The sequence below is a fragment of the Hemiscyllium ocellatum genome, chromosome 26 (assembly GCF_020745735.1).
Source record: "Hemiscyllium ocellatum isolate sHemOce1 chromosome 26, sHemOce1.pat.X.cur, whole genome shotgun sequence".
Taxonomy (NCBI): Eukaryota; Metazoa; Chordata; class Chondrichthyes; order Orectolobiformes; family Hemiscylliidae; genus Hemiscyllium; species Hemiscyllium ocellatum.
Window position 1 is genome coordinate 15338588 of NC_083426.1, and position 114569 is coordinate 15453156.

General features: G+C 42.7%; 1 protein-coding gene across 2 annotated transcripts; it reads right to left on the minus strand.

Moving 5' to 3' along the window:
• Positions 1-25278: 25278 nt before the first annotated feature.
• LOC132828361 (ubiquitin carboxyl-terminal hydrolase 49-like) lies at positions 25279-97998 on the minus strand. Of its 2 annotated transcripts, none has more exons than XM_060845394.1 (7): positions 97789-97998; positions 72515-72664; positions 62160-63632; positions 35415-35613; positions 34456-34564; positions 30385-30590; positions 25279-29194 (listed from the first exon to the last, which is right to left on the minus strand). In XM_060845394.1, exons 3-7 carry the CDS (start codon positions 63567-63569, stop codon positions 29001-29003), a joined length of 2118 nt encoding a protein of 705 aa, XP_060701377.1. In that variant the 5' UTR covers positions 63570-63632; positions 72515-72664; positions 97789-97998; the 3' UTR covers positions 25279-29000. The 2 variants fall into 2 exon arrangements, with proteins under 2 accessions (XP_060701377.1, XP_060701376.1); XM_060845393.1 differs by having other exon boundaries at positions 30385-30605.
• Positions 97999-114569: the final 16571 nt, after the last annotated feature.

Genomic DNA, 114569 nt, shown 5'->3' on the forward strand with positions numbered 1-114569 from the left:
TTACCATCATGATTTGGAGATGCCAGTGTTGGACTGGGACGTACAAAGTTAAATACAGATTATCATCATTAATTCTTTCCCTTTTTTTTCTCCTTTGCAATACTGAGTAGTACAACACGCCATTTACTTTCAATGGGTACTCACTAAAGCTCCTCAGTAGCTGAGCTTTGGGTCTTACCTGTTAACAGTTAATAGGTTAAAGTCTCAGAATGGTTATTGCACAGCAAGGGACTGCTTGGCTTGTTATATCTGATGAAGGGCTTATGCCCAAAACGTCGAATTTCCTATTCCTTGGATGCTGCCTAACCTGCTGTGCTTTAACCAGCAACACATTTTCAGTTGTCATATCTGAACCAGCTCATTGTAAGAGCAAATTACCTCGTGCCACTTGCACCTTCTAAATTCCCATTTCTTCACACTTTTCTTTTCAGGTAATAGAACATCTATTGCCTGAATGCCTTGATTTACTCTGCCTCCAGAGCGGCACGGTGGCACAGGGCAGCACAGTGGCAGGGGGCGGCACGGTGGCACAGTGGTTAGCACTGCTGCCTCACAGCGGCAGAGACCCAGGTTCAATTCCAGCCTCAGGCAACAGTCTGTGTGGAGTTTGCACATTCTCCCCGTGTCTGCGTGTCTTTCCTCCGGGTGCTCTGGTTTCCTTCCACAGTCCAAAAATGTGCAGGTTAGGTGAATTAGCCATGCTAAATTGCCCGTAGTGTTAGGTGCATTAGTCAGGAATGTAGGGGAATGGGTCTGGGTGGGTTGCTCTTCGAGGTTGGTGTGGACTTGTTGGGCCGAAGGGCCTGTTTCCACACTGTAAGTAATCTAATCCACTGAACCACTCAGCAGTGCATTCCAGATAGTAGCCATTCGCAGCATGAAGATAACTTTCATCATGTCACCTATGCCTCCTTTGCCAAAATCAACTTAAATTGATTGCCACTCAATCCTTCCAGCAATTGGAATATTTTTCCCCTATGTACTCTATCCAGTCATAGAGTCATAGAGAGGTATAGCACGGAAACAGACTCTTCAGTCCAACTCATCCATGCCAACCAAATATCCTAAACTAATCAACTCTCATTTGCCAGCACTTGGTCCATATCTCTCTAAACCCTTCCTATTCATATACCCATGCTGATGCCTTCTAAATGCCTCGTGATTTTGAATATCTCTATTGAACCTACTCTCTAATTTCTTTTTTCCTGATGAAAACAGTCCCAAATTCAAAGTTTGGGAGAAGATTTGTAGCTCGGGTGCTCGTTGTTGTGGTTCTGTTCGCCGAGCTGGGAATTTGTGTTGCAGACGTTTTGTCCCCTGTCTCGGTGACATCCTCAGTGCTTGGGAGCCTCCTATGAAGTGCTTCTGTGATGTTTCCTCCGGCATTTATAGTGATTTGTACCTGCCGCTTCCGGTTGTCAGTTCCAGCTGTCCGCTGCAGTGACCAGTATATTGGGTCCAGGTCGATGTGCTTATTGATTGAATCTGTGGATGAGTGCCATGCCTCTAGGAATTCCCTGGCTGTTCTCTGTTTGGCTTGTCCTTTAATAGTAGTGTTGTCCCAGTCGGATTCATGTTGCTTGTCAACTGAGTGTATGGCTACTAAGGATAGTTGGTCATGTTGTTTTGTGGCTAGTTGGTGTTCATGGATGCGGACCGTTAGCTGTCTTCCTGTTTGTCCTATGTAGTGTCTTGTGCAGTCCTTGCATGGGATTTTGTACACTACATTGGTTTTACTCATGCTGGGTTTCAGGTCCTTCGTCCTAGTGAGTTGTTGTCTGAGAGTGGCTGTTGGTTTGTGTGCTGTTATGAGTCCTAGTGGTCGCAGTAGTCTGGCTGTCAGTTCAGAAATGTTTTTGATGTATGGTAGTGTGGCTAGTCCTTTGGGTTGTGGCATGTCCTCGTTCCGTTGTCTTTCCCTTAGGCATCTGTTGATGAAATTGCAGGGCATCCGTTTTTGGCGAATACATTGTAGAGGTGTTCTTCTTCCTCTTTTTGCAGTTCTGGTGTACTGCAGTGTGTTGTGGCCTTTTTGAACAGTGTCTTGATGCAACTTCTTTAGTGTCTGTTGGGGTGGTTGTTTTCGTAGTTCAGGACCTGGTCTGTGTGTGTGTGTGGCTTTCCTGTATACCCTTGTGGTGAATTCTCCGTTCGGCGTTCTCTGGACCATCACGCCTAGGATTGGGAGTTGGGTGTCCTTTTCTTCCTCTCTAGTGAATTGGATTCCTGTGAGTGTGGCGTTGATGATCCGGTGTGTGTTCTCTATTTCTGTGTTTTTGATGATTACAAAGGTATCATCTACATATCTGACCCAGAGTTTGGGTTGAATTTGCGGTAAGACTGTTTGTTCTATCCTTTGCATTACCGCTTCTTCTATGAGTCCAGAGATGGGCGAGCCCATGGGTTTGCCGTTGATTTGTTCATATATTTGGTTGTTGAATGTGAAGTGTGTTGTGAGGCACAGGTCCAGTAGTTTGAGTATGCAGTCTTCATTGATAGGTTCCCCGTCTTGTTGCCTGTTCTGTATGTCCAGCAGGTTGGCTATTGTTTCTCTGACTAGGGTTTTGTCGATAGAGGTGAACAGTGCCGTTATACCCAATATACCGGCCACTGCAGCGGACAGCTGGAAGTGACAACCGGAAGCGGCCGGTACAAATCACTATAACTGCTGGAGGAAACATCACAGAAGTGCTTCACAGGAGGCTCCCAAGCACTGAGGATGTCACCTAGACAGGGGACGAAACATCTGCAACACAAATTCCCAGTTCAGCGAACAGAACCACAACAACAGTCCCAAATTCTCCAAACTATCAATGTAACTGATGTCCCTCATTCCTAGAAAAATTCTTGCAAATCTTTTCTGCACTCCCTCTAATGCTTTCACATTTTTGCTTTACTTTAGAAGTGTGATAATTACAGAATCCTTCAGTTCATCATCACATTCTGCTCAGATTAACACAATGAAGAATAGGCTCCTGATAAAATGTAGAAGGAACCAAAATCAGAGCGTAAACTAGAATTTAAATTTACACTTGCAGTGTACAAGTTGGTTTTCTGACTCTTGACTTTGAAAGTTTACCACCAGGAACTTTTTTATCGTATGCTAAGCAGAAATTTAAAGGTCAGTGTTCTATTTCTTCCTCTTTTACATTGCCTCAGGAGTGAGGATGACCTACTGCCATTCTCGTTTGATGGTCTTTGAGATGAAAAATAACCAAAGCCTGAATTACAGAATCTATCACCTGCAGAGCGGGTAATGTTTGGAGCCTCGGGTAGATAAACGTTTGGGAGGTTTGTAAACACTCTCTTGACACCTCAACTTTCCCTCTGCATCTTCTCAATGAAGTCCCTTGATGACCTTGTGCCTTTCTGAATGAATTTATCCCATTTTGATCAATCACAAGCAAGCAATCTCTTCAGGGGTGCTTCAAGGGCATTCTGAAAGCAATTTGATTTATCCTCCTGAAAGTCTTCTGCCGTAACCGAGGTCTGAATGGAACTAAATAAGAACCAAAAGAACTGCAGATGAAGTAAGTCAGGAACAAAAATAGAAGCTGTTGGAAAAATTCATCTATGCTCCAGAGTTGCTGAGTTTTTCCAGCACCTTCTATTTTTGTGTCTGAATAGAGCTGTTGATTCAGGGGTCTGGTGTCAGGCAAATGAACAACGCCCTATCTAGAGATGCTGGATTCTAAGCAATGACCCTGATGCTGCAGGTGTTAAATCTTGTCAAAGTATTAAATAGACTGTGAAGGCACTGCTGATAACATTTCCCAGTGTTTTGAGTTGTCAAAAATTCCAAAGCATAGAGGAGCTGATTTTAAGCCAAAGTATTGTGGATGCTGGAAATCTGAAACTAACACAGAGTTCTGAAGAAGAGTCATAGCAGACTCGAAATTAACTCTGACTTACTGAGTTTCTCCAGAGTTATCTGTGCGTGTTAGGGATTGCTGCTGTCAGGCGAACGAAGACCATAGTCACAATGCCTTCCACATTGATTAAGATCCACAGCAAGATCTTGGAAAATGTTAAACATTTTCCATCTCTCATTGGGAACTAATGTGCCAACTCAGCATTTGGCTGCTGAAAGTTTCACATGAACATTCTTTTTCTGTCAGCACCTTGTGCACATTCCATGCACGTTCGGATTTATTTGCAGAATCCATAAAGCAGTTAAAAAGACAATAATCTCTGAAAATGACCTGACAAGTTGGACCAGTATGTCTTATTGGTACTTGCTCTTCTCATCAATAAATAGTCATTCAGCTGAAACACCATACCTATAGCCAATTTTTGATGCAGTTTATGGGAACCAGAAATATTTTTTGACAAGGGAATAACTCATATTGTAAGGAACATTAATTCTGATTCTCTTTCCACATTTGCTAATAGACCTTCAGCACTTTCTGTTTTTAGTTTAATCAGAGGTTTCATTACAATTTCCAGATTCAGTCACACATTGTGAAGTTTTTTTTCTGCATCCCTCTATAGTTTCTGATGCAGAATGTCTATTAGGATATAGACTATGACCCTGGAGTGTTAGCACAACAGATTAAAATCAGTCAGAGAGAAAGCTGGGTTTCTGCAGAATTCTGCAAAGATTGCGCGGAACAAACGTTCGAGCACGGCGTCTCCACCGGAGGGGGGACGGTAATGGCTGTGGCCCCGCTCCTGAGGTTTTGGCGCATCCGTGAAGTGGTTCCCCCTCCCGTCATTGCAGCGGGACCATCATGGCGGCCCCGAAGAAGAGCGAGCCGGGCTGTCGCCGGGGCTTCATGGAGACGCTGAAAGCGGCCTATGCGCTGGCCACCGACCGCACCGACTTCAGGAGGTGAGGCTCACGGCCCACGGCCCACGGCGCAGTTATCCCTTTACTCACCACAGACGCCCCTCTCCCTCACCCTCACATGGCAGCGGCAGCATATTCGGCTGTGGTGGGCATCACACCATCTCCGCCTTCAGGCCCAACGCCTTGAACTTTGTTCTTTCATTTTATCCCCACCCCCCTCCTCCCTCACCCCATCCCCCCCCCCCACCCCCCACACCCCCAACCCACACCCCCATCCCCCCCAATCCCCCCACCTCCTCACCCATCCCCCCAACCGCCACCCGCAACCCCCCCATTCCCCCCACCCCCCCACCCCCTCCCCTCACTTCCTCCCACCCCCCTACCCCCTCCCCTCACTTCCTCCCACCCCCCTCACTTCCCCCCACCCCCTCCCCTCACTTCCCCCCACCCCCTCCCCTCACTTCCCCCCACCCCCTCCCCTCACTTCCCCCACCCCCTCCCCTCACCTACCCCCACCATCTCCCCTCCCTCACCCCCCCACCCCCTCCCCTCCCTCACCCCCCCACCCCCTCTTCTCCCTCACCCCCCCACCCTCTCCTCTCTCTCCCCCCCCACCCTCTCCTCTCCCTCCCACCCTCTCCTCTCCCTCACCCCCCCACCCTCTCCCTCACCCCCCCACCCTCTCCTCTCCCTCTCCCCCCCCACCCTCTCCCCCCCACCCTCTCTCCCCCGCACCCTCTCCCCCCCACCCTCTCCCCCGCACCCTCTCCCCCGCACCCTCTCCCCCGCACCCTCTCCCCCGCACCCTCTCCCCCGCACCCTCACCCCCGCACCCTCACCCCCCCACCCTCACCCCCCTCCCTCACCCCCCTCCCTCTCCTCTCCCTCACCCCCTCCCTCCCCTCTCCCTCACCCCCCCTCCCTCCCCTCTCCCTCACCCCCCCTCCCTCCCCTCTCCCTCACCCCCCCACCCTCTCCCTCTCCCCCCCCACCCTCTCCCTCTCCCCCCCCACCCTCTCCCTCTCCCCCCCCCACCCTCTCCCTCTCCCCCCCACCCTCTCCCTCTCCCCCCCCACCCTCTCCCTCTCTCTCCCCCCCACCCTCTCCCTCTCTCTCCCCCCTCTCCTCTCCCTCTTCCCTCCTCCCTCCGCCCCACCCCCCCCACCCTCTCCCCCCCCCCCACCCTCTCCCCCCTCTCCCCCCCACCCTCTCCCCCCTACCCCATCCCTCCCTCCCCTACCCCCCACCCCATCCCTCCCTCACCCCCCTACCCCCTCCCTCCCTCCCCTACCCCCTCCCTCCCCTACTCCCTCCCTCCCCTCCCTCCCTCCCTCCCTCCCTCCCCTACCCCCTCCCTCCCTCCCTCCCCTACCCCCTCCCTCCCTCCCTCCCTCCCTCCCCTACCCCCTCCCTCCCTCCCTCCCCTACCCCCTCCCTCCCTCCCTCCCCTACCCCCTCCCTCCCTCCCTCCCCTACCCCCTCCCTCCCTCCCTCCCTCACCCCCTCCCTCCCCCCCCTCCCCCCTCCACCCCCCCCTCCACCCCCCCCTCCACCCCCCCCTCCACCCCCCCTCCTCCCCCCCCTCCTCCCCCCCCTCCACCCCCCCCCTCCTCCCCCCTCCTCCCCCTCCACCCACTCCCCCCCCCCCCCCCCCCCCACCCCCTCTCCCCCCACCCTCTCTCCCCCCACCCTCTCTCCCCCCCACCCTCTCCCTCTCCCCCCCACCCTCTCCCTCTCCCCCCCCACCCTCTCCCTCTCCCCCCCCACCCTCTCCCTCTCCCCCCCCACCCTCTCCCTCTCCCCCCCACCCTCTCCCTCTTCCCCCCCCCACCCTCTCCCCCCCCACCCTCTCCCTCTCTCCCCCCCCCACCCTCTCCCTCCCCCCCCCCCACCCCCCCCTCTCCCTCTCTCCCCCCACCCTCCCTCCCCCCCACCCTCTCCCCCCCTCTCCCCCCTACCCCATCCCTCCCTCCCCTACCCCCCCACCCCATCCCTCCCTCCCTCCCCTCCCCCCTCCCTCCCCTCCCTCCTCCCTCCCTCCCCTCCCTCCCCTCCTCCCTCCCTCCCCTCCTCCACCCTCCACCCCCCCTCCCTCCCCCCCTCTCCCCCCCCTCCCCTCCCCCCCTCCCCTCCCCCCTCCCCTCCCCCCCTCCCCTCCCCCCCTCCCCTCCCCCCTCCCCTCCCCTCCCCCCCCCCTCCACCCCCCTCCCCCCCCCTCCCCCCTCCCCCTCCCCCTACCCCCCCTCCCCCTACCCCCCTCCCTCCCTCCCCCTCCCTCCCCCCTCCCCCTCCCTCCCCCTCCCTCCCCCTCCCCCTCCCTCCCCCTCCCTCCCCCCTCCCCCTCCCTCCCCCTCCCTCCCCCCTCCCCCTCCCTCCCCCTCCCTCCCCCCTCCCCCTCCCTCCCCCCTCCCCCTCCCTCCCCCCTCCCCCCCCCCCCCCTCCCTCCCCCCTCCCCTCCCCCCCTCCCCTCCCCCCCTCCCCTCCCCCCCTCCCCTCCCCCCTCCCCTCCCTCCACCCCCCTCCCTCCCCTCCCCCTCCCCCTACCCCCCCCTCCCCCTACCCCCCTCCCTCCCCCTCCCTCCCCCCTCCCCCTCCCTCCCCCCTCCCCCTCCCTCCCCCTCCCCCTCCCTCCCCCTCCCCCCCCCCTCCCCCTCCCTCCCCCCTCCCCCTCCCTCCCCCCTCCCCCTCCCTCCCCCTCCCCCTCCCTCCCCCCTCCCCCTCCCTCCCCCTCCCTCCCCCCTCCCCCTCCCTCCCCCCTCCCTCCCCCCCTCCCCCTCCCCTCCCCCTCCCCCCTCCCCCCCTCCCCCTCCCCCTTCCCCCCTCCCCCCCTCCACCATCCACCCCCCCTCCCCCTCCCCCCTCCCCCCCACCCCCCCCACCCCCCACCCCCCCACCCCCCACCTCCTCCCCACCCCCCCCACCTCCTCCCTCCCCCCCCACCCCCCCCCCCCCCCCACCTCCTCCCCTCCCCCCACCTCCTCCCCTCCCCCCCACCCCCCCCCACCCCCCCACCCCCCCACCTCCTCCCCTCCCCCCACCTCCTCCCCCCCCCCCACCCCCCCCACCTCCTCCCCTCCCTCACCCCCCCACCCCATCTCCTCCCCTCCCTCACCCCCCACCCCCATCTCCTCCCCTCCCCTCACCCTCTCGCCTCCCTCACCTCTCCCTCACCCCTACACCCACCCCTCCCTCACCCACCCCCATCTCCTCCCCTCCCCCACCCATCCACATCTCCTCCCCTCCCCCACCCCCAACTCCATCTCCTCCCCTCACCCACACCCTCACCCCCATCTTCTCCCCTCCCTCACCCCCCATCTCCTCTCTCTCTCCCCCCCAAACCCCCGGGCATGTGCTCTCTCCCACCCCGCCCGCTCTGTCTCACCCACGCAGTCCTCCCCCCAACCCCACCATCGATGGGCTGAATGGCCTAATGTCTGCTCCTATGTCTTATGAGGATGGTCTGAGATTTGGAAAGGTGCCATGTAAATAAACCACTTCTTGCTGCAAGGTTGGTCTGTTCTGTTCCAGAAACTGAATGTAAACTCATTACAATTTTTGCTTTTCTATTCCTTTCCCTCCAGGAATTTAATTGTAAACATAGGGCTGTTTGCCGTAGGAGTGTATATTGCCCGGAATCTATCCGACATTGATTTGATGGCACCTCAGCCTATGGCATAAGTGTGATCTTGGTAAGTTGTAGACCGGGAAACTACAAAACACTGTTTCTGCTCTGTGCAAGGTTCATGACAAAACCCTCTATGATAAGAGTTAATATTTCAACATGGTTACGACTGATATGAAGTCAGATCAGACTTAAAATGTTACCTCTGTCTCTCTCTCTCCACAGAAGCTGCCAGGCAAATTCAGTTTATCTAGTTTGTTTTAGATTTCTAGCATCTGCAGTATTTTTCCATTATTAGGAGAGCAGGGCAGTTTCTCTGGGAACCAAGTCCCTAAGTACAGAATCTAATGCAGGCACTGTAGGCTCCGGTGATTTGTTAGGCGAAAGTGAGGACTGTGGGTGCTGGAAACCAGAGTTTAGATTAGAGTGGTGCTCCGGTGATTTGTTGCTGAGATTGCTACGTCACAGCAATCCTTGCTCCTGATAGAAAGTGAAGCAGCATTAGCATTTACCTCGTTTGAGTACGGGATTGGGTTGAACAGCAACAGTAGAATTGCTTTCTACTGATCATGGTTTAATCCTGTAAAAAAGGTCACTTGAATGAAGTACTGGAACTAAATGATAGTCAGCACCTATAAAAACAACTCTGAATAAATGTCCTGTCCAGAAGCCAGGTAGTGATTGCTGGTGGAAGGGTAATGGAGTGTTGGCCCTTATTTCAATGGAGTTGGAGTAAAAGAGTAGTGAAGTCTTACTGCAAATGCTGAGATCATATCTGATGTACTGAGTAGTTTGGTCCCCTTATTTCAGGAAAAAAATATTTCTTTGAAGGCGGTTAAGAGAAAGATTCAATAGGATGATTCCTGTTATGGAAGGATTGTCTTATGACCAAGGCTAAACAAGCTTGACAGGATAAATGCAGAGAGGATATTTCCCCTCTTGAAAGAGTCAAGGACCAGAGGGTATGGTCTCGAGAGTAAAGGGGCATCAATTTAAGACAGTTTAAGGAGGAATTTCATTTGAAGGTCTTTGGCACTTCTATCCCTCAGCTGTCTGTGGCAAGAGTCCTTATTCATATTTAAGACTGAGATAGATAGATAGATAGATAGATAGATTCTTCATCAGTTATTACGATCAAGGGCTATGGAGAAAGGGCAGGACAGTGGACACGAGTGTCAGATCAGCAATGAGCTTGTTGTGTGAAGGGGGGGCTTGAGGGGTCAAACTGCCTAATCTTGTTCCTGTTTCTTTTGGTGCTGTGGAAACCAATTAGAGAGCGAGAGAGAGACAAGTAATAAAAGTCAGGTGCTGGAGAAACTCAGTCCTGAGGAAGGAAAGAGTCAATGTTTTGAGTCTCTCCTTTGGAACTGCAAGGGGCTGGTAAATGATGCTGTTGGCAAAATGGGAGAAGCTAGAGGAAGCTACTGAAGGTGAGCAGAGCAAAAGACAAAGGGACTACTAATGCTAACATAGTCAGAAATCACACAACACCAGGTTATAGTCCAACAGGTTTATTTGGAAGCACTAGCTTTCGGAGTGCTGCCTCTTCATCAGGTGGCTATTAGAACAACCAACTGATGAGGGAGCAGCGCTTTGAGAGCTAGTGCTTCCAACCAGCTGTCATGTGATTTCTGACTTTGTCCACCCCAATCCAATACTGGCACTTCCACACCAGTGCTCATGTAGGAATTATATAGATGTAAAATAGGTGTTGAAGGTACATGTGAATGATCAACATTAGGTCAGTGTAAACCTTTGCAAACAAAATATGGGGGTGAGGAGGAGGGGTTGGTAGTAGAGGAAAATCAAAACTGGAGGACATTTTTTGTGCTCTGAAATTATTGCACTTAAATGTTGAATCCTGCTTAAGCTGTGATTCGATGTTAAATTCAGCACTATCCCCGTTTTGATTGCATCCACATCTACACCCAGCCCTCCATATCCTGTTTGCTTGGATTTACTCAGCAAAGGTAGCCTATTTTCAATAATTCACACAGACTATTAACATCATCTCACATCTAAATCACTCTCCTGCCTTTAGCACTGAGTTTGTCTTTTGTTCTGGGCACAGTTGCCATTTGTTCAGCATCATAAAAACTGTCATGCTGCAGCTGTCTTCAGCTCTGAACTCAGAATTTGAACCATTAACTGTGCTTTTCTCTCCTGTTATTGCCAGACCTACTGAGGGTTTTTTTTTCAAAATCATTTATGGGATATGGGTGTTGCTGACTAGGCCAACATATATTGCCCAGAGGGCAGTTAGGAGTCATCCACATTGCTGAAAGCCTGGAGTCACATGTAAGCTAGACCAAGTAAGGATGGCGGTTTCTTTGACTAAAAGGTATGATGTGGAGGAGCCGATGTTAGACTGGGGTGGACAAAGTTTGAAAATATTACAACACCAGGATAGAGTCCAACAGGTTTATTTGGAAGCACTAGCGCTTTGAAAGCCAGTGCTTCCAAATAAACCTGTTGGACTATCACCTGGTGTTGTGTGATTTTTAATTCTGACTATAAGGCATTAGTGAATCAGATGGGCTTTTCCAACAACTGCCAAAGCTCCAACATTTGCAGTACTTGTCTTCATTGAATAATTTGATTTTTCTCACTGTTTGCTTGCTACATACACAAGTCCAGCAGTCTGTGCTGGACTTACCAACCTGAAGACAGACTCGATAAAGTTGTTCACTGTCCATTTGAAGCCACAACATAAATATTTATAATCTTCCACGAGATATCAACTGTACTGTTTAGAATTCATCCTGTGTTCCCTTTCCATTATGCAGATGCTGGAAACCTAGCAACAGCTGGAAGTCCACCCGCAGTGCTGTCGTAACTTTTCCATGCTGTGATCAAATCCCATGCTACAAAGATGAAAAGCAGCTATTGACTTACAAAATGGGAAGCAATTTGATGTACAGAATTAACTAGTTTAATCAGAAGCTACTCATATGTATATTGTTTTTTTTGTCTTCAAAACATATTACAATAAATTTATAACAAATCCCTGCATCTGCAGTCAGGTTGTCTTTCCTGCTTCATTAAATAGCCTCAAATTAAATTTTTTAAAAAATCATAGATCCATGGCCAGTTTGTACTTACAATTCTTTAAATATGTGCAAATGCACACGGTGTAATATCATGAAGATGAAAGAAAGGAATACCTTCATAAACTTAGTGATCAACACTGGGAGTGCTAATGAGAAAATTAAGACACTGTCGTGCAGGGTCATTCACATTGGGCAGGAAATAGGAACATTGTATTGGTAGAGGACAGTACAATTAGGGAGATAGATAGCATTTGGCAGCTGTGAGCATGGGTGCCAACGGCTGTGTTGTCTGCCTGGTGCCAGATGTTAAGGATGTTTCCTCAGAACCTGTACCTGGGAGGAGAGTACCAGTTATTGTCAATGAGGTTGATAACGAACGGGGAATCAGTTTAGCTCAGTTGGCTGGATTGTTGGTTTACAAAGCATTGTGATGCCAACAGCGTGAGTTTGACTCCTATCACCGCTTTGAGGTTACCATGAAGGTCTCTCCTTCTCAACCTCTTCCCTTGCCTGAGGTCTGGTGGCCCTCAAGTTAAATCACCACCAGTTGTTTCTCTCTAATGAGAGAGAGCAGCCCCTATGGTCTGGTAAGACTATGGTGACACAACAGATGTGAACAACACTTAGGATCAGGTTCTGTTGAAAGAATCACATCTATTCCTGATGAAGGACTTTTGCCCTTAACATCAATTTTCCTGCTCCTCAGATGCTGCCTGACCTGCTGTGCTTTTCCAGCACCACTTTAATCTAGACTCATTAATCTCGGGTGACTTTAATATGTAGACTGGGAAAATTACATTGACTTAAGGAAGAATTTCAGAGTGTATCCAGGACTGTTTCTTAGTACAGTATGTTATGGATGCATCCAGGAATCAGACTATTATGGATCTGGTAGAGTGTAAAGAAGCAGGGTTAATAAGTGGTCTCAGAATAACAGAACACCTCAGGAACATTTGGCCATAACATGAGTTTAGCAGTTTGAAAGGGAAATACTTCAAGTTAGAGATAACTGTGCTAAACTTAAGTAAAGGTAATTACAAAGGAATGAAGGTAGAATTAGCAACAGTGGACTGAGAAAGAGTTCAGCAGAAGTGGCAGTTGAGGAACAATGACAGAATTTAAGAAGATAGTTCATGACTCAAATATATCCCAGTGAGGAAGATGGATTGTAAGGAGATAAACCAATCACAATAAACCAAGGATATTGAGGATACCATCCTAAGGGGAAAAAACAACACTATGCCTTGTCACCTATTTTGAGTCATAGAGATGTACAGCATGGAAACAGACCCTTCGATCCAACCCATCGTTGTCAACCAGATATCCCAACCCAATCTAGTCCCACCTGCAAGCACCCGGCCCATATCCCTCCAAACCCTTCCTATTCATATACCCAGCCAAATGCCTCTTAAATGTTGCAATTGTACCAGCCTCCACCACTTCCTCTGGCAGCTAATTCCATACATGTACCACCCTCTACGTGAAAAAGTTGCCCCTCATGTCTCTTTTATATCTTTCCCTTCTCACCCTAAACCTATGCCCTCTAGTTCTGGACTCCCCCACCCCAGGGATAAGACTTTACCTATTTACCCTACCCATTCCCCTCATTATTTTATAAAATTTCCCAAGGCAACGTCACAGTCTGCCTGGTTTAAAATTTACACAAAACCTGACAATTACTTTCTATTATCAGGTTGTAAGTTTGCTCAATGAGCTGAAAGGTTTGTTTTCAGACATTTCATCACCATTCTAGGTAACATCATGAGTGAGGTGCTGATGTTATGTTCTGCTTTCTATTTATGTGTCTTGTTTTCTTAATGTTCTTAAGGACATTGGTAGAGGTACAGGTAACTTTCTTTGGAGGTGATGGGAGTGATGTGGGCACAGATTGTGCACTTCCTTTTGATAGGGAAAGGTACCAGAAGAGGGGTGAGGGCTGGTGGAGGGCACAGACCTGACGAGGGAATGGTCTCTCCGGAACACTGATAAGAGTGGGGAGGGAAATATATCTCTGGTGGTGGGGTCCATTTGTAGGTGGCAGAAGTAGCAGAGGATGATGTAATGCTGCAGAGGTTGGCTGGGCGGAAGTTGAGGACCAGGGAGGTTCTGTCCTTGTTGTGTTGGGAGATGTGGGGTTCAAGGGCAGTGGTGTGGAAAGTGGAGGAGATAAGCTGGAGGATATCGTCAACCACATAGGAAGGGAAGTTGCGATCTTGGAAGGAGGCCATCTGGGATTTTCTAAGTTGGAATTGATCATCCTGGGAACAGATGAGGCGGAGGCAGAGGAATTGGGAAGAAGGGATGGTGTTTTTACACAAGGTAGTGTGGCTCTGGGTCACCCACACCCACCAACACATGGCTGAACACTTCAACTCCCCCTCCCACTTCGTCAAGGTCATGCAGGTCTTGGGCCTCCTCCACCGCTAAACCGTTACCACCAGACGCCTGGAGAAAGAACACCTCATCTTCTGCCCTGGAACATATGTGGATTTCAATAGTTTCCTCATTTCTCCTCCCACCCACATTATTCCAGTCCCAAGCCTCCAACTCAGCAGTGCCCTCCTGTCCATCACCTTTCCCATTTATCCTCCGACCTTTCACCTTCGCCCTCACTTTCATCTACCTATCGCTTTCTCAGCTATCTTCCTCCCCAACCCCACCCCCCTCCCATTTATGTCAGCCCCCAGCCCAGAAGCTTCATTCCTGATGAAGGACTTATGCTCAAAATGTTGACTCTTCTGCTCCTCGGTCGCTGCCTGACCTGCTGTGCTTTTCCACCACCACACTCTCGATAGTGGACCCATGGGAATTCCTAGAGGCCGGGCATTGAAACCAGAACTCCATCAATGAACATTGATTTGGACCCCATTTAACAATTTCTGAGAAAAAGGCCGGAAATTATATCACCCACCTTAAGACACCAAGACACATAAATAGAAAGGAGGGCATAACACATGCGCTTCACCGCAGGTTCACTGATGACGTTACTTAACAGGGTAACGAAACGTACGAGAACAAACCTATGAGCTCAGCGAGCAAACTTAGAACCTGAACTACAAATCTCAAAAATCACAAACATTCTATCATCATTAAGTAGGGGATTCATCCTTCCAGAGCTACTATCAAAGTTCACTTAACACCTATCAGAATTTTCCACTCAGTATAATACTCATAGAATAATACGGCACAGGAACACTCTTTGGACAAACTTGTCCACGTTGACCAAATTAAAGTAGTTCTATTTGCCTGCATTTGGTCCATATCCCTCTAAACCCAAAATATTGGTCTCTTCCTCTTAAACTAGTATTTTTGAAAATTCTTCTGTTGAATGTAAAATGCAAGATTCAACAATACATATTTTTTCCAAACAACGTTAAAGAATCAAATGTCTATTCTGTAAGTTTTTGTATGGTCTGATCTAAATATTAACTTAGTGGAACTTATTTTACGATAATAATGAAATATGGTTGACTGTGTGATGCAATGAATCACCATTGAAATACTAGATATACATAATTTGGAGATGCCGGTGTTGGACTGGAGTGTACAAAGTTAAAAATCACACAACACCAGGTTATATTCCAACAGGTTTAATTGGAAGCACACTAGCTTTCGGAGCGACACTCCTTCATCAGGTGATTGTTCATCAGACAATCACCTGATGAAGGAGCGTCGCTCCGAAAGCTAGTGTGCTTCCAATTAAACTTGTTGGACTATAACCTGGTGTTGAGATTTTAAACTAGATATACATAGGTTACATAACCAGTCTTTCCCTCTAATATTCCATGTAAACTTACAATTCTTAAATATCTGTCCACACGCTAGTTTAAAATCTGCTTTGGAAGCACAAGATGTTAGAATATGTATACTCCCCTGATTAAAGATGGTTGAACTGGAAATGAGGCTGTATTTCCTACTCCCAAGGTTCTTCCTTCTTGGTCAATTTTCTTTGGAGTCTATGTGAGATCCCTCTGATCTGAATGGCTTTTTTAAATTAAGTTAAAAACCACACAACACCAGATTATAGTCTAATTAGTTGTATTTGGATGCCTAGCTTTCGAAGCTTGATCAGGTATAGTTATTCAGGTCAATTCAGATTAGCAGTTGTCTGGTGTAACAATATAATTAACATAATTTAAATGGAGTTTCTATGTCAGGACAGGTGTTACAAAAGACTGTATTGGATATTGTAATTTCCCCTATTGATTAAATTGACTCTAGCAGCCGAGCTGTCTCAAGAGCAGTTCAAATGAAACTCCGATCTATTGTTCCACCTGAAACCTTGCAGCATTGACCATTGAAGGGGCTGTTAATGAGACAATCAAGGTGAATGGCTTGCCGATCTGTGTGGCTTGATTCAATTTGACAGTGAATACTGCAAGCTTCCTGGCTTAATATCTCAGTTTCACTGTCTCATTAACACCTATGCAATCTAATCAATCAAGCTAGCTCGTTTGCATACCTGTCTGCCTGGCGTGATCCAATTCCCAGCACACTGTTTAGTTGGCCAGTTTTCCCAAGTGTGTGGGCAGACATTTAAGCACTGTAAATTGACCTGGAATATTAGAGGGAAAGACTGGTTTATATAACCTCTGTATACCTAGTGTTTCAATGGTAAATCTCAGTCAACCATATCTCGGTATTATCGTAAAAGGGGTTCCACTAAGTAAACATTTAGATCAGACCATATGAAAACTTTCAAAATGCACATTTGATACTTTAATGTTTGAAAATAAATGTATTGTTGAAGCTTGAATTTTGCATTTGTGGAGTCGCAAGTAGATAGGATAGTGAAGAAGGCATTTGGTATGCTTTCCTTTATTGGTCAGAGTATTGAGTACAAGAGTTGGGAGTTCATGTTGCGGCTGTACATGACATTGGTTAAGAGTAAAAAATGAGGTCTGCAGATGCTGGAGATCACAGCTGCAAATGTGTTGCTGGTCAAAGCACAGCAGGTTAGGCAGCCTGAGATGGTGCCATGACATTGGTTAGACCACTGTTGGAATATTGTGTGCAATTTTGGTCTCCTTCCTATCGGAAAGATGTTGTGAAACTTGAAAGGGTTCCGAAAAGATCTACAAGGACGTTGCCAGGTTTGGAGGATTTGAGCTATAAGAAGAGGCTGAACAGGCTGGGGCTATTTTCCCTGGAGCATCAGAGGCTGAGAGGTGACCTTATAGAGATTTACAAAATTATGAGGAGGATGGATAGGATAAATAGACAAAGTCTTTTCCCTGGGGTCAGGAAATCCAGAACTAGAGGGCATAGGTTTCGGGCGAGAAGGGAAAGATATAAAAGAGATCTAAGGGGCAATGTTTTCACAGAGGGTGGTACGTGTATGGAATAAGCTGTCAGAGGAAGTGGTGGAGGCTGGTACAATTGCAACATTTAAGAGGCATTTGGATGGGTAAATGAAAAGAAGGGTTTGGAGGGATATGGGCCAAGTGCTGGCAGGTGAGACTAGATTGGGTTGGAATATCTGGTCGGCATGGATGGGAAACAGACCCTTTGGTCCAACCGTGTTGTACATCTCTATGACTCTATAACAATTTGCAAAAATTTAAGGGGAAGACCAACATTTTGGGTTTAGAGGGATGTGGACTGAATGCAGGTAAATGGAACTACTTTAATTTGGGAAATTTGGTCAACATGGACAAGTTGGTCCAAACAGTATTTGAGAGTGATGAGCCTGTGGAATTCTTTCCGCAGAGCGCAGTGGAGGCCAGGACATTGGGTATCTTCAAGGCAGAGATTGATAAATTCTTGGTGTCTCAAGGAATTAAGGGCTACGGGGAGAGTACAGGTAAGTGGAATTGAAACGCCCATCACCGTGATTAAATGGCAGAGTTGACTCGATGGGCCGAATGACCTTGCTTCCGCTCCTATGTCTTATGGTCTTTCCCAGATGGCCAATATTGCTTTCCGTGTTCCAAAAATATTATTTTATTTAGAAAGGGACATCCCACTCCCTACAATTTGTATTTCTGTTCCTCCACAATGAATAATTCTGTGCAAAAGAAAAAGCTGCAAAACCAGTTTCTAAATGCTTATAATTGTGGATAAGGATAACATATATAGTTACAAATAGGCGAAAGTGAGGACTGCAGATGCTGGAGATTAGAGTCAAGAGTGTGGTGCTGGAAAAGCACAGGTCAGGCAGCATCCAAGGGGCAGGAAAATCGACATTTTTGCGCATAAGCACCTCATCAGGAAACCTGATGGAAACTTTTCCAGCACCATACTCTTGGTAGTTAGAAATAGGCTTCCATTAACATCTCAAAGAATGTAGGTCATACACTGGAGAGCTAGTGACATGCTGTGAAACTAGATGCCAACTGTTGAGATAAGTGGAGACAATTAGAATAAATTATTTAAAGAGAGCCATTGGATAACAGTTAAATTCTAAAGTTGTAATCTTTATTTTTCTTTAAGAACTTTAACTTACAAAACAATAGATGTAGAAAGACAAAAGCTTAGAAAAATCATTTCTATTTAAAAAAAATCAAATCACAGGATATGAAATCCAGATTGGTTGACATAGCAAGACAGTACAGGAATGGACCCTGATTCAATGTGCCGTACTCTTTAATACCAAACCACATTTGCTAACACACGAACAAAGTGCCCTAATCTAACATTTAAAACCTGCTACCAAACATCCAACATAACAATACAATTCGCGAGTGGCTCCAGCCACACCCCTTGCTACCACATGCCTTCAATGAGCTCATGGCACTAGCTATAAAAGTTCAAATCAAAAACAAAGAAAATAAGGAAAACATGCATGTGCTTAAAACAAAATAAATGGACCATTCTCAAGCCCCATTTACACAGGCAGTCTATAGCAAATTGTACGTTGGTTGGCGAGAATGACGATTGAAAAACATTTAATTTTTTGAAACATCAAATCATTGTTTTGTGATGTCACCCTAACCTTCCATTAAATTTTGACCCTTCCCTATTCCAAGTAATTTTCTTTGAATTTGCTCAAAATAAACAACTGTTCTTAAATGCAACAGTTTAAGTTATATACACACACACACAATGCACTTCTGTGTAAGTGAATATTTACTGCACAGTTCCTCAATATTAACAAGATCAGAAGGCTTGAAATTTTAGGAAAAGGTTGGTAATCAACACTTTTCAACCCAAAGAAACTGGTCAGAGAATGTATAACAGAGGTTTGGTTGGGGGGGGAGGAAGCACATACATAGAATTGTTAAAAATAACAACACTTCAGAATAGATCCATTTGTTTCACATTATCCCTCCGTAGAATGAATGTCTTTTGCAGCTTTCAATGTAGTCCTCAAATATGAAAATCTTGATAAAGACCCTCCTTGTTTCTTAAGAGTACTGTTGTGGTTTTCATCTTCCAAGTAAAGATATCTAAGCTAGTTCCAGTCCTGACCCACCTCATGCATCAAGATGGCACTGTATATTCTCCATCATATGTGCTAGTTATGATAAGCTAGGGTGACAAATATGGGAAGGCAGCAGAGTAAGCAAAGTGAAACTAATCATTTGTTTTTGGGGGTTGAAATTCTCATTTAACATGAGGTGAGTTCACAATGTTATTACTTCCCTCATCTTGGTATATTTGCCTGTGTAACTGGGGCTTTTCATGTGCAGGGCAGTAAACGTTAGGAGGCAATTTGATCACTACCTCCTTTCGGACCTGGTAACAATAGGCCTGAGTAAATTCTGTTTTTATAAAAACAAAAACATAAAACAGAGTTTTTCTTAAAAAAAACAATCTTCATCAATATATTACATTATGAAGTTCACAAAAATGTACACTAGTATATATGTGTTTATTTTCTTAAAATTTGCTGGTAAGAACAGTTTGTATTCACAGACACAATGAGCAGTCAGCACCACCACAGTATTGTGTTGTTTGAATCCAGAAGATGACAGTTCTTGAAATCAAATACTAAGGGTGACACTAGGGGTTTCACTATAAAGACTGTACTTTTTCCAGTCTATTGCCTGCTCACCTCAGCTGCCATACTTAAGAGTGCAAGTGCATGCGGGTAATGTACAGTCCTAGAAGAGAAATTACAACATACGACAATATAATGTATAAAAACTTGTTACAATTTTCTTTGTACCAATTATTTTAGTGTTCATGACAATCGAACAACATTCAAATTAAACATTCAAAAATATGAAACCATCTACGAGCAGGCTGCAATATTCTGGTAAAAGGAGACATATTCAGATCAATAAATACAAGTGGTGAAACTAGCTTCTAGAGGGGCTGGACAGAAATAAATGAAACTGAAAATTCATTTCATATAAAGTGGGCAATGTAAAACTGAGATGCATTTTGCAGACACTGACTTAATTTGCAACTGTAATGAAGGTAAAACACATCGCTGCTATAAGGGGATTTATAAACCCAGCCAGTTGATTTAATCCATGAATAGCAGTGTGCAATGTCGGTTACACAGGTTTAGCAATCATTAACAATTTAACCAGAAGCTGTCTGTCTTTTTAGCAACAATCAGGGCCAAGGAACAGAATTAGTTCACAAGTAATATTCAAAATAGGTGCAAAATAAATTAAATTTCTAATGCAAGTACTTGCAGATGGGTAGAGGTGAGTGAATTGAAGATGCAGCAATCAAGAACTGTATTCAAATAGCCTAGTGGGAAAATGCAAGCTTCCTCAAGAGAGCCACTACTGAAGGCAATTGCCTCAATAGGGAGCAGTATCAACTCGTTATTCATAAATATGTATGGGTAACACTGGTGCAACACAGGAGTAGGCCCATCTGTGAGTTCTCTATCCGAGGTAGGTACATGTCTTGAGGACCATTATACAGGGCATTGAGTAGAGGTGGATGAGGGAAGGAGAAAGATTTATTTTTAAAAAACTTACATTTGTCTTAATACTAGATATACTTTTAAATTTATGCCAAAGTTCAGAAACAGTTTGCTTCATAAAAGAAACAGTATAAAACACACTGCTGACATCTTGTGATAGAGTTATAAATTACAACTTGTGTGTTCAATAAATTAGAATAAAGTTCTCTAGCTTGTTATTTTATTCCTGTTTATTGGAGCTCAACTCTGATTTTGCTAGGGTTCCCAGATATCCTAAAAATCTCATCGTCAAAGTTAAGGATCACAGCTGTCTTGCTATTACTTATGTACTGCTGTATCATATAGACAACATAAGAAATAAAAAGAAGCTATTTGATCAATCAAGCTAATTCTTCTGGTAAAACGTGGATATCTTTGTCTGTTACTTTGGCAAATGATTCCCAAAAAGTAATTCCGTCTTCATGACTGTTCTAAATAATTCCTGATAATTGACAGATTAAATCTGAATTCTCCAATATAAATTGTTTAATACAAATTGTAAGACCACAGCATGAGATACAGAGCCAACGGGTTTGGAATAGTCAGGATTTGAAATACTTATATTTAATCAAACCCAGAATATTTAACTTTTTCCCCTCAAAATTTCATGATTTTCATTGTTGGCTTCCAGCCACATGTAAGGGTGGCATTGGCTTGAAGGGGTTGTGGGAAGTGGGGGTGGGAAAGAGTTAGAGGAGGAGGAGGAGGGGATATTTCTATCAACTTTCTGCTTTGCTCATTCTTAAACTGCCTGAATTCATAAATGGTGAGGCCATCTGCCTCAGAGGAGGGTAGGCCTAATTTAGTTGGCAAGTATCCAATCCAATTTAGCAGCCAGCATCCTGGCCATGGAAGAAAGGGAAAAGTTTTTTTTAATAAAAGGTACATTTTGCACCTGTGGGCAATAGAGTGCCCTTCAAGGCTCCACTGTGATACAGTGAACCTTCAAAAAACAGACAAAAATGCAGTGCGTATGTGGAGAAAAGTTGTTGCAGAGGAAAATTGACAGGTTAGCAGAGTAGCCAAGACTTTAGCAGATGGAATTCAACGTGGGGAATATGTGAGGTTACTCATACTGGATCCAAAAAAGATAACTTGGAGCATTTTCTCAACTGTAGAAAAACAGATCTGGAAGTTCAAGCGCATAAAACTGGATGACATAAAACTCAGAAATACAATGTGGAGGAAATCATATTCAAATTTAGAAGTTATTAACACTCTCAACTGGACTACTGCATTCAGTTTTTGGGTGCCTCTAGATATACTGGCTTTAGATTTGGTTCTGGTCACACTAATCTGACTTGTAATCACCTGACTATAAAGATTGAATCATTATCAGATGGGGATGCTTAATATGTTAGGATCTGGAAGTGTAGACATGGAACAAATATTCCTTCTCGTCACAAAATCAAGAACTAGTCTTTATGTATCACCTTTAATATGGCACGCCAACCCCAATTTCATTGGAACATGATTAAGCAAAGTTTAACACTGAGCTACAAGAAATATTAGGCCAGGGCACCAAAGTTGGGCGAAGAGTTATGTTCTAAGGAGTGTATTAAAACAGTGGATAGGTTGAGAGGTTTAAGGAGGGAATTCCAGAATTTAAGGTTCAAAACTACTTAAGGCACAGCCAGCAATGGTGGGGTAAAGGAAATCAGTAATATACGATGGGCCAGAACGCAGAATCTTTAAGTGTTTTGGGGCTGGAGGTGAGAGGTTTAGAGAGGCAAGGCCAAGGAAGAATTTAAAAGAGACAATCTTAAAGTTTGAGTAGGTTATTCAGGATTGAAATTAGGAATATCTGTTCCATAATTAGAAGAAGTCTGGAAATCTCTCTCTCCACGCACCTCCCCCCCCACACCCCCCCCCCAACCCCCACCCAAAACACCACCACCACAAAGACTGAGTGCGCTGGGAGCTTTCGGACCATGAGACAGGTTTGTTTTTCATTGTGTAAATTTGTCAAGGGATATGGAGCAAAGGCTGATAAAAATGCAGCAAAGGTGCAGATTTAACCGAATAGTCTAATTCTACCTTTATGTTCCACACATCTGACCTCACCTCCAAAATCCATTTTACCAATTCCCCTTATCCACTTTGGATTTGAAGTGTTACTGCGAGTCAAAAATAAATCTTGGATATATCATCATTATATTTCTCAGGTTCAATTTTCTAATTCACTTTGAAATAATGATCCGTCAATTTGGTTTTCAAGTGTATTTGTAAAATTAAATCTTGATTTTAAGATGTAAATTCCTATCAATTTAAGTAGATACCAAAATAACAGGGCAACGGTGGACAGGATGTGTAATACCTAAGTACTATTTAGACACAATCCCTCAACAAGCTCTATGACCTAAATGCCATAATTATATAGAAATTTGGCACCATTATCTAGTGATAATGCACTAAATCCACTTAGGCAGCTTCGAACAGTTTCACCAGGAGACTGTACTGATGCAATATCCACATAGGAAATCCCCCTCCCCATCCCAACCAGAGTCATTTTGCGGAATTAAGACAACACTGGAGTAATGTGGCTGTATACATAGGGAGGACCTGCAACTGGCTGGCAGGTTGTATTGCTAGATATCTGCATTAATTGTGACATGCAAGCACTGGATCCAATTTACACCACTGTCAACTCATGATAATTCAATCAGGCCTGCAATAGTTATGTATCACTGTTGATTCAGAATGTTTTAATAAAATGGCTGATCATCGGATGGTTTCCCTTCTTCTTAAGGTTGTGGTTTGTGGTCAGGGATGGTCACCAGGCAATAGCTGTTCTGGAGTACCTCAAACAATTATCCACCCCTCTAAAATCCTCACTGTCTGCCAGGTAAAATAGTTGTACACACCATGATTGCTGAAGGAAACACCTTTCTGAGTGGAGCTGATTCATGGCAATACCATATCAATCCGCCCCATGTTGAACAGCTTGGTGCTGACTTGCTCTGATCTGATCATTTTACTGAAGTTCAAGAAATGAGACATCAGTGCCAATTCTCGACCAAGTATTAGCAAGTTGTAAGCAGAACAAAACTGTCGATAATGGATCAGTCCTTTGCTACCTCATTACATAGTGCAAAAGCAAGATTATATCTAGTTCAAACTTATCAAGCAATGATGGATTTACCTGTAAAATTAATCTGACTGACACTAAGAACTTCAAATCAAATCTATTTTTATATAATCGCCTTCATTCATACGTTAATAGAATTGGAAAATTGGTTAGATACCAGAGGTGAACAAGACTAATAACACTGAAAATAATCTAGCTCAATAGTGTCAAACTTAATTTTTCTTATAATGGAAACCTTTTCAGTTAACTCCACAATAAAATCGTGTTTATTTTACTCAATATTTTGAAACTGCATGAAAATTCAAATGATTGGAAGCAGTTCTCTTAAAAAATACCATAAGATAACTTTTGCCAAAAGAAGTTTGATAGGAGAAACTAAGGAAAAACTTATGTTTCAAAGATAGGATTTTTCAAAAGATTTCTCAATACATTGAGAGAAATCTGCCAAACAAACTGGAACATACATCACCATTGGTCAACAGAAGAAAGCAAACAGCCATTTCTCTCAGAATGTATTGAACTTAATGCAGTTTACGACAAAGTGGAAAATTTTGTTTTGCTATTAGAACTGGAGCTTGCAATTCAAGTCATAAATAGCTCAGGTTTAAATTTTTGATACTTAATTGGTACTTTCTTCTCTCAAGTTCCAATTTGGAAGATATTTGCTTTCAAAATTATATAATCATATATAAGGGCAGCATTTCGTTATTCAGTAGTTTGGATATTTTGCTTGAATTCCAGTTTATTGCCCGATTTGTCATTGTTCACACCACTCCCCTCAAAATTGAGGGCCAATAGACTATTCAACCATGGGAAATATCACAACTAATACCCAACAACACTTCCAACATATGTAACTGAATAGAATAAAGAGGGGGAACCCTGGCTGCAGATTATCCTTTTCCAACTTAGAGATTTTGAGGCCAATCCTAGTACCCCAACTGAAATCAGTTAGCATCAACCAAACGCAGGCTCAGATGTAGGATTGTCAACCTTTTTATTAACACAGAGTGGCTCATGTGTAGAATGAATTGCCAGAAAAAGTGGTGGATGAAGGTACAGTTACAACATTTAACAGACATTTGGATAAGATCACAAATAGGAGAGATTTGGAGGGATATAGGCCATTTGCAGGCAGATGGGTCAGTTTAGCTTGGGAACATTGTCGGCATGGACTGGTTGGATCGAGGGGACTGTTTCCGTTCTGTATGATGCTATGACTATAACGCTGTTTCTCTCTATGCAGATGCTGTCTGAATTAATGTGTTTTTCAGCATTTTCTGTTTTTATATCAGACGTCCTGTACTTGCAATAATTTGTTTGTGTTAATATAGAATCTTCCCTTGCTATACAATTGAGCTATTCGATGTGGAATTGCAAACCTAACAAGTGGAAAAGCTATTCCACAATTGGCAAAGCTTTGTCACTCTTTTTGAAACAGCAAAGAACCAGAATAGTGTCTGTGAGGCCAGACACAACAATCAGATTGTCCTGCTAATAAAATAAATCTTAAATTGGATAGTTAAGCCAGTACTGCACTGGAGAACCAACTACAGACAAAATGTCTTTAGGGCAGAATTGTACCACATAGGAAGCCTCAGATAGAGTATTTAGGTCAGGTTGCATTGTAGGAATAGCCACATGAAGGGTAGCCCTGTGCTGAAGGAAATTGTGTGTGGATGTTTAGGACAGAGCTGAAAGTGTGTTGCTGGAAAAGCGCAGCAGGTCAGGCAGCATCCAAGGAGCAGGAGAATCGACGTTTCGGGCATGAGCCCTTCTTTAGGAATCCTGAAGGGCTCATGCCCGAAATGTCGATTCTCCCGCTCCTTGGATGCTGCCTGACCTGCTGTGCTTTTCCAGCAATACATTTTCAGGTCTGATCTCCAGCATCTGCAGTCCTCACTTTCTCCTGGATGTTTAGGACAGCAAATGTAATGATTGCACTAAATATTGGTATCATCTTAATATATTCTCCACTCCATTATTCAAAATCAATGGCAATGGTAATTTAAGACATCACTGGGTGGCATTATGAGCTTGCAAAATTTGTTTCTCATGTTCATTTTTATTTCATATGGTAGATGTAACAAGAATAAGGTTTTGGTTGATTACCTTGCTCTCCAATGTTCAGCACTGTTATTGCATAAAAAGTTTTGCCCAAGATAAATGAAAAAGATCATCAACCTATAGCACCATCTCAGGCTCAGTTTTCAGTGAAGTCAAACCTAAGTTAGTTATTTGAGCTGGTGTTTGAATACATTTCCTTCTATTACTCTGCTTTGGGATTGTTTTCCACTCCAAACAACTGGAGGGGAGCATGGAATCAAATAACACAAAACTGTCTGGTCGTGCAATTTCTGAGAGCCCGGTGGGCAAAAAGGAAATAACTTTTAACCAAACACGAGCTGTACCTGTATTGTAATATGGATGAGGACTCGTTTACAGAAACCCATATAGCTTTCTACATCCAAATTCATTTTAGATGCATGGTACAATGTTACAACTTGCAAGCAGGTACCAAGAGTACAGAAATGGGGACCCAGATCTGACTTTATTTTGATACATGTAAACTGGTTTTCAGATTAAACTCAATGACTGATGAGCAGGCAGGTGCTGCATGCAATTTGTTACATTAAAAAGCTCAGCCACTGACCGTTCTGGGGCACCACAGTAGCATTTCTGCACCATATTCTATTGAGCTTACAGAAACAACATAATCAGTACTTGTTGTTTCCTTTTATATGGCTCAAATTGGACTTTTTGATATTTCCAAGAGGATGTAAAAGGTTGTCATGGTTTGCAAACTGCTAACAAGTTGGCAGTTCATTATCAAATGATATGCATAGAGGATCTGAAGCATTTGCACTGGTGGAAAGCAGACGGGTGCCTCGCTGTAACAGACTGATATACACAGCCTCCCCTGTTAGCTGTCACACTAAATATGAAATATCTTAAGTTTTGAAGCACCATTGTTTGAAATCAACAAAGCAAGTGATAGCCAGCAGTGATTCAAGTGAACCAGAATCTAGATTAGATTGCCTACAGTGTGGAAACAGGCCATTTGGACCAACAAGTCCACACCGACCCTCCAAAGAGTAACAAACCCATTCCCCGATCCTATATTTACCCCTGACTAAGGCAATTTAGCCTGGTCAATTCACTTTACCTGCACACCTTTGGATTGTGGGTGACAGACCCGGGGAGAATGTGCAAACTCCAAATAGACAGTAGCCCAAGGTAAGAATCAAACCAGATGGGCAGAGCAATCGATGCCACTAAGTTTACAATTGGTTTCTGTCGTGCAGTGGTAGTGTTCCTATCTCTAGGGTAGAAGGCCTGGGTTTAAGTCCCACTTATTCCATAGGTGTCTGAATAGGTTAAGTAAAAATATCTACAACTGGGAGGATGGATTGCAGTGAGGGGAAGCAGCACATTACAATAGCACAGCAAATTCTAAACTTAAGGAGAAGATAAGAAAGTAAAAAAGGCAAGAGTGAATTCAAATTTGTCTCAACAAATATTTAAAACTTTCATCCTCCTGAGTACTTTTGCCAGTTCACTGTCTGAGTTGCTGGATGAAGGATGGCAAAACAGAGAGCAATCTGTCCCCTGAGGAACAGGAAAGGATCAGCCAGAGAGAAAAAAAATCATTGCACAGGCATAGTGCGATCTCCAGCCGAGTGATGCACTGGCACCGACCTGGGAGCCGAATACTGAAAACATGTCTGTGAACAGTTTGACAGCTGGATTCTGAACTTTTCAAAAATCCCACTCGGAAAAGGAATGACAAATTCAAATAAGATTTAAAACTCAATGGCACCATATTTCACGCAGCTTTACCCATCTCCCCTAAGGTGTATCAAACTAAGTCAGGAAAAAACAGACAACAAACCAAACTTCTCACCGTTGTATATGTATCAGCGACTTGACAACAGCAGATCTCCTCTTTCCCCCCGCCACTTGCACCCTTCTCTCTCTCTCTGATTTATTATGCTGGCACACTACAAACGTATACTAAATTCCTCCTTTTCTTGCTCCTCCCTTTGAAGGAGGTGACCCACGCTACAGTGCAGCTCCACAAGCGCTCAGCATCTGATGTTGATAAAACGTGCCTGACGTGAACAGACACAACTTGCAGCAGCGACTGGGGCTATTCCTCACTGATTTTCCTTCCAACCCACCTCGTCTAGGGACACTACTACCATTATACTGGGAAAGATTAGTTAACTCCGTGAGATCCCAGGAGCAGACAAAGGAATTGCCCAACCAATGCTGTGGCAACCCACTGTGGCCAACAGCCCTTGGGACAACATTACTCTGAAAACTGGGAATATATTCAAACCTGCTAGCTGTAAGGCAGCAGAATTGTGTTTTTGTTTTGTTCTGAATAGTCTGAATTCCTAAAAGAATTATCAAAGTTAAACCAATTCTTAATGGATAAGGGAGGTCACACAATTGGCAAAGACTACTTACACATGTAAACTAATGTTGAATAAAATTAATCTCCCACATTTATTTTGAAATTGTTGCAAAAATCGTAACTTACAGTTCCAAAGCTGCCATGTTATTGTTGCATGATCAGCTACGCACATACTATCTAAAGACCAGGACTTGGCTGAAAACACTAAATCTCTACCCTCACACAAAATCCAGCAGACAAAAGCTCAGGCAAGGAAGAGTTTGCAGAAGTGCATTGAATCACTATGGCTGCTTTAACTCCCAAGAACAGTGTGTTCTGAAGCGATCACTCACAACAGAGGGATTTACATTATCAGAAAAAGAACATCTTATAAAGGTTCATACAAGCCTGTAAGTAGTTTTAGTGAGGAGACTGGTGTTGCGTCAGTAATTCTTCACAGCACGAGTCCTTACACTTAAATAAAGTACAAAATCATAAAATGGGAGCAAAGGGACAAGGATTTCTCTTGTGGTTTCTTCACTGTTCTGCAGCATTAGCGGCAAGTCATAGCTGGTACAATGGAGCCTGAAATAATTAGTGAAGGGTCAATGCAAATGTGAAACAGCCCTGGCCATGATGTGAAAATGCAGAATTAGTGAATCAGATCAAGCTTAGCTTGCTATTGCACCACAGGGAGTAAACAATTCTGCATCCAGTACACAATGAGAATGGGTTGAACACGCGTACCTATGTTCAGTCAGTGAATCATGTGGCAAACAAAGGCACCTTCTGGGAGTTAAAGGATGAAAGCAAGTATCAGAAATGTTGCATCTCAAGATCAGCCAGCAACATAAATGTTGACAATAGATGTGTCACCTTTTGTTTTGGGGGGGGGGGGTGGATGGGGAATAAAACTTTTGCAACAAGAATGTTGATACCATACACATCCACATCATCTGACCTGGGACAGTTGGACACTTTGAAAAAAACCATTTTAATCGACAAGTACGGAATTAAACCCTACCATATTATGCATAGGAAGGCTATATATGCTTCAGTAAACGAGCCCTAGGGCAACTGTAGCCCACAAAAGAACACATCTGTGTTTGATCAGCCCCAACATGGTTCCCAATGGCTGACGCTGGATGGTTTCAGTGAATTCCAATAATGATTTTTGCACCCCATGCTAGGGGAAGGTCAGTCTCCTGTTCTTCTCTGGATTTCTGGTTGGCACCTGAGGTTCAGAATGCATGTCTGTGACAAACCCCACTCTGTTCTGCACGGTTCTTTGAGTGTAAAAGAGAATGTAGGCTTGGGTCTTGCACACGTCCTCCACACTGCACACATTTAGCTTAGAGTCATTACAGTGGACCCAAAACTCTAAAAGAGGGAAAAAAAAAGATACAGCAGACTTGTAAAATGTAGTGTTTATTTTCAGAATATTTATTCATATATAATATGTCCATTAAATTACGTATAGTCTGGTATGCAACTTGCACTCCCCCGAAAATCCTAAAGTCTTATCCACTCTCCATTTCACTCTTGCGGATGCCACTCCTTCCTTGGATGACACTAGCCTTCTGTTATTTTATCCAAATGGCCATTCTCCTTATGTTGAGACAGAGTCAGTGGGCTACAGGATGGGAGCTATTTCATCTGTGGACTTGTTCTACACCACTAAGTGCACTTTGTTAAGCCAGTCTGACCTACATCACATCTTTGGGAAAGTGATCAGAAGAAACATAACATCTTGGAAGTTTTGAAATAGTTGGAGGAGGAAAGTGACAGACTGGACTAAGATTATTTTGCACTTTTCATTATTATTTAGCTATTTTATTTCTTTCCTGGTTTAGCTATTTCAAGCAAACACTCCTCACTGTGATAAGTCCGTCACCTCAAATAATCCTTTTCATAACAGAGAACGGCAACAAATTGTTCAAACATATTCTACAAATACTGCAACAATCAAATTTTCTCTTGGAGGATTCAGAAAGAAGCAAACCTGACAATTTCACTGCACTTATAGATGTCACCAGAGGAAATAATTGACATTTGTGCAATTGTGGTCGTAACTAAATGATGACACTTCAACTCAAATGAAGTTCTTTAGAGAGGACTATGCTCATTCCTAATTTGGAATATCTCACTTAGAAGGGGAAGATCGCTGACATACAGTATGATTCACTGGAAGCTGCAGAGAAGGAGGAAATTACTACGTTTGATGCCAATTTTGGATGATGGCCAACAACCCTTTGATAACTCAAAAAAGTCATCGTTCTGGTTCTGCCAGGTAAATGGAGGTTGTCAGGCTACTCATACTCAGAGGGCATCATAGTCAGGCAAGACTATCTTCTTAAGGACATTTTTATGAGCAGGGGGCACGTCAATGCAATCAGGAGTGGGTTGCCAAGTTTTTCAACTGGGCACTGCGGTACCCACTGTAAGATCTACCCTGCTGAGTATGAATTCAGAAATGACTCCGGAAGCTTTGAGTCGAAGGGAAGAGCTCCACCATTGTACTTCCATAGTAATGGACATTTAACACCCTTTCTCAATAAAAGTATACTGACCTCCTTCTGTGTTGTAGCAGTATGCGGTATAGTGTCCTGAGCCAAATCCTTTTCCATGATGCATCACCACAGCTGAGAGGTCATATATGAAGCTTTCCTTGCCAAGAGTGGAGGAAGAGTCCCTGCAGCAGTAAGGCTCCATGTTTAATACCTGGTCGAAGTTGACATGCACCCCTATCTTCTCACGATGGTTGCGGCCAGACCACCTAAAAACACAGTAGCTGCATCAAGAGGGAAATAAGGAACACGAGTACAGTACATCAATGCCCTGTAAAAAATACTGATTCTGTATAAGATAACCAGATAAAAATAAGTCATTTTATTAGTTTGTTTAAATACAACAATTCCCAACAACAAAAGGTGAAAAGTTTAATCTTTGGTGCGTGCTGAGTTAGCTATCTCAGCCACAGCAGGGATACAGGCTTCCCACGGTAAGAAAAGCAGCAAATATAATGAAAACTATATTAACCAGGATAGCACCTCAGTACCTCAGCAGAAAGTTGTGCACCAGGACAGGAGATGCCTTGATTGCAATGCATTCCAAAATAGCTTAACACTTCCACAATATCATAATGCAGAATTGCTTAGTGCTGTGATGTTTAGCATTGCATTCACTGTTAAAGGGACATACAAATAACCTATCCTTGGGGCAAGGAACTAGAGAATCACCAACAACCATGAAATGCTTCCCTTAAATTCCCTTCACTGGTTTCTGAAATTGTCTGGTTGTGTTAAGATTGCTGCAAGACCATGCATAGACCTAACTCACACGTTGCCTCTTTGCCCACTGTGTGTCACACTCTCGAGTGCTGCTGTCTGCACTCCTGCGAAACCTGGAAGGAACTGTGGAACCATGTTATAATACCAAAAAAGGGTAAACACTTGCAGGAGGCAAGAGGAAGAAAGGGGGAGAAATAAAGTGAGGAAAATATATAGGGCCAGGCATTTACACATCGGTTTATTTAACAGGGTAAAAATTAGGCCCACAGAACAAATGCATCAATTGGTAAAAGAAAGGGAATATAGTGGATACAAGGTGTCATGATATCTAAACACAGAATTAATTCAAATGGTATAAAATATCAGTTGTCGCTGGGGCAATGTAACAGAGCACCAATACACCGTGCTAAACCTAGAGCAAAATTCTGTACCAGCACAGCAATGCTATACAGCAGGCTCTTGTTTATGGGGCAGATCCGATTGGGAAGAGGAGAATCAAAAGGAAGCCCTCGACCAGGGATGGGGAACCTGCAGCCTTCTGGGCCAGTGTGTGTGGCCTTTTGAATGAATCCAAATTTTGCAGAACAAAGTCTTTTTTTTTATTCATATGTTTTTTTTCATCCTATATTATTTTAATCTTAAAATGAATGTATTTAAAATACCAGAGTGTAAAAGAAAATTCAACAAAATAATCCTCACAGACTGACCGCCACAATTAGAAAATTGGTAAGTCATGAGGGCTAAAACTGCAGACCCCCATGCTGCAACCAAATATTCAAATGCTTTCCTACAAAAAAATAGTCAGAACAAAGTCATTAAAAGGTTAGTTAACTTGAGAATTAATATTTTCTTTTTTTAAGTTAGTTAGTACATAGTAGTTAGATTTTTACAAAATAATGTGAATTTTGAAGAATATATAATTGAAGTTTCTTGGATGCGACCTTATTAGATTACAACTAACATAATGCTGCCTTCCAACATGAAAAGGTTCCCCACCTCTGCCCTAGACTAATCTCTCAGGTAAAATGCTGCTGCTTTCCAAAGTTAAATAAGAGTGACATCAAAATATCTCTGACACGAAGTCATTGGAGAGAACAAGACCGACGTCCAAAAACTCGATCAACAGCTGGGTTTTAAGAATTGAACTTAGAAATGGAAAAGCACAAATTGAAAAGATTTGTAGGTGTGGAAGAGGCTAAGTAGATGGGGGAAATCTGAAAACAAGGAGGAGAATTTCAAAATTAAGACAGTGTCAGACCAGGAGGTCAGAAATACAGAGGAATCTCGATTATCCGAAAATCGGATTATCCAAAGGAGATTGGAGGTCCCAATAGAAACATTACATCAAAGATGTGTTTCCAACACTGATCGTGTCTTTTGTTTACAGTGATTAAACAAACACCATCTCCAAATGACTGACCTCCTGCCCATTCTCTCTCCCCATACCTTCCCTGGAGTTCTACAGAGGGATATATCCTAAACACCCCCCTTCCTCAAATAATCTGTCCAGCATTGTCCTGTACAGGACAATTGTGGAACCTATCAAAACGTTACAGTAAAATGTTGTGTGTGGGGGTGGGGGCAAGCAGTGTTGAACAGGGATGGGGGGGGGGGGGGGGGGGGGGGGGGGGCGGAGGGCGGTGTTGGAAGGGCAGGCAGTATTGGATGGGGCGGTGTTGGACATGTTTGGGGGCGAGCGGTGGTGGTGTTGGATGGTGTTGGGGAGGGCGGTGCGCTGCTGCTGTCTCCTGAACGGTGGGCAGACTTTTAAAAACTCCGAGCCCCAGAGGAAAGGCATTTAATCGATTAGCTGAATAATCGATTATCTGAACAAAATAATGCCCATCCATCTTGTTTGGATAATCGAGGTTTCCCTGTACAGGGAGAGAGATCCAGAGCAAATTAAGATACAAGCAATGTTGTGGATGAGCATAAACTTATATGGGATGGATGTTAGAAGGCCAGTCAGGACAGCATTGAAATTATCAAGTATCAAAAGCAAGGTTGTCAACTCCAGTCGTGAATGCACGGGGATAGGAACAGAGTTCAGCAAAGTTGTGGACTGAAAGTACACAGGCTTGGTGATGGTGCAGATACATTGTCAGAAACGTACTCTTCAAGGTGAAGAGCAACAACGGTGCTGAAAGGTATTTCTCAACTTAAAACAGCTCGAGAGATGGAAGTGGTGGTCAGGGAGCACTAAAGAATTGTATTAAGAGGAGGAAACTTCTGTGCATCCAACATCGACTGCCAGGCAAGTAATATGATAAATCAAAGACAGGCCAGGAAAGGATGCTGTGAGGATATGCTGTCTGCTTAGCCAAGACTGTACACTACTGCAGAAATGGACAGTTCATGCAATATGCATTTAATATCCCTGTCAGGCCTAGAGTAATCAATCAATAAATAGACAATGTTTTGCTGCATCAGTGCTCCGGCAATAAATGGTTACTAACATGAGGAACTCTGCTTTCTCATACACAGTACAAATGCCATCATCTGCTTTTCACCAATGAAAGCCAGAGCACCAATTCTCTTAGGATTTTCCAACTTGTTTCAGTCTGGGGTAACTTCAGTTCAAGGTTAGCTTATCATATTGATAAAATGAAATATTAAATACATTTATTTTAGGGGGTGTCTAAGGAACTCCCACATTTATGCAATGTGCCTTTGAGAGGAATGAAAAGATTTGTAAGAAATCTTTAATTCAATATGTATTTTAATAAAAAACAAAACGGACGGAATATTGCAGAAACTAGACGGCAACTAGAATGGTCTCACTGATGACTCAACAAGCTGACTACACTTAGCTCAGATTCTAATCAAAATGAAGTTATTTTCTTGGAAAGAGTAAAGAAGAATTAAAAACTTTTATTTCATGCCTTCCAATGAAGTGTCCTTCTGAAGTGTAATCGCTGTGTAATGTGGCACCTAAGTTTGAGTGAGCATCTCCTACAAACAGCAAGATGATAATTATTGGATAATTTGTTTTCAGTGATGTCGATTAAGGGATAACTATCGGTCAAGACACCAGGGATAACTTCTCTAGTCTTCTTTGAAATAGCGCCATGGAATTCTTTGCAGATGCCAATAGAGCAGACAGCATCTTAGCTCAAATTTAATCTGAAAGATTGCACTTCTGATAGTGCAGTACTCCCTCTGTCACACCTTATAGTGAAGTGCTTGCCTAGAAATTTGTGAGGTTTCTGGTGTGAGACTTGAACACATTTCTAATTCAAGAGTGCTCTGCATTTGAGCACTGAAATGACAAACGTACCAATTAAAATAGTCATAGATTAAGCAACAGTGATAGGAACACAAGCTTTTGCAGCTGCAGCAAATTCATCTTACCTGAATCTTTTAAGGTGCAGACGGAGGACCTGAGGTAGTCTGTATATCATTAGCTGTTTTTGAGCTTCTGTCAGGACAAGGGGCTTTGGCGAGGATTTTCGTCGTTTACCTGAGAGATAATTAGCCAGAATTATATAAAATTCGTAGCAAAGAAACAGGACATTTGGCCCAACTGCTCTATGCTGTTGCTTATGTATCACTTTAACTGATATTTTACTGAAACAGACAAAGAGAAGGGTAATCATATTTTCAGTTAAAAGTACTTAAGGTCAGATGCACTGGTATACGTCACTGTCCTACTTATAACAATGCTTCACAGCTTAAGTTTGTTCTGTGACAAGGAATGCTTTGTGGTTGTTCTAGACCAAACAGTGTGCTGAGTGGACTAATCCTTCGATGCAAATGTTCAAAAGGTATTTTTGATCTAACAGTAATTGAGAACAATGCAATGACAACTAGAAAAATACATGATAAAAGAAGTATGAATCTGTGTTATCTTAAGGTCCCATGAAGTGGCCACAATTTAGTATTTCTCACAATGCTTCAGTTTGTTGAAGCAGTGAATAGCCATACAGGCCAGAAGAATTCTAAAGATGATCCCTGTCCTTATGAAGTCTTGCCATCTCTGTATGGGCACTTCAAATGCTGTCAGAACCTTTCGACAGGGAAATCATAATTCCTGCTCTTGCTTTCCATTTAGCGATTATCGTTGCTTATGTAAGCATACAGTCAGGACAGGATTGGTTGTGGATAGCCAGGATCAAGTCTAACTTGCTTTGGAAGTGTGTCATAACATATCTGAACAGGGCAAGAGGGGCTTATTAAAAACAAAAATTCTAGGCACATCTAAGAATATACTCATTCCACAGGTGCAAAAGTCTTGAGTACTTCAAGTCTGAATAGCAAGCGTCAGAGAGCTCATCTGAGAGGAAAGCTCACTTAAAAGGAGCACTGCTTACTGTTGCACTGGTCGCAAGCGTAAATCCTTCCTTCCAAAGCCTCCGTTTCTGTAAACTTTGCCAGCATTTCCGTCAGAGTGCATTCTTTAAGCTGAGTAGCACCCTTCTGAAGACAATGATAACGCTCTGGAAACTCCAGTGAAAGATCCCAAAATGGTTCAATGGTGTTGGATTTGTAGTTGCATGTCAGGCATGTGACCTGTAGAAAGGGATAATAATATGAACAGATTTCCCAGAATACTAAAGGTGACTTACCCCATAAAATGGCTTATGGTTTATAGCACAAATAAGGCCATTCTATCCATCTGTGTCAATTCTCTCTAAAGCATATTTATCCGTTATTTCCTGGAAAGGTGCAATCTTTGTCTTCACTAGTAAAGGGATTCTATGTTTGCCAACTTTGAAGCAAGCCATTTCCATTATATTCCATTTTCATAGGACTTTAAATTGTTGACCACTTCTGAACGATGCTATGGCTAGAGAAAATAGCCTCTGTTCACCCTTTTAAAATTATTTAAAATTTATTTTAAAGCTGTACCTAAATTTCTTAGTCAATAGGTAAAGTCAGAACATAGCTTTAAACTTTAATTTCCAATCTTTGGGATCAACTTGGTGAACCTATTGTCATTTTCTTTCTAGACAGGACAGCCAAAACTGAAAACCACTGCTGATCTAACCATTGCTCAGTTTAGTAACAGGAACATGGGACAGGTGGCCATTCAGCCCCTCGAGCCTGTTTCACCTTTCAATGAGATCACAACTAATCTGTAGCCTAATTCCATACACCTGCTTTTAGCATATATCCCTCAATACCTTCGCTTAATAAATATCTATCCAGATTTAAAATTAACAGGTTCCACTGCAGTTTGGGGAGCAGAGTTATAAACATCTAGTATCCTGTGTGTAGAAGTGCTTCCTAACATCTCTACTGCATGGTCTGGTCCTAATTCTCACTATGTGCCCTAGTTCTAGAATCCTTAACCAGTGGAAATACTTTATTTTTATCCACCCTGTTAATATCTTGATGGCTTCAATCAGCTCACTTCTTAACCTTTTACATTCTAGAGGAAGCAGACCTAATGTGTGTAACCTCAGGTCGGCATTTAACCTGTTGCCTGGATCTGCTCACAGTACTCCAAGTGGCGTCTAACAAGGGTTTTGTACAACTGCAGCATAGCTTCTGCATCCTTGTACTCCTGTTCTCGAGATATAAAGGCCAGCATACCATTAAGCTTTCTTAATTATTTTCAGCAACAGTTCATGACATTTTAAAGATCTATACACCTGAACCCACCCTCTCACAAAGTATCTTTCAACATTCACTGTATTTAACTTCATGTTATCTAGAAAGTCACATGCTCCCTCTCCCTTGTCAGTCCAAAATGGATAACCTCACATTTGCTTATAAAGAATTTTATCTGCCACAATTTTGCCGATCCACTATCAATATCCCTTTGTAATTGTACGCTCTCATCTACACTGTCTACAATGCCATCGAACTGTGTGTCATCAGCAAACTTGATATACAACTTTCTATGTCATTAACCAAGTCGTTAATAAATAATGTGAATAATCAGGAGGTTCTAACAGATTCTGATGGAACTTAAAAACAAACTGCTGGAGAGACTCAACAGGTCAGGCAGCATCTACAGAGAGTAAGCAGAGTTAACGCTTCGGGTCCAACGACCTTTTATAAGACATTTTTTACTTTATCTCCAAGATGAGAGTTCTCCAGCAATTTCTGTTTTTGCTTCAGATTTCCAGCATCCACAGTTCTTTCATTTTTCCCCTTGTGGGACACCACTGGTCACATCTTGCCAATTTGAGGACCTCTCCATTATCCCTCCTTTCTGTTGCTTGCCAACCAATTTTCTAGCCATGTCAATAATTTAGCCTCAATTCTGTTGGTGTCTACCTTGGCTAACAGTCTCTTATATGGGACTTGATCAAATGCCTTCTCAAAGTCCATATAAACAACGTCCACATATTTACTTGTTCATTACCCAAGCCAACCCAAAAATTCAATAGGGTTTGTCAGGCATGACCTAACTGTCATGAATCTATGCTAACTATCCCTGATTAACTGAATACGTGAGATTCGGTTACCATCCTGAATTATAGACTCGCCACTACAGATATTAAGCTAACTGGGGTCTGTAATTGGGTAAAAAGTGAGGTCTGCAGATGCTGGAGATCACAGTTGAAAATGTGTTGCTGGTTAAAGCACAGCAGGTTAGGCAGCATCCAAGGAATATGCCCGAAACGTTGAATTTCCTATTCCTTGGATGCTGCCTAACCTGCTGTGCTTTAACCAGCAACACATTTTCAACTGGGGTCTGTAATTCCCTGCTTTTCCTCTTTCACCCTTCTTAAAAAGCAGATTGACATGTGCATTCTTCCAAAAAGACAGCTCCTGTATCTAGGGAACTCAAAGATTATAGTTAGGGCATCTGCAATGTGCTCTCCTACTCCTTTAACACCAGTAGCTAGAAATCATCAGGTCCTGGGGATTATCACACTTTATTTCTGTAATTTCCTCATTAACAATGCTTTACTTACGCTAATTTTATTCACAGTCCCTGTCCCGAATCATTGTTAATTTCTTTGTGACTTCTGGCAAGCTCGTCTTCTTTTCTATTGTAAACACTGAGGCAAAGTAATTATTCAACATGTCTGCTACTTCCCCATAGTCATTGACAATATTCCTTCTTTCAACCCTTTAGTGGGCTAACCTTGCTTCTGATCATCCACTTGCCCTTTAACTATAAAATTGCTTTGGATTGATTGTGATGTCCCTTGCAAGTTTGCTTTCATAATCCCTTTTAGTGGTTCTTTCTTATAAGGTGCTTTGTACAAACAAAAAGCAACAATCAGTGCTTTGTGCATTTTTGTAAGCCCTTTAATTTTACTTTTGTGCCATCCCTTATCTTGCTAGTTTTCCACGTCTGTTTTTCTGCAAAGTGGAGCTTTACCCTCTCAGGGGTATAAGCTGGTGTTGTTTCAGTTTTAAAACCCTAAATTCTGTCACCATTTCCATATGGTTTTATCTACTTGCATTCACACAGTCAGGGACCCATGTCCCAACTCATTTCACAAGGTGAAATGGGAAAAGAACACACCAGACAACTGAGGAATTAAGATACAGGCTACTATAGGTGATTGAAGGTTAACCAGGGACCGGAGAGTGGTGGAGGTCTTGGGAGTTTAGAAAACATTTCAGCTTGGACAAAGAAAAGCTCAGTTTCTACTGGTATAGTAAAGGAGAAGAGAGAAGATGGGGCAGAAGGCATCCATCAACCACTGGATGCAAGCTCGTGTGGAACTGAAGAAACTTGGAAAGGCAGGATGCTTTGAGACCATAACAATATTTGTAAACAAGAGCAAATACACTGAAATCAATGTAATCGAAGGAAGGGATTTACTGCCAGAATTAGTGCCAAACAGGATGCAGGTGGCAACATTTACTGGAATAAGTCTAACTTGTCAGCAGGCATAATAAATGTGCCCAAGCACATCCAGATACATCTGGTCCGTTTATCAATGAGAGCAGTTCTCGTCAATTTTTGACCGCTGGCACATTCAATGTGTGTATTTTTATTGTTTGCATTTGTTTTAGATTAGATTAGATTACTTAATGTGAAAACAGGCCTTTTGGGTCGAACAAGTCCACACCAACCTTCTGAAGAGCAACCCACCCAGACCCATTCCCCTTCACCTACCACTGTGGGCAATTTAGCATGGCCAATTCACCTAACTTGCACATTTGTTTTTTGGACTGTGTGAGGAAACCCACACAGACAAGGGGAGAACGTGCAAACTCCACACAGACAGGTTGCCTGAGGTGGGAATTGAACCCCGGTCTCTGGTGCTGTGAGGCAGCAGTGCTAACCATTATGCCACCGTGCCGCCCATTATTTGCTATAACAATTCTGTGGAAGTCATTTACATCATCTAAATTTGTGTCAGAGAATTGAAAAAACATGGCCAAATGTACTTTCCTCTGTTGTTCCACTTCCATTACACAAACTAACCAAATACAGTATTAGTGTCAAGCATTGCAGTGGTTCTGTTCGCCAAGCTGGAAGTATTTGTTGCAAACGTTTCGTCCCCTGGCTAGGAGACATCATCAGTGCTCTGGAGCCTCCTGCGAAGCGCTTCTTTGATGTTTCTTCCGGTATTTATAGTGGTCTGTCCTTGCCGCTTCCGGGTGTCAGTTTCAGCTGCCCGCTGTAGTGATTGGTATATTGGGTCCAGGTCGATGTGTCTGTTGATGGAATTTGTGGATGAATGCCATGCCTCTAGGAATTCCCTGGCTGTTCTCTGTCTGGCTTGCCCTATGATAGTAGTGTTTTCCCAGTCGAATTCATGTTGCTTGTTGTCTGAGTGTGTGGCTACTAGGGATAGCTGGTCGTGTCGTTTCGTGGCTAGTTGGTGTTCATGGATGCGGATTGTTAGCTGTCTTCCTGTTTGTCCTATATAGTGTTTTGTGCAGTCCTTGCATGGTATTTTATAAACTACATTAGTTTTGCTCATGTTGGGTATTGGCTCCTTTGTTCTAGTAAGTTGTTGTCTGAGCGTGGCTGTTGGTTTGTGTGCCGTTATGAGTCCTAGGGGTCGCAGTAGTCTGGCTGTCAGTTCTGCAACGCTCCTGATGTATGGTAGTGTGGCTAGTCCTTTTGGTTGTGGCATGTCCTCGTTCCGTGGTCTATCTCTTAGGCATCTGTTGATAAAGTTGCGCGGGTATCCGTTTTTGGCGACATACATAACAGAAACCAGGAGGCGGAACCTATGTCCAGTAGGTTGGCTATTGTTTCTCTGGCTAGGGTTTTGTCAATCGAAGTGAACAGTGCCGTCACGTCGAATGAGATCATGGTTTCTTCTTTGTCTATGTGTGTATTCCTGATGGCGTCCAAGAATTCCTGTGTTGATTGTATGGAGTGTTTGGATCCGCTGACCAGGTGTTTCAGTTTCTGTTGTAGTTCAACAGGAAAACAACACACACAGACCAAGTCCTAAACTATGAAAGTAACCACCCCAACACACACAAACGAAGCTGCATCAGGACACTATTCAAAAGAGCTACAACACACTGCAGTACACCAGAACTGCGAAAAGAGGAAGAGGAACACCTATACAAGGTATTCGCCAAAAACGGATACCCGCGCAACTTTATCAACAGATGCCTAAGAGATAGACCACGGAACGAGGACATGCCACAACCAAAAGGACTAGCCACACTACCATACATCAGGAGCGTTGCAGAACTGACAGCCAGACTACTGCGACCCCTAGGACTCATAACGGCACACAAACCAACAGCCACGCTCAGACAACAACTTACTAGAACAAAGGAGCCAATACCCAACATGAGCAAAACTAATGTAGTTTATAAAATACCATGCAAGGACTGCACAAAACACTATATAGGACAAACAGGAAGACAGCTAACAATCCGCATCCATGAACACCAACTAGCCACGAAACGACACGACCAGCTATCCCTAGTAGCCACACACTCAGACAACAAGCAACATGAATTCGACTGGGAAAACACTACTATCATAGGGCAAGCCAGACAGAGAACAGCCAGGGAATTCCTAGAGGCATGGCATTCATCCACAAATTCCATCAACAGACACATCGACCTGGACCCAATATACCAATCACTACAGCGGGCAGCTGAAACTGACACCCGGAAGCGGCAAGGACAGACCACTATAAATGCCGGAAGAAACATCAAAGAAGCGCTTCGCAGGAGGCTCCAGAGCACTGATGATGTCTCCTAGCCAGGGGACGAAACGTTTGCAACAAAAACTTCCAGCTCGGCGAACAGAACCACTACAACAAGCACCCCAGCTACAAATCTTCGCACAAACTTTGAGTATCAAGCATTGCCATAAAGCAAGCTCTGGAGTCAGCTCAGGCCCTGACTCAAGATTTAACCAACAACACTACAGCCAGTGAGACTAACAATGTTGCAGTTTATTATGCAAATTCAGAGAAAGACACATGTACAATGAGGACAAAGTAACTGAGAATGTTCATACAAAAGGGGTTACTTCTAATTGAGACAACAGTTCATTATTTACAATGTAAGTTCATAACTAAATCCCCACCTTGGAATAGCTTAACATGTCTGTGGATAACCTCTTTTAAGGTTCAAGATATCCAGATGATTAAGTGACTGACTAATTTGACATTCAAATCTAACCTTGCAATAAATGGTCAGATCTTTAGATGTCTGCTGCTAAATTCATTTTTCTTCCCCCTTCATTCCTCAGCTGGAGGAGGTCCCTTTCCACCACTGATAACTTGTGTAAACTCAGCCCTGCTGAAGAATATGTAAGAAAAAAAGATGTCTCAGGTGACTTGCTCTCCAGCTGAATCTCCCAAGATGAGCACACGGGTACAAGCCCACATCTTGCTATTCTGAGTCACTACACATACAGACAAAATGATACGCTTTCACTAACAGCATGCACTAACAAACATATTTAAAATATGTTATGTAACAATTGTAAGGGCCCAAATTAGTGTACCAGTTTCTTCAGTTTAACACAAAATAAATCCACAAATACTGCCATTTAAATAAACCATATACAAGGCTGGTGCTCATGTAAGTCGGAAAACACCCATCTCATACGGTGCAGGTAAAGATGCACCGAGGCATGGTCCATTGGAGAGACGAAGTAGACGCATGACAATGCATGAATGGACACCACACAACAATTGCCAGACAGAGGTGTTCCCTTCCAATCAGGGAACACTTCAGCAGGCAGGGACATTCAGCCTCGGATCTTCAGGCAACCGTCCTGCAGGGTGGACTTCAGGATATGCAACAATGCAGAATGGTCGAGCAGAAGCTGATAGCCAAGTTCAATATCCACGAGAGTGGCCTCAACTAGGACTTGGGGTCCAGGTGACCCCACGACACTATATACACTCTCACACAAGCACACATATACACACCCAGACATACACCCCCCACGCTCTCAGAGGCTTACACTGTCACACCCATGCACACTACCACACATACACACACAAATTCACACTCTCCCAAACACACACACACTCTGTCCCCCTCACATGCATGCATGCATACACACTCGCCCCCACCTATGGGGTGAATTTGCATTTGCAGAATTATATTTTCAGGCTCATTCTATTTTGCTCAAAAAACACAATCTGTAGGCAGTCAATCCATGTGACATGTTGTAAATTCCTACTTTGGAAATAGAACCAGTCTGACTCAAGATTGGAATACAGACAGACTAACCTCACACCTTTAATGCACTGACTGAGTTGAGATGTCACCTTTTAAAAAATAAACCCTTAAGTTATCTCAAGAATGTGATCTAAAAAAAAGTTCTGGGATTTGCATATTAATGATTCAAAACCTGCAATCCATTCTAAAAGATGAAAGACTTAACAGGAATCTAGGTTTGTTCAATATATTGTAACAGTTGTATGACACTATGATCGTGTGTTATAAATTCTGTCTCCTATGAGCCTGCCCCACTCGCTACCTGACACAGGAGCAGCCCTTTGAAAGTTAGTACTTCCAAATAAACCTGTTGGACTATAACCTGGTGTTGTATGATTGTTAACTTTGCCCACCCCAGTACAACTGCAAATGTGTTGCTGGTCAAAGCACAGCAGGTTAGGCAGCATCTCAGGAATAGAGAATTCGACGTTTCGAGCATAAGCCCTTCATCAGGAATAAGAGAGAGAGAGCCAAGCCGGCTGAGATAAAAGGTAGGGAGGAGGGACTAGGGGGAGGGGCGATGGAGGTGGGATAGGTGGAAGGAGGTCAAGGTGAGGGTGATAGGCCGGAGTGGGGTGGGGGCGGAGAGGTCAGGAAGAGGATTGCAAGTTAGGAGGGCGGTGCTGAGTTGAGGGAACCGACTGAGACAAGGTGGGGGGAGGGGAAATGAGGAAGCTGGAGAAATCTGAATTCATACCTTGTGGTTGGAGGGTTCCCAGGCGGAAGATGAGGCGCTCCTCCTCCAGCCGTCGTGTAGTTGTGTTCTGCCGGTGGAGGAGTCCAAGGACCTGCATGTCCTCGGTGGAGTGGGAGGGGGAGTTAAAGTGTTGAGCCACGGGGTGATTGGGTTGGTTGGTTCGGGCGGCCCAGAGGTGTTCTCTGAAGCGTTCCGCAAGTAAGCGGCCTGTCTCACCAATATAGAGGAGGCCACATCGGGTGCAGCGGATGCAATAGATGATGTGTGTGGAGGTACAGGTGAACTTGTGGCGGATATGGAAGGATCCCTTGGGGCCTTGGAGGGAAGTGAGTGTGGAGGTGTGGGCGCAAGTTTTACATTTCCTGCGGTTGCAGGGGAAGGTGCCGGGGGTGGAGGTTGGGTTGGTGGGGGGTGTGGATCTGACAAGGGAGTCACGAAGGGAGTGGTCCTTGCGGAACGCTGATAGGGGAGGGGAGGGAAATATATCCTTGGTGGTGGGGTCCGTTTGGAGGTGGCGGAAATGGCGGCGGATAATACGTTGTATGCGCAGGTTGGTGGGGTGGTAGGTGAGAACCAGTGGGGTTCTGTCTTGGTGGCGGTTGGAGGAGCGGGGCTCAAGGGCGGAGGAGCGGGAAGTGGAGGAGATGCGGTGGAGGGCATCGTCGATCACGTCTGGGGGGAATCTGCGGTCCTTGAAGAAGGAGGCCATCTGGGTTGTGCGGTGTTGGAATTGGTCCTCCTGGGAGCAGATGCGGCGGAGACGAAGGAATTGGGAATATGGGATGGCGTTTTTACAGGGGGCAGGGTGGGAGGAGGTGTAGTCCAGGTAGCTGTGGGAGTCAGTCGGTTTATAATAGATGTCTGTGTTGAGTCGGTCGCCCGAGATAGAAATGGAAAGGTCTAGGAAGGGGAGGGAGGAGTCTGAGACAGTCCAGGTGAATTTCAGGTCGGGATGGAAGGTGTTAGTAAAGTTGATGAACTGTTCAACCTCCTCGTGGGAGCACGAGGCAGCGCCGATACAGTCATCGATGTAGCGGAGGAAAAGGTGGGGGGTGGTGCCAGTGTAGTTGCGGAAGATGGACTGTTCCACATATCCTACGAAGAGGCAGGCATAGCTGGGGCCCATGCGGGTGCCCATGGCAACTCCTTTAGTTTGGAGGAAGTGGGAGGATTGAAAAGAGAAGTTATTCAGGGTGAGGACCAGTTCAGTCAGTCGAAGGAGGGTGTCAGTGGAAGGGTACTGGTTAGTGCGGCGGGAAAGGAAGAAGCGGAGGGCTTTGAGTCCTCCGACTGACTCCCACAGCTACCTGGACTACACCTCCTCCCACCCTGCCCCCTGTAAAAACGCCATCCCATATTCCCAATTCCTTCGTCTCCGCCGCATCTGCTCCCAGGAGGACCAATTCCAACACCGCACAACCCAGATGGCCTCCTTCTTCAAGGACCGCAGATTCCCCCCAGACGTGATCGACGATGCCCTCCACCGCATCTCCTCCACTTCCCGCTCCTCCGCCCTTGAGCCCCGCTCCTCCAACCGCCACCAAGACAGAACCCCACTGGTTCTCACCTACCACCCCACCAACCTGCGCATACAACGTATTATCCGCCGCCATTTCCGCCACCTCCAAACGGACCCCACCACCAAGGATATATTTCCCTCCCCTCCCCTATCAGCGTTCCGCAAGGACCACTCCCTTCGTGACTCCCTTGTCAGATCCACACCCCCCACCAACCCAACCTCCACCCCCGGCACCTTCCCCTGCAACCGCAGGAAATGTAAAACTTGCGCCCACACCTCCACACTCACTTCCCTCCAAGGCCCCAAGGGATCCTTCCATATCCGCCACAAGTTCACCTGTACCTCCACACACATCATCTATTGCATCCGCTGCACCCGATGTGGCCTCCTCTATATTGGTGAGACAGGCCGCTTACTTGCGGAACGCTTCAGAGAACACCTCTGGGCCGCCCGAACCAACCAACCCAATCACCCCGTGGCTCAACACTTTAACTCCCCCTCCCACTCCACCGAGGACATGCAGGTCCTTGGACTCCTCCACCGGCAGAACACAACTACACGACGGCTGGAGGAGGAGCGCCTCATCTTCCGCCTGGGAACCCTCCAACCACAAGGTATGAATTCAGATTTCTCCAGCTTCCTCATTTCCCCTCCCCCCACCTTGTCTCAGTCGGTTCCCTCAACTCAGCACCGCCCTCCTAACTTGCAATCCTCTTCCTGACCTCTCCGCCCCACCCCACTCCGGCCTATCACCCTCACCTTGACCTCCTTCCACCTATCCCACCTCCATCGCCCCTCCCCTAGTCCCTCCTCCCTACCTTTTATCTCAGCCGGCTTGGCTCTCTCTCTCTTATTCCTGATGAAGGGCTTATGCTCGAAACGTCGAATTCTCTATTCCTGAGATGCTGCCTAACCTGCTGTGCTTTGACCAGCAACACATTTGCAGCTGTGATCTCCAGCATCTGCAGACCTCATTTTTTTTCCACCCCAGTACAACACTGGCACCTCCTCATCACGGCCACATGTATAAAAGATGAACTGGGGATAAAGTACTCACTGGACTTGAAACTTCAACTCTGCTTTCTTTCCACAGATGCTGCCAGATCTACTGAGTTTCCCTCGTAATTTGTTATAAATTCAGTGGTACAAATAAAAAAAAACAATATTATGGAGGATGGAAAACTGAAATAAAAAAGAAAATGCGAGAAACAAACTCAGCACAACCTCCTGGGCGTTCTTTTCCTCAGCATTTTCCATTTTAACTTCAGTGGTACAATTGTTTCTTTTCCCCCACTTCTGCTGTTGATGACTCTTTGTTAGAGCTAAAATAAGTCCGTTCCCATTTCTTCCCTTTCTTTTAGCTTTTTATCATGTACTCCCCTCCCCCACCCCCCATCCCACTTACTGTCCTTTCAAGGCTAGCAGGAGACACACTATTGTTCTGCCATTTTCACATTCCAATCATTTAATTTGCACTATCAACAGCTTTTCTCCATCAGCATCCCACACCCCCCCCTCAAACTACAGCACAAATGCTATCCCCTCCACAATTCACTTCAGCTGATGAAAGAGTTATTTAGACTAGAAACCTTAGCTTGCTCTCTCCATGGAGGCTGTCTGACCTGCTGTGATCTCCAGCATTTGTTGTTTTCAGTACAGATTACTGCTTCTGCAGTCCCCATGGAGCTAAATAAGAGATCAGTAATAGATGCTTGGGTCCTTTTGCCAAAGAGAACTCAGGGCAACTGTTCCACTGGCTGAGATCAACTAACTCTGTAAACAAGTAAACATGTTTCCATAGATTTGGAGGTGCCGGTGTTGGACTGGGATGTACAAAGTTTAAAAATCACACAACACCACGTTATAGTCCAACAGGTTATAGTCCTTCATTCCTGATGAAGGGCTTATGCCCGAAACGTCGAATTTCCTATTCCTTGGATGCTGCCTGACCTGCTGTGCTTTAACCAGCAACACATTTTCAACTGTGATCTCCAGCATCTGCAGACCTCATTTTTTACCCTATAGTCCAACAGGGTTAATTGGAAGTACAAGCTTTCGCAGTGCTGCTCCTAACTAATGGAAGCTAGTGCTTCCAAATAAACCGGTTGGATTATAACCTGGTATTGTGTGATTTTCAACCATGTTTCAACAGCACATCCTCACTCACCAAGGTAACGAACCTGTGCTTACGACAATGCAATTGAACTCTCCAGTTTGAATACAACTGAGGTTACACCCAACATCAAATAGTGGATTCAGCAGTGGTCCAAAACAACTGGTTTATAACTGATCACAACCTGTCAGTTATAAACACCTGTTTGTGGTTGACTGATTTGTGCACTTGACTGCAAGTGCATGGAGCCCTAGTTTGATTAGAGACAAAACAACTGCAGATACTGGAATCTAAAGTAGATAGGCAGGAGGCTGGAAGAACACAGCAAGCCAGGCAACATTAGGAAGTGGAGAAGTCGCCATTTCGGGTGTAACCCTTCTTCAGGGCTGGGGGGAGGGTATAGGGGGTGGTGGGGGCACGGTGGTGAAGTGGGGATAGGTGAAGACAAGTAGAAGGTACAACCTGTTTGGTCAGTGGGAGGAGTGGAGGGAGGGAGAAGAAACTCGGAAGGGAGGTAATTTGAAATTGGAGGACTCAATGTTGAGTCCTCCAGACTTTAGGCTGCCCAGGTGGAAGATAAGGTATTGTTCCTCCAATTTGTGGTTTGGTTTGTTGTGGCAATGGAGGAGGCCAAGGATGGTCATGTTGGAAAGGGAGAGGAAGGGGAATTAAAATGGGTGGAACTGGGAAGTCCATTCGGCCACTGCAGGCCTGGCTCAGATGCTTAGCGACCCGTTCCCTAAATTTATGTTTAGTTTCCCTGATGTCGAGAAGACCACATCGGGAGCACCTGATGCAGTAAACTAGGTTGGAAGAGAGGCAGGTGAACCTCTGTCTCACCTGAAAGGACTGTTTGCAGGTAAGGGGGATGGGGTACCGACAGGTTTCACATCTTTCCCGGATGCAGGCTGAGGTACCAGGGGTTCGGTGGTGGGGGTGGGGGATGTGGCACAAACCAAGCGATTTAGACCCAGAAGGCAGAGAGGAGTGGGAAGGGGAAGATTTTCTTGGTGGTGAGGTCTAATTGGAGTTGGTGGAAGGATGATGCATTGGATGCGGAGACTAGTGGAGTGGTAGGTGAGGACAAGGGGGACTTTGTCTTTAATTGTGTTTGGAGAGGGTTTAAGAGAAGTGGAACAGGGAATGGAGGTGGTGCAGTGGATGGTTATCTACATGACAGAGGGAGAAAAAGCACGTTGTTCAAAATAGGTGGGCTGCACGGTGGCACAGTGGTTAGCACTGCTGCCTCACAGCACCAGAGACCCGGGTTCAATTCCCGCCTCAGGCAACTGTGTGCGGAGTTTGCACATTCTCCCCGTGTCTGCGTGGGTTTCCTCCGGGTGCTCCGGTTTTCTCCTCCCACAGTCCATATAAAATGTGCAGGTTAGGTGAATTAGCCATGCTATATTGCCCGTAGTGTTAGGTGAAAGGTAAATGCGTCTGGGTTGGTTGCTCTATGGAGAGTCAGTGTGGACTTGTGGAAACAGGCCCTTCGGCCCAACATGAAGTAAATCTAAAAAATGGTGACATCTGGGATGCTCGGGAGAGGAATGTCTCCTCATCTGAACAGATGTGGCAGAGGTGGAGCAATTGAGAGAACAGAATGGAGTTCTTGTAGGATACTGGGTGGGAGGAGGTGTAGTCCAGGTAGTTACAGGAGTCTGTGGGTTTGTAATAAACGTCTGCCTGGAGAATGTCACCGGAGATGGAAATGGAGAGGTCAAGGAAAGGGAGGAGGTGTCCGAGATGTACTAAGTGAATTTGAGGGTGGGTGGAAGTTGTGGGCAAAGTTGATGAACTGCACTAGTTCAGCCTGGTTGCAGAACGCTGCACCGATACAGTCATCGATGTAAGGGCGGAAGAGCTGGGGCACAGTGCCTATGTAGGTTCTGAAGAGGGACTGTTCAGAGCCGACAAAGAGGCAGGCTTGGCTGGATGCCCACGGCCAGTCCTGGATTTGGAGGAAAGGGAGGAGTTGAAGGAAATATTGTTGAGGGTGAGGGTTAGTTCAATGAGTTGGAGGAGGGTATTGGAGGAGTGGGACAGGATGGATCTGTTGGAGAGGAAGCAGAGGACCTGGACATGTATAAGGACTGCACATCCATAGTGAAGGTAAAGTGCTAGGGGCCGGGGAACTGGAAGTTACTGCAGAGATGGAAGACATAGTTGATATCGCAGATGTAGGTGGGAAGTCCCTGAACCAAGGGGGAAGAGGATGGAGCCAAGGTAGGACAAGATGAGTTCAGTGGGGCAGAAGCATGCTGAGACGATGGGATGACCAGGAAAGTTGGGCTTGTGGATCTTGGGCAGCAGGTAGAACTGGACAGTGTGGGGTTGGGGGACTGAATTTGGAGGCAGTGGCCAGGAGATCAGAGGCAGACGACACGGACAGTGAGAGTGATTTTGGCATGATGGGTCATGGTGGGATCGTGGGCATGGTGATAGGACATGGTGTTGGAGAGATGGCATTTGGCTTCTGCATCTTAGACTACCCCTGCCCCACCTTTGTCTCCAGGCTACCACTGCCTGGCCGTGCACCAGGCACTCCCGACGTGGTCTTCTCTATATCAGGAAGACCAAACGTAAACTTAGGGAATAGTTTGCCGAGCATCTCAGCTGGGCCCGCAGGGGCCAACCAGACCTCCCAATCACTGTCCATTTTAATTCCCCTTCCCACTCCCTTTCCAACATGACCATCCTTGGCCTCCACTGCCACAACGAACCAAACCACAAATTGGAGGAACAACACCTCATCATCCACCTGGGCAGCCTACAACTCGGAGGACTCAATATGGAATTCCTCAATTTCAAAATAACCTTCATTCCCATTCCCCGACTCCCTCCCTTCCCAGCCCATTCCCTCCTCTCTGCAACCAACTGGATTCATTCCTCCCTCTGACCAACCAGATCATACCATCGTATCTGTCTATCCCCACTTCACCATGCTGGCCCCACCTCCCCCTTTATCTGCAGCTCCCCCTACACCCACCCCCAATCCTGAAAAAGGGTTCCACCCAAAACATCAACTTCTCTACCACCTGATGGTGCCTGGCTTGCTGTGTTCTTCCAGCCTCCTGTCTGTCTACCCTAGTTTGATTAAGCAATCTAATAGCACTTCTCTATTAACAGTGTCAAAAATCAATAAGTACTTCATAATGACTGCACCCTTTTACACAGTAGTCAGGCAGGCTCACACATTAATCTTTCCATTTTAAAAGGACAAAACGTTATCTATTTTAAGAAAAAAAACCAAGGTTTTCTCTCATGTAACAGTTCCACAGTTGCTGGTTATGTGCCAGTACCTCAACCTAACTTCAGCTGTTCTTCAAAGGAGATTAGACTGAGAAGTTGGAGGGTTCTTGTAAAACTGCAAAAGCCAAGCTCAATCTTAACCTAATCCAATTCTGTCACATTGCAAACAGTGATCACTGCACAGTGATGACAAGCAGTGACCAGAATTGACGCTCCTCCTCATCAAAGAGAGAGAGAGAAATCAAGGACAACTGCATCTCTTTCATTTTATCTAGACTACTGGCGAAATCAGCATGGACTTAAAACCTGGATGCTTCAGTGATATGCTGCTGCCTTTCTCAACTGAAGCTACATTTCACTGACGGGATGCAAAGAAAACAGATACACTCCCATGCTCCAATTACATGACGTATCACAGCCCCAGTTCACCTTGGGGACTGACAGGATTTAAATCCAACCTTATCATGCTTGATACAGCACGCACTAAATTTTCCCAGATGGTCACAGCATATTTAAAAATAAGGCTTAAAACAGGAAGGTAAATTTTTTTAAAAAGTGGTTTGTAGGGGAAATATGGTCAGTAAAAAAGATACCGAGAAACAAAGAACAGTGCTTACCATTATGACAAAACAAAGAACAGAACGTACAGAGTAATAACAGTTGGTTATGTTACAGGTTTAAAAGGAGAATTCAGAAACACAAACATTTAAAAATGACAGGTAAGTTGACAAGCTTTGAAAATACCATGGAGAGTTGTTTTATTAGTATGATCATAGAATGGGAAAACAAAGAGTTAATTTTGAACCAATACAGATAAATCATTATACCAGAGCGGAACACTGTCTGCAATTTTGGGATTTTACTTCAGCAAGGATGTAAGACAGATTCACTGAGCTGAGGTGTGGAAAAGAAAAGGTGAAAGACAGTGAGGAACTCAAAACAATTACAATTGCCAGAGCAAGGGTACTGAGAAAATTATTACAACTAAAAGCCTACAAACTCCCAGGTCCTGAGACACTTCACCAAAGGGTCTTTATAAGTGGCTGTTGAGATAAAAGACACTTTGCTTTTAATTTTGCAGAATTCCCGAGACTTTAAAGTCATCCCATCAGATGGGAAATTGAGAGTGTAATACCCCTAATTAAGGAAGGAGAAAAATAGTAAGAAACTACAGGTTGGCTAGTCTAACATTGGTCATTGGGAAAAATAGAGGAATCTATTGTTAAGGAGGCTACAGCCGAAAATTCTGAATGCAATCAGGCAGAGTCAACATAATTTGGTCGAAGGGAAATCATGTTTGACTAATTTGCTGCCAACAATGTGGATAAACAGAACCCCTGGATGCAATTTCCAGCAAGCATTTAAGGCACCATAGATCTAACTATTCTAAATAAGATCTCAAGGCCCAGGAGTTAATATATTAGCTGGGATAGAAAATTGATGAACAGGAAACAAAGAATAAGCATGAATAACTGCCATTTACAGGTTGGCAGAATCTGACAAGAGGGGTGCCACAGGAATTTTTTAAACATTTATTCATTTGTGGGACATGGACATCGATGATTGGCTGGGACCACAATTACCTACACAAGTATATCAATTCAGGATGAAGGAACCAAATATCTGGATGCTAACTTTTGCTGATGGCACAAAGATAGAGGAAACTAAGACATGAAGAAGACACAAGGATTCTGCAATGAGATACAAATAGATTAGGTCAATCAGTGAACATTGGGCAAATGGAGCATAATGTGGGAAAACATGAACTTATCTACTTTGCCAGGAAGAATAGAAAAACAGAACATTATTTAAAGAGAGAGACTGCAGAACTCTGAGGGACAGAGAGATCGGGGTGTCCAGTTACATAAATTACAAAAGGTTTGTATGCAGGTACAACAGGTGATTAGGGCAAATGGAATGCTGCTGTCTATTGCAAGGGGAACCGGATGTAACATTGAGATGCTCTGTGACAATTGCATAGGGACACCATATTTAGAGTACACCTTACAGTTTTTGCACCTCCAAAAAAAGGACAGAAATGCATTTGAAGCAGTTCAGAAACCACTCATTCAATGGATACCTGAGGTAAGGACGTTACCATATGAAGAAAATTTGGACAGACTGGGTCTGCACCTGTTGGTGTTTACAAAAACGAGAGGTGATCTTAAAGAAAATCCTGAATTAACTTGACAGGGTGGATACTGAAAAGATAATTCCCCTTGTGGGAGACACTCGAACTAGGGGACACTAAAAATTAAGGGTTGCTCATCCAAAACTGACGGGGGAAAAAGGTCTCACTTCCAAGGGTAGCAAATCTTTGGACATTTTTCTCTGAAGGGGTGCAGAGATTGGGGGTGGTTGAATATTTTTAAGGCAAAGGTTGACTGATTCCTGACTAAACAAAGGATATCATGAGTAGGCAGGAAAGTAGAGTTGAGGCCACAATTAGATCAGCCACTCTCTCATTAAACAGTAGTGCAGGCTCAAAGGGACAGAATGGCCTACTCAGGCTCCTAATTTGTTTGTTTGTATGAATATGCTATTAATTTAGGATGATTACTGAAAATAACAAAAGCAGGAGCTTGAGTTTTGTTTAATTCCAGAGGACTGATAGATCAGAGAATTTAATTGCCAACCAAATGTATTTTGTGAAACTAAGTTCTTAGTTCAATTATGTAACAGTTAAAGAAATGCCAGCGGAAGAGGAAATTTCAGCCATTTACCAGAGATCAATCTGTACTGCCTAAACTCAACATTTTCCTTTTCTTTAGTCATGTGCTGTTCATAGTTCCTTCAAAACTCCCCCAGCTGTGCACGGCTCATTTCTCACACTGCACAATCTCTTTAGCATGTACACAACGGCAGACATCTGAAAACAGTGATACCCAAACTGTTTCCTGCTGAGTGTCCCATTTGAATGCCTCAAATTCTGGGAGACCGCAGAGTGAACAGATTTTTTTATGCATGAGGGAGTACAAGAGTTGTATGGGGAGGGGAGAAATATTTACTTATTCACAGGCTTTTTCTTTGTAGCAATCAGGCCTCAAGCGAGAAGTCTATTAGGACACTCCCAGTGACATTAAGAAAAAAATGCACTTAAAGGGGTCACAGAGCTGTTAGAAATCAGTTTAAACTTAACACCAACCAACCTCAGTTAAAAGAGATCCTTGCACATACAATACAAGGTCTGCTTAAAAGCAAAATACTGTGAAAGTTGGAAATCTGCAATAAAAATGCTGGAGAAACTCTAGTCTGGCAACATCTGTGGAGAGAGAAAAGCCACATTTTGGGTCTGGTGTGATTCTTTGGAGCAGACTTGCTCAGTTTCTCCAGCATTTTGGGCGGCACGGTGGCACAGTGGTTAGCACTGCTGCCTCACAGCGCCTGAGACCCGGGTTCAATTCCCGACTCAGGCGACTGACTGTGTGGAGTTTGCACGTTCTCCCCGTGTCTGCGTGGGTTTCCTCCGGGTGCTCCGGTTTCCTCCCACAGTCCAAAGATGTGCGGGTCAGGTGAATTGGCCATGCTAAATTGCCCGTAGTGTTAGGTAGGGGTATGGGTGGGTTGCGCTTCGGCGGGTCGGTGTGGACTTGTTGGGCCGAAGGGCCTGTTTCCACACTAAGTAATCTAATCTAATCATTTTCTGTTTTTATTTACATGGGCTGTTCATTGTCTGCATGGCATTTCTGATAGGTATACACACGCTTACACACCTGGCCCAGCAGCAAAGAGGGAATGTCAATGACATGGTGAAGCTTTATAAATGGCAACTTTTAGTGATCAGCATTTTGCGACAGAAATTGTTATTATTTTCACCTCAACTGAACTTAAGTAAATCGTCTTTGTGAATGTTGGTTAAAAATGTTTCTTCACATTACAATCACAAGTCAGCATCTGAAAAAGTTAGGGGAATGAGGCAAGATTACATTGTTATGGAACTATAGAATGGTTCATCCCAGCATGTCCATGTCAGCTCACTGCAACAACAACTCAACCAATGGTACTGCTCTGCCCATTCTCCATTGTCCTCTAAATTTCTCCCATCAGGTGCTTATGAATTCCCGTTTGAAAGTGACTATTCAATCCTCCTCCAACAAATACAGAGGCAGCACATTCCAGACACGAAAACACTCACTGCATGAAGATGTTTTTCCTCCATGCTGTGTTTTCCTTTTGTCAATCACCTTAAAAATCAGTGCCCTCTTGACCCTTCCACCAGTGGGAACAGTTTCTATCTGCAGCTGTCCAGTTACCTTGTGGTGATTTTGAATACTTCTATCAAGTCTCCTTTCCACATCTTTTATCTTAGCCTGCTTGACACACTTTCCCCATTCCTGAAGGGCTCATGCCCGAAACGTCGATTCTCCTGCTCCTTGGATGCTGCCTGACCTGCTGCGCTTTTCCAGCAACACATTTTCAGCTCCTTACAACATCTCTAAGGCAGCCAATCCCAACTTATCCAATCCATGTATCTGAAGCCTACAAATTCTTACAAAAATACAGTACCTAGAATTAGGCAGAATAACACAATTAGAAGGCAAAAACCTAGCCTTACAAAAACATTTATCAAAACTCCATATGTTCTGATGAAAGACCTGAAAAGTTAACCCTGTTCCTTCCTTCACAAATGCCATCAGACCTGCTGTATATTTCTACCATTTTCTACTTTTATTTCATAGTAATATCCTTTCTTTCATATTTTAGTTCTGTTTATAAAGCCCACAATCCAATTTGTCATTTTAATCACTCTCCCAAGTAAAAAGTGAGGTCTGCAGATGCTGGAGATCAGAGCTGAAAATGTGTTGCTGGTTAAAGCACAGCAGGTTAGGCAGCATCCAAGGAACAGGAAATTTGACGATTCGGGCCAGAGATTCCTGATGAAGGGCTCTGGCCCGAAACGTCGAATTTCCTGTTCCTTGGATGCTGCCTAACCTGCTGTGCTTTAACCAGCAACACATTTTCAGCTCTAATCACTCTCCCAAGTCAGTCAGCCACCATTAGCGATTTATGCAAACACAGCCCCAAAGGTCTCTTCTCCTGCACCCGCTTTAGAATTGAACCCTGTATGTTACATTGTGTGCCCTTATTCTTCCTACTAACATGCATCACTTTAAAATTCCCTGCATTAAATTTCATCAGGAATTTCCCTATGTAAATATTCTTCAGTATAAGTATTGGAATGGAGTGATGTTCTGGCCGTCTGATGAATTTGAACTTACTACAACATCTCAAATGTAAGTTGTGGGTTTGCCTATCCTGTTTAAAGGTGAAAAGCCTTTTCAAGGTTTTCATGATGGACAGAAGGCTGAAGAGATGAAACTAACTTTTATAATTAGACAGACAAAATAAGAATTCTTGATAACTTGGGGCCACTCAAAGTTTTAGATATAAGGAAACGTGAAGTGAGGCTGAGGGGAATATTGTTTGTTTGTGCCATTCACAGGTAATACTGAATACAGAGGCATCAGGTGAAGTTGAGTTGTGAAGACAGCCCACTTTAGCACAAATCAAAATAACTTACAGGTAAATTGTCAAAACTGCAGGAGAGATGATTTTACACCAGAAAGAAGGGCTCAATGTTAATTACACATCATCTATGGTTAACTATATGCAGATGGAGCACATTGATTGGTTGTTACTTGAAGGGATACGTAATGGGCTCTTGTGGTGGAGTAGCAGTGTCCCTATCACTCAGCCAGGAGGTTTGGATTCAGTCCCTCCTGCACCAAAAAAGGTGTATCATAACATTTCCACTGATTAGAAATATCTTGAGATGCTGTTTCCATGCGAAATAGCTCTGTTGGGAAGAATGTTCAACTGAAGATCCAGAAGTCTTGGTTCAATTCTGGGTTTCAGTAACAATTGTGACTGCTTAGAATCCTTGAGGTCTCTCCCTCTGAGCTAGGAGGCCCAGACTGAAGACCCATCTGCTCCAGAGGTGTGCACCTCTGAACAGGTATGTACTTGTAATATTTCACTCTCTGAATAAATCTAAGCTGAATAAAAGACTGGCTCTCGTTTCATCCTTCAACTGCCTATCCAGGGTTTATCAGATAGGAAAAAGTATGTATCAAATTCATCTATCCACTTTAATTCTGTAAACCTCAATACGCTTACCTAATTTACCATCAAGACGTTAACTGATCCCCAGCCTCAAGAGCTTTTAAGAATTCTAGGTTACCACTATCACTGGTGCAATGCTATGCTTCCTGAAAATGCCTCAGAATCACCTAGCTCTAATTTTAAAGTAACGCCTCCTTCTTCCAGACTGTGCATCAGGGGAAATAGTTTCTCTTTATTTACTCTTATCAAATGCTTTTAATCACACACAGCTCAATTAGATCATCCTTACTCTGCCATATTTGCAAGGGAATGCAATCCAGTCTGTGGCTCCTATCCCCGTAACATAATTCTTATACTTGTGAAGATTGGTGTGTGCAAGGTCTGAGCAGCAGTCGGATGAGGCTCAATGTTGTAGAGAATCCCCTTAACAGGTGAAAGCATTCGATTATCCGAATTTTGGATTATCCAAACAAGATTACAAGATCCCAATGTTTGGCTAAACTGTGTTATCTGTTGTTTGATTATCCAAACAAAATACCCCCCACCCGTGTTGTTTGGATAATCAAGGTTCCTCTGTACATACTTAAATAAGGTGGCCAACACTGTGCAGAATGCTCCAGATGAGCTCTCACTTGTGCCTCTATATAACTGCAGCATAAACCTCCCCACTTTAGTGTTCAGCTCCTCTCATGATAACTTATATTTTCTTTATTAGCGTTTCTAATTGCTTGCAGTGCCTGCATTGTAACGTTATGTGATTCATACTCAAGGTTGGAATATTATGTGTAATTCTGGTCTCCTTCCCATTGGAAGGATGTTGTGAAACCTGAAACGGTTCAGAAAAGATTTACAAGGATGTTGCCAGGGTTGGAGGATTTGAGCTATAGGGAGAGGATGAAAACGCTGGGGCTGTTTTCGCTGGAGCGTGGGAGGTTGAGGGGTGACCTTATAGAGGTTTACAAAATCATGAGGGGCATCAATAGGATAAATAGACAAAGTTTTTTCCCTGGGGTGGGGAAGTCCAGGACTAGAGGGCATAGGTTTAGGGAGAGAAGGGAAAGATATAAAAGGGACCTAAGGGGCAACTTTTTCACGCAGAGGGTGGTACGTGTATGGAACGAGCTGCCAGGAGGAAGTGGTAGAGGCTGGTACAATTGCAACATTTACAAGGCATCTGGATGGGTATAATGAATAGGAAGGGTTTACAGGGATATGGACCAAGTGCTGGCAAATGGGACTAGATTGGGTTGGGATATCTGGTCAGCATGGATGAGCTGGACTGAAGGACTCTGCTTCCGTACTGTACATCTCTGTGACACCCAAATCTCTCTGCATCATAGAGCTGCACACACTCACCATTTAGATAATATGCTTTTTAAAAAACTTTCCTGCTCTTCATATTCTGTTACATCCTACCTAACGGGTTTGCAGTCCAGCATGGAAGCCTGAAATTACGTTGGCTGTGACATGCAAAATCCTGGCACCACCATGAACTCCTCCACATCATAACGGTGTTTGCCCCTGCAAGAGCCATACTGGGTTTAAAGGGAAGGACGAAGAGTAAAACCAAGCAGACAGCTCTTTCAGAGATGACACATGGCATGATGGACTGGATAGCTTTCTCCTGAGCTGTAGTGGTTTAAAATTCAGACGTTCTCTGCCTTACTTTAGATTTTTCACCTCCATTTGACTTTAATTTCATAGGGAAACTACAAGAGAGTGCTGAAAAAATGCTAGAGATCACAGTGGGTCAGGCAGCATCCACGGAGAGAAAGCAAGCTTTTTTTTTGTTTTCAGTACAGATTCCAGATTCTGACAAGTGTGCTGCAGGTGGGCAGGAAATCCAAATCTACATTTGTCATTGCTACTCCTGCAATGGCCACTAGGGGGTATTTGAGAGTTGCTTAGAGCAAGCACACACCAATAAATCAGTTTAGGGTTTGCAAGGTCATTAGATTTCAGACTATCCAGTGTGGACATATGGCAAAAACATAGCTCCTTAAAAATGGAGCATTACCTTTACCCTGTATCTACTGTGTGGCTTGTACATGTTGCTTTGCACAAACAAAAAAATTCTTTCTACGGTGGCTGCACTGAATTCCTCTGGGTATGTAATAGAGATTTGGAACAGGAGGTCCTTGGGACTTTGGCAAATATTGGACAGAGAAGTAAAAAGGCTTGGAGGAGCTACAAGTTCAGATAAAAATTTAAAATTTTGTGCGTGGGGATTCACAGCTATGAATTAGCACGATTACACAGTTTCACTTCTGTTATAGAGTATAGATATAGATGTACAGCACGTAAAAGTGGTCCAACTCATTCGTGCCGATCAGATATCTCAATCAATCTAGTCCCACCTGCCAGCGCCTGGCCCATATCCCTCCAAACCCTTCCTATTCATATACCCATCCAAATGCCTTTTAAATATTGCAGTTGTACCAGCCTCCACCACTTCCTCTGGTAGCTTATTCCATACACGTACCATCCCCTGCGTGAAAAAGTTGCCTCTTAGGTCTCTAGTCTATTGTTCCCCTCTCACCCTAAACCTATGCACTCTGGTTCTGGGCTCCTCTACTGCAGGAAATAGACTTTCTCGATTTATCCTATCCATGCCTCTCATGGATTTTATAAATCTCTATTAAGGTCACACCTCAACCTCCAGGGAAAACAGCCCCAGCCTGTTCAGCCTCTCCCTATAGCTCAAATCCTCCAACCCTGGCAACATCTTTGTAAATCTTTTCTGACCCTTTCAAGTTTTACAACATCTTTCAGATAGGAAGGAGACTAGAATTGCATGCAATATTCCAACAGTGACCTAACCAATATCCTATTCAGCCACAACATGACCTCCCAACTACTATACTCAATACTCTGACCAATAAAGGAAAGCATACCAAATGTCTTCTTCACTAACTTATCTACCAGAGACTCCACTTTCAGGGAGCTATGAACCCACACTCCAAGGTCTCTTTCTTCAGCAACACTTCCTCGGACCTTACCATTAAGTGTATACGTCCGGTTAAGATTTGCTTTCCCAAAATGCAGCACCTCGCATTTATCTAAATTAAACTCCATCTGCCACTTCTCAGCCCATTGGCTCATCTGGTCAAGATTCTGTTGTAATCTGAGGTAACCTTCTTCACTGTCCACTACACCTCCAATTTTGGTGTCATCTGCAAACTTACTATCTGTTGTCAAATCTAATGCTGTTTATATTTTTACACAACCCATGCAGACAAATTTCAAAGGAAAAAATGGAGGTATGTTTCTCTACTCCACTGTCCATTGTCTTGTCACATTACAACAGGTATCACCTGAAGCCCAGATGGAACCCTGCTCGCAGGTTTCTGCCAATGCTTAGCTTCTATGAAGTGCAGAAGGAGCCACAGGGAGGGACCACTGACCTAAGTTTCCGATCTGGGAGAATGCCTGGGTTTCTATTCCCAACTGCTGAATAATGCCACACTGCAATTCATATGTAGCAATGCAAAGATTTGCAGAGATTCAGCTCTGCAGTTCCACACAAACACCCACTAGCAGTCAATGTTTTGGCTGACACATGGGAAGGGGCCCAAAACTCACATCGAGCCACTTTGTGGAATATATTCTCGTACCTTGAGTGACCAAACAAAACAGGAAAAGTATCAAGCAATCGGACACTGGATAAACAATTCCTGCTATCACTTTTTGGGCTTATTTATTTACATGCTTTGTCCTCTTTAAAATCTTGACAAAATCCTAAATTCAACAGTGTTTGTATCTGGAGTATAATTCAAATTGATATGCAATATTTCTCACTATTGAAAGGATAGACCCAATAACCCACTAAGATGATTTTCTTGGAAATGTTTCTTCTGAAGGAAATATTTGCTCATCTTTCAGACTGTAACCTCTGCTAACACAGTTGAAATTTACTGCTTGAACTGAAGGTTTAAATAGATAAGAATAAAATCCGGTAACTATACTCGAGTATCTTTTAAAACTCTCAAACCCCTGGTAACATGGGCTTCTTCTTGCTAGTGGGTCCTGTTGTATTATACCTCCAATGTAGACCTCAGAAATCCAGTTCCGCAAAAAGCAAGCTCATTATATTGCACAATGCATGCCGGTGGAAGCAATTGTAAAATATAACAGCTTCCCTCTAAATTCATGCTATTTATATATGGCAACAATGCTGATGACAGTGGCAGCAATGTTGGAGCAGTGCTCTTGCAGGAACAGTGTGTGGTACAGCTGTTCAACAGTCAGGAACACAGTGTTCCAATTCCTGGTTGGCCCATTCCTGTTCCTCTACCTTGCCCCTGGAGACAGGAATGAAGCCACCTGCTGAGGTGAAGCTGTGTGCCTCTGGAGTCATAGGCGGCGTCTTATTCACAGTACAGGGCTGTTTTTGGAAGCTGCTGTTTATTTAAATAGGGTAGGAAAAGCATAAAGTGCACAATTGCCCGACCTGAATCATCATACTTACACATGTTCAAATTTAATACTGCTGGGGTTTCACTTTGCAGTAGACAGTAGGGCAGTGTGCAATGCAAATGAGCTGACCTAAAGGTATTCTAGCTGATACCTTGGGAATTTAGAGGAGCAGCTGGATCAGACCATTATAAAATGAGCACAGCGAAGCAAATAAAAGACATGAAGGCAATTCGATAACAGACATCCCATCTCTATCCTGAAAGAGGGAGCTACATCAAAAACATGGGTGCATATTTCTGACAGAATCATTTGTGACCGTTTCATCAACCAATTCGATTAAAGAATCACCTTCAATTGAAACAGTTCCCAATTCTGACATAGTTGCTGCATGCTGTAGATTTACCACCTTTTGAAGCAATGTGAAAGTCCAGGTAGGGTGACTGGGAACACGCAGTTACCCAAAAACTGGGAACAGAACGGGTCGCATATCTTCCTGGTGTTCTACAAGGAAAATATGAACACAGTTCTGGACCATGAACGATGTTAAATGTGTCAGGCTTACGATGAACTGATAAATTATTAGTTCAACCAATTTATGGGACATAAATCACATCAGACAGATTATTATTCAGCCTCTATTTTTGTGAAAAAGGATCCCCTTCAGCAGTATGCTTTACTCTGTTGGGAGTGATGGTGGTGTTGGTTTGGGGCGGGTGTGGGGGGGGGGGGGGGAAGATGGAGAATGCAGAGAGAAGAGATGATGAACCAAAGGAAGTTACAAAGCAAAAAGATTTCACATTTCCACTCAAGACTGAACAGTACATGGTGGATGATTGGGGGGGGGGGGCGCGCAGAGTACAAGGTTGGGCTTAATTCTGATGCTTTCCACAGTCAAATAGCTTGCCAAGACTCATTATCAAGACACATATGTTAAGAATCATCACTTGGGCACGGTAACAGATGGCTACAGGCACCCCGGGAACCGGGCTGCAATAACAAACAGCACCTTCAGGACAGCAGCGAGATTGTAACTAAAAAGTTAAAATCCAAGGTTAGAAATACCTTGAACATACTCTTGCTAGTATTGCTGAAAAAAAATGATCACTAAATAACACATGCTAACAGGTTGGAAATGAAAAGGGATCACATTCTCAGTTGCAAAGCAATCTTTTTTCAGTTTTCATTAAAAAATGTGAAAGATGGCAATGCCAAAAGGACGTGGCTTTAACTTTTATATTTAGCTCAGGCAACTTTACTGCTACATCTCATGCATGTGATAACTGATAGAAGAGTGCTGTCACTGACTACAAAGTAGAAAGTATTCCATTCAGCAGCATTGTCATCCTTCATCTTGACAAGATCAGATCAGGAATGAAGAATTAAATTAAAATAAGACTGCACACACTGTCATTTTCATTTACCTGACTGAGCAGCTGCCCATGAAAGATGGTGTTCACCACCTTGAGAACTTGCTTGGTGAGCTTCCGTTGAGAAAAAGGAATAAGGATCCTGTGCTTTGTACCTTCCGATTCCAGTTCCTGCTGCACTTTGTCCAGTAATTCACAAAGAAATTCCTGAGCGTCTTGCTGACCATATCCCCTGAATGCTGGGATCAGGCTCCATACAGAGTGCAACATAGCAAACGGAGACACCAAAGCCCATTTCCCAGACCACATTACTCGAAAGAGTGTGTGAAGTTCATGGCAAAGAGAGATGTGCTTCGAACTAGGTTCCTTGGGTTGAATAAGTTCCAGGTTCCTGGCCATGGAGGCACCTCCGTTCAAGCCAGCTGGCATGCTGTATCTCCCTGAAGCTCCCACATGATCGTTTCTTCCTGCAATGCACGATGCAGGACCAATCCCCAGCGTGACCTTGTTGGACAATCGTGTTTTGCCATTTGCGGTCCTTGCCAATAGTTCTTCAGTCTCACAGAGATCAAGGGTTAAGAAACACTCTCTGAACTTTTGCAAGTGACTGAGTACTTGCAGAATAGAGTTCATGTAGCAGGTATTACCAAGATTTCTTAGACCCGTAACACCAGGAGTTACCACTGGTTTACGCTTGGTAACATAATACCGCTTAATTTTGTTCCTTTGTCGTTTTGAGGTAGGGGCAGTTTGTAGCACCTTTTTTCCAGTTGGTTTTTTGCACTTTGAGATATGGTCCTCCTTCCGGATTTGAAATAAAATCCTTGCACTTTTCCGAGGTGGGGCATTGACCAGCTCCTCCATGAATTTACGCTTTAGCTCCTGTCGCCGCTTCCTTGCTTCCTCCTTTCTTCTGTCCATTTCCTCCTGTAGCCGCTTTTCTTCCAATCTACGTTTACCACTGGTTGTTTGTTCAAACCAAATGCGCATTGCCTTTGTTAGCAAAGACTGGCGTCTGTGCCAAAGAGCAGTGAACATCTGCTCTGTACTATGAGTCTGCCCTTTTTTGTTCTTCTGAAACGAACAAGGAGATTCCCCGCAAGCCATTGACCGCAATGCCCTGCCATTGCGTGCCATTGGACTGCACTTTTGGTTCTTTATTGCACTTAAAGTGCTTCTCAACAGTTTTAAATCCCCTGTAGCATTGTCATTTAACACATAGTCGTCACAAAGATAACAAAAGACATAAAGTTCATTGACCTCCATAGCCAAAGGATGCCTAGTTTCCTCAAAGTGTTTGAGTGCATGCTCCTCGATGTAGCGACCACATGCCACATGGGAGCATTTAAGACAGGCCCAAACAGACTCAGTGGTGTTACAGTCCATGCAATGCCACTTCTGGGGATTCAATATGGAGTGATTTTGGGCGAGTCGCAGACGCCCGACATGCTTACACCTATCCATGGCTTTAAAAGCTCTCAGAAATGTTCTGGTTGTAGTATCCTTGGCCTGCTGTACTGCTTTAACCTGTTAGGGGAAAAAAAGAGAAAAAAATACTTTAGCTGTTGGGGGAAAAAAATTATAAGCAGTAAAGCATCAAATTAGAAGCTCTCCGCGTGATAAGTTCTAAGCCCTTGTAAGTGCCCCAGTCCTCAGGAATCTTTTCCAAATATCCTGTTATCTATTAAAGTTAAGAACAAAGGACAAATCATTTTCTTTACACAGCTTCTCACCACTACTTCAGGAGTGGCATATCAAGAGGCCTTTACTGCCATTTCATCAAGTCAGCAAAGGGCTACAAGATTGTGACAAAGGATCACAACAATCTCAGAAGATTCTGAATCAAGTCTGATGCTGGGATTAACCCCTACAAAGTACAGAATATGGAACTAATCTAGAGTACTTCATATTTAAAGAATTAATGTAAGGGAGCTGACTGCTTTTTCTCTCCACAACCAGGGTTTTTAATCACGAGTCATATGCAATATAAAAATAGAGAATGAAAATATTTGAAGGCTAGCGCACTTGATTGAAAGAACAATTGTGCTAAAATAAAACACTATTCAGATTAAGTGGAGGGTAAAATTGTCAAATAGGATTGTAGAATTAGAAATTAAGTATTTAAATAGCAGAAGGGCATAGGTTAAAAATCAAGCATATTCCAGTCAGGAAAAATGAGAGTCAAAGATTGGGCAATATAGATGATTGAGAAAATTAAAGATTTTGAAACCAGAAAAATATATTTTACAGGGCAGATAAAATTAGAAAAACTAAAAATTGGAGATTAGAAAGGAATAAAAAGAATGAATGAAAATTAATAATAATAAAATATACTCCTAGTCAAAAGTCAAAGTATTGATTAGTCGTCAAAAGATGTTAAAATATGAATTAAGCCTAATTTTTTACAGATCAGGTGGCCATTAGGATTATAGGAATAGCAAAGAACTACCTAGAGGCAGCTAGTTGGTATACAGTGACTTCGCTGGCAATTGTTAAATCTGTCATTTCTTACAAGCACCTCAGAACCTTGCATCGTTATCTATTTCAAATATTTGTCCAGTTTCCTTAAACAATGGCCTCAGACTCAACCATTTCCTGTGGAAAAGCATTCCATGCTCATTCAACACTGAGTAGAGAAATTTATTTCTCTCTTCCATGATGCTTCAGTGGCTACTTCCTATTCACTCCAGTAAACCTCTCCCAAAATTATAAATCTGTTCTAAACAGTTTTTTTTTTACAGACGAATGTAAGGTAAAAGTACCATTACTTTATGTTGTGCCCCCACTCCTCATTCACAACTATAGGATTTTAATTCGTGCATCACCCTGCCATATCACCAAAGCAGTCTCTAGTACTCATGCCCTTATTGTGCAGCGTTTTGAGTTTTCAGCACAGAGATCTAACAATGGCCTCATCCTTGCTTTACATTAGACACGGGTGGAACCATCAAAAAAGTTTTTGCTTAACCAAAAGGGTTCATACCAAAGATGTTATTCAAACTTAAAGACTGATAAATCACTGGCACAAGATTGTTTACAATCAAAAATCCAAATGAAATACAAAGGCTGTGAATTCAATTTCCCACATTGTTGCTGCTGAAGATTTGGACAGCAATGAACATTGACAGTCTTGGGGAATCAATGGAAATGCGGTAAATCAAGAAGTTATAGATCAGACTAGAGCTTATGGCATAGACAAAATTTACTTCACACTTGAAAAAGGCAAAATTAACATGGATTCTACAGATAAGTCACTTAATATTCATCTCAGAACTTTTCAAAGAAATAACAAACAGAAAGATTGATTAGATTTTTTAAGACAATTAAGTTGTGGCAATATTAAATACTTAACGGAATTATAGGAGACATTGCTTCTATTTCCTGTAAAGGCACGTGTAAAAATGCTTTTGAAGAGTAATGATATGACCACAACCCTGGCCAGCACCAAAACTGCAATTACACTTCATAGGCCTGAAAGGATGGCTAACATGGGAAATGTTACACAGAACAATCCAGTAAGGGGATGTACCAAAGTTGATGCTTGAAATGAGTAGCTGTAGAGAGTTCGTACAGCAAAGAGATATGAATAAGAAGGGTTTGGAGGGATATGGGCCAGGTGCTGGCAGGGGGACTAGACTGGACTGAGATATTTAGTCAGCATGGACGGGTTGGATTGAAAGGTCTGTTTCCATGCTGCACATCTCTATGACTATCAATAGCAAATTTAAAGGCACATAACAAAAATAGAGCAAATAATGCGAGATGACTTTAACTGCCCTAATATAGATGTGGAAAAACAGAGCAAAAGGCAGGGAAGGAGAGGAGTATTCAAATTCACAACAAAGAGGGAGGGAACTGCTGATCTGCAAAATGGATTAGGGCAAGTGGAATGCTTTACATGAGGAGCTCATCATGCTAACAGTAATCAACAATGGCTCAATGCAGTGACTGAAGGTAGAAGAAAACATCAGAAGCTAATTCCAGTGATTTAAGAAGCAATCCAGCACAGATAGATCAGAAAAGCAGTTTCAGGGTAAAGCACTAAGAGTGCAGTGCACAGGATGCAAGGAAGAGAAAACATAGGCACAAACTGGACATATACCATTGAAAGAATAATTTATACTATCCACAGTGAAGAGACCCTGGATGAGAAAATAAATAAATGTTAAAATAAAACAGAAGGAGGTGGCTTAAGACAAACATCAACAGGAAGATTCAATTAATAAACTGGAAGATTATTGAAAGAACATGAAGCAGAGAGGTTACGAGAAAAGATCAGTGCACAAAATTAATCAAATTTTACAAACAGATTTTATAAATGCATGAAATGTAAATGATTAGCTGGGGAAAATAAAACTGAAAATCTTGTTAATATTTCAGGTCAATGGCCTTTTGTCAGAACGATGCTGTTAAAATTTTAACAATCATTAATTCTCTTTCTTCACAGATGCTGCCTGGGCTGCTGAATTTTTCCAGCATTTATTTCAGACAATGGGAGGGCTACTGGAAATGAGAGACAAAGTAAGCTAGCATTTGAAAAGTTAAGAGCTAATCACAGACAGCGAGCACAGATTTGTTAAAGCCAAATTGTACTTGGCTAACTTGAATGAATTCTTTGATGAGCTAATACAGCACATGCTGATGGCATTTACCCCAGGATCCTATGGGAAGCTAGGGAGGAGATAGCAGAGCCATTGGCCTGGATTTTTATGTCGTCATTGTCAACGGGAATAGTACCAGAGGACTGGAGGATAGCGAATGTGGTCCCATTGTTCAAGAAAGGGAGTAGGGATAGCCCTAGTAACTATAGGCCAATGAGTCTGACTTCAGTGGTGGGCAAAGTCTTAGAGAGAATGGTAAGGGATAAGATTTATGAACATCTGGGTAGGAATAACGTGATCAGGGATAGCCAGCATGGTTTTGTGAAGGGCAGGTCGTGCCTCACAAACCTTATTGAGTTCTTTGAGAAGGTGACTAAGGAAGTGGATGAGGGTAAAGCAGTAGATGTTGTGTATATGGATTTCAGTAAGGCGTTCGATAAGGTTCCCCATGGTAGGCTAATGCTAAAACTTCGGAGGTATGGCATTGAGGATACATTAGAGGTTTGGATTAGGAATTGGCTGGCTGGAAGGAGACAGAGGGTAGTAGTTGATGGATTATGTTCATCTTGGAGCGCAGTTACTAGCGGTGTACCACAAGGATCTGTTTTGGGACCATTGCTTTTTGTTATCTTTATAAATGATCTAGAGGAAGGACTTGAAAGCTGGGTAAGCAAGTTTGCGGATGACACAAAAGTCGGTGGAGTTGTGGATAGAACATAGAACATAGAACATAGAAGGATACAGCGCAGTACAGGCCCTTCGGCCCTCGATGTTGCGCCGACCGAATCCTACCTAACCTATACTAGCCCAATAACTTCCAAATGCCTATCCAATGCCCGCTTAAATGACCATAAAGAAGGAGAGTTCACCACTGATACGGGCAGGGCATTCCATGAACTCACAACCCGCTGTGTGAAGAATCTACCCCTAACATCTGTCCTATACCTACCACCCCTTAATTTAAAGCTATGTCCCCTAGTAACACCTGACTCCATTAGCGGTAAAAGGTTCTTAGTATCTACCCTATCTAAACCCCTAATCATCTTATACACTTCTATCAGATCTCCCCTAAACCTTCTCTTCTCCAATGAGAACAGCCCCAAGTGCCTCAGCCTTTCCTCATAAGATTTTCCTACCATTCCAGGCAACATCCTGGTAAACCTCCTCTGCACTCGTTCTAAAGCTTCCACATCCTTCCTATAGTATGGCGACCAAAACTGCACACAATACTCCAGATGAGGCCGCACCAGAGTCTTATACAACTGCAACATGACCTCAGGACTCCGGAACTCAATTCCTCTGCCAATAAAGCCCAGTACACCATATGCCTTCCTCACAGCACTATTTACCTGGGTGGCAACTTTCAGAGATCTGTGTACATGGACACCAAGATCCCTCTGCTCATCCACACTACCAAGTAGCCTACCATTAGCCCAGTAATCCATCATCTTGTTATTCCTACCAAAGTGAACGACTTCGCACTTAGCTACATTGAATTCCATTTGCCACATTTCCGCCCAGCTCTGCAACTTATCTATATCCCGCTGTAACCTATCACTTCCTTCCTCACTATCCACAACTCCACCGACTTTTGTGTCATCCGCAAACTTGCTTACCCAGCTTTCAAGTCCTTCCTCTAGATCATTTATAAAGATAACAAAAAGCAATGGTCCCAAAACAGATCCTTGTGGTACACCGCTAGTAACTGCGCTCCAAGATGAACATAATCCATCAACTACTACCCTCTGTCTCCTTCCAGCCAGCCAATTCCTAATCCAAACCTCTAATGTATCCTCAATGCCATACCTCCGAAGTTTTAGCATTAGCCTACCATGGGGAACCTTATCGAACGCCTTACTAAAATCCATATACACAACATCTACTGCTTTACCCTCATCCACTTCCTTGGTCACCTTCTCAAAGAACTCAATAAGGTTTGTGAGGCACGACCTGCCCTTCACAAAACCATGCTGGCTATCCCTGATCACGTTATTCCTACCCAGATGTTCATAAATCTTATCCCTTACCATTCTCTCTAAGACTTTGCCCACCACTGAAGTCAGACTCACTGGCCTATAGTTGCTAGGGCTATCCCTACTCCCTTTCTTGAACAATGGGACCACATTCGCTATCCTCCAGTCCTCTGGTACTATTCCTGTTGACAACGATGACATAAAAATCCAGGCCAATGGCTCTGCTATCTCCTCCCTAGCTTCCCATAGGATCCTGAAATAGTGAGGAAGGAAGTGGTAGGTTACAGCGGGATATAGATAAGTTGCAGAGCTGGGCGGAAATGTGGCAAATGGAATTCAATGTAGCTAAGTGCGAAGTCGTTCACTTTGGTAGGAATAACAAGATGATGGATTACTGGGCTAATGGTAGGCTACTTGGTAGTGTGGATGAGCAGAGGGATCTTGGTGTCCATGTACACAGATCTCTGAAAGTTGCCACCCAGGTAAATAGTGCTGTGAGGAAGGCATATGGTGTACTGGGCTTTATTGGCAGAGGAATTGAGTTCCGGAGTCCTGAGGTCATGTTGCAGTTGTATAAGACTCTGGTGAGGCCTCATCTGGAGTATTGTGTGCAGTTTTGGTCGCCATACTATAGGAAGGATGTGGAAGCTTTAGAACGAGTGCAGAGGAGGTTTACCAGGATGTTGCCTGGAATGGTAGGAAAATCTTATGAGGAAAGGCTGAGGCACTTGGGGCTGTTCTCATTGGAGAAGAGAAGGTTTAGGGGAGATCTGATAGAAGTGTATAAGATGATTAGGGGTTTAGATAGGGTAGATACTAAGAACCTTTTACCGCTAATGGAGTCAGGTGTTACTAGGGGACATAGCTTTAAGTTAAGGGGTGGTAGGTATAGGACAGATGTTAGGGGTAGATTCTTCACACAGCGGGTTGTGAGTTCATGGAATGCCCTGCCCGTATCAGTGGTGAACTCTCCTTCTTTATGGTCATTTAAGCGGGCATTGGATAGGCATTTGGAAGTTATTGGGCTAGTATAGGTTAGGTAGGATTTGGTCGGTGCAACATCGAGGGCCGAAGGGCCTGTACTGCGCTGTATCCTTCTATGTTCTATGTTCTATGCCTAAACAGATTTTCAGAAGGCATTCACTAAAGTGCCATACCGGTGGCTTAATAGAAGGTCAAAACCCAGAGAACAAGTGGAAAGTGGCAATGAAAGTACAAAATTGGATCAGTGACCAGAAGCAAAGGACTGTTCTTTGACAAAACTTTTGATAAAGTAGCAGATAGTGATGAGAATAATTATAGATATTTGAGTGACAAACAGGATGGTGAAATAGCAAATGAAGCTCATTGTGGGGAAGTGTGAAAGTGATGTACTTAGGACAACCAACGTAGAAAGTCAGTGCAATATAAACAGTACAATTTTGAAATCTGTAAATGCACAGAGAGTCCTTGGTGTCTAGACAAAGAAATTCCTGAATAAGTCACAGCAAGTTGATAAGATGATTGAAAAGGCAAATGGTTTATTTGGGTTTAATAAATACAACAGCATAGAGATATAATTTTGGAAATTTATAAGTAAGCAGGATTATGGACAGTTCTCAGCAGCACACTTCAGGGAAGATGTAAAGACCTCAGAAAAGAGCATTTCAATGATAACGGACTTCATTTGTGTGGAGGAGTTTAAAAGTTCAGGTTATTCTCCTTGGAACATTTAAGTGGTGTCTAAATAGAGGTTTTGATAGAGCAGATAGACAAAATATTAGTTCCTCTGGCAAATGAATCAATAACCAAAAGTCACAAATTCAAAACTAGCAAAAGTTCTAGACTAAGTATTGAGGAGAAATATAGTTTTATTTCATCAGTATAATCTGGAAAGCTCCATGTCAAAAATAGTGCAAGCTGGAGTATACAAAACTTACGAAATTACGGCAAAGCTAAGGGCATTGAACTGGGCATAAATGCTCTTTCAAAGATCTAGCACAAGCATAATGGGCCAAATTACCTCTCCCTGTTGTCTCAGTGTTTTTATGGCATTTAACACCTAACTATGATATATCTAGCCTGAAGAATGCTAGGTACTGATTGTGCCTGCTTCCACTGCTGCAGTTTCTGTTAAAGACCATAAGACATTGGAGAAAAAAAGTACACCATTCAATGTGTTCGTGGCTGATTGCAATATCCTCCACTCCACTTTCCCACCTTTTTCTTACACCCTTGATTCATTTACTATTTACAAATCTAGCTTGGCCTTAAATATAGTTAACAACCCAGCCTCAAAAACCTACTGCAATAAAGAATTCCATAGATTCACTACTCTCAGAAGAAATTCTTCATCTGCCTTAAAGGTGCAACTCGTTTTCGGAGGTCATGCCCTCTGGTCCTAGACAACCACTCCCCATCTTTTCTGTTAAGTCTCTTAGGTATCCTACTTCAAAACAGTCACCTCTCATTCTAAATTCCAAAGGTTACAGGCTCAATCTACTCAACTTCTCCATACCCACCATCAACCTGGTGAACTGTCTCTGGACTGCCTCCAATGGAAGCTTCTCTTGCCTTAGATGAAGGGGCCCAAAGTGGTTTACAATATTCCATCGCTGGTTTGACTAATGCAGAGAATAGTTTTAGCAGGACCTCCCTGTTTTTACACCCCATTCTCTTTGAAATAAAGGCCTTCCCTATTACCAACTAAATTGGAATGCCAACTTTTTGTAATTCATGGATGATAACTCTCAATCCCCTGTTCCATAGCCTTCAGCAGTCTTTCTCCATTCAAATAGTATTCACCACCTCTATTTTCTTGCCAAAGTGCAAATCTTATATTGTCCCACATTATATTCCATCCGAGTTTGCTCACTCGTTTAATCTATCTATACCCCCCTACAGACTTCAGAACCATTCTCAACACTTGCCTACCCATCTATTTTGTGTCATCATCACTACAGTCACTTCCCTCATCACGGTCATTAACGTATATTGCAAATAATTACCTCCCGAGCGCTGATGTCTGTGGCACACCACTAGTTGCAGGTTGGCATCCTGTAAATGACCATTTATTTCCAACTCTATGTTCTGTTAGTTAGCCAATCCTCTATCTATAATACCTTCAACACCATGAGATCTTCTCTTATTAAGTAGTCTAATGTCTCGACCCTGGTCAAATGCCATCTGAAAATCTAAATATATTATATCCCTGCTTTCCTTGTATCCATCGTGCTTGTTACCTTCTCAAAGAATTCTACCAAGTTCGTAGGACATGATTTTCCCTTCAGAAAGCCACACTGAGTCTGCTTGATCAAATTCTATATTTCCAAAGTGTGACACAGTACTATACCTACCGACAAGAGGGTCCTAATTGGTATCATCTGGCCATCTGCAATTGGGATCGGCTTCCTCCCCGGGTTACACAATGACTAGTTCTGGAATGTGTATCAGTGGAAATAAATAAACCATTAAACTAGTCTGTGAAACTCTCTTCAACTGAAAAGTACACCAACACCACTGCCTTGGTTCACCAAAGAAAACAGGTCAATTGCCAAAGGTATTGGCTGGTAGTATGGAACTGTGGCTTCATGAGGAACATAGCAAATTTGAAAGGAAAATTAAGGATTACTGAATACAACCCACAAGCAAAAGGCCAAAAGACAAAGTCTATCTTCAATACTACAATTGACACAATCATTTTTAAGATCAATTAATGGATATTAATTCCAAATTCAAACCTTTGGAAGTACTATCCCTCTTCATATTCCTAAGCACAGTAAAGGAAAAATAAAGAAAACAACTATATTCATGTTCTTGACTGCACACATTATCAGGTTGAAAGTATTGTACTTACTTAGACATTCTTAAATCTTCTCCCAACAACAGGGTCGTCACAGTATGAAGAAATACCATCTCAGCAAGCAACAGTCACCGCATTGTACCTCCACGATACGTTGCTAGGAACTGTCAGGATACCATATTACAGGCAGTCAACCTTACAGCTCTGAAATATAAAAAAAAGACACATTTCAGTACTAAGTCCAACAACAAGCAAACCCCTCCATCCAATTCAGCATACGAAAAATACTAAGTATTTTATTTAGTGAATAAGTCTAGCAACAGGAGATATTTTAAGAGAACGAAACCTTCTGTAGTGAAACAGAATATTAATATTTAGACAATGCTATTTTTGTAAGCATCACTAACTGTTATCATCTGCATTCTATTTGTTACTTCCCTTTCTATCCCAAGAGGTATATGCACAGCTGTGGAGGATTGCCTTTTTATCATTTTAATATGCAGATACCCTAAGATTATCTACCAACATAGCTGTCAAGATTCATTTGGTTGAATTTTGATATAAAATTCTTTATATGAAAATGGAACTGCAAAAAACTGTAAAACAAAATGAAAAAAATTATACAATTTCTGATGATAAGCTTGCCCGAGGTTTTAATTGTACAAAGTGGTCAGCATTACAAACAGCAGGTTTCACCAAAAGCCAATGATATGAAGTGACATAACACAACTGTGACTACAAGGTGGAATTCCAGAACAAGGTTTTCGATTTTACTTTGTGGCATTATTTATAATGCCATAACATCATTTGAGTTAGAGAACAGAAAACCTAAACAGGACATTCAAATTAATGCATGGGTTAACATCATTTATTTGTTCACTCTGCTGTATGATGTACGTTGCATCTGTCATGCCTCGCCTTCCTTGAATGCACGTTAAATGTACAGTTAACCCTTGCAATAATGTGCAAAGGTGAATCTGTTGGGGGGGGGGGCGCACAGAAAGTAAGCCATGCACCACAGTGAGGGCCCATTAGCATGGCATTTCCTTTCATCCCAGGAAACAGCATGGTGGAAACAGTAGGAAAAGATTTCTAAACATTCTTTTCCTACTGTCCTGATGTGAAGACAGTGGCCAGAGGAAGCCTTTCAAGACACAATAAGGGAGAAGGGACACAGCAAGTTAACCTTTGAGTCGGAGGCGGAGTGGGATGGCGAGGGGGTGGGGGGGGGGGGGGGGGGGGGGGGAAAGCTGTGAGCTAGAGGACAGTAGCACAGGAATGAGGAGCAATTTTAAGCTGCGTGCGGCTGGGCAGAGACAGAAAATCACTCAACATACTTTTTATATTAAAGGGTGGTTAAAAGGTAAAATAGTTACTAAAAACAGCACTTAAAATATTTCTTCTCCACCCAATCAAGAGACTGCAGAGGCTCAGGATGGACAGTTGTTCAAATCATGCATTCAGACTTAGGCCTCTGCCATTGATCAATGACAGAGAGAGATGAATGGAAGTTCCAATTGGCTGATTTGATCAACATGCACAAAGGAGGCACATTGAGAACGTGTGAGGGGGCCTTAACAGAATTAACATGAATCACAGACACGTCATTTGTTGCAGCATTTTTTTTCCTTCTTGAAGAGTTTCACCCACAATTACGAGCATGCTACAAAAAAAAATTAGTTCAAAGGTGCTTAAAACAGAGATAAAACAACTCCACAAATTGGTGCAGGGATCATTAAATAGAAAGTATCAGGGCATGAATGTAATAGGTATTCTGGAGTTTAGAAAAAAGCCTTGCATTTTGACAGCTGTACTTGCTTTAAAACCTAACACTAACTCTCTGGAATAATTGGTTTCAAAAACTGCACTTCATATTCATCAATGCTCTCAAATTATACTAGTTCAGTTTTCAAGTGCTAATGGAATTTAACTTTTCTCAAAAAGAAAAGCAAAACCTAAGAGGAGTGCATTTAATATTTCAAAACCCATGATTTGGAAGAATGGCATTCCATCTTTCCACTCAGCATATTCCAGTTCAATTATAACTTTACACTGACACAGGTCTAGCACTTAGCAATAAGCTGACCCATCTCATAGCACTCTATTCCCGAAGGAAACAGGAATATGAATTGGTCATACCAAATGTCAATGCCAGTGAAATCTACACATAGACACATCTTGATCCAAACTAAAAATTCCAACAGTGCATTTTTTATTCTTGGAATATATCTATTCCTTCTTTATTTTTCAGCAAACAATTAACTGTATCCTTATGCTCTGTACACAAGGCTTGCCATGTTGTTGTAAATGAGTCCCACACTATCTCTATTATCAAATTGCTGAGATTCCTCAATATCTTTTAAAACAAATTTAAATCAAAATTAGAACTTCTTGGCTAGCAAATTAAGCATTTTTATAAAATTTTCATTGTTTCAATTTGTCTGAAAGGCACTTGCTCTTCCTGAACAAGCCAAATACAGGTTTAGGCAGAGTGTGTGCAGTTTGTGGAGGAAGGCTAAACGGGTACCAATTCTGGCTGCATTTTTCTCCTTTAGAACTCAAGGTCAGAGAGTTTCATTACCACACACTGCATAGCTCAACTAATACAGGAAAATACTCAGATACTGAATCACACAGACCATCAAGTTTCATGTTTGATCCCTGACCACATGGTGCATTATCACTTAAACCCCACACTGAAACCACTACCTCTTTCTCAGGCTACTACAGTTACAAGGCCTCCCTCTAGGATCTTATTTGGTATGCTCTGAGAGTTACAAGCATGATCAACAAGACAGGGACCAAGCTGTCTTGTTGGTCAAGATCAAGCACCCACCCAGGATGAACAATTACATGGAGGTAAATTTTCTTTGATTCAAGAACCTTGACAAAAATGTAAGTACTCATCATCAGAACTTATCACAGAACCCTCCTGGTCTACATGGTTTTTAGGTATGGCGTTATATATGGCAAGATGAGACAGAATGCTAGTGGGCGCCCAGTCTTGAAAAGAACAAACTTCCATTTGTGAAGTACTTTTCAGGACTTTATGGCATCCCAAAGTACTTTCTACCCCAGAAAATCTTTTGAAGTGTGGTTAATGTAAGGAAGTGCATCAAATTCACGCGAGAACTCAAATGTGACATAAATTGCCAATTAATCTGTTTTACTATTGCTGATTGGGGGATAGATTTTTAGGGTCAAGGTGAAAAACTCAGTCGCCTTTTTCGTAGTGCAACAGGATCGCTTACAACCTAATGAGGACAGATGAGGCTTTGACAATAATGTCTAATCGAAAAGGCTGTATTTTTGATAGTACAGCAAGAGCACTGCACTACACTGAAGTGTCAACCCAGATTATATGCTCAAACTCTAGAGTGAGATTTGACTCCAAGGGAAATGTGCTACAGCTGAGCAAGGCTATTACATTGTACATGGACTGCTGATATTTTAAGGGAGGTTGGTACTGGCAACCTTGTACAGCTGCTTTAAATATTATTTTAGATTCCGAAATGCTAGCATCAATGAGACAATCCCTAGTGCTTATTAAACTCAGCTGCCTTATGCTTACAGCTCTAAAAACCAATGAAAAACTGAGTTACAACAGCTCCAGAGGCACACTGGAGCCACGTTTCTGTAGACACTAAAGTTGGATCTTGAATTCCAGACTCCAGATTCCAGCAGCAGCAACATGAAAACAGCATTCACAAATCCAAAGAATTGCATAGCTCCAAAATAGTAAGCAATACACTCCAGAGCTGGGGAAATTTCTGACAATGTTCAGTAGGCCAAAGGTTTAGATGAAAGCACTTCCATTTAAAGTAAACTTAATGTTGAAGAACAAAAATGTTGCCCACTTTCAGCCAATAACCTAAATGCCTCCATTTAAGAACAAGAAACCTTTCCACAACTAATACCACTCCCTAACTAGCTGCTGTCATGTCAGTGACATCAGAAATCTCAAGGGAAGAAATTGAGCTAAACCACCACGACATCTTACACAGTATCTTTAACACATCTCAAATCTTTTCAAAAGGAACCAGGGCAAAGGAAAGATAAATAGAAGGATAGGAAGAAAGACTTGATCGAATTAGGCAAGCGTTAAGAGAAGGCATAAAAGGAAGAAAGGAAGAGAAGCAGAGACATTTAAAGGAGGGAATTCCAGTTTGGCCAGCATGAGAAGCGGTGTCCAGTTTTGGTGAATTATAGAGCAGCAGCAAGGACGAACTTAAATACGAGGATAGAAATTTCAGATCTGCAACACTGAATAATCAGGGACACATGTTGCGATTATGAGCAGTTAGTTCAGATAGGGATGGTAAGTGAAGACAGGATACAGATGGAAGAATTTTGGATGAGCTGCAGTTTACAGGAGGAGAAAGCTGGGAGGCTGGCTAAGCAGACATTCCAAAGTGTCTCAATTATTTACAGAAACAGGCAGAAGCATGCCAGTGCTTCCTCTCACCTTGACATAAAATCATTTGTATTTAACAAAGGAAGGTGAGGTTTCAGAATAATCAGGATGAAGATCACAAACATTTAAGTAGCAGGTGAACTGAGGTAGAAGAATCAGCTGACTTATGGGAGGTGGAAATAATTGCTATTTTTGTGATGGAGATGATATCAATTGGAAGCTCAAACTGAAGTGAAATAGGAAGCTTAGTCTATGATTAGAACACCCCCTTATATAAATGGTGGCATCAATAGGTGGCCACTGAGTGTAGTTTTTTTTTGAAAAACCAAAATGTGTCATGTGGTACAAAACTGTACCTAACAAAGATGGCCTCAAAACAATCTTTATTAATGCATTCCAGCGAGACTGAAAACGGAGATCAGCCTCAGTCAGCTCTGGTAGACAACAAAAAAGGAGTCAAGAAAATTCTTTTTGCCATTCTTAATTGTTATATAGAGCCACCTATTGAAAAATATTGATATGTGGATTATATACAGGATTGGGCTCAGCTGTGAAATTTTCCATGGCTGGAATCCATTATGAAAAATCACCAGTTTGACAAAGTATCATGATGTTGCCAGTATCTCCACAACTGCATCTACAGTAGATGTCCTTATTTTCAAGAGGTCAGGATGATGGTGAGAGACAGGAGAGTAGTGGAAAGGGGTTGGGGTCAGAGGTCAGTCTGAGGCTGTGGCAGGAGGGGGCAATTCTAGCTTACCCCGTTTGTATTGGTACGAAGTTAGAAACATCCTAAATGTCAGGCAGAATAGACATGTTTTAAGCATCCTCTCTTTCCATCCTGGGTTCATCTGCTGAGTGTAAAAAAATTCAACTGGTGTGAAACCAGCATTAGTATCCCAGCAGCCTAGTGATTACTATGGTAACAGGAACACTGTATTTGCAATAACAAAAGCTCTTTTCTCTCTCATGCTCGAGGGTCATATGTGCATTCTAAGCACCACTCAGGAGGTACCATGCTGCGTTTGTAGTTTAAACAGGAGAAGTTCAGATCTCATTGTAATCAGCACCTGCAGAGAACCAACCTTCTACCACAATAAATAGCAGAATCTACTGGACACCAATTCCAGCACCAAAATGGTGCACCAATTGCAATTCAGGTTTAATGGTTCTTAAGAAAAGAAATCCTCATCATTATTCAGCCAAATAAATGCTTTTAGACAGGAATACATTGAGTAGTCCGTCGCCAAGGAAAAACCCAATTCAGGTTCCAGGGGATGATTAGACTCAGAAAGCTATGCTAATGTGCTAGGTGAAGGTAAGATACAATTACAAAGGCTCCTCCATTCAGATACTACCCTTCGACTCTCCTGAGGCTCTGTGTGCACATACCAGGTAGCATGCTACTCAGCCATAAAGACCTGCATTTCATCCTGATTTTATGGTAAAACAACCTTACTTCCAACTCCTACGTCTTATGGTCTAACCCAAACCATGCTGATCCCAACTGTTTAGGAATGCTAAAATTGGCCTCAAATACCTGACTGCAAATGTGTTGCTGGTCAAAGCACAGCAGGTTAGGCAGCATCTCAGGAATAGAGAATTCGACGTTTCGAGCATAAGCCCTTCATCAGGGAAGGCAAAGAAAATTAACCAAAATCATAGAAGTGCAGAAGGGGGCATCAAGTCTGCACCGACCCTCTGCAGAGCATCCATTCAGACACATACCTCCATCCTGTTCTTGTAACTCTGCATATACAATTGCTAACCCACACAGATTCCACATCCCTTGACACCATGGACCAATTTAGCACGGCTAATTCACTTAACCTATACATACAGTCATAGAATCATAGAGATGTACAGCACGGAAACAGACCCTTCAGTCCAACTCATCCATGGCGACCAGATATCTAAATTAATCTAATCGCATTTGCCAGCACTTGGCCCATATCCCTCTAAACCCTTCCTATTCATATACCCATTCAGATGCCTTTTAAACGCTGCAATTCTTGATTCTTGGGTGCTCTCAAATGCATCAGGGACAAGGGGTGTATGTTTGCTTGTCTGTGTGCATGACAGAGAGAGAGGGAGGCATGTATCTAATAGAGTCCCACCGGAGCTGTCTGATTCAGTGCATGATATTCCAATATTATCTTCTTGACATCCCAAATGGTTTGGTAAATTAAAATTCAGCTACCGTAATCCTCGAAATAAAGTCATTTTGGTACAGGAGCCCATGGCTTTTCAAAGAGGATTTAGGATCACCATGAGTTTGTACATCGATTAGACCAATGAAATCTTAACTACTATAATCCCCATTCTAGACAGATACATGAATGGGCAGGGTGCAGAGGGATACAGATCCTTAGAAAATAGGTGACAGATTTAGATAGAGGATATGGATCAGCGCAGGCTTGGAGGGCCAAAGGGCCTGTTCCTGCGCAGTAATGTTCTAAATTCTTTGTTCTAAAAAGAATTTTGTTAATTTATTTTTACCACTGCATTAACTATTACTGCACTGCGCTTGAAACAAGTACCAAGTGCAGGTTTAGATTAGATTACTTACAGTGTGGAAACAGGCCCTTCGGCCCAACAAGTCCACACCGACCCGCCGAAGCGCAACCCACCCATACACCCACACTTACCCCTTACCTAACACTACGGGCAATTTAGCATGGCCAATTCACCTGACCCGCACATCTTTGGACTGTGGGAGGAAACCGGAGCACCCGGAGGAAACCCACGCAGACACGGGGAGAATGTGCAAACTCCACACAGTCAGTCGCCTGAGTCAGGAAATGAACCCGGGTCTCAGGCGCTGTGAGGCAGCAGTGCTAACCACTGTGCCACCGTGCCGCCCACTAATTTAGCCGAGCAAAAATCAAAATTTGGAAACTACTGAAGTGCAACAAATTGGAAAAGGAGTGCACCATTTGCCTCTGCCAATTCAGGGCTCTTTACAATCAACACAATACCTGACATCCATCTGATCAACAGCGTCAATAGCTTGCATCCAGTGAAAAATCAACACCACAACTTTGGTCCAATAGGCCAACCAGTTGAGTACGGCAAACTTTGTTTGAACCAACAACTTATCAATTGGCACTCTTGACAAACCAGCAAAACTCATGTACCTCAAAATAATGCAATCCACTGCAACGTTAGAGTCTTTGCTATAAATAAAGTATAACAATGATGAATATATGTCCTGCATTACATTTCTATTACTTACTTACTGTGTTTGCCATGCATTATTCAGCCCTTCAAACCTGCTCCACTAATAGGATCTTGGCTGAGCCATTCTCTATATGACAACTACACTTGCCCACACATTCCTCATTCTCTTCCATACCCAAAAAGCCCTAATTTGTCTTGAGATATTGAACAATATACATCCACAACCTTTGGAGTTGGGATTGTCAAAGATCACAATGCCAACAATGAATGGAGATTGCCGTAACTTAGTCCTAAATGCATTTCCTAAGCCAGAGTTTGTGACCCTCAGTTGTAGTTTCACCAACCAGGGGAAAGAAACATCTTTCTAACATGTAAGTTATCAAGTCCCTTAAGATTTTATACGTAATAAGATTACCTCTTATTTCTGGTGAAGAACGGGTCCAGTCTACATGATCTCTCTGTACATCACAATTCTCCCTGGACATCACAATACTCTCTGCAACCCTTCCCCCGAATATTTGTACAGTGAATCTCTGTTGCAATCCAAAAGGTTAACATACCCTTCCTGAGGTAAGGAGGCCAAAGCTGTTCAGAGCTCCAGGTTATTGTCTCATCAAAGTCTTCTGCAAATGATTCAAGTCTTTTTCATTACTAAGTTCTAATTCTTTTGGAGTAATGGCTGACATGGCATTTGCTTAGTTAGTTGTTTTTGTACCAGCACAATTAACTTTGATGTGTACAAGGACATCCAGGTTCCTTTGAAAGTTACCATTTCTCATTCTCCCTCATATCCCTATGCAGAGTCAGTGCCAGCTGTGTGAAAAAAAAACACAAGAACATTTACAAACACACCATGTTCCAGAGAAGCTGAACTGGATATGAATTCAGGGTACAATCTAGCTATAGTAGATCAGGGAGCACTCAGTGCTCAGCCTCACCTACGAGCAACTGCCGGTTGAGTGATATACTGGAGAATTAGGGCCAATTGTGCAACTACTCCCAATCATAAACTATATATCATAGGAGAGAAAAGGGAAGCGTACAAAATTAGACAAGAAATGCATGTATTTTTAAACATTCAACTACATCAATAGAAAATCAGATTTTTCTGTTTAAGCTGATACAATTCTCAGCGCAGGGTGACACACTGGGCTTTCTTAATATTGCATGTGAACAAAATGAACCTCACTGTTATTAATAACCAGACATCCACAAAGCTATTGGAAAATTGGCAAAATGTAATTAGTGAGTTAATCCTGTTCTTACTTTCTCCTCTCAATCTGCTGCATGCTAAAATGGTCACAAAATAATGTGACATGTTCAGATTGAAATGTGATTCAGCCACAGCACTGAACTGCCCAAAACTAGCCCCAATAGATCCTGAATTAGACCCAGACTGCATTTTACTCCTGCTTTATTACAAATCTTCAAGAAACAATCCCAGGGATGATTCAGTGGGAGAAATTCCTCAGTCCACAGTACTCACTGGAATAACATTAAAATCAAATGGCAAGCTCATGCTTGTGCAGTTGTTTGAAATTCCAAATTAACACTTTGACTCTGGCCCTTGATACTGCCTCAAGATGTAAAACAAGTCAGTAGGCAGGACACTATAGGTTAAGCTTGTTAGAAAGGAATAGAGTGGCATGGGATACTGAGTATTTATCTCCTACATCCATGAGGGGAGTTGGAGGTGGTGGAGGAGTAGGAAGAGAAAGACATCTCTAGAGACAGGAAAATCTCTCTCGGGGATAGTTTAAACTATTTTTTTTCCAATAGCCTGTTAACATTACAGCCAAAGAGAGATGGGAAACTTTAGCTCCAGAAACTCATTTTAATTCCAATTAAATTGAGTATCGTTTTTAAAAACAGAAGAACTTAACAATTTGTCTAAAACTGTCATATCTTTAAAAATTTATTTTTAAAGAATCAGCCAATTTAAACAAAGGATAAATTATGGCAAGCAGCAAGATTTGAGAAGACTCCTGTGAATTAAAGTGTCAGGTCTTTTTTTAAAAGCAGCAATTGCATTAGGAAAACCATACAAATACAAACAGAAATATGAAAGTTCACTCTGAGATTATTCAGAATTTGATATGAAAGCTACATTCTGGCTCTATTTTGTAAAATTCAGCACCACTGCCTCTCAATGGAAAACACACATCAACGTCATCCATTCACAAATAACACCACCACATTTTGCCAAAGAAGTATGCTTTGTCTACAGAATTACAAAGTTCCACATACAAACATTTCCCCACAATGCAGTCAGTGATCACGTATTAACAAGTCTTACTACTGTATATGCATCATCAAGCAAAATTGTGCAATCTGATAACTGATCTGCGAATGGTAGCAATCTGTGGAATCTGGCACTGACCCATTTGACTGGCATGCTTGCCTGAACAGAATTAAATCCCTAGCTTTGAGGCTGTGCCCTCACTGGGGACATTTTACCATGCCACAGCCAGATTATGACAAGATTCTGCTTTTTCTAAACAGCCAAGTGGAGGAGAGACAGGAAGAGATCTAGCAGAACTAGTCTCACAGAAGCACAGTTCCTGTTCATTGAACACAGCAGCTATGAGGAAATCTGTAGATCAGAAACTTAGTCTCCCAATGGAGGCTTTCTCTCTTTTCAGAAATAATCATCTGATGCCCTGTGCTGAGTGAAGTGACCTGAACCAAGACAGCAACTATAATTAACATATACAGCCACTGGACTCATGGAAGAGGAGATCATCAGCCAGAGCCTCTGACCCCAACCTTTAAATGACTGAGTCTTGTAGGTATATCAGGCATTTTGAAAATGATTTTAGGATGAATAGTGATGTCTACTACAGTTGAGCAGCCTCCTGAAACTCATCAAGGCTCACAAATGAAAACGGAGTGACCACTGACCCTTGCTTTCCTAAATGAACCAGACAGGTGGGGATGGAGGTGGGGGTGAGAAGAGAGAGAAGCATCAACATTTTATTTGAAAGGCAGATTTAGGCAATTTTGAGAAAATGTTTGTGATTCTGGGAAATTCCAAAGGAAATCTTAAAAACATGCCAGAAAGCAAACCTTCAGCTTAGAACCCATATCCCAAAACTCCCTATTTCTCTTACAGTTGCAAATTCTCACCTGTCTGACTTGAAAAAAATTGTAGGAACAAACGCAGGTACACTCTTGAGAAACAAGCTAATATTCTTCAGCAGAGTAAATAAACACATGTCCTGGGATGTCATTTCAAATGAGAGTTACAACACAAGATTCAAACATAAACCAGATGAGAAGCAACAACTAATTTTAACTGTGAATGTGGAAATAAAGCCAGCACATGGGTGAAGCAGGTAGTCTAATACTGCATGGGGAATAAAACGATTCAGTGCAGCCTGGGAAAAGAATTCAGTTAAAGATCATGAAGGTGATTCTTATTTAAGAGAAACTATGAGCCACATTTAAGGTTCTCAGGCAGCCTGTAACTTCTGGCTAAACATTATTCATATCTCCTTCCCTGGAACTTGCTATCTAAATAAGTCTTAATGTGTCTGACAAAACCTATATCAATGTATTTTGCCCAGAACAGGTTATGTGTAGTTCACAGAATATCCCTTTGGCACAAAGACGGCAAAATACAAGACAAAACTAGAAACATGACATTTTATCACAGCAATTTTCAAATATATCAAAATTTCAAAACATATACATCAGTATAGGCAAGCTTCAAAGCAAACATTTACAGGTGCAGCTCACCCAATCTAATAAAGATGCAGTTCCTGTGTAAAACCACTTATGACATTAGACATGCAATGCAGCTAGAGGGAAGATGTGAATACTGATCAACGGCAAAGCTTGCATGGAAGATGGATTATCTACTAAATCTCCACACTAATCAGAATTACGAGGCAGCATTTTATCAGGGTAGACTGACCTAGTGTAGAAGTGATGTATCCTAAGAAATGTAAATATAGCTGAATTTTAAAAAAAGATTGAAAGATATCTTTTATGACATAAACTGATCAAATGGAGATCATCTGCAAGAGTATTTATACTGCAGTTGTATGTTTTAAGATAATACATTAATAGTAGAGTCCACTGAACCAAAAAGGCTGATTTCGTATAATAACAGTTAACACCGAGGCATAACAAAGCTGACATTGTCAATCTACCAGCACTGTATACAGACGAAATGACAAAACCAGAGAGACACACTGCAGCTTGCTCCTTCACAGTAATCAACTGCACATTTAAAGAAAATTAGGGTCAACAGAAGGACATGAATTTCCAAAAGTTCATGCAACTAAAAATACAGTAACAAGAAGAGACCATCTCTCATAGTGTGGCAGGGGAATACAAACATATTCACAACGTGTTTTCTTTCAGGAACATGACACACACATTGCATGGAGTAGCTGGCTCCAATTTGAAGGGCCAAGCGTCGAAACACTTAATAGAATAGAATAGAATCCCTTCAGCCCAACAAGGCCACACCAACCCTCTGAAGAGTAACCCACCCAAACCCATTTCCCTACCCTATTGTCCTATATTTACCCCTGACTTAATGCACCTAACCTACAATCCCTGAACACTAATGGCAACTTAACATGACCAATTTACCAAACCTGCACATATTTGAACTGTGGGAGCAAACAGGAGCACCCGGAGGAAACCCACTTTCTTTTAGCAATAATGCTTGTAAAAGAAAGAATTGCATTCATGTAGCGCCTTTCAAAAGGCCCCAAAGTATTTTACAATCAAGCATTATGATAAATAGGAATGAAGTACCAGTACTCAACAACTGGACAATAAGTCAGTTTAAGTATCAATACCAAAGACCAACACAGCTTTTTACAACACATTGTCAAGGCAGCTAAATGATTAACAATTAGAAGCAGGAACCTTGTAGATGTGCATTCAATGATACTTGTCGGAGATGTATATATAATTGTGCATATCATGAGTGAAATGTCACAATCAGTCAATGCTCATAAGTACAGTATGGATGGTAAGGTACTGCACGGCACCTGGCACTCCATGAACCATTCAACAAACCCTCAGGAGAACAGATGGAATAAAAGCAATTTGATGTTTATGAACCAGGGTAAAAGAGAAAGATAGAGAATCAGAGAAGTACAAATAAGCTACAACACAGCAACAGGCCATTCAGCCAAATTGGTCTGTGAGAGTCAATTGCTAGATCATGTCTAGCCAACTTTAGGAAAATAAAACTGTACAAATATTAACAGTACAGCTACAAATAAAAATCAAGAGTAATGGGAAGATACAGATAACTGGATATATTAATCCAGACAGCTGGATTACAGAGATAAGCGGTGCCTAGAAACTTTGTAAAATTGGTCTTTATAAAACATTTCTGTCACGGTTTAAACAAATAAATAGCCACATGATGTGGTACTTTGGTCATACAGAGACCGCAGTTTGTGCTAATTTTGCTGATTTCATCTGATATAGTTCTGGAGTATTTAAATTTTGGAATTACTGCTCTCAGAGAAAAGGGGTTAATATTAGCCAGGAAAGTCTTTCCTAAAGTATGCTCATGTAGAAACCAGTTGCAGGAAAGAGGAATCCGCCAACAATCTTGAATCAAACATGAAACATATCAGAGTACAATTCACTCTCAAGATGAAATGCAAAGACAAAAAGATTCAAATTCATTCTGTTTTCATCTTAACAAGCTGAATGCCAAAACTCATCAAACTTGGTAATATAAACTTTAAGTGAACTCTGCATCACAATTTATATCGTCTTGTCAAACATCAGAAATTTGTAAACATTTTCCAATGCCTAAACATATATAAACATGCTCTAAATCAATGTCACTTTTGAATGTATCATAGTACGGTAAGACACTAGTGTAACTTTTCTGAGTGTAGGATTCAGCAAAGGACAAAACATAGGAGAAAAATGGACAGAGGGGAGAGAATACCCCAAATGTTTCAAACATTACTTCAAATAGATAGAAGAGAGAAAAAAATAATTGTGACAATTGTCTCTCTCTCTCTCTCCCCACCCTAAGGTGCTGACAAATAAGCTACTGCATCATGTTAAGGCTGGCCACCCTCCTACACTTTGCATAGATATAAACAGATACTCAACAGTCTGGCTCAACAGCATGAAGAAGGGAAATTACACCTAAATCCAAATTGGTCTTTGTACACATACATTCCAACAGGGTCTACTGAATCATGGTACCTGTGGTGGACAGGGGTTAAGCTGTAGGCAATTCATTCCTCCATAAACTGGAAAGGATGGGGTGGGGATGGAATGAGGCTAGGTTTGGCAGTGTTATTACCAGCTCCGTCAACAGCAGTGCAAAAATCAAATATGCGTTTCTGCTAAAGAAAAAAGTGCATCCATTTTGTAAAAAATCAAATTGAACGTCAGTCAACGGTTGCATAACTTCCTAGCATGTAACTGCAGATTATTTCCAGATAGCCTGCAATAGATGGGTCACAATCCTAGTGGCTGCATTCAGTTTATAATTTGGGGCATGCCAACAGTTTCTATGAAGCACAGAATATCATCAATCCTTTAAAGAAACAAATTCAGAACAGATGTCTGAAATGTAAACATAAAATTCAATTTCAGTTGTATATTAAAGGAGAAACTATTTGTTTGATACGTTTACTCTGATTTTCAGGTAAGTTTGTGCAATTTTTTTCTCACCCTTTGATTTCAAAAGGCACCTGGAAGTGATTTCAAGGTTAACATTTAATCTTAAGGGCTCACGTGACTGTTATAAACCACTCGATCTTTGCTCAAGATTTCAGATATCAACAGGGTTTCAGGTAGATAACAGCAGTATACACATTTCCATATATCCATCATTCTCCTTAAAATTATTTTTGAACATTAACAATAAATACACAATGTCTGAAAGGTGACCCAATTTTGCTACATAGCTTTAATGCTATCTGTATTGCCAGGACAAATACTTGAATGAATTTTGTTTGGAAAATACACCAAACTACTAAACATTATCTGATAGCAAATTAAACTCCATTGTTAAGTATACAAAGGCAATGAACTCCCACCATGGTTACAAATTAAGGGCACTTCCTCATGATGCACCCCAAACAATAAGATAAAGCCCATTTCATTTACAGTCCAGAGCTGTTTTTGCATCTCGCTGCACACACACACACAGTTTTGGATTCTTGCTCCATCTATATAGCAAGGTGGTTGCACCAAAAATGGGAAGAGAGGCTGCTCAACAATTGATCTTGAATTTCAGAGAACAACCCAATGCATTTGGTTTTGTACAATGCTACATCTCGTACCGTTTTCTTCTACTTGGTCAGTCTTACGTCATTGTGTTGACAAACTAAAGGGCTGTCAAGTGCTGCTAATATTCCAATTGCTGGTTTAACACATTTGTAATTCAGCAGGTTCAACTCACAATAGAAAAGGCAATAAACCCATTGTGCAACCTATGCACCACAAAAACAAGGGGGTGCTCTTTTTAAACTTTTAAAAAATTGCATATGTTGGAAAACGTGAAGCAAATTAAATGCTGATTAAGTCAGATAATTTTAAGTTTGACTGGTTTCTTCCACATCACAGCTATCCTGCAAACTTCTCACACTGGGAAGTGCAGGATTTTCCTTTCCCCTCAAAAAATAAGCCTCCTGATAAGAAAAAGCTGTTCTGGTTATAAACAAGTGTGATTGTTTTTCTCTCTCCCCCCCCAGCTGCAGCACACACCCCCAGTGATCTAAGGTGACCTTGCACCCTTTTGTCCCGTGGCCTGCCCCATTAATCAGCCATTTAACGATGGATAGTCACACAACAAAAGCTTCAGAATGTGTTAATAGCCTATTCATGAAAGGTGAGAATAAGCTGACGTGCCATCTTCCTTCAATAGCACATATGGTTACGACTACAGAATTTTCCTAATGTGTCGCCTGTCATCTACCCAAACAATAGAAAAATAATAATTGGTACAATGGATTTTGTATGCTGGTCAATTTAAAGCAACTCTTTTTTTTAAATGTGCAAGTAAATACTACATAACACTCCCTCAGGAGGCATCATCTATAACTATATCAAATAGTGGGTTTAGCATTCACCTAGATCCTGCAAGTTTTTACTGACTCCATTCTGCTTCTTAAATACTCATCACGTTTGTCAGTATATCACTTGCTGCCACCCTTTCCTGAGCCTGCCCCCGATTCAAAATGGCATCCCAGACGGGATAAGCGTAAATGAAATGATTGCATTAAGCATATTTTATGTGTACCAGTTTTCCAGTACCCTTTTTCAATCCTTTGAAATTGAAAAAGGGTACTGGAAAACATTGGTACACATCAAGTTAAACAGTAGATAACCTAACCAAAATTACTCAAGCTAATGTGACAATGCCTGGACAATTCAAGTTTGCTCAGACATATATTAGCATCACTGATCTCTGACAAGCTGCAGCTGAAAATGGAATGTTTTGTTCCACAATGACTGTGCATCAATATGCTGCAGGCTCGGAGAATGCCAGAATACACGGCATGTCACCCCTAGTCGCAAAGACGTAGTCGTCCTGGAACTCCAAAGACTGGCACATGCTAGAAGATTTTTCTTAAAAACGTAGCTTCGTATTTCCATTTGTTGCCTTCCGAATATCCTAAACAACACTATTACATGCAGATATTCAAAACTTCAAACAAATAATTACAGAATAGCAGCAATTGTTCCCCCACGGTTTTACTTAAGGAGAATCAAAAGGTGCAGTGTTGACAGGGCATTTCTCCATCTCACTTTACAAAATATCGACACAGATAAGTTGAAACTGCATAAACTGGGAAAGCATTAAAGAAAATAAAGCTGGCCTCAATTAAAAACTCGGCAATTTAAAAAAAGATGACCCTACTCTCATCAAGAATTCAAATGCCACAGCAAGGTGGGGATTCTTTTCTCAGAAATATCTCCAATTACCTTCTGATGTTAAATTGAGCTCATTTCCACAATTCTAATAGCAACTCATATTTACACCAAAGATTTTACCCTTGTATAAGTTTTCAAGTGCCCTCCGTTGTAAATCTGAGGATTAACCTAAAGCAGAGTAAAACTAGCATAATAACTGACCTCTGACGATTGATTCTTTGCCTTGAACAGAGAAGCAGCTGCATATATGTCTTACTGATACAAATCACTAATTTCTTGATTTTTCTCAACCCATGTAGGGATTTAAATGCTGCTGCCATTTTAAGCTAGCGTTACTACCCTGCTTTGTGTTAGTGTAAGCAGGGTATATCAGTTTATTCTGGGCGATACCTTAAGAAATTTAAAAAGGCAGCAGCTGCTAATTCAGTATACGCAGGACATGTGCAAGAAGAAATTAACTTGTGCCAGTTTTTTTTAAATATAAACTCGCCCTGGAAGAGGACAATGGCCAACTTCAGCAATTCAACAGCAGAGGCAAAAAGAAAGACCGTGAAAGCTGGAAACTCAAAATAAAAAGACAGAGCACAGGGAATGGAGAGCATGAGGGGGATGGGGTGAATGTAAAAGAGAGAGAAAGACAATGAATTATCAGTTTTCAATGGGATGTTTTAGCTTATAGTGCCATTATTTCCAATTTAAGACTTTATGAACGCAAGCTTGAAGATTATGCATTGTATTTCTGGAATGCATGCTTTTTCTCTGAAAAGATGCTACTTTACCAAACACCTGATTTAACCAGTAAAGAAAAGTTCTTTGTTTTAAAGGAGTACTCGTGGGCAATAACTCTACCCTAAGTATTTGCTTGAAAAACAAAACTCTATACGCGAGTTTATTTTCCTTATCTTCCACTAGATTTGCCACCACCCCGTCCTGCTATTTTACTGAAAGGAGAAAACAGCAGGGGTTGGAGGGGGTGGGGGAAGCTAATCAAACAGAATGTCACATCTTAGCTCCTATCTCAACACTGTGGTAAAGAGCTAGGCCTCAACTAGGGCAAGCATTGGACGATTTTTCATTCAATTTGCTTTTCTTCTACAAACAAAGAGAAAGATACTTCACGATGAGGTTGTACCCTGACATCCCTTCAAATCTGCAATTAACAGTCATGCCAAATTCTCATTTGCATTCACTGACAATCACCATTTTTGTGAAAAACACTTCTTTCTTTTTCTGTGGACCTCAGTGTGTAATAACTCCAGTCTCTTCATGCCACAAGTAGGCTAATTAAGTTGTTGCTGATTGCTTGAATTATTGCAGAAAGCATACTATATGGTTCCCTTCCACTCTATCACATTCTTCATCCCTAAAATCACTGAGCTCACTTGAGCTACAATTCCATAAGTACAGTTCCATAACCTGCTGGTATCTTCTGAAAACTCGTCAGTTTTCATACATAATTTGGACATTAAGTGCCATTCAAGCTATTCACCTGTGGGTGACATCATAGTCAAACAGCCTTTTGCCTATACAGATACTTTCCACTAGAATCAGTAGATAGGGGAGAAAGGGAATATTGATTAATTCCCCCCCTCCACACAGCTCAGGGAAGCTGGAGTCAACTATAATACCCACACTAAAATTGTTTGTCAGTACATCGTGCCAAATTTCTACTGACTCAATGTACTGATGTGTCATTAGATTAAGAAATTTATGAAGTCAATTTGAAGAAAGCAATAACAGCTTAGCTACTTCCAGTGGCTGAGTTTAGCCCCTTCTGATTCAGTATGATGTGGCTGCAATCCTCTGCCTGAGCCAGAATTTTTTTTAGGGGTGGAGGGGGCATCCAAGTCCCACTCCAGAAACAGAATCCAGATTGATTACTGAGTTTAATCTTGAGAGAGCACTATATTGCTGAAGCACCATATTTCAGGCGAGATAGTTGTCCACTGTGCATAAAAGATCCCATGGCCCTCTCCTTGCCAACAATTTTAACTTTGAATAAAAGTTAAAGTATTATTGCATTACGAAATAGTTGCTGTGGACTAACTGACAGTCACATTCGCCTGGAAATGTGATTACACTTCAGGAACAATTCACTAGCAATAAAGCACTTTGGCACATCCTGTGGTCATAAACAGCACTATAGAATTGCTAGTGCTTCCTTCTCTTTTGTAAAGAATATATTAACTAATTTCACGTTCACCTCTCCCATCACTCTACATTTGCAGTCTGAAGATATCAAAGACATTATGCAGCTGCTAATACACTATATCACTTATTTACTTGTCCATTGCCATCGATATAATTGACCACTGCTCCCACCTTCATTACAATGAACTAGTGATGAACCTCTAAGGCACTACCTCTCTAACCTTATCCTCACCCATCCTAGCCCCAGTCAGTTCCATTTATTACAGTGATTACTCCTTTTATACCCATGTACTTTCACCATGAGCCATGTTTCCATCCTAGACAATCAAATACTGATTTCCAAAACTTTATCCCTTGCAACAACATCTCCAATCAGAGATCACAACTTCTATGGATCTGTATGTAGATGCCATCTAAATCTATTCATCTGCTCTCACCTATGATCATTTTTAAGTATTTGATGAAGGCTTTTGCCAACTCCAACAACAGCAAGATCACTGTAGTCATGTTTCATTTTAGAAAATTCACACCTCAGCCACTAATCCAACCACCATCACTGATGCCCAGTCAGAATCTCCAGTGACATTTGATGAAATAAAGCCTCAAATCACACATCTGGTTCAACACCAAGACTAACAATTTGTCACCTCCAGATCACAGATATGCGCAAATACTCTACTGCCGAAATTTCCTACCATCCGAACACCTCAAGACTTGGTTTCTCGAGCACTCTCCTGTCTGTCCTTCGCAGCTATGCCTTAAGCAAAGTGACTGGGCAGTTCTGTGCCCCATGTTATTCCTGACATTGAATGTGCTCAGGGATATTGAGTCCCTGAAGGTTGGTGGAAATCAAAATTCCTATTTTGGGTTTTAGTCCTTAATGACCACGTTCCCATATGCAAATTTTCCATCCTGGTGTTCCAGTCAGTGAGCACTTTTACATCAGACCACTTTACATTCTTCAATATCCTCTTCAAAATTTACATTGCACCATCTGTCTGGTTAGTCTCTAACTCTGCCCTTGTGAACTACTTCATGATATTTAAGATCTAAAAAGTAAACCGTCGTTGTCTACATATTGTTCTCTCCATACACATCTCTAGTGAAAAGCACTATCATTGTGTTGCTCATTAAGGGCTTAGACAGAGAGTAACTGCTCCCACTGACACAAGAATCGAGAACCTGAAGACACAAAAATTAAGTGACCAACAAAATAACAAAAAGATGTTATGAGAAAAAGCTTTGTTACATAGCAAGTGGCAACAAAGTGAAATATGCTGCCTGAGAGGTGCTAGAGGTGGATGAAACAGTGACTTTCAAAAGAGAACTCAACAGGCAGCTGGAGGAAAAATACTTAAAAGTTTCAGGAAAAGGATCCAGAGTGAGACTAGCTAAATTACTCTCACAGAAAGGTAGCATAGGCTCAAGGGGCCAAAGGCCTCTTTACATGCTGTAACCATTCTGTGGTCCTTTTTACAAATGAAGTTACTATCACATTAGAGATGAAAAGTCAGTGCCAAGTCAGTTAGGAATTAACAAGTTACTGATGGATATACGGTGCATAACAGATTCATGTTTTATAGCTCTCCTCAATTCCGTTTCTAAAAGCCCCGAGGATATATGTGCTGTCCTAGTACTGATAGAAAACATGTGAATTCTTGGTCAATGCCAAATTAGCTGATCCAAACGGAGGTGGAAGAAACTGACACAAAGGATGCTTCTGAACATTTACTTTCTCAAGAATTCTCATTTATCCGAGGTTTCAGAGCATTGCTGCAACCTATGGAATCACGAGTCACACCTCCTGATTGAAGGGGAAGACATGAGAACATTCAAATGCAAGAGTTTTCACTGACAACTCAGCGCAACTCCTCTGGTTAATTTGGCACCAACATTTGAGTCATAGGCCCCAAATACACAGCTATCAATAAGATCCTACGTTTTCACAATACATTGTGCCACTGTTCCACTTAACTCTCAATGTGCAACTTAAATCAGGAGAGGGAGCATAAGAAAAATGCTGTACATTCACTATTGGAAAAGATCTTGAAATTAGCACAACTGCAAAGTAATATCCCATAAATATGCCTAGTACATTGTAGAGAAATACTCAGGAACAAACACGTTGCTGCAATTTAAAGGTCAGAAAAGGAGGCATCTGAAACTTGACAAAGCAATCCACACATTGCATTGCATAAAAATCACAGACCAAAGGGCACCAGATATGATACCCAGACATTTTGGAATAAACTGACCTAAACTGGGCATTACAAAAAGACTGGATGTCCAGCTGGAAAACAGTCGAGGGTCATCAGCTTTGATTACTTTTTGGTGAACCTTGCTGCAAGTATGTGGGTTGGACAGTAAGGCATGGAGAATTGCGCCCAGCAAATATATCTTTCTTGGAAATAACAGCTACATAAGTTCATACATCAAGACTGGCCACTTGCGTGAGACAGAATCAACTACATGCTCGCATGGGTCTAAGGGGTGGTATGGGCGGCACAGTGGTTAGCACTGCTGCTCACAGCGCCAGAGACCCAGGTTCAATTCCCACCTCAGACGACTGTCTGTGTGGAGTCTGTACATGGGTTTCCTCCCGGTGCTCCAGTTTCCTCCCACAGTCCAAAAATGTGCAGATTAGGTGAATTGGCCATGCTAAATTACCCATAGTGTTAGGTGAAGGGGTAAATGTAGGGGAATGGGTCTGGGTGGGTTGCGCTTCGGCAGGTCGGTGCGGACTTGTTGGGCTGAAGGGCCTGTTTCCACACTAAGTAATCTAATCTAATGTAAATCAGGTAAAAGGTTTCAATAGCAAACCCATGTCATACCATTTTATTGAGATAATATACCAATTTCATTCAATATTCTTTTCCTAGTCTCAACTGGACAGTCAATAATATAGGAGTTTATTTATCAAAAGGGGAAGAAATCAAACTTCTACTTTTCCCAAGTGCTTTGCAGAGATCAAACAAAGATTAACAGCAGGTTAGAGGAGATATTAACCTTCAAAAGTAGCTCATTGTTTGTTAAGCATCTTTGGATATCCTAAGATCATGGAAGAGGCTGTGAAATGGGAGGTAGGCAACAAAATACTTGGCCAGAGATGGTCAAGAAAGTTTAAGAAGGTTCTTAAATGAGAGGAAGGCAGAGAGATTTAGGGTGTGAATTCCAGAATGTGCAATAGAGATAGCGATGTGCAGAAGCATCAAGAGTTAGAAGATCAGAAAGCCGGATGCCTTTGGGGTAGGGGAGAAACACTGTAGTTGTAAGATTGGAGAACGTTACAGATGTGGGACAGTTAAGGATGCAAGTACATTTAAACATAAGGTTGAGATTCTCAAAATGTAGATCAAGTCAACGAGAACTCAATACAAGTAACAAAGACAGGGACATTGATGAGCAAGATCCAATATTCAATTGTCTCAAAGAATTTCATATACAATTAATTCAATACCTTGAGGTGCACAGACTGATTTATGCAAACATGCCGGCCACTTTTCACAGCAAGGATACATGAACAGTTAGTTAATCAGTTTACAGTGTCACGAGTTGAGGGGAGAATATTCACAGATCACTGGAAGGATCTTTTGAAAAGTCTTATGAACTTGCCCCACTAGCTATCTGACGAAGGTGCAGCACTCCAAAAGCTGGTACTTCCATATAAGCCTGTTGGACTATAACATGGTGTTGTGAGATTTTTACCTTTCAAGAGTGGCAGAGGATCTTTAACACCTACAGAACAGTACAAGTGAGATGTCAGTTTCAAATCTCATCTGGAGGACAGTGCTTCTGCTATTATGGTAGTAATGTACTGAGGTGTCAGCTTATATCAGTGTATGTCACCAAATGAACAAGAATTGCAAACTTCTGACTCAAGAAAGAGTGCAGCTAACTTTGCCAAACCTAAATCTAAAATTGACAACTCATACAGATCTGGCAGTAGACAACCAATGATCTTTGAAAGGTTTCTTTCACTTTCTTCAGCTAAATCTTCTCCTTTTGCATAGATATCCTTTTACAGCATGTGGCTTCTTGCTGACACAAGATTCGACAAGAGAGTCCACACTTTATCAAAAGGTCTCCCATTCTTTACACATGAGCAGTAATATTAAGCATCTGTCAAATACTGGGTTGCTCAAATAGTGGAGTTGAGGACAGGCAAAGTGGTGAAACACACAGGAATCACAGCTAAACTCAATCCTACTTACATCCAACATTTATATTCAAGAATTCCTAAATATCGCTTAACATTACGTTTGCACCAAAAAGAACTGTCCATTACACTTGACTGTTATCTTAATATTAATTCCTGATCATGCCCTACTCAAAATTATTGGAAAGAATATTTAATTCTGAAATTTGATTGCTTAAAATCAGATTTAAACTAATCCCAAAATGAATAACTGGAGTGATCAGAAACTTTGGGTAACATTTTACCAATCTAACCTTGCTATGTTCTTCTCTTACTTTTAGTTAATTCACCACTGATCAAGTAGCAATTGAGGGACACGAAAACACAGAATCTAAGTTTACAGTGTGTAATGTTCTCATATACAAACTAATGCAGGCAAAGAAAATCAGTTCCAGAAGGGAGCAGTGTTTTTGTCATGGGATTTCTTTTTTTAAGAAATAGCTGTGTTGGAATTTATAGAATTGTCTTAAGTACCATTAATAATTTGACACCAACAGAATGCTAGAAATGACCAGGAACTGAAGAGTATTTGATAGAGGTGAGGAAAAAGAATACAGAAATTAGAGATGGGATGCAAGGAATGCATTGCAAGATGGCACAGTCCAATTAGGCTGAACTTGTTTTATATTTTGAAATGAATTTAAATACATTCACACATCACAAAAGATGAAGTTGCCTATGGATATTGAAAATTCAGAAATTCCACAACATGATCCAGGAATCTGGATGGCCTGCAATCTGTTCCTGTTTACAGCTACATATCAGAGTTACAGGATTATTTGTAGAAGTTGCACATTAGAATACATCAGCTGTTTGAAAACACCACGAAGATAATCTGGCAAAATGTAGAATAACGTGGTTGAGCATAATAATATCGGGGTCAATTAGGCCCAGGTCTGACCTGCAAACCTGAAACTATAAGCACCTGCTTTCACTCGAAGGGATACACGCCCCCTGTCTAAAATGAAAATTGTCAAAAGTCTTCCAGGTCCATACTTTCGGAACATGAAAAACTGCAGCTGTTAGCAATTACAGATAAAAGTTTCACAGGATGACACAATCGTATCCTCCATCGCTCAGGGACAATGTAGTGGAGATACTGCGGGATGCAATTCACGATTTTACACATCGGGTACTGTTTGAAACGCCATTTAGTCTATCAATGGTGCGATATTTATACCATGAGCACACAAACGCACGCAAGTCTGCAACACAAAAAATCCTCGCTTCTGAACTGCCCATTCTGCTGCCTGCGGCTTGGCACAGATAAGAATCGCAGCCAAGACTTTAAAGAAAAACATATTCGCCTTCCAATTACGCTTTATGGCAACGACAACAAAGTATGAAACACACGGCGGAGGAGTTACAGTGACTCTTAGACCGACCAGTCAGTCAAGACTCATTTTTTAAAACAAAACATAGTCCACCTAGACAGGGTTTCGGCCCCCAACACCCCGAGAGAAACAGAAAAGGATCTTCTGCTTACATTCATGACACAGACAGGAGGGGACTGGGGATGCTGCATAAAATCAGGAATTTCTACTAGACAAAGTTAAAGGCACCAGAAATGTATGCGTACTTATTTGCACCAAGAGGATTAATGACGTTCCCCCGGCATCATAATCACCGACATGTCATCAAACTGTTTAAAACATTTAATCATGTGGCAACCACGAGAGAGAGAAATAAAAGATAAATCACAACCTTGGACTGGTAGCAAGAGAGAGGACATAAACAGGAGGAGAATAAAACAGAAGTCTATAGATAGATTTAGTTTTTTTTTCGGTTAAAGACTTTTGGAGAGAAAGAAAGAAAGAAAATCCCATGAGAGGAGAGGGGGAGGATTTCCCAACGTGTTGGGAGGTTCCAAACACTTGTTATGAAAATAAAGATTTGAGATCCGACAGTCAGGCACGAATGCCGTAAGGGAACGGGGGGAAACAATCTTTTCACTTAAAATTAAAAGTTTACGACATTGTTTTTTTTGGGGGGGGGGGGAGGAAGAGGAGAAGAAACGATGGGGGTGGGGGGGGTGTGGAGAGAAGTACAGAGAGCTAGCGAATGCCGTGGTGTCCTTCTGTTTTGCGCGAAAATTCTCTTCCTGACCTCCCAGTGGACCATTGAAAATAAATACATAAAACGTAACGAAAAGTCAATGACATGTAAAAGTAATGAAAAGCTGAGGCAGGAGAGAGTGGGGTGTTGAGGACGGGGTGTGTGTGTGTGGGGGGGGGGTAGGGGGTGTGATGTTGTTATTGTTGTTGTGGAGACCTCGAGATCAACACATTGACTCGCGGCCTGCGCCACCGTCTCCCCTACAACAATATTTATATTTTATTTATTAGTGTGTGTGAGGGGGGGGGGCGTGGTGAGAGCAGTATTTTTGTTGTTGTTGTTGTGTGTATGTTTGAGAGGTTTGATCTGTTGTGTTTCCACGCCGGCGGGGATTGAGGGGAGGGGAGGGAGAGAGGGAGGGGGGTGCGTGAAGAAAAGAAAAACACAACTCACCGCGAAAACGCCACCGGCGGCCGTCGTCGACCTCCTCCCCCGACATCTTCCTTCCCCCAGATGGAATAACAAGTGGGAAAAGCGAGAGGAAGCGCCGCCTGGGCAGAGCCGGCACCATCGGCGCGTTTTTTTTTAACCTCCAAAATAAGATTTGAAAATCCTCATAAAGAACAATAGAGCGCTTGGACAGGAAGTCACTGGGTGGCGCCATTGCTGCTGTGACGCCGCCGGGGGTCAGGGGTCACCGTGGGGCGGGACCACGGGGAAAGGGGCGGGGCATCTACGCCCCGCCCCCTACCCCCTACCCCACCCCAGTCAGCACTCAGCCTGCTCCACGTGGCTCAGGCCAGCCTTCACCATTCACTGTCTCTGACACTCAGTGCCAAGGACCACCCTCACCGTGTACCACCTTCACGGTGCATCACCTTCATGGCACACCATGTACCGACCGCACGGTGTACCATCTTCAGGACGCATCACCTTCACGACACACCACCTTCACCATGTACCAACCGCATGGTGTACCATCTTCAGGACGCATCACCACGACACACCACCTTCACCATGTACCAACCACATGGTGTACCATCTTCACGGTGCATCACCTTCACGACACACCACCTTCACTATGTACCAACCGCATGGTGTACCACCTTCACAGTGCACCACCTTCAGGGCACACCACCTTCACCATGTACCAACCGCATGGTGTACCATCTTCAGGATGCAACACCTTCACGACACACCACCTTCACCATGTACCATCTTCAGGACGCATCACCTTCACCGCACACCACCTTCACCATGTACCAACCTCATGGTGTACCATCTCAGGGCGGCACAGTGGTTAGTACTGCTGCCTCATAGCGCCAGGGACCTGGGTTCAATTCCTGCCTCAGGCGACTGACTGTGTGGAGTTTGCACGTTCTCCCCGTGTCTGCGTAGGTTTCCTCCGGGTGCTCCGGTTTCCTCCCACAATCCAAAGATGTGCGGGTCAGGTGAATTGGCCATGCTAAATTGCCCGTAGTGTTAGGTAAGGGGTATATGTAGGGGTATGGGTGGGTTGCGCTTCGGCGGGTCGGTGTGGACTTGTTGGGCCGAAGGGCCTGTTTACACACTGTAAGTAATCTAATCATCTTCAGGACGCATCACCTTCAGGGCACACCACCTTCACCATATACCAACTGCATGGTGTGCCACCTTCATCGTGCATCACCTTCAGGGCACACCACCTTCACCATATACCAACCACATGATGTATCATTCTCACAGTGTAACACCTTCACAATGCATTACCTTCACCATGTACCAACTGCATAGAGCACTACATTCACCATGTACCAACCTTATCGTGCATCAACTTCACCATGCACCAACCTCACGGTGTATCACTTGCACCATGTACCAACCTAATGGTACATTACCTTCACCAAATTACCAACCTCACAGTGTATCACTTTCATGACACACCACCCTCACCATGTACCAACCTGACAGTGCAACACTTTTACATTGTACTAACCTCATGGTACATCACCTTCATGTACCAACCACAGTGCATCACTTTCACTGTGCACAGTCTTCATGGTGCATGGCTTTCATGGTGCACCGTCTTCACCATGTACCACCTTCATGGTGCATCACCTTCAATGTGCACCACCTCACAGTGCATCACATTCATGGTGCAATACCTTCACTGTGCACCAACCTCATGGATGCATCATCTTCACGGTGCACCACCTTTATGGTGCATCACATTCACAGTGTATTACCTTCATTGTGCATCACCCTCATGGTACACTACCTTCACGGTGCATCACCTTGCCATATACTGTAATCACCATGTACCACCTTCCCTGTATACCACAATTGCTGTGTACCATCTTCGCTAGGCACTGCAATTGCCGTGTACTGCCTTCACTGTGTACCACAATCACCGCATATCATCATCACCGGGTACCACCTGTACCATGTACCACAATCGCTGTGTACTCCCATCACTGTGGACTATATTCACTATGTACCACAATCATCCTGCACCTCCTTCACCATGTACTACTACTTTTGTGTACCATCTTAACCATATACTATGATCACCATGTACCACAATTACTGTATACCACATTCACCCGTACCAACTTCATCATGTATCACTTTCAATGTGGATCACCTTCACCATGTACAACAATTACCTTGTACAGCAATCATGGCGTATTACATTCACCATGTCTCACAATTGCCATCTACTGCCTTCACAGTGTACCACAAACACCATGAACCACCTTCAACATATAACATTTAGGGCATGTACCACATTAATTGTGGATCATTTTCACCATATACCATCTTCACGATATATCATGTTCACAATGTACCACAATTGCCGTGTACCACTTCACCATGTACTGGCTTTACTATGTGAAAGTGAGGACTTCAGATGCTGGAGATTAGAGTCAAGATTAGAGTGGTGCTGGAAAAGCACAGCGGTTCAGGCAGCATTCGAAGAGCAGAAAAATCGATGTTTCGGGCAGGAGCCCTTCATCAGGCTTTACTATGTACTCCCTTCAACTTATACTGCCTTTATGGTGTGCCACATTCATCACACTGCATTCATCATGTACCATGTTCCCCATGTATTGCATTCAAAATGTACCACATTCACCTGATGAAGGAGCAGTGCTTTGAAAGCTAGTGCTTCCAATTAAACCTGTTGGACTATAACCTGGTGTTGTTGTGTGATTTTTAACTTTGTACACCCCAGTCCAGCACCTGCATCTCCAAATCACATTCACCATGGATCATGTTCCAATGTAGTCCATTTATCACATACTATGTTCACCGCATACTACAGTCATCATACACTGCATTCACCACATTTACCATGTACTGCACTTGCTATTTACTGCATTTTGTCACTGTGTACATATCAACATATATTACGTTAATTATGTATCATATTCACAATATACCCCACGCATCATTTACCCATGTACCACATTCGCCATTTACTGCATCCACCATCTAACCTGAGTATTGCTGATTTTTTGTTGAAGACTATTGTGTTGCAATCATCATGGCAATTCACAAGAATTTCAACAAAGGGACAAACAACATTTATACTGGGAGAGGAGATGGGTAGGCAAGTATACTATGATTGGTAGATGTGTTGCAATGGAGAATGCATCAGTAAATGATGATTGACAATTAGCTGCCAGGCTTTGTTTATTTTGAACCAGCCAAGTTGACTCTGAATGGTGAGAACATTGCCCTGAAAAATGAGACAGTGAATGACTGTCACTATACAGTGCACATCCATCTTCTTTCTGTGTGCAAATATATGTAACGTGAGCCCAATTCATATTCACCACTCACTGCATTCATCACATGCCCATATTCACCCATGCACTGTAATCACCATGTACACATTCACTTTGGGAGTGTCCTGTCAGTCAAAGCAGATACTGATGATGAGATCCTGCATCACTTCTAGTGTGCAAGCACAGCCTTTGGCCACCTGATGGAAAGCATATTCGGGGACAACAATAATCAGATCTGACACCAAGATCTTGGTTTACATAGCTGTGTGGTTCCCACTCTCCTATGTAGCTCTGAGACGCAAACTAGGAGAAAGTGAGGACTGCAGATGCAAAGAGTCAAAAAGAGTGGTGCTGGAAAAGCCCAGCAGGTCAGGCAGCATCTGAGGAGCAGGGGAGTCGACATTTCGGGCATAAGTCCTTCATCAGGCCTGAAACGTTGACTCTCCTATTCTCTGGATGTTGCCTGACTTGCTGTGCTTTTCCAGTGTCACACGTTTTGACTCTGGGACTTGGATTGTCTACAACAGACACCTCAAGGTGCTGGAGTAATATAATCAATGCTGTCTGTGCAAGATCCTGCGAATCTGCTGGAAGGAAAGGCATATCAGCACCAGCATCCTCAACCAGTCCATATCCTCAGCATTGAGGCATTGACCACCCTTGATTAGCTATGATGGGCTGGGCACGTTGTCCGCAATACCGACACGTGATTCCCCAAACAGATCTCTTAAATGGAAGACAAGCCCCAGGTGGACAGAGGAAGCACCTCAGGGATATCCTCAAGGCCTCACTGGCAAAGTGCAGCATTTCCACCGACATGTGGGAATCACTGCTCCAAGACCAAAGTGGAAAAGGAGCATCTGGGAAGACGAAAAGCACCTCGAGACTAGTCCAGTGAAAGCACACCAATGCCCTACCCATCCCTTCCCACAACCACCTTTTGCCCCAAGTGTAACAAAGCTTGCAGTAGCGACATCAGTCTGTGCAGGCACCTGTGGATTCATCCCTAGAGTGGAAATGAGTCTTCCTCACCTGTGAGGGACCACTAATGAATAATAATGACCGCATTCACTTTTCCAATTTTCACACTCACTATGTACAATGCATCACATTCATCATGTACCACATTCACCTTACCCCACATTTACTATGTACCATGTTCAACTCCACCCTCACATCTTCCAATTAGCACACATCTGACTTGGAATGTGGTCCACTCAACTGATTCTTTTTATATATTTATTCCTTTTAGAACATGGGTATCAGTGGCCATTCCTGATTGCTCTTGAGAAGGTAGTGGTAGGGAACCATTTGCTCTTTGTGTGATCTGTTACCACTCTGGGGAAAAGAAATGTCTTAACTCAAAAGGCTAACAATCTTTGGAATTCTATATCCCAGACAGCCATGGATGCACGATCATTAGGAATGTTCAAGACAGAGAATGTTTGTTTATGAAGGAAATTTAAGGATATGGGGTTCATGCAGGAAGGGGGAGTTGATTAGAGATCAGCCATGATCTTGTTGAATGTGGAGCAGTTTAAAGCAGCCAAAGGCCTTCATTTGATCTCTTATTCTTGACCTGGAAAAAAATGAGTAAATGATATTCATTGGAGTTTAGAAGATTTAGGAGAGATCTAATAGAAACTTACAAGATAATACATGACTTGGAAAGGGTGGACACTAGGAAATTGTTTCCATTAGGCGAGGAGACTAGGACCCGTGGACACAGACTTAGAATTAGAGGGCGTAAATTCAGAACAGAAATGCGGAGATATTTCTTCAGCCAGAGAGTGGTGGGCCTGTGGAATTCATTGCCGCAGAGTGAAGTGGAGGCCGGACGCAAAATGTCTTCAAGGCAGAGATTGATAAATTCTTGATGTCACAAGGAATTAAGGGCTACGGGGAGAATGCGGGTAAGTGGAGTTGAAATGCCCATCAGCCATGATTGAATGGTGGAGTGGACTCGATGGGCCGAATGGCCTTACTTCCACTCCTATGTCTTATGGTCTTATGTCACCATATATATTTTTGCATTTTGCACCTTTTTAAAAAGATTCATTCATAGGATGTAAGCATTGCAAATGAACATTGCACCCAGTGGAGGAATGGTGATATATTTCCAAGTCAGAATGGTGTATGTTTTGCGAGGGAACTTGTAGTTGGTGGTGTTCCCATGATTTTATCAATAGTAGTGTTCACTGCAGTAGTTGTGGGTATATTCACTAAGCTGGGAAGTTAATTTGCAAATGCTTCATTCCCTTTCTGGGCGACATCCCCAATGCTGTGGAGCCTCCTGTGAAGTGCTGATAAATTGTGCCAGTTGGAACTTAATTGGTTTCATTCTTGGTGCTTCCAGTTGCTCCTTACAATAGTTGGTATATTGGGTCTAGATCAATATTCTTATTGATGGAGTCTGTGGATGAGTGCCATGCATCTAGAAATTCTCTAGCTGTCCCCTGTTTGGCTTGTCTTATTATGTTGTCCCAGTCAAATTTGTAGAGTTCACTTGTTTGGAAGGATGCTGGGATGAAGGGGTTATCTTTTGAGGAAGGATTGGTGATCAGATTGGGCATGTATTTAATGGAGTTTAGAAAGATGAAAGACTTCCCTAGGGGAGTCAACAGTGTGGATGCTGAAAGAATGTTTCTCCAATGGGAAAATTAGGTCTAGAGAAGACAGATTCAGAATAAGGGATCTCCCATTTTAAATGATGAGGAAAAGGTTTTCTATCAATCATTGACTGATGAAATTCTTTTTCCTAAACAGAAGCAGAGGAATTGATTTTGATCGATTTCTCATTGATAAGGGAGTCAGAGGTATTGAGGATCAATAAGAAAGTAGAATTGAGGTCAGAATCCGATCAGACATGATCTTTTCTACTGTTAAAACGGACTCCAGGAGTTGAATAGCTTACTCCTACTTCTAATCTATATATTTCTAAGTTCAAGTATCACCATTACTTCACTATTCACACAAATCCTAAACCTCCTTTCCCATCAGCACAATGGGTGTAGCTACCCCACATGGACTGCAGCATTCCTAGAAGGCAGACCACCACCACCTTCGCAAGGCTAATTAAGGAAATGCAACAAATCCAGGCCTAGCTAAAAAAAAACCCACCTCCTACCTCCTGTGGAAGAATAAAAGTCCCACTCCCAAAGTTTATACGCCCAAAATGCGATATCCAGACTCAAAACTCCAAAGGAGAAATTGAGGACTGCAGATGCTGGAGACCAGAGTTGAAAGATGTGGTGCTGGAAAAACACAGCAGGCCAGGCAGCATCCGAGGAGCAGGATGTTTCGGGCATATACCTTCTTCAGGAAAACTCCAAAGGGTAACTAGATGTTCTGTATAACCAAGGCAGTCCCAGATTTTTGTTGTGTCTTGGCGGTCCCAAGAGTCTCTTCAAAAGTGGTTCAAGTGCTTGGGTTTCAGCTTTATTCTTGTTGGAAATTACGCCATGGGTAAGGAAGTAGTGACAAAATACTGATGTAGCTGGAACGTAAACCAGCTGGAATGATGATAGGGCTGGGGAGACTATTAGGGCTGATTGGCAGCTGGTCTCAGGTACACACCTCCAACCAGGATTACACTCTAAGGACTCATGCGAGATTCACTCATGGGTGTGGTATTGACAGCACCTCTTAGCTCACAAGTAGCAGAGGATCTAAGGCAAATCCTCCAATTTCAGGTAAAACCATTCATCCAGGTGGTCAGGAAGAAATAGCTCAGTATTACAACGGTTCTTATATCTCTTTAATGTGAAACTTAATACTGACAGGAGCTGGTCAACAACCCTGGGTTTTGACTTCTGAAAATCTGTCTATTCTATATTCTGATGCAGTACAGAAGGGTACAGCCTGGTAGAGGTGCCATCCTTTTCATATTAATGTTAAACTTGTCATTGTGCTTTGGTGGTTAGAAAAGATGTCATATTGTGAAGAACAAGGGAGTTACATCCCCCACTCCACCCTGGCTAATATTTATCCCTTTATCAACATTACAAATTAAATTGATCTAGTCATTATCACATTGGTGTTGAGTGGAGTTTGCTGTGAACATATTGGCTGCTGCATTTCCTACTTCTCAACTGCAATCAACTTCAGAAAGTATTGAATTCTGATGAAATATCATTTCAACTTGACACATTAACTCTGCTTTTCTTCACAAATGTTGCCCGACATGCTGCGTTTTTACAAACTTTTTATTTGTTCTTTAACTTCAAAAAGTACTTAACGAGTTGTACAATGCTATGAGATGCCAATGAGGGTGAAAAGCAGGATACTTGCCTTTCAGCTTAAATGGCAATTTGATCCAAGCTTTCATAAACAGGAACTGATAAGGGTAGAGCGTGAACATTTGCAAAGATTTTTTTGGATATCTTGATATTGTGCAAAGTAGATTTATTTAAATCCTTCAACCCTCCAGAAACATCTGAAAGGATTCTCCAGTAGCTAAAAAAACTTAACATTTCCCGGACACTGGCTGAAAGCAACTCCGAGGAAATCAGTTGGGGAGGGGGGAGCATAGTCAAATGTTGCAAATTTTCCACTTTAGTTTTAGAATGTTTTTTGAACTAATAATAAAATATTGGCAATCATACACCAATTTAATTCCATTGTCTCTGTGCTAGCTCATTGAATGCAATAGTAAAAAGTGAGGTCTGCAGATGCTGGAGATCAGAGCTGAAAATGTGTTGTTGGTTAAAGCGCAGCAGGTCAGGCAGCATCCAAGGAACATTCCTGATGAAGAGCTTATGCCCGAAACGTCGAATTTCCTGTTCCTTGGATGCTGCCTGACCTGCTGCGCTTTAACCAGCAACACATTTTCAGCATTGAATGCAATATCCAAATCAATCAATCCCCCACTTCCTTTTAACAATGCTTCTACCATGTACATCAGTATAAGCTAAGGCTTGATTTTAGCACTCCTGTTTCTGAGTGTTGTGTCGTAGTTCTGGGCACATAGCACTTCAGTGCAGCACTGAGGGAGTGCAGAGCTGTCAGATCGTGCTGTCTTCAGAAAGAGATGTCAGACCGAGGCCCTGTCTGCTCGTTTGGGTGGATGTAAAAGATCCTGTGGCACTACTTCAAAGAACTGCAAAGGAGTTATCTCTGGTGCCCTGCGCTATATTTACAACTCAATCAACTTCACAAAAACAGATCATCTGATCATTTTCATATTGTTGTTTGTTATTAGAACGGTGACTACTCTTCAAAAACAATTGAATTGTCCTGTAAACATTTTGTGATGTCTGACATTTTGTTTGCAAAAGTATATACAAGTACATGACAAAACAGTTCACATCGGCCATTACAGAAACTCAATAAAATATCACATTTCTCATGCATCATGCCTCCTTCAAAAAGCAAAATTTGATTGTTTCCTAAATATGAAAACTACATACATTTCAATGCAAGTATTTTGTCAAAGGGGTAATATAAATGAATAGCCTCTTGGTACATTATGGTGTAAAGACCTTAGATGGTGGCCTGTCTCCATGGCACCTTAATAGTGGTTCCTCTGGGGTTTTGTACTGAGAGATGCACATACTCCTGGATCTTGGAAAGTGTCGGTCCGTAACACTTAAGAGTCATAGAGATGTACAGTACGCAGACAGACTCTTCGGTCAAACCCATCCATGCGGACCAAATATCCCAACCCAATCTCATCCCACCTGCCAATATCCCTCCAAACCCTTCCTATTCATATATTCCATGCAAATGCCTTTTAAATGTTGCAATTGTACCAGCCTCCACCACTTCCTCTGGCAGCTCATTCCATACAAGTACCATCCTCTGTGTGAAAAAGTTGCCCCTTAGGTCTCTTTTATATCTTTCCCCTCTCACCTTAAACTTATGCCCTCCAGTTCTGGACTCCCCCACTCCAAGGAAACGATTTTGTCTATTTATCCTATCCATGCCCCTCATAATTTTGTAAACTTCTGTAAAGTCACCCCTCAGCCTCTGACACTTCAGGGAAAACAGCCCCAGCCTGTTCAACCTTTCCCTATAGTTTGAATCCTCCAATCCTGGCAACATCCTTGTAAATCTTTTCTGAACCCTTTCAAGTTTCACAACATCTTTCCAATAGGAAGGAGGCCAGAATTGCATGCAATACTCCAACAGTGTTCGAACCAATGTCCTGTACAGCCGCAACATGACATCCTAACTCCTGTACTCAGTACTCTGACCAATGAAGGAAAGCATACCAAACGCCTTCTTCACTTTCCTATCTACCTGCGACTCCACTTTCAAGGAGCTATGAATCTGCACTCCAAGGTCTCTTTGTTCAGCAACAGTCCCTAGGACCTTATCATTAAGTGTATACGTTCTGCTAAGATTTGCTTTCCCAAAATGCAGCACCTCGTATTTGTGAACATGTTTCAGGCAGACTAAATGCCATCATCACACAGTTGATGGTCCTCCAGCCATTGTTGAGGTCCGTGTCAGTGTGTGTTCTGGGCAACAGCACAGAGTCAAGCATTATGAAGCTGCTCAGGATGAACCTCGTCAAAGAGCATTGCATTTCTCTGAGTGCCCCGGTTTCCTCCCACAATCCAAAGATGAGCAGGTTAGGTGAATTGGCTATGCTAAATTGCCCATAGTGTTCAGGGATGTGTAGGTTAGGTGCATTAGTCAGGGGCAGATATAGGGAAATAGGGTAGAGGAATGGGTGTGTTTGGGTTACTCTTCGGAGGGTCAGTGTGAACTTGTTGGGGTGAAGGGCCTGTTTCCACGCGTAGGGATTCTAATTTAAATGCTTCACAAAGTTGATGGACCCACAGCATGTGGACTGCCGCAGTTCAAGAAGGCAGCTCACCACCTTCTAAGGGCAACTGAGGACAGGCAATAAATGCTGGCCTAGCCAGTGACACCTACACCCATGAATAAATCTTTTAAAACTGCTTTGTTTGACACAGGACATATGGGAAAAGAATGTTGTTTGACTGGGTGCAGTGATTGGCGATGGCTAAGACTTCACAGACATATCCAAATACTGTTGGCAGCCTTAACACACATCACATTATCCCCTCTTGTAATAAAACCACAAGGAGACACTGGGCCAGTGGCATCAAACAAAATATTTTCCCTTACTACGATGGGCACAACTAATAAAAAAAACACATGGAAGCTTATAAAATCAAACATTATCTCTCCTGACCAGTACAAATTCCAGTCCCTTTACGACAATGCATTTACTGCTACTTTAACATTTTGAAGAGAAATAGAGAGAAATTAGTGTTTTGTTTTACACCAGACAATAAAGACAGGACTATAAAAAACAGGGAAAGTGCTATCACTCGTTTAGATTAACTTATGCCTAGTTTCCTGTTTCAGAAATAAAAATGCTTTTCATTTTTATAATACTCTATCTTTCCAGTCCAGCTTCTATTGTTCAGAAGTTTTTTTGAGTAGACCCAAATGACTCATCATTTTAGTAGAGTATTTTGGGAGCAGAATACCTTAAGATATCTAAAACAGGGTTTTATTGCTGCTTTATAAATGCATTGTCATTGATGTTTTCCAGTTCATTCATGTATGACCAGATATTCCAATGATCTTTCATAATCCAGAACATTTTGAAATCCAGAAATTAGATTAGATTAGATTAGATTACTTACAGTGTGGAAACAGGCCCAACAAGTCCACACCGACCCGCCGAAGCACAACCCACCCATACCTCTACATTTACCCCTTACCTAACACTACGGGCAATTTAGCATGGCCAATTCACCTGACCCGCACATCTTTGGACTGTGGGAGGAAACCGGAGCACCCGGAGGAAACCCACGCAGACACGGGGAGAACGTGCAAACTCCACACAGTCAGTCACCTGAGTCGGGAATTGAACCCGGGTCTCAGGCGCTGTGAGACAGCCGTGCTAACCACTGTGCCACCGTGCCGCCCACTTTAAATTGGTCCAGATTGGAAAAGTGACAAATTACATCCTGGTTTTCTGAAATGTTTTGCAGTCAATGAATTACCCTTGAAGTATTATCTTGAAGCAGTCGGTGATGGCCTAGTGGTATTATCGCAGAAATGGTAATCCAGAGACCCAGGCTTGAATCATACTATGCCCGATGATGGACTTTTAATTCCAGATTTTTATTGAATTCAAAGTCCAATATTGAATAGATTGTCAGAAAAAACCCATCTGGTTCACTAATGTCCTTTAGGGAAGAAAACTGCCATCCTCAGGGCTGGGTAATAAATACTGGCCTAGTCAGCAATGCCCGCAATCAGTGAATGAATTTTTAAAAAAATTAATGCTGCAAATTTGAGGGCAGAATTGCACACAAAAAGGACAGCATGACGATAAACAAGCAGTTAATCTATTTTGGTTGAAGACCTGATGGGCTGAATGGACTCTTTCTGCACCATACCCGTCCATGATTTTGTGAAGGATAAATACTGACCAAGAGAACTCTTCTATCCTTGTGAGGGTTAATTCACATTACACACAAGACTTCAGTTTAAATTAACATTTTATGCAAAATAAAGAATATTATCTCTCAAAACAAAGCTCTGCACTTAAATGTCAGCACAGATAAAGCATGCAAACTCCAAGAATGAAATTTAAACCCAGAACCAAGACTGCCACCATTTAACCAAATTGACACATCTTGAGCAGCCCTTCAATCGTGTAATACATGCCAAAATATTTGAAGTCTGCTGCAACACTGTGTGCTAACCTGGCCTGTCCCTTTCAAGATCATGCCTGAAATATTTCCAAAGGGTCAGTGGTCTAAACAGGCAAATATGTTATTTCCTGACCTCAACTGCAAGGTATCTGAACTTCTGTAATTTTGTTAAGTGCAGCTTAGAAGAGGCAATTATCAAATGATCAGCTTTGTTATTGAAACATGTTTTTAATTTGTAACCATTATGTCTGGAACATAATGGGATCCAGATTCTGTAGACATTCATAATTAGATCTAATAATTTTGTTAAACAAGTTTACAATCTAACTTTATTTTTGCAGCAAGAATGAAATGCATTAAAAATGTCATATAAAACACTGCCATTCCCAGTGACTGGTTTTTGGTGAGTTTCCTTCTCTCTTGTTTTGTTAGACACTCTATTTAAAACTAAATCCCCTCTCCCACCTTCCACTCATCCAATTCTCTCCACTCTCTGGTCAGTTTTTTCCTACTGAGAGTTGAGTTCCAAAATGTCAGCTGCCATCATTGTACCTTTCCCTAGAGGCCTACCCCAAGAGTGATCTCTCAGTCATTTCAGAAGGCTATTTAAGAGCATAATTGAATGTCATAGCACTGAAAGGAGGCCACCTAGTCCACTCTGCCTTTGTCAGCTATTTAGAAAAAAAAAATCAAATTTGATTTGATTCCCATTCTTTCCCCATAGCCCTACAACTGCTTTCCTTTCCAAGGAAACATCCAATGAAAGGTGATATTAAATCTAAGCTCTCCCATTTAAGAGTGAGATAACTTTTTACTTCCCTCTAAAGGGTGGCTACTGGGAGGGCTGTGGAGGCTGAATCATTCAGGGCAAAGTCAGTTTCCTTTCATCAAAGAAAACAAATAATCAAGGCTTATGGAGACAGATACTGAGCTGAAAAATGTGTTGCTGGAAAAGCGCAGCAGGTCAGGCAGCATCCAAGGAGCAGGAAAATCAACGTTTCAAGCATAAGCCCTTCTTCATTCCTGAAGAAGGGCTTATGCCCAAAACGTCGATTCTCCTGCTCCTTGGATGCTGCCTGACCTGCTGCGCTTTTCCAGCAGCACATTTTTCAGCTCTGATCTCCAGCATCTGCCATCCTCACTTTCCCTTATGGAGACAGATAGGAAAGTGGAGTAAAGACCGAAATTAGATCAGCTATGATCTTATTGAATGGTGGACAGGCTCAGAAACAGCCTAATCCTGCATCTATTGAGGTATTGAATTCTAGATCGTGAAAACATGAGGCATAAAATAAAATCCTAACCTATACCTGCATCATTTACTGCAAGCTGAAAGCCTGCCCTTGTCAAATATTCGCATATCTCCAAAACCAGACAGCAACAACTCAAGAACCATGAACAATATACTGAGGTCCAGGATATGTATGTGTCAATATTTGATCACTGCTGTCACCCAACTGAGATCAGTAATCACAATACTAGTTTTTTTCTAAATAATTTTCCATGCCTGTATTCCAAGTCTGTTTGCACCCAGAGGCTTCATATTTGCCAATTCAGTCAATGGAGAACAAATCTTTAAGTGATGGTGCCCACAAACCCACTTAACAATGTAAGTGCTGTCTGTGCTGACTACAATGCTACTGTAGAGGCTGCAAAAACTTTATGGCATTTGAAAAGTGCTTCAAAACAAACTTGACACAGGTGTAACAGAAAAGTAAGTGCGTGCAATGGAAATCTTGTCTGAAAAATATGATCCACTTTGATGTACATTACTTGTAAAAATAAACACTTCCATATGTTCAGCCTTACAATTCTTAATAACTCCCCTCTGTTGACAGATGTTTGTCTTGGGACAAGAAATTGGGAAATAATATAGCAATTGGCAATACACTTTTTAAAAAGATAAAAACATTGAAAGAAGGTGTTTTTAAACACATCAACGTGTCATGCCTGAAACTCAAAACATGTAGGATCCACTGACCTTGTCAGTCATTCCATTTGGGAACAGACACTGAAACAGCAATATTTTGCATATCATGTTAAAACTAATTAGCTGCACTCATCAGTCTCTGACTTTTCAGAACTGAACCAGGTGAGTGCCAAGAATCTGGCATAAGATTAAAGATACATTTACAGCTGGTAACTCCACAGGCTGTCTTGTCAGCTGCACAAGGCATACAGTGAGAGAGAGAGAGAGAGAAAGACACACACACATAGAGTCTTAAGTTGCCACCACCTGTTGGTAGCATGAGGTGCTCCCAATCCTAGTTTCTATTGCTAATTGTCAACATCATAAACAACAAAAACAGATTGTCATTGCTTTTATTTATTAATTCCTCAGCACAGGCACAATAAACATGATTGGCCTCCTGCGCTGTTGGGCTATATACCAGATGGTGCTAATAAGTTGGTTACTCATGCTGACTTCTTGAGGAGGGGAGCAGACATCACTATGATTGGAAGGGGAATGCAGCATTAAAGTAGGAAAACCTTGCTACAACTGTACAGGTTGGAGGTGTCATTGATAAGTGTCAAGGGCTAGTGCAGGCTGCAGTGCGACATAGACAGGATGCAGAGCTGGGCTGAGAAATGGCAGATGGAGTTCAACCTGGATAAATGTGAAGTGATATATTTTGGAAGGTCGAACTCAAATGCTGAATATAGGATTAAAGACAGTATTCTTGGCAGTGTAGAGGAACAGAGGGATCTGGGTGTGCAAGTACATAGATCCCTCAAAGTTGCCATCCGTGGATAGGGTTGTTAAGTATATGGTGTGCTGGCTTTCACTAACAGGGGGATCAAGGTTAAGAGCCACGAGGTTTTGCTGCAGCTCTACAAGTCCCTGGTGAAACCACACTTGGAATATTGTGTCCAGTTCTGGTCGCCCTACTATCAGAGAGATACAGAGGCTTTGGAGAGGGTGCAAAGAAGATTTACCAGGATGCTGCCTGGGCTGGAGGGCTTGCCTTATGAAGAAAGGTTGAATAAGCTTGGACTTTTCTCTCTGGAGAGAAGGAGTTAGAGAGGAGACCTGATCGAGGTGTACAAAATAATGAGAGGGATAGATAGAGTCAATTGCCAGAGACTTTTTCCCAGGGCAGGATTGATAGGTGCGAGAAGTCATAGTTTGAAGTTATTAGAAAGAAGGTACAAAGGAGACGTCAGAGGTAGGTTCTTTATGCAAAGAGTTGTGAATGCATGGAATGTGTTGCCAGTTGTGGTGGTGAAAGCAGAATCATTAGGGACATTTAAGCAACTGCTGGACATGCACATGGATAGCAGTGAGTTGAGGGGTGCGTAGGTTGTTACTATATTTGACACTAGGATTAAATCTCAGCGCAACTTTGTGGGTCAAAGGGCCTGTTCTGTGCTGTACTTTTCTATGTTCTAAGGCATTGGCGAAACTGTACCTAGAGATCTGCATGCAGTATTTGTCCCTTTATTAAGGAGGGATATATTTGCATTGAAAGCACTCCAGATAAAGTTCAGCAAACGAATAAGAAGTAATCTTATTAAAACAAAAATGTTCCAAGGGAACTTGACAGGGTGGAGACTAAGATGATATTTTTCCTTGTAAGGGAGAATCTTAGAGCTGGGGACTTTTATTGTCCCTGTTTTAAAAGGTTATTTGGATATTTATTCCCATATTGCATCAATTGAGCAGAAATATACATGCAAAGAAAGAGTCCTGAGGATAGCCAAAAATCTCTTTGTGGTACGGAACTAAGACATCCAGGCTCTCAGGATCCTTCAAGTTGCTAATCTGAGCAGGTGGAGCAGGATATTTCCTTAGTATTCCTTGACCAGGAGATAGGTAAAGAGAAATTATCCCCAGTCTTCATTTCTATCCACTGAACCCAGTCAAAAGCATAACGACTGGCTATCTGATGACAGAAGGCTTATTTCAGTAACTTCCTCAAACCTTGCAACAGCTGTCCCCATGCCTCCAATTCTGGTTTTGCATGTTTTCTACCTTCTACTTCTTCCAGCTGTCTGCCAGCAAAGTTATGGAATTCTCAAATATTTCTGCTTTGCTCTCTCCCTTGAAGGCGGTTCCTAAAAATCCCCTTGCTGATCAAGGTTTGGGTCACCTATCCTACCTTATTTGTTGGCTAAGTGCCTTCGTTATCTTATGATCCTGTGAAACTTCTTGGGATGTTCTACTTACAAATGTAGGGAATTAATTCAATTAAAGGTTGGTGCTTGTCATGACCAAGTAACCATAGTAACATTCTATCCAGGTCTTCACTGGAAGCATGTTAACAAGTTGCTGAAGAACTGGAAAAATCTCTTCCTTATCTCAAGAACAGTCAGTATGAGAACTGAAATGTTGATGTGGGGAGAAAAAAAATAAGAACAATCACAGACTTGTTTACATTTCAGATGTGCACCCCTCATCAGAGCTGTCTCCACCTGTTGTAAACAATCTGAACGTTTCCAGCATTTTATTTTTGTATCATATTTCTAACATATTCGTATTTCTTTTTGTTTTTCAGCAGACAGGTTATTCTGTTTGTCTATTTGCTCAGTTAATTAAATCTCACTTTTACTGCTCATCCAGTCATCATATGACACAAAAGCACTTCATAAATCCAACAATTCCACTGTAGCAATCCTCAGTACAAAATCAACACAAATTCTCTACAATCAGCACACTGTAGGTCTTGTACTTTTCAAAAGGATTCAGAGCACAAACACCTCCCAAAATTGACATTGTTGGTAAGTCATTTCATGGTGTGCCTTTGTAGTTTATGACACTATCTCAATCTCTGGCAGTAGTGGAGTGATCTGTTCCATCAACGAATTGTCTTTTTCAGAA

What these genes read in the sequence shown, in the direction of transcription:
- LOC132828361 (XM_060845393.1), bottom strand. Translation starts at nt 63,569, where the DNA reads ATGGATAGGTGTAAGCATGTCGGGCGTCTGCGACTCGCCCAAAATCAC. An exon ending in CGCTTGCGACCAGTGCAACA is followed by an intron (nt 34,565 to 35,414) that starts GTAAGCAGTGCT and finishes ATTATCTCTCAG; the next exon opens with GTAAACGACGAAAATCCTCG. An exon ending in CTGCTACAACACAGAAGGAG is followed by an intron (nt 29,195 to 30,384) that starts GTCAGTATACTT and finishes TCCCTCTTTTAG; the next exon opens with AGTTTTGGGTCCACTGTAAT.